The following is a 144179-nucleotide window of genomic DNA, read 5'->3' on the forward strand; positions in this document are numbered from 1 at the left end:
AATGTTCCTGTTCACCTTCATACAGTTTTTTTTTAATGAGATCTGCACATTCGACCACAGAGCAAATGGGTAACTACATTTCAGTCACTGAGTTCTGCCAGAGGAAACTGCCTTGTCCTCTGATACACCAGCCCTAAAAGTATTTGGACCAAACGATAGGCACAATGGGCCATCTCTTTAATTTACAGGTACTCAGTCTCATTTCCACGATGATCTCGTCCCACCACATCTATCATCACATCGTAAATCCTTTGTGTCTATCCATCTGTAACAAAGGGCTGCGGCCCTCTGCCTCCCATCCCCCAGCACTCCTGCTCAGCGGCACCTTCCTGTTAGGCCTGTTCTAAGTCATCTGCTTCGGGACCATCAATATCCCTGTCTTCTTGATTTACTGTTACAACATACCCCCACTTCTCTGTTTTGACCAAACATGACTAATCCTTGACAAATTCTTACATTTTTCCCTGGCTTGTTCTCCAACTCTTAATAAAGGAGTTTTATCAAACACATATGACTTCAATATACCCTAATCTAAAAGTTTTCATTAGTTTCCCTTATATGCACTTCTCTGCTTTGTCCATTTTGCAGTCAACAGTCATGACAGTGACTGTGATGATCACAGTCATGACTGTTGATTAGGTCTCTCTGTCAGAGTACTGTCTCCTGATGAAAGGTTATAAGATCCAAGACGGCTAGATCACACATGTTTACTTCATCACTTTATACATATAACCTGCACATGGAAAATACATTTCATGTGTTTTATAATTTACTTCGTGTTTGTTACTAACCTTAAAGGTATACTTGCAATGGACATATTTTAATAAATTCTATTATTAATTATTTTAATTTTGAATCTATATTGCTTTGTCATGTTGTTTTTAAAATATATTCTAAATATTGGTCCCTTTAGGCACAGACTAGTTGAAGTTGCCTTTTAGAGGTCACCATTACTCTGACATTTGACAGATATTTGCTTGTTATAGTTTCTCTCCTTATATTACTCAGTGCATGATGATATAGAATAATACTACACTTTTGTATTATAAATATAAAATAATATAAAATCTGTTTATATAAATATACATAAATATCATAAAACCTCTTAGTCTTAATATTCTAAAATAATAGTCCACAATTAAAAATATATTCATTTCTAAAATTATATATAGGGCTTTGTCCTAAAAGTAGTTTAAAAGTATTTTAAATGTGAAAAATTAACTTAAAAACATGAAAATTACAAAGTAGGTGTAAAGTAATAAAAGCCAGAGCAAAGTTTATGGAAATATAATACCAAATTGAAAGTAACCAGGGAGACAATTAGAGACAAAGTAAACTACGGGCAGACCACCATAACTGCTATTGTAGATGTCCAGAACAGTATGATTAATCTAGTTATTCTGATTAGTAAACTTTCTACAACAGTACTTTTGTACCAAAGGTGCTAAAGTACTGACTTTATACTTTTCATTTTTTTCTTTTCAAAAGTTTATGTCCTCAACCTCATTGCAAGTTATATTTTAAATAAGTACTTTTTAACATACCAACTTTTATCATTTTTGTTTCTCACCTGGACATCTAGAATATCCTCCTAACAGGATTCTCTGCTTTCCCATTAATCAAAGTGATCCTCTGGAAAAAAAAAAGTTCCAATGATCTTTTTTCCTTCCCTGCCGGTGAGACTCAGTTAGTTAGAACATCCTATTAACACAAAGGTTTGAGTTCAATTCCCTGTCTAGACACATGCCTGGGGTATAAGTTCAGTCCCCAGTCTGGGCAGGTATGGTAGGCAAAGCTGTTTCTTCCTCACATAATGTTTCTCTCCCTTTGTCTCTCCCTTCCCCCTTTACCCTCTTTCTAAATCAGTAAGTGTGTTCTCAGACAAGAATTTAAAAGAAGATCTTGTTCCTGCCCTGGCTGGTGTAGCTCAGTGGATTGAGCACGGGCCTGTGAACCACACGATCGCGGTTCGATTCCCAGTCAGGGCACATGCCTGGGTTGCAGGCCAGTTCCCAGCAGGGGACTCACAAGAGGCAACCATACATTGATGTTTCTCTCCTTCTCTCCTTCCCTTCCCCTCTAAAGATAAATAAATAAAATAAGATCTCGTTCCCTGATAAAAACTTGCCAGTGGTTGTACATACCACTTTAAATAATGTCTCAAGTGCTTATAATTATTTACAGGACTTTGCATATAGAATAATTTTCATGTTTCATTTTTTATCACTCTACCCTTTTCCTCTCCTATAAATCATATTTTATAAAGAGAGTACCCCATTCTCTGTATCATTAATGAATTTTACTTTTTTCTTAAAAACACTCATCATTGCCACGCATTACATTAAGTACATTTTCACAAAATTAAAGGCTTCACAAAGACTTGACTTAGTCTGTAAAATCAATTCTCTATTCTCACCTTTTGGATTGGCACCTGCAATATAAAGATGCCAATAATTATAGGGTGAAAAAATGAATAAGTGGATAAACTGTCACAGCTTATCTCAATAACAAAACATAATGTACACTGAACTTATTAGATTCTCTCTTAACTGTTAATAAAGCTGGTAAGTGTGAAACATATTAAAGAGTAATATGAAAGCAAAAAGTGGAGAAATAAGTAATGAATGATTCAGGAGTATGTGGAGAAAATGGGAAGAGGAGAAAAGTCAGTACAAAATGTGCCTTATTATAATGCATCATAATTTAAAGGTACAAGGAGACAGTATGGAGAACTACATGAGAAAAATGCTGAGGTTTTGCGGCTGTCACATTTGTGTCTCTATTTTTTTTAACAAGGCTAGGATGAATGGAACTTAAAGAATTCATTGTAGTATTATCCACTGACTATTAAATTTCATATATCTCCATTAGTATCATATAGATTAATTCATGATTCCTAGTTGTTGGATACCTTCATAAAGCTGCAAAAGTAAAAATTAAAATAGCAAAAAATTCACATCCGTAACTTATTAAAATGCCAAATTATTTATGAAGAAATCATGGAGAATTATCTAAAACAACAAAGAAAATAAAATGAACTTCATGCTTAGTAAATTAAGCTTGGATGATCCCATTTTCAGATTTCTTTCTTTACTTACTGACTCATTTATTTAGGTAGCCAAGCTAAATAAATGTTTTGTGCAAAGGATTCTGATTAAAATGCTTAAATCATTTCTGCTCCAACACACTTGATAACTAGTTTTGCAATTTAATGTCTGTCTTGGTTATGTTCCCAGCAGGTTATTAACAATTAATTAGCAATACTTCTCAAATGCTATCTGTGTTAGTCTACTAATTGCAGGGCAGGAAAATGGAATTTCCCTTTGTAAACAAATTATAATCATGGTCATTTATTTCAGATAAAGCGATACAAAGTGTCCTTATATTTTTGTTGTTGTTACTTAGATTTACAGCCAGCAGACACAAATTGTATTTATGAGTATTGAATGAAGCTGTTTATGAGTTATCCCGCATATATTAGAATCACTGAGTTTCAGACAGCACTACCTCATGTCAACTCCTCCTGGCATCTTTTTTTTTTACAAGGAGTGTGTGTGTGTGTGTGTGTGTGCATTTAAACCAATGACTCAGAAGAAAATCCTGGCTGAATTTGCCTAGCATAGCAATCACTCAAGAAAAGGCATAATTTTCACATTTTCTATCAAATGTCATAATGATTTCTTTAAAAATCAATTTGCTTGTGTTTTAAAAATTCTAAGTTAAGATCATAGTCAATAATTATATATATTTTAATATTTATAGTCTTTATTATTTTCTTTGGTACTTGCTGTGCTCGACTCATGTGATTCCTAGCTATAACCATGTCTTATTATGCTTTTGCATATGACTTATATTCATAGAATGCTTCAACTGGCATTAATCTTCGGTATTTTCTAGTCCAGCCACCTAATTTTATAGTTGAGTTAGCTTAGGATCAGGAGAAGATAATTTGAATTTGGAAAGGTCAGTGTAGCAAATACAATAGGTTGTCTCATTCACATATATTCCAATTTCTAGTGTCTAGTGAGCCTTCCAGGAGTGCAGAGCCTGCAACGCTGAAAACTAATCTCCTTCACTTAACAAATGTATATGCTCAGGTTCATCCAGGCGAGACTTCTATTTGGAGCTGAGCAAGTACAGGAGGAGGTTGTGCACAAACCACCTGCTTTAATAGCTTAGCTTGTGACAGGTACTATATCACTTTTGGCCAAAACCTTAGTGCTGACTAGTTGGTCCCTACATTGTAGCTCTGGGCACATTATTCTGGAGTGAGATGAGGCAGAGTAGCAGATCTTTTTCAGGATCAGCTTCTTGGTATTGGTCAGAGTTATTCCTGTACCCCATCCTTGTCTGCATGTAGGTCAGCTTATGCAGTATCTTCAGTAAATATGGAAGTGAAAAAAATGTACTGTACTAAAGTTTGTTGTGCTTAAACTGGGTAGAATGGTTTCTGTCATCTGGAACCAAATCTAATATAGTAATGTGGAGAGTAACACAGAGAGTTGCAGATAAAATAACGTGCTTTGAAATAAAACCAAGAGCTCCTAACTCATCTATGCTCAATAAAGGGTGGTAAGGAGAGGAGTAGAAATGCATAAGAAATAAAAAGAGGCCAGGTAGGCACCCGAGCAGAAGTAATTTGTGTGTATTCTTGTAGGGAAAGGTAAGTACTCTGCATTTCCATCTGATTAGGAAGATAAAACAGGTAAGTGGACAAAACAGGCAGAAGGAGCCACTGTGTCACATTGAGATGTGGTCTAAAGTTAAAATCAGCAGACTGAATGCCATAAATCATATATATTTAGAGCAAGGTTCAGTTTTAAACTTCATATGATAGCTATTCGTCTGCATACATCCATACACTATTGGACTATTGGGATTAAAATTCTATGATACAATTACTGTGCAGATTCAGTGATACAGACCTAAAGGTTCTTTAGATCTGAGCCAACATGTAGGACACATCAAGTAAATACAAATCACCACAGATTTAAATAAGATCCATGATGTGCACCTAAGATATATTTATATATAATTAGCTGAAGTCAAAAGTATTATTTTGACTAGATTTTGCCTTTATTTTTTAAGTTTTATTTTATTGATTATGCCATTACAGTTGTTCTATTCCCCCCTTCATTCCCCACCACCCTGCACACCCCCTCCTCCACCATTCCCCCCTTCAGTTTATGACCACGTGTCTCCAGTTCTTTAGATTCTATATTTCCCATACTATTCTTGCCCTCCCCCTATCTATTTTCTATCTACTGTCTATGCTACTTATTTTCTGTACCTTCTCCCCCCTTCTCCTCCCATTCTCCTGTTGCTAACCCTCCATGAGATCTTCATTTCTATGGTTCTGCTCCTGATCTAGCTTTCCCTTTAGTTTGCTTTTGTTTCAGATGTGGTTGTTAATAACTGTGAGTTTGCTGTCCTTTCACTGTTCATATTTTTTATCTTCTTTTTTCTTAGATACGTCCCTTTAACATTTCATATAATAAGGGCTTGGTGATGATGAACTCCTTGAATTTGATCTTATGTGAGAAGCACTTTATCTGTCCTTCCATTTTAAATGAAAGCTTTGCTGGATAGAGCAATCTTGGTTGTAGGTCTTTGGTTTTCATGACTTGGAATACCTCTTTCCAGCCCCTTCTTGCCTGTAAGGTCTCTTTTGAGAAATCTGCTGACAGTCTGATGGGAACTCCTTTGTAGGTGACTGTCCCCTTATCTCTTGCTGCTTCAAGGATCCTCTCCTTCATTTTAATCTTGGGTAATGTAATGATGATGTGCCTTGGTGTGTTCCTTCTTGGGTCCAACTTCTTTGGGAATCTCTGAGCTTCCTGGATTTCCTGGAAGTCTATTTCCTTTGCCAGATTGGGGAAATTCTCCTTTATTATTTGTTCAAATAAGTTTTCCACTGGTGGCTGTTCCTTTCCCCCTTCTGGTACCCCTATAATTTGGATGTTGGAGTGTTTTTTTATTTATCTTTTTCTTTTTTAATATATTTTATTGATTATGCCATTACAATTCTATTTCCCCCCTTCATTCCCCTCCACTCTGCACACCCCTTCCCCACCATTTCCCCCCTTTAGTCACCAGAAGGGGAAGAGGAACAGCCATGAGTGGAAAACTTATTTGAACAAATAATAAAAGAGAACTTCCCTGATCTGGCAAAGGAAATAGACTTCCAGGAAATCCAGGAAGCTCAGAGAGTCCCAAAGAAGTTGGACCCAAGAAGGAGCACACCAAGACACATCATCATTACATCACCCAAGATTAAAATGAAGGAGAGAATCCTTGAAGCAGCAAGAGATAAGGGGACAGTCACCTACAAAGGAGTTCCCATCAGACTGTCAGCAGATTTCTCAAAAGAGACCTTACAGGCAAGAAGGGGCTGGAAAGAAGTATTCCAAGTCATTAAATCCAAAGACCTACATCCAAGATTGCTCTACCTAGCAAAGCTTTCATTTAGAATGGAAGGGCAGATGTTGGAGCTTTTAAAGATGTCCTGGAGGTTCCTAAGTCCCTCCTCATTTTTTTGAATTCTTGTTTCTTCATATTTTCCTGTTTGGTCATTTTTTCCTTCCTTCTGGTCCACTCCCTTAATTTGAGTCCCAGTTTCCTTTTCATCACTATTGGTTTCCTGTGCAATTTCCTTCATTTCAATTAGTTTAGCCTTCATATGTTCCTCTAATTTGTGACTAAAATCATCCAGTTCTGTGAGCATCCTGATCACCAGTGTTTTGAACTGTGCATCTGAAAGTTTTGCTATTTCTTTATCGCTTAGAGTTATGGGCTCTGGGGCTTTGAGATCTTCTTGAGCCATTTTTGGTCTGCTCGCACCATTAAGTAGAGGAGCGGAGTCTTGGGGGCAAGGTGGGGCCTCCAGGGAGGGGTTGCCTGGTTGTGACAATGCATGTGGGGGTGGGGTCAGAGTGGGGAAATGGTGTCCCCCTCTCCAGTTTTCCTCCGCTGGGTGTAGATCAGAGCCTCAGGTGTTCACCAGGGCTGGGTCACTCAGGTCACTGGGTTGTGATGCTGTATGTGGGGGCGGGGTCAGAGCTGGAAATGATGGCCCTCTCTGCTGCCTCCTGTTGCTGGGACCCGCTCAGTCCAGTCTCACTGCCCACTCCCTCACCAGTCTATCTGCACAGGAATGCACCACCACAGTCAACCTGCCACCTTGTACCCTCGCCGGATCCATGTGTCGCTCACTGGTCGCTCACTGGGTCCGCCCATTGCAACCCCACGCCTGGGATCCGCATGCCTGAGTCCTTCTGACCGAGTTTTCCTGTGCAAAGGAAATAGACTTCCAGGAAATCCAGGAAGCTCAGACAGTGCTCTGCCTGCTGCTGGTTTCGCCCCTCTTACCGGTCAGGCTGAAGAATTTGTTGTTATCAGACTTCCGAAAAGTTCAATTTTCTGTGTTCTGGCTGTGTTTTCTATTACTAATATTTTATTGTCTCTAAACTTGGTTGTGGGAGAAAGCACTGCGTATCCACCTATGCCTCCATCTTGTCGGAAGTCTAGATTTTGCCTTTATTTCAATGAGATTATTGGACATTTTTAGTCTGTTTTTTTAATAACAATTGATGCTATTATTTTTATGGTTTAATATGAATTATTTAGAATAGAATTTTTAATATCAGTTTAAAATATTGTTTAACAATTAAACAGTGTCTTGGAACATTTAATCATCTTGTGAGGTATTTTGTATATTATGAGGAACCACTTTTTCCTGGTATCAAATGTAGAAATTGATGAAATAGTTTTTGGTGTCATTTAGAAAATATGAATATAGTTATTTGATATAAATATATACACAGATATATGTTATACATGTTCATGTTAATATTAAGAACATAATATATAACAAAAACGTTAAAAAGTGTATCTTGTAAATTATATTGTAAATGAGGTAAATTATTAATTTGAATTAAATTACATAATTTTGAAAAATTGCAGAAAGGCATTTAAAAGTTACCCTATCAACCCTGGCTGGTGTAGCTCAGTGGATTGAGTGCAGACCTGCGAACCAGAGGATCATGGTTCAATTCCCAGTCAGGGCACATGCCTGGGTTGCAAGCCAGTTCCCAGCAAGGGACCCACTAGAGGCAACCATACATTGATGTTTCTCTCCCTCTCTCCTTCTCCTCTAAAGATAAATAAATAAATAAATATTTTTTAAAAACCTATAAAAAATTACCCTATCAACAAATAATTACTTGTTTTTTTTAGTGGTGACCCAACTCCAGTAAATTTTTTATTTAAATATCATATCTTGTATATGAAAATGTTCAACTTAGCATAGATTTAATTCAGTGTAAAGCTAAAGATTAGTATGTGATAAATACTTATGCAAATTCAAATTATATCTATATCCCATTTTAAAGGCTTATTTTGCCTATTTTTAACTTTAGCATCAACATAAGATGTTTATGAAAGATGTTTATTTAAATGTTTATGAAATAAATATTAAAATTAAAACCTAGCATTTTAATTAAAATCTCTATGATCTATCATCAGTTTATTTTTATATTTTTTCATCAATTTATTTTTAATTATGGCACACTAAGGCCATATCATAAGTAGCCTTTAGAAGTTATTTTTAAGAATAATTTTTCCAAATTTGCATTACTTTGTTAATTATGTTAAAGTTCATTTCACTGAAGAACTTCAAGCTTCTTGCACAAAGTGAATACTTAGTATTTGCATCTTAGGGCACTAAAGAGTTTTATAGAAAAAAATTCAAACTAAAGTATTAAAATAATAGATTTTAAAAAGTGATAATTTACCACTATTTAAGTCTTCATGTATAAACCTTGTTTTAAATAAAACTAGGTACTACAGGGCTTTACCTGGTAAGAGAAGAACAAATTTGCAAAGTAAATAGAAAAACAAGAAAACCATCATGTCTGATAATATTAAAAAGAATTCTTGCATATATTCTCTGTGAATCTATACTTGTAAAATCTGCACTATAAATTTTCTACATCAAAAATTTAAATTTTAAATTGTGGCACACTAAAGCCATATCACCAGTACCCTTATAAAAAAAATCACAGAAAATTTTTTCTATGTGAAAATATTTACTCTGTGATTTTTTTAAAAATATCAAATTTAATAAGAGCATTAAAATTTTAACTTAATAAGGAACTTGAAATATATAAACCTCAATCTATGTTTGCTTTAGGTAGGTTGAAGACTAGGCTATTTCATCATTATACACATATGTATATGTAATATTATAGTATGTATATGATCATAATCACTTATATTATCAAATAATAATATGATCATATTATCATTTAAATATGCTACCCATATTTATATCCATGAGGTTTAGAATAAGATGACCCAGATAGTTAAAAGGTGTAATTTATATTGAATTTATATAAAATTCTCTAGAAGAGAAAGACTGGCTGAGTAGGTGGAATCTGAGCTCACTGGTTCTTGCACTGAGTACAGATTTTCAACCTGTTTTCCAACAAGTAACTTGAGCGATCAACAGAATCTTAGGTGATGTGAATGTTTCAAGCCCAGGAGTGCTGAGGAGGCTTTGCACTGTCTGATAAGAGATTTTACAAGTTGCAGGGGAAACGCCGAGCTTGAGGTGCCGGAAGCAAAGAAGAGAGCAGAGGAGAGAAAGTGCAGCTTGGTGGTCCCCACCCCTCCTGGGGCAGGGCTCTGGTCCCACACAGGGAACTGCCCAGTTCTAATGAGGAGAGACTTGGGAGATTATACCGAGTCTGGGAGACTCTGGATGCACACACAGCAAGCAGCAAGTTCATGGCTGCAGCATCAACTGGGAGAGTCCAGGAGAGAAATTCTGGCTCTTAGGAGCCATTGGAGGCAATGGGAGACTTGCCAGCATTGACAGAGAAAGACTTTTTGTTTTATTGGGAAGTGGACTGTACAAAGAGCCAGGCCATGGCTGAGAATTATAGTGTGGGTGCCACATAGGGACTTGTTTTAAAGAGAGGAGCTGAGGCATGACTGGGCAGGGAACCTGCATGCACACACACACAGCTCCCCTGTCAACCAAGAGGCCAGATTGAAGGTGCAGTTCATGCCCACTGGACCTAGCTGGCCAGGGAGAGCAGAAGGCTGCATGGCTAGGGGTAGTGGGGTCCCACTCAGACTGGCTGGTGAGCAGGGTTTGTGCACAGAATTCAGGGTTTGAGTCTGAGCTTCCTGCGAGAGCAGGGAGCCAGGAACTGGGCAGGCTAGAGCTGAGCACCTGGGATTCTTTGCATCCAGGCAGCACCACTCAAACCACAGAAGACAAATACCTCTGGGAAAAGCAAGGCATGCCCATTCTCCCTGCAGGTTTGCAATACCCACAGACCAGTAATGCAAGGCTTAAGAAACCCCTGCCGGGGACATTCCACAGGGGAAATAGAATCTCCAAAGGAGCCCTTTATGAATTTTTATCAGACTCTATGCTGGCTCTTCCTCAAGCCATATTCAACTGAACACAGCAGAGCAGAGAGATTAGAAACTGGCAGAGCAATGGGTATTCAGGGCCATGCACAGTGTTGGCTTTCACACAGAGCTGCCAGCAGTGCCAAGCAGGGGAGAGCTGACCCTTTTACACAGATTGGTGGCAAACATGAAACGGACAGCTGCTTCACCAGGAACTATACATTAGTTAGGAAACAATCTGGGACAGACCAAGAGGTGTGGAACAGGGATGGCGAACACAACCACCATATTCCCTGAAGGCTTAATAGCGCCTTCCATGGGTTGACCTAGGGATCCTGCCCTCCTGATCACATGAGAGGCCCCCAGGGGGAGGTGGCACATGTGGTGCTATAGGACGTTAGAGAAACCACCCCTGGGCTTTGTGTTAATAAAAAGCCAAGCACCAGCCAAGCCGGAGGGAGTCAGCCACAGACTGCAGATTGCTTGTACTCTCAAACCAGCTGCCTAAAGCTACACTAGAACCACAACTAACATCACGGACGGATCCTGAAGGAGAAAACCAGCAAACACTAGACCCGGCTGATATGAATCCCACCTCATTATTTTTCATTATTTGCACTATTTTTTTCCAAGGAGGTAAAAGAATAAATTCAACCAAGGAGGTAAAATACCTCTAGTTAGAAAATTATAGAAAACTAAAGGAATATAAAAATTAATGAAAGCATATACTGTGTCCATGGATTGGAAGAATTAACATCGTTAAAATGTCCATATTACCTAGAGCAATCTATAGATTCAATACAATCCCTACCAAACATCCACTGGCATATTTCACCTATTTGGAACACATACTCCAAAAATTTATATGGTACCAAAAAAGAGCCCAGAGAGCCTCAACAATCTTGAAAAAGAAGAACAAAGCTGGAAGGACCACAGTACCTGGTATAAAACTACTACAAGCCACTGTAATCAAAACAGCCTGGTATTAGCATAAGGACACATAGTTCAATGGAATAGAACAGGAGCCCAAAAATAAACCCATGTTTCTACCATCAATTAATATTTGACTAAAGGGGCAAGAGCATACAATGTAGTAAAAGTAGCCTCTTCAATAAATTGTGTTGGGAGATCTGGACAAATACATGCAACAAAATGAAATTTGACCACCAACTTACACCATATACCAAAATAAATTCAAAATGAATATAAGACTTAAATGTGTCATGATACCATAAATCCCAAGCCGAAAACATCAGCAGTAACATTTCAGATATCCCATGTACCAATATTTTTGCTAATATATCTCCTAGGGCAACAAAAATAAAGGCAAAAATAGACAAATGGGAGTACATCAAATTAAAAAGCTTCTGCAGAACTATAGAAACCATCATCAAAATGAGAAGGGAACCAACTATATCGGAGAACATATTTGCCAATGATACATTGGACAAGGGTTTAATCTCCAAAATGTATGAAGAACTCATATTATTCCACACCAGGAAGATAAACAATCCAATTAAAAAATGGGTAAAGGATCTGAACAAATACTTCTCCAAGGAAGATATAGACATATGGAAAGATGTTCAACATCACTAGCCATCACAGAAATGCAAATTAAAACCACAGCAAGCTATCACCTCAGTTCTGCCAGAATGGCTATCACTAATAAATCAACAGTAACAAGTGCTGGCAAGAATGTGTAGAAAAAGGAACCCTAGTGCACTGTTGTTGGGAATGCAGACTGATGCAGCCACTATAGAAAACAGGATGGAATTTCCTCAAAAATCTAGAGAGGGAATTGCCTTTTGACCCATTGATTCCATTGCTGGGAATATCCTAAGAACCCTGAAACACCAATCCAAAAGAACCTATGCACCCCAATATTCATAGCAGCACAATTCACAATAGCCAAGTGCTGGAAGCAACCTAAGTGCCCATCAGTAAATGAGTGGATTAAAACACTGTGGTCCATTTACACAATGGAATTCTATGCCACAAAACTAATGAAGGAAATTCTCTCCTTCTTTAAAACATGGTTGGAACTGGAGACTATTATGCTAAGTGAAATAAGTCAGTCAGTGAAAGACGAATACCAAGTGATTTCTCTTATAAGAGGAATCTATTGAAGAAAGTAAACTAATAAGGAAAGTAAAACCAAAGACATGAAAACATGGTACAGAATTACAGTAGCCAGGTGGGTGGGGGGGAGAGGAATGATAAAAAAAGAAGAAGAAAGTGGTAAAAGAAAAACCATATATGAATGACACATAGACATGAAAACTGTGTGGGGATTGACTGTGGAAATGGGGTGGGGGACTGGGTGGAGGATGACAAAGGGGGAAAAACTGGGACAACTGTAATAGAATAACAACAAAAAAATAGTAGAAAAAAACACCTTTAAAAATAAAGAGCCTAACTTTGTATATAATGATATGGCCTCCATCATGTGAATTTTTAAGACTACTAAAAAAAACTTCTTACCCCTGGCTGGTGTGGCTCAATCAGTGGATTGAGCGTGGGCCTGTGAACCAGAAGATCATGGTTTGATTCCCAGTCAGGGCACATGCCTGGGTTGCAGGCCAGTTCCCAGCGGGGGACCCACGAGAGGCAACCATACATTGATATTCTCTCCCTCTCTCCTTCCCTTCCCCTACAAAGATAAATAAATAAAATATTTTAAGAAAACTTTTTAAATTTTGTTACATTTTTAGAATTAATTCATTAAAAAATACTTGTCTGATCAAAATTAAAGTAAATAAACCTCAGAAAATTCAAAGTATTCAGGAAATCAAGAATTTTACACTTGAATGCAACATCATCAAAACTATTTTATTTTTCTAGAAAGTAAATAGAGAATCTCTTGAATATTATGATAAACTTACACAATGTTTAGAAACATGTGAGGTTAATAACTAAATGTCTGATTTTATTCCTTTAATTTTATATAGCAACTAAACTCAATTGACATTTATAGAACATTCCTTCCCTCAGAAACCTGGAATTGTATTATTTTCTAGTGCACGCAAGATATTTGTCATGCCAGACTATATTCTGGAATAAGTGTCAATGAATTTAAGAAAATTAAAATCACAGGAAATATTGTTTGTCACCAAATATGAAATCAAATGAGAAATCGATAACTGGAGAATATTTGAAAATCTAAAACATTTGGAAATAAATTATCCCTGGGTCAATGAGTAAGCCAAAATTAATATTAGAAAATATATTGAACTAAGTTAAGTAAATGTACAGTGAGTCAAGGTTTATGGGTCACAGTTGAAGGGAAATTTATAGTGTTAATACTTATATCAAAAAATGGAGTAAATTTTCAAATCAACAGTTAAGGAAATAAAAGAGAAATTCAAAAGTTGGGGGAGTGTGACATTTTATTTGTATAGGACGTGCTTATTGACATTTCAATTGATATCATATTAAAGAATAAAAATAATTAAAATAATTTGACATGAACATATACAGATGCCACAGGAAATTAAAAGGGATATTTGTTGTGATTGATAGCAAAGTATTTCAGCTCTACATAAATAATAGAGCTCAGACTTTTCTTCTAATAGATTATAGTCGTCATGCCAACACAGGAAGGTGAAATATGTTTGCTGCATGAATTAACTAATTTGAAATTTGTATGAACTTCATGTTCACAACACAGATGATTGCGTTTAAAGAATTGCAATAGTTACCTCTGAGCACTCAGCCCAGTTACGACCGACAACATAATAAACGGAGTTCTCAGTTTTTCTCTGATCAACTCAGTCATATCTCAGCCACTTTTTAATTTTTAACTTCATGTCTTTGTATGTCACTTCGTTCTCAGAGTCTGCTCTTTCCCTTCTCTTAAATCCTATTTGCAAACATTTGGTGGTGTTGTAATGACTGCTCAGTATGACCGTGAAGGGAGCAGTTGGTTTTTCTGTCTCATCTGCTTTATGGGCTGGGCACCCCGAGCCGGGCTCCCTGCTCTGAGGATCAGTGATTGAATTCAAGTGCAGCTGCCTGGGATGTAGGGTTTCTCACATACAGCCTTGTCCTCCTCTACCCCTCCCTCTCTGGGCTCCATCAGGGCACCATTTTTTTTTTCTGTTTTAATTTTGCTTTAGAAAAAACAAGAAAGTTTGGCAGGCAGGATGTGGAAGCATCATTAGAATTGCCACAAAATAAAATTACTGTTTCAGAGATTAGAAAAACTGGTTACAAGAGACTTAGTGAGTTGGTCAGTAAAGACAATGTTTGCAAGGTGGTTCTTCCCATCCGCCCAAAGTACATAAGATGCCGACATTTTAACCATCGCCTAAAGTCATAATTGTAATTTAATTTATTCTCTTGAATTCTAACATTTGGACTTTTATTTCGGACCCTTCTTTATTATCTTAGATAAATTACAGGCATTTAAATGCATTTATTAAAATTAAAATGCAGAAATGTATAGGTAAAATATCCCACCTTTGTATATGTTTTCTAGAAGGGAGCTCAACTAATAAATAGCATTGCGTACACTTTTGAATATTCTTCTTCATTTTATCTGATAAACTTTTGGAGACACCAGGTTGGACTCTCAGCTAGTACTTGTATATCCTTTACTACCTGATGTGACGTTTAGTAGTCTTCTCAATATCACTCAGGAATCAGAAAAAACACAGGTGTAACCTCTAGTTTTCTGACTAGTATATATTATTTCTGTTGCTCTGGCTATGACTTATGGCTCTGATTAAAATGGCAAGCATAAAATACTTGAAAGACAAAAAATAAACAAAATAAGCATTCCCATGTTGAGAAACTTTATGTTTAGCTATGTCTGAACATAAAGTATATTTTCTTGAAGTAATTTTCCTTTCAAAGAGGCTTATATTTCATGTATGAGTCAGAGGAAAAGAGAACGCCAACATTTGTCCTCCATCCTTGCTAGAAGTATCATTTAGAATCAGTGTGTTTAGAAACTAAAAATGAGACAGCAATGATATAGAGTAGCCACATGGTAACCCATCAAATAATAACTTAAAATATCCCACGCAGTAATATGGAGTCATTAATTCTGAAAACAGTTTGTAAGATCTAAAGACAAAAACAAAAATCAGGCATGAACTGGCTGAAACTCCAAAAAAAAGTTTCCCCTGACCAATCTATTATCAAATAAGTAGTCACTTTATTTTGTATTTTACAAAGTGTGGAAAACCAAAATCATAATTTTAAACTAATTTCAAATTACAACACAGTGTGCTCAGGTAAAATATATCCTAGGAAATAAATGAAATTTCACATCATGCAAACATTGCTGGAAAGATAGGTAAAATTTGCTATATCTGATAAAATACAGCTTATAGTACTTATTACACTAATTTAAAACAAATAAGCCATAGAGCTCTATTTCTTCTTGGCAGTATTTTGAAAACAATGTTATCATTTCTTTTGCAAATTTTGATTTTCCTTGAGTTCATTCTTTCTTAACTTTGAATACTCAAAGTAAATAGGGTTTCAGCCCCGGCTGATTTTGGTCAGTGGATTGAGCTCGGGCCTGTGAACCAGGGGATTGTGGTTTGAAACCCAGGGCACCTGCCTGGGTTTCAGGCCAGTTCCTGGCAGGGGACCCACGAGAGGCAACCATACATTGACATTTCTCTCCCCCTCTCCTTCCCTTCCACTCTAAAGATAAATAAATATAAATATTTTTTAAAGTATATATGGCCTCATTAAACATTACTTTTTTCCATTGTACTTTATACTTTAACATTTCTTTTTGCTGTACTGTATTTTCTAGTTACTCTTTCAAAGATGCAGTATAGCTGGCAAAATTTCTGAGTTCTGTATGTATAAAATGTCTGAACTTAAGTCTCTGTAGAAGTCTCAAATATTTGTTCTTAAACACATTTCTCAGTTTTTTTTTTCAAGAAAAAAATGAGTGCAGGGAACATCTGATATCAATCAGATCTACATTCTATGTGGGGAATTTGATACTTTTTTTGTTGGTCTTTAGATCCGCTTTTTTAAAAAATGTTGAAATATTGACTATTGTGTGTTTAGGTGGAATCTTTTAAAAATATATACTTGTATCCTGCATTGTCAATCTTTCACTCAGAGGAATGCTTTGCTAAAATTTTGTTATTAAAAAGATTGGCCCTGGCTGGTGTAGCTCACTGGATTGAGTGTGGGCTGCGAACTAAAGGGTGGCAGTTCGATTCCCAGTCAGGGCACATGCCTGGGTTGCGGGCCGGGTCCCCAGTGAGGGTCATATGAGAGGCTACCACACATTGATGTTTCTCTCCCTCTCTTTCTCCTTTCCTTCCCCTCACTCTAAAAATAATAAAAAAGAAATAAAATATTTTTAAAAGATTGGACTATTTTTCTCTAACTATTGCTTCTCTTTTATCACCTATTAGATCTTTCATTTTATTATTATATTTCTCTATTATGTCTTAAATGGCTTTTGGAACTCATGACATATTCTCAATGTCTTTTAACTTTCTTTCAGGCTGCATTCTAGATAATTTTCTAGTTTAAGTTCCATTAATTGATTCATTGTCCATTTGTTTTCATGTTACCATTCATTACCAATATTACTTATAAATAACTGTATTTTTTAAATCTGTCAGTTTTCAATGTGTGCTTTTTATATAATCACCCTATCCAGATCTTCCCGATTTCTAGTTAGTAATGGCAGCCAGACCATGTGTCTTCATGCCAAATTCTCAAATGCTCAATGACCACCTGGAGGTAGACCTGAGGTTGCTAGAGCTTATCTGAGGAGGACAAAATTTGAAGACCTGCCACTTCCATGGCCATGTCCACAATGATTATCCTGCTTTATGTTGATGCTCTTATAATTCGCAGCTCTCACCAACTGTAGGTCCAGGCTACTAATCTTCAGTTGGACTAAATCTCTGTGTGTGTCTGTCTTCCCAGATTCATAAAGAATTTTTACACTCCCTGGAACAAGAGTTGCTTCCTTATGTTTTAGACCTAATTACTCTTAGGTCTAAATTTCAATTTTTGATAAGACTGTTATATGATTTTCTATATATTTATTGTGGGGACAGAAAGAATGTGGGATGCAATTAGCCTATGCACTTGAAGATAAGCATTTTGTTAAAATTCTTTTGGTAATAAATTCCACCCAGTTTTTTTTCTAGTGATATGAACTTTTTTTTCATCAACATTATAGCTTGTATTAGAAAGTAAAGAAACTGACACAATTATAAAGGACATTCTCCTATATTTGTGGGGTGTTTTAAATCTAATATTTTGGTTTCTTTTCCCATTTAGCTGAAAAACCATGCTCCAGAGGATGAATCAACAACATTATGTATCAGGATGTAATGTTTAGCTGTAACTAGGGCAACTAAAGGGAAAAGTAAATACGTTAAAGGAAATGTCAGCCCTTATTTCAGTAAATGAATAGTAAAACCTAAAAATGATTTAACAAGATCATCAACATAAAATGCAGCTATTTGTTCTTTCAAAGTCTTGTTTAAATATAATATTAAAAACTGCAGAATGGAATCATGTTGCCTTACGAATCTGAAGTCTGCCAAAGAGTTTGCAATCTGTCTGTTATGAAACGTATGTTGGATTAAAAAAATTTATTTTGCATGAAATGTTGAAAAACTGTAAAATAACAATAATTTTTGAAAATATGTAAAGTCCATTTAAAAATAAGCATTTGTGCTAAAGTGACCATTTTAATGTATAAAACTTATCTTCAATTGTATGAAATTAATATTTGTAAGTGGATAATACTTAATAACAAATTCAATATATTTATTTCTAAGCTCCAAAATGCTGTGCTTAATTTTGGTCTGAATTAATATATTTTCTTATAAAGCCTTAGGGATGGATTATTGGGACATTTATGTTAACTCTCATAAATGATCTCAATAGTCTACACATTTTATTAAACCAGGTATATATTAACTGAGCTGTCAAAAACTTAAAAAAAAACAGTTTAGGCTATGTTGCCAAAAGAGCCAAACTGTATGTTCATTTTGAAACATATTCAGAAAGTGTAGAACATATATCTAAATCACAAGATTAGCATATAGGTATACTATCACACTTAATTTAATATATTGCTGAAAAACAGAATTTAAAATAGGGATATTGACACTGAAATAGAGAACAGGCTGACAGGGACCGGAGGGGAAAGGGGAGGGAATTGCAGGGAAATAGGGGGAAGAATTCACAGAACAAGTATAAAGGACACATGGACAACAACTAAGGGGGGTGGAAATGGGAGGGAGGTGAGGGGCCCTGGGGGGGCGGGGCTGGGATGGGAGTAGAAGACAGGAAACTGTACTTGAACAATAATTAAATAAAATAATAATAATAAATTAAAAAATAATAAAATAGGGATATTTGAACACTTAGTTTTATTATTGAATTGCTTTTTAAAGTTATACATCAAAATTGAGTAACATTTGGAATAGTAAGTAAAATATACTTAAAACAACAAAATAACATAACCCACAAGGGAGAATTGATATTTCTGCAATTTTTGATAAAGCAGATAACCTTGATCCTAAATGGCTGAGAGTGGAAGTTTAGAGCAATTTGTCCTGTGTCCAAGGGACTACACTTGGTCTCAGGTGCTCTTCTTTTATAGTATTACCTCCCTGGGGTTTCCATGAAAGCTCATGTTTTTTTAGAAAATTTTTCTAAGTGTGTCCAATTTTACTCTGTCTGCACAACAGCAAATAATTGATGAAATTTCAGTCTTTCAAGTTTCAGTCATCACTTTTTTTTTAAGATACTCTGGTCTTGCCCCAAGTGTGCACAACTTTTAAACCAGGGAAAGATTGGAGAGTTTTATTCTGATATAGGGGCTTGCCTCCTATGGTTCCTTCTTTTCTTTAATTTCAAGCTATTGTCAGCCCAGACTCTAACCTGTGATATTTCTAACCAGCAAGACTACTAACTTCTGCTTGGCAAACTGCTCCCTGTGTTAAGCAGACTAGAAAGTATCTTTATGGCAAAGCCCAGTTAAACTTCAGTATCACCCAGTGGGTTTCCCTTTTCTCCAGGGTCATTTATCCTCCGGTTTCATTCTGATTTGAATACTCTACAGTGTCTTTAAAAAGTTAATCATTAATGGCAAGATGATTTTTCTGGTAAAAGCGACTCAGCAATAATTAGATATAGAAAAGCTGTGTTAGGCACATGTATTTTTAATGGTACATATATTCCCTCTGATTACCAGAAAATTTCTAACACTGCATGTCCGTAAAAATACACTTAGGAGTATTCTTCCTCAATCCCTAAGAACAAAAGATGTTAAAGCGTATATTTAAAAAAATATAGCCATATATAAAACAAGGTGGTATTTGTTTGTATCTCAACTTTATTTTATTTTTGGCTAGTAATCTATCTGAGTATCTTTTCACAAGATTATTAGGTGTTTTGATTTTCTCTTCTATGTCTTTTCATTCATATTTATTTTCTATTTTTAATGAATAGCTTGTCTAACAAATAAACAGAATAATGGAAAAGTTGGAAAAATTAATCAGATGTTTCAGCAGCATTTTACTAGAAGATAAATAGAGAAGTTTAATCTCCACTAAGTGAGAGGGGCTTCATAAATATACAAGGATCGTTTTTTTTAATTTCATACTATCACAAAGCATTTAAAAAAGCCATGCCCACTGACAGTGTGCCAGAGTTCCCTTTCCTCCACGTCCCTGTCAACATTTGTTCTTTGGTGATTTATTGTTGATGGCCTTTCTGACAGGTATGAGGTATTATCTCACTGTGGCTTCAGTTTGCATTTCTCTGGTGATTAGTGAAGTTGAGCATCTTTTCATATGTCTATTGGCCCTCTGTGTGTCCTCTACAAATAAGTGTCCACTCAAGTCGTTTACCCATTTTTTAATTGGATTGTTTTTTGGTGTTGAGTTTAATGAGTTCTTTAACAATTTTGGGATATGGACCACTTAACAAATACATCATTGGAAAATATCTTCTTCCATTCAGTATGTTCTAAATAATTTTGCTGAAAGTTCCCCTTGCTGTGCAAAACCTTTTTACTTTGATGTAGTCCCGTTTATTTTTGTGTCCCTTGCCCGAACAGCCATATCAGAAATATATGTATAACTAAGATAAATGTCTGAGATTACACTGCCTAACTTTTCTTATAGAAATTTGATGGTTTCAAGGCTTACACTTAAGTTTTTAATCCATTTTGAGCATTAAATTAGAAGGTCTTTCTCTTTCTCTCTCTCTCTTTCTTTTTTCACATATCTGTTCAATTTTCTCAACATCATTTATTGAATGAATAGACTATTTTTACCCCTTCCTATATTCTTTTTTAATAGATTTTATTTATTTATTTATTTTTGAGAGAGGAAGGGAGGGAGAAAGAGAAGGAGAGAATCATCAATGTGCAGTTGCCTCTCATGCACCTTTTGTTGGGAACCTGGCCTGAAACCCAGGCGTGTGCCCGGCCTGGGAATCAATCTGGCAACCCTTTAATTTGGAGTCTGGTGCTCAGTCCACTAAGCCACACCAGGTAGGGCCCAATTCTATATTCTTGACATTTTGTCAAATATTAATTGACCGTATAGTGTGGGTTTCTTTCTGGGCTCTTTATTCAGTTGCATGAATCTATATGTTTGTTATAGTACCATGTTATATTTGTTAGTATAGCCTCGTAGGATAATTTTATATGAGATAACATGATGCCTCCAACTTTGTTCTTCTTTCTCAAGATTGTTGTGGTTATTTGGGCTCTTTTGGGGTCCCATATACATGTCTGGACTATTTTTTCTAGTTCTGTGAATAGTGCCATTCGCATTTTGATAGGAATTGCATTGACACTATAGATTACTTTGAGTACTACAGAAATTTTAATGGTGTTAATTTTTCCTATTAATGAGCACAGTATATGCCTCCACTTACTTGCATCTTCTTTACTTTCTTCCCTCAGTGTCTTATAATTTTCCAAGTACAAACTTTTACCTCCTTGGTTAAATTTATTTCTGTGTACTTTATTTTTTGAGGCAAATGTAAATGAGATCGTTTTCTTGGTTTCCCTTTCAGATAGTCTATTGTTGGTGTATAAAAATACATTTCTGAATATTTATTTTTTATCTTGCTACTTTACTGAATTTCTGTATCAGTTCTAGTAGTTTTTTCAGAGAATCTTTAGGATTCTCTAGAAACACAGCATATGTTTATGAGTATCATATCATTTGCAGATAATGGCAGTTTTTTACTTCTTTCTTTCTAACCTGGATGCCTTTTACTTCCTTTCTTTTTGGTGTGATGGGGACTTCTAGTGCTATGTTAAATGAGAGTGGTAAAAGCAGATGTCCCTGTGCTGTATTCTTTGTTTTTTAAATATTTTATTTATTTGTAGAGAGAGGGGAAGGGAGGGAGAAAGAGCAGAGAAACATCAATGTGTGGTTGCTTCTCATGCGCCCCCTACTGGGTACCTGGCCTGCAACCTAGGCATGTGCCCTGACTGGAAATCGAACTAGCAACCCTTTGTTTTGCAGTTCGGCACTCATTCCATGTTAAGGGAAACCCTTTTATGATTTTGCCCATTGAATATGATGTTGGTTGTAAGTTTGTCATATACACTCTTTATTATGTTGAAGTACGTTCCCTCTACTCCCTGTTCGGTGAGAGTTTTTATCATAAATGGGTGTTGGACTTTGTTAAATACTTTTTCTGCAACTATTATGGTTGTACACATTTTACCCTGCATTACATTTATGTAGTGTATCACATCGATTTTCAGATATTGTACCAAACACAACCCCAGGAAAAAAATCTCACGTAATCAAGAAGAGTTATTTTTTAAAATCATTGCTTCTAATATTGGCAATATTCCATAATTGGAGTTGTACTATTAACTATTTATTAATTGTTGAAGTACAAGTGATGATTTAACTCTTAAAGTATATTAAAATGTTTTAAGCAGTGATAACCAAGAATTTGCTATTGAAGTCCTTGTTAATGAAAAATAAATTATTTTCTTAGGTAACCTAAAAATGTATATACTTCACACCGGCTAAGATAACTTTTCAGTTATTTTGATCCTCTTTCTAATGACTTAATCTGTGAGTGGCACTGTACCAACTGCCATTGTCACAGAGAAAGTGAGTCCTGACTTTCTCACTAAGGTAGACCCAGGTCCACTCCAAGCACCCGGACCCAGAGCCGTAGCAGCCCATCTCTGGGGAATACCACTGTCACTAACACAGCCCCTTTCCAGAAATCCCATGATGACTATTGAAGTGAACAGAGCCTGTGACAGAACACGTTTGTGCATGGGTGGTCCACAAGTATCAGCCACCCTTTCTTCTTTCTCCCTGGTCATTCTTTCTCCCTGTCCCTGCCCCCCTACTTTCTCTGTAGGTCTAATTCCTAATGCATTTCATTATCATCTGAATGTTTATAGGTAAAATGCCCACGTTGCAAAATATTTGTGTGGCAAATAGATTGCCTGGATTTGAATTCTGTCTCTAGAATTTCATGGTGATGATCTAGAACTCACAATACCTTTTTTTACCACATAAGTAAAAGTATACTTTGTCATAAGGTATGTGATTTGATGAACTTATGTACAATGCATAGAACATCCAGGGGAGTTTTGATTCAGTAAATGTTAATGATAATAATCAGTATTTTGTACATGCTGATGTGTCTGTATCTACACACCTATCACAAACATACTACTATTATTTTAATTTTTACAGTGCATTTTCTGCTCCAGAAGCTGTTTGAAATCCCTAGTATGATATACTGAAGCATAAACCATAATAAATAAATCACAATAAGATGAGGCCTTTATATATGTGTTGTGGTTTTTCATTTTGTGTTTGTTTCTGGAAATAATTTCCAAAGCCAGAAACCCCATAAGGTGAATGAATGAAGAACAAGGCAGGATCCAGCATTTCTGTGTTCTTGTTGGAACCACAATAGTACAATAGCCATTTTCTTATTTCCAACTTCTTCCATTTTATGTATTACTTTTGACTGGTGTTTACTAATTTTGAAGTTCTAACCACTATTTTTATACTTCAAATTGTTATTCTAGTTAATTTATTTAAAGTAGCAAAATCTAAGTTATTCAAAACTCTCACAGGAGCTTAGAAGACTTGAACTTCTTTTAAACACTCCTTCCCTAATTGAATACTATTGCTCTTTAATTTTAGTACTAATACCAACTGATATGTCATTATATTTTATTTTCCATTATCTTTTAAAAAATATTTACATTGTTTTTTATCAACAGGCTTTCTTTTTTCAGAACTCTTTTTAGAGTGTATTCCCCTTCTTTGATATGATATGAGCTCCTTTAAAGAAAAATGGTATTGAAGACTGTATTTTTTTCAAAAAATTCATTAAAATCCCTGCTCACAAATTAAAAAAATAATCTCTTAATATGCAGTTTTGAGTTAATGTTGATTCTTACACAACATTTCTTCTCATGGCTGTTTTCTGTCTTTTGTTGTGGATGGTTGAAAGTGAATTGTCACTCTAATCTTTGTGCTTAAAAATGGTCTTTTCTTTCTGATTGATGTTTGTAGATGAATTGGGAGTTCACATTCCTTAGAACATTTTTCTGAGGAAATTAATTGAGTCCTGGGTTAAAGGTGTGTAACAACATAGAGAAGTTCCTTTTTTTTTTCCTTCAAGGTAACTGAAGGTTCAAAAACAATGGACGTAATTCAGGGGATAAATGTGGTAGAGACTTTGCCCTTTTATCAAGGATAAAGGTAGAATAACACATTTCCTAATTCTCTTTTTAAAAGTGGCCTCTTTCAAGTTTACGTACTTTGGGCATAGACAAGGTTTATGTAGGGTCTTTAACCTAATTCTTGACATTTGCTAAAATTAGTTTTCTTCTCTGTTCTATTTTTTTCTTTATTCTGTTTCTCATTGATTAAAACCAAAGCTCTGGAACACAATAAATCAGCATGATCCCCTGCTAACATCTAGGCCAGGGGTGTCAAATTCATTTTCACTGGGGGCCACATCAGCCTTCGTGATTTCCTTCAAAGGGCTGAATATAATTTCAACTCCTTATCAGTTAAGAAGTAGTTACACTTACACAATCCTAAAATTATTTTGGCCCTTTGAAGGCAACCATGAAGCTGATGTGGTCCCAGTGAAAATGAGTTTGACACCCCTTCTCTAGGCCAACTGTTAGCATCTAGATTTACTTTCTTTTCTGGACTTTGGTTTCATTAAAAAATTTTGTCTCTGACCATTTTTACTTAATTTCTAAACATATATGTATTATATATATGCATGTACATACACTATGTGCTTACACAAACTGCTTACACTATATTTGTGTTACACATATATAGTTTTCATTTAATTCATATTTTTTAGATTTGCAGCATGAGAGATATTCAAGGTATTTAGATGCCATATCACTCTGACATCTTATTTTTTACACTCTTTTCTCTATAATTCCTGTGTTGGAATGTGTTGCTTTCTATTTCAAGGGGCATTTGTTTGTTTGTGTATTTATTTCCAAAATAAATTATAATTTCTTTTCAAATAGGCAACATGACTTATTCATATTTTCTCTCTCAAAGTGGGAAATGGGAAATGTAAAATTGACTTAAAAATGATGATTCATTTATAAATCAATAGATAAAATTTGGTTTTCAGGGATAATGATTCACTGAGGTATTTCTTTATAACAAATAATATGTTTTATAATTTATACTTTTATTCTGCAGGTTTTTTACTATTCATTTGTTAAATTGAATCCTGACCAAAAGTGAGGAAAACAAATGGCTCTCTTGTAAAGAATTATGCTAATTTTGTAATGCAATCTACAGTGATACTTTATAAAAATAAGAAATATAAAAATGTCACTTATGCTAATTGCATATTGGTCTTTGCCTCATTAGACCACATGTGAGTAAACCTGAAATAAAATTCACTAATGAAGTTTGACCACAGGATTTTGTAAAGAATGGCCCTTCAAAGAATGTCTGAAGGAAACCTATTAGCCAAAAATAAAAATTTGAGTTATTAAATAAATATAACTAAGTTAATGGTTATAGGGAATAAAGGCTTGCCCCCAAACTATCGAACACCTGAGGTATCTAGTTGAAATAGAAATGATATCTACCCACCCAAAGAAATAGATGTGAAGCCTTTGTCTCAAACATCTTTCTATTCTGCAGATTGAGATTGTGTGTTATTATCCTCACATGTTTCATGCTTATCATTACTGTTACCAATAGAAAATTGTGGGAGGAAAGGTGGATGCTTTTAGCAGAAACATTTATGCTTTGTTGTACATATCAAAGAGGAAGAGGTAACAAGATAAAATGGAACTCAGAGTATACATGAGGCATCCCTCATAGTGCTGGATTTGAGAATAGTCTAAGAATGTGCTGCTTGCATTAGAGTAGTAGCTACTCATTTCCACACCGCCAGAAGAGAGTTTTCTTCTATGCTGAAAATCTGGAGGCAGCTCTGAGGATTTACTGGAGAGCCAAACTTTAATTGAAGCTGGACTTGATCACAATGAACGTTTGGGGGTGAAATGTGGGATAACATAAATCCATTCATTTACTTTGTCTATCCCTGTGAGAGAGTGAGAAACATCTTTTTAAAAGCAAGCTAAGCCACCACATTCAGATATAAATGAACTATGATTATATAAATGTACGTTCGGGAAAGACTTTAGCAAGTGTTCCTTTCTAGAGTACAAGATAAAACTTGGTTTCCTGAACCTCCACGTGCAGTCACAGACTGGCAGCTCTCTGAGCCCCACACTTGGGGGATTTTGTATGGAGGCTTTATTTATCACTAGGTCTTATTAGTCATTATCTCCATTTCTAGACCCTCTGCCTTCTCTGGAAAATGGGGCTGAAAATGTCAAACTTCTAATCATGGCTTGGCCTTTCTGATGACCATCTAAGAACCCGGCAGGAATCACCTCATTAGAACAAAAAACACTGCTATCACCTGGGAAATTTAAGAGATTTAGGGAACTCTGTGTTGGAAAGCTGGGTCAAAGACCAAATATTACGACAGAATCTGCTCCTGCTGCTGGATCACTGAGGAAAGTATACTGGTCTTAGGAGCTCTGTGCCAACAGTGAGGGAAGAGACCAAGAGAAGTACATAGATGACCGATAAATAGATGGTGGACAGATCCATAGATAGATGATAGAAAGGTCAATAGATTTTCTATCATTTCACATGATTATAGAAAAGTAAACATAAGGTAAACAGGCAAGTAAAATATGACAGTATGTAAAATATTTGGTATTTACTTTTCTGAACTACTTCATATAATTTGTTGTAATATTCTTTTTTAACCATTTTTTAACTTAATTATTGTTCAAGTACAGTTTTCTGTCTTATTCTTTAGATTCATATGCATATACATTATATGAGCTTAAACTAACTTCTGAACCCAATGCTTACATTTATTGGTAGGAAGATGTTTTTAGTTTCTCTTTTATAAATGTTGTTATTTTTATTATTATTATCAATGTTTTTGTATACCTAAATCATATATAAAGTGATGGTATGCATAGAATTACATAAAAAAGAGTTATTGCAGCTTTCATAATCTTCAGGAAGCTTGATATGACCAATTACTCACTATTTCACTGTCTACACTCATGTCACCAAGAGAACAGACTATTTACGTATTTTAAAATAGTACCAAACTAAGGATAAAGTAGTTTAAATAAAATAAGTGAATTAAATGTATGACACCTGAACATCATTATGTGGCTGAAATAATGGGTTTAAATAAGCTGATGATTGTATAGTAACCTTAATTTCTCCACAAAAAGCAAGGATAAAAGTATGTATTTGGTACAAAATGTTCTGTTAATTTGACTTTCATAGAAAAGATAATCTGCTTAAAACTGTTTTTACCTTTAATTTGAGATTGATTCAGGATAAGCTTACCCAGTTCTGGAATGTAAAGATATTTTTTGTTTGATGCATTATTATTAGTTTTCTTTCTCTGCTAATTAGCAGCTCAATGGTTCTGATACATAATTTTTTCCATTAAACAATGCAAATATCAACTTTTATCGCTTGAATATAGTTTGGTTTAGGTGTAGTCATTCAACACAGTTTTTAACTCACAGTTTAGGCCTTGAGTGAAACCCCTTAAAAACAAACCGCTTTCTCAACTTCTGAGGCCACACATATATTGAGTTTTAAATAACTATTATGAATATATAAATAAAAAGAAAATCAAATATATGATTTATGTAACCTTACTGTTATTAAGAATAATTACCCCAGCTTTAGAATTGAAACAAAACATTGACTGCAAATCATTTTAGTATAACTGGGGCATTACAAGCCCACGGAAGGATCATTTATTTTTCTAAGAAACACATAACTCTGACATGCTATTTACTATTAAATAAATTCCTTATATTTTTTACATTTCACAGCCCTAGCAAGTTACTTATAATGAGTGACAAAATGGAAAAATGAAAAAGATTTTTAGGTTTTTAATGACGTAGCTAACTTCAGTCTAGAAGTCAAGACAATTCAAAAAGTGATGGGTTTATTGTCCTATGGGACATTAGCCAATTATATGTAATTTAGCAGTTTTACTTCAAACTTTCATCTTTGGCAATCTTTTTTGAATGGCATTATCATTCTAGCAGCCCCTTCACTGATTTAAACAGAACTTTTGCATCTGCTTATATATATTTGAATAAGAATTATATATTTATCATATACAAAGTTTGTTCTGGCACAATAAAACAAAAGTACATTTAATTTTTCCTGAAATATATATATATATAAAACTTGAACCATTTGGTGTAGATTAAGCTCATTTTCCAAATATGGCTAATGATAAGATTCTCCTAGGGATGTTAACAGATATATTAATATTCTCTTACAGTCCTACATATTTCAGCATCTTTAAGAAGAGGCCTGCTGTTCTCTGGTTTTGAAGACAGTCCCAGGTGAATTTCTTATCAATTACCAGTTGGAACCACAGATCTAGGACCCTGATTCAGAAAATATTTGTGGTCCACCATTACTCCAGGGTGTCAGAACTTTGGGGGCCTTTTAGTTCTTCCTCTCACTTGATGGCTTTACTTGGAAGGATAATCATGTAAGCCTTAATAAAAACAGCTAGTTTTGCTGCAGTGTATGCATTACAGCTGTTTGTTGACAACAATGACTTCAGACAGAAATAATTCAAAGATTAAGCAGATGATTTCAAAGGCTAAGCACATGTAACAAAATAACTTTTGTGTTGTTTAGATATTCCCCATGTTGAAAAAAATCATTACATTCTATAATAAAAGTTTAATGCTATAACTGAATACTTCCAACTGCACTCACAAAAACCCTATGCTGTATTTTCTATACATATACTAACTCTTCTAATTATTAAAGATTTATATGTTATATATGAAAGAACTGTTATTAAGAGAGCTTAAATAAATACTTAATTTACATCACTAACAATTAATGAAATAGGGAATTGTAGGTTTGATTAATCTTCTATGCTCATGCTTTTATAATATTCAACTGTCTCAAATTCTATTTTTAAAAATAATAACATATATATATATTTTATTTAATTTTCACTGTATTTTCCATTTTAATTTGCTTCCCTTATACCTCTCTCCCCAACAATCACCACACTGGTTTCCATGTCCATGAGTCCATTCTCCTTTTCTTCAATCCCTCCACCCCCTAACCTCACTGCCGCCCTTAGCTGTCATCCTGTTCTCTATCCACAAATTTGTCTCTATTTTGCTTGTTGAAACAGTTTGCTCATTAGATTCCACATATTAGTGAAATCATATGGTATTTGTCTTTCTCTGACTGGCTTATTTCACTAAGCATAATATTCTCCGGGTCCATCCATGCTGTCACAAAGGGTAAAATTTTCTTCTTTATTAGGGCCGAGAAGTATTCCATTGCATAAAGGTTCCATAGTTGTTTTATCCACTCATCTATTGATGGACACTTGGGCTGCTTCCATATCTTGGTGATTGTAAATAATGCTGCGACTAACATAAAAGTGCTTATTGTCTTTCATATTATTGTTTTGGGTTCCTTCAGATATGTGCCCAGAAGTGAGATTGCTGGGTCAAAATGCAGATCCATATTTAATATTTTCAAGTATCTCCACAGTGCTTTCCAAAGAGGCTGCACCAGGCTGCATTCCTACCAACAGTGCAAGAGTTCCCCTTTCTCCACATTCTGCCAGTACTTGTTGTTTGTAGACGTATTAATATAGCATGCCGACAGGTGTGAGATAGAATCTCATTGTGGTTTTAATTTGCATTTCTCTGACGATTAGTGATATTGAGCATCTTTTTATATGTCTCTAGGCCCTCTATACGTCCTTGGAGAAATGTCTTTTCGGGTACTTTGCCCATGTTTTATTTGGATTGTTTGTCTTCCCAGAGTGGAGCTGTATGAGTTCTTTATATATTTTGGAGATGAAACCCTTGTCCAAGGTATCACTGGCAAATATATTTTCCCATATATTTGGTTCCCTTTTCATTTTGATGATGTTTTCTTTCGCTGCACCAAAGTTGTTTATTTTGATGAAGTCCCATTTGTTTGTTCTTTCCTTTATGTCCCTTGCTCTAGGGGACATATTGGTGAAAATATTACGCGTGGAATACTGAGATTTTCTTGCCTAAGTTCTCCTCTAGGACTTTTATGGTGTTGTAACTTCTATTTAAGTCTTTTAACAAACTTGAGTTTATTTTTATGTGTGGTATAAGTTGGTGGGTGAGTTTTATTTCTTTGCATGTAGCTGTCCTATTAAAATACCAAGGACATATTTCACAAGTATATAACAAACATTTCAAAAACTTATATGGGACCATAAATGAGCCCAAATAGCAAGAGCAATTTTGAGAAAGAGTAACAAAGTAGGTGGGATCACAATACCTCACATCAAACTATATTACAAGGCCACCATAATCAGAACAGTCTGGTACCAGCATAAGAAGACACATACATCAATGGAATGGAATAGACAGCCCAGAAATAAACCCAGGTCTCTATGGTCAATTAGTATTCAACAAAGTGGGCAGAAGCTTAAAATGGAGTAAAAAATCCTCTTCAACAAATGATATTGGGAGATATGAGCTTTCTTTAACAGTCTTTTTGAATATGTTGAATAATCTTATGTTTATTATAATATTCAAGTTTTGAAAAAACTCCTTTATTTCATACTATCTCATAAAATTTTTCTCTAACTTTTATTTTCTCAACTTCTTTCATTATTTTGTTGTCCTTAATAAACTTTCTCCACATTCTCTGTAGCACCATCTGTGAGTTTCCTGATGTTGCATTTACTCTCTTATAACAATAATTAAGGATTATTGTTATAAGAGAGTAGGATATTAAGACAGCTCTAATCCTTGTTTTTTCCCCAGTAGGCTATTCCAATTTTTCCCCTGTTTTATATCAACAAACCTTGTTCACAGATTTTTTGAAAATTTGCAGTATCTGAGCCAAAATCTACTAAATGTATTGACTTACTATTATAAAATTTATAGCATAAATTAATAAATCCTTAAATAATTGTACTTCTATTGATTTTATAAATTTTTCATCACTAATCCATACCCAATTTCAAGTAAAATGGGACATGCAAAATTAGTCTTAAAGATATTTTTATAAGCTCATATTATATGTCTCAAAAATGAATTGAATTTTTATATATTAAAACTTATACCATGAGTTCAAAATGGAATAAAATTACACATTACAGTGCTTCATGTTAAGCGGATAATTATTTATTATTGATTATCATGAAAGGGATAGCAAAATGACAGAAACCACAAGAACTCTGTATAAGGTGTGGTAAAGAGGATGTGGTAGAACATTTGGGCAATACTATAGGTGAGAAAAATTCTGGTATGTTAAGATAATTGATCATCTCCGGATTATTCCAGTTTTTCAGGTTTTCAAAAAATGCCTGCTATTACTCTTTTAATGTGGTATTTAGAGTCCAAAGAAACAATGCATAATTTGCGCTACACACCCAGTCTGCCTGCCATATGTTGATTTTCACACACTTCTACTGTGGCATCTTATATTTTACGTTCCTTAGGTGTCAGACTCTGTTTCCAGTGTTTTATTGTTGATTCACCTTTTGTTTGTTTTTTCAACTTTCTTAAATTTATTGTAGTAACATTAGTTAATAAATTATATAGGCCTCAAGTATACAAGTCTATAAAATGTCATCAGCATGTTACAGTGTGTGTTCACCAGTCGAAGTCAAGTCTCCTCCTGTTACCATGTGTATAATTAGGTGATGCACCATGACTGCTCAGAGTAATTTTATTTCAAAGCTTAGTGTCTCCATTGCCCACATCATTCTACTGAGAAATGGTATGTGTCGATCATGATAGACCTTTAATTGCAAAAATTGAAAAAGAATCTCTAAGTTTTGTCTTGTTGAGCAATACTTCCAATAAAATGAGCATGTGTGTAGTATAAACTTCAATTATATTAAATAATGTCTTTTATAAAGTTTTTGAAAAGTTCAATCTGTAATTTATTACCTAACATGGTAGTTAAATTAATTTAGTCCTTCTACATACTATAATTAATGTGGTTTTTTACATTTGTTTTAGAGAATGTAGTCTTATTAATATAAAAATAAACATTTCTAGCCTAAACACAATTGTTAAGAAAGCAAGTTTCTATGTGTTTTCTTATTTTAATAATATATAGATTTAAATGATAAAGATGAACACTTTAGGAAAAACATGATGTTTAATTTTAAATAAAATGGTGCAATCCCTTTTTGATGTTAAACAATTAACCTTTAAAATTCTATGAAGATATTAACTTCAGTTTGCGAGTTAGCTATGAAGCTTAATTTTATGTGTCAACCTGACTGGACCACAAGGTGCCCAGACAGCTGGTTAAACTTCATTCTTGGTGTCTCTATGAGGGCGTTTCTGTGGGAGATTAACATCTGAATCCTTAGACTGAGGAAAGCATACTGCACTCGCCAGTGTGAGTGGGCCTCTTCCAAGCAGTTGAAGGCCTGCACATAATCAGACTTAGTAAGAAAGAGTTCTCTTCCTTTGTGTGACCTCGTTTAAGCTGATACCTTAGTTATCTCCTGCCTTTCAACTTGGATTCAGCATGAAACATTCATTCTCCTTGGTCTTCAGCTTGCCAAATGCAGATCTTAGAATCTCTCAGCCTTAGTGTGTGTATATATATATATATATATATATATATATATATATATATATATATTTTTTTTACTAATATATATTTTTACTAATATATATATATATTACATAATTGGTTCTGTTTCTCTGTAGAACCCCAAAAATGCAAGCTGCAAGAGAGATGTATCACTGATACACTGTGTTGTATCAGTGATGCAACACAGAAAACACAGATATCACTGTGTTTTCTATAATTTTTATCTTAGACTCATGCTTGAAAAAATATCATTTTGGATATTTTCTCTGGTGCAGTTTGTCATGAACCAAGTAATACTTACAACTTAATATGCTTTTCCAATAGCTATTATTCGATGGGTATAATATCAAATGGGCAAAGATACAGCAAATATGCACACTAATCTACAAGTTTTTAAAAATTAGTGTTCCATCTTGGAAGAATCTGTGAGATAAATTTGAGGGATAGAATATGCACAGAACAAAGTTTGCTAATCAGCTACAAGGTCATTCCTCAAAATAAACTTAACATTGTATGCGTTTATTTACAAAGATTGATGTAATATTCTGTATGCAAAGCATCACTGATCATGAACTCACAAAATTTCTGGAGAACATTTTAAAAATAACTTTGGCAACAACACACTTTAAATTTATTTTTTTCATTTAATAATTTTGATCATGATGAATGGAGTCTATTTAAATATAATGATCCCACTTCCTCACAAAATAACCACTGTAGTCCCCCTTTATCTATGGTTTTATTTTTTGTGTTTCAGTTAACTGTAATAAACTGCTGTCTGAAAATATTAATTTCCCCTTTATTTGCATGAATGAAAAAAATCAAAATTAAAAATGTTCAAAACTAAACAATTTATGTTTTAAATGTTGCATCATTCTGAGTAGCATGATGAAATCTCATTGCATTCAACTCTGTCCCACTCTATTCTGTCCTGGAGGTGAATTATCCCTGGTGTTCCGTATCCACACTGTAACCACCAACCTCTAGTCACTCAGTGGTCTTGGGTGTCAGACTGACTGCTGTGGTGTCACAGCGCTTGTGTTTATGTAACCCTTATTTTACTTAATATTGAACCCAATGTACGAGAGTAGTTTAAACTTTATCATAAGTATACATTTATAAGAAAAAACATGGTATATTTAGAGATTGGTATTATCCATGTTTTCAGGCATCCACTGGGGGGCCTTTGAGGCATGTTCCCCACAGATAAGAATGTGGAAGACACTGTATTTCCTTTAACTTGACCTCGAGAGATAAAATATCCTTTTGCTGTGTTAGGTGAAGACTAAACACGCCATTCGTTCTTTGCACCGCTTCCATCACACAGGTGCAGTCATAATATTAATGAACATTATATATGTATATAGTCAATAGAGGAGAGTTAACATTGGCAGGAACTTTCAGAGACATACAGTTCATATTTGCATTTTCATCAAAATATGCAAAAGTGGTATGAAGTGACAGACTAAAACCCAATATTGGAAAATTAATGGAATTAGATGTCTTGACATTTAACCATGAACAAAAAATGACTATTCAATGTGCTTCTAAAATGTAAACATCTCAATTCAAAAAACAAACTTACAGTTATGACATTATCAGTACACACATACTCATTTATTTCTTTCACAAACTAAAATGTTACAGATCATTATGTCTTTATAAACCTGATATTTCCATTATAGTTTTACATTATAAGAAAACCATAATGCATAGTTTTATTTTTAAATCTCCATGATCGTATATTCTATTTACATATGATTTAAAAATATATTTAATGGTGAGATCCAGAATTAACTCCACTCATTACATGGAAATTATATTATTTTTTCTATTAAAATTCAGAAAAGCATGAGAAAAAATGATGAAATATATATTCTATTTTCAATCTTTTCACACTAATGGATGGGGGAAGGTGTATGTAGTATTAACAAAGAGAAAATCCTGACTGTCTTTAAACTTTGGAGCCTAATTTATCGTGTGTATAGTTCTCTGTAGCAGCTCACACTTCATGTCATTCCACAGCAAAGTCCTGTCCATCTAAGCTTTAACATCAGCAATACAGAAGACCAGATCAGAATCCTTCAAAATGTCAGGGGTGTAAAGAATAATTCAGAAACTGACATTTACAAAATGTATACTGCGATTATATTGATAAAAAACATACATTATTTATGAAGCTTAGTATCTCTTAACTTAGTAGGTAAGAAACACCCCTTAGTAGTATTTATGTTCATTAATTTACCACTAACTGGCTACAATACGTACTAGAGACCTGTATTGTCCTTGGCAATTTACTATGTACTGGGAATGCAGCCTTCAAGTAACCTCCTGCTCTCACATACATGCCTTCTAATGGTGGGGATCCAGCAGTGCACAAAAAGTAGGTACATACTAGTAGAGATAATGGCTAAAAATAATTTAGAGCAATAAGGGTGCTATATTATACAGGGTTATTATGGAAAATCTATTTTATATATAGTTTCAACAGTGACACGAATAGAATGGATAGTGATCCACGTCACTAGCTGGGGAAAGAATACTGAATGCAGAGCAGTACAGGAGCTGCGACTTTCGAAAGGCTGGTGCTTGCCATGTTCGAGTTCACACGCTATCTAAAGATGAGTGAGGAAAGCAGATCATGCAGGGCAATGTGGACATTGAGTTTTGTTGGGAATTACATGGGACAGAATCAGAGCATTTTGCATAGGAGTGATGTGGTCTGTCTTAACAGAATCCCTCATGTAAATTTTAAAACTTAAAAAGAAGAGGGTGGATGTGTGATAACCTATTAGAATGCTATGAAAACTAAAGTGGCGGTGTTGGTGAGAAATATTTGTATTATAGATTTAGAAATAGTTGGTATTGGTCTTATTTTTAGTACTATAAATTATTTTAGATTATTTTTAATCCACGGTGGCTATATGCTCTCAATTAACTCATTTTTAAAGTTGCATGAAAAATAGTTAGTCATCACTGGGCCAGTTTCCTAGAACCCCATTCAATTCTTTAACAGCCCATCTCAATTCTACTAAAGTTTCTGTTCCTGAGAATTCTAGCAACTCTATTAAACCCAATTTAAATCTGATTATGTCACTATTTCTTCTTTTTATGACCCCAGAACAGAAGCCATTTCATCATGAGAGTTGTCCTTGACCTCTGGGATCAGATCCCCTGCTATATATGTTTAATTGGTTGCATTTATCATACTGGTGAGTTTTTATTTTTTTCTGTGACTGTTTGATTTATAGCTGACCCTTCCCATCACAGTGAGTCATAACTGAATCCTGAGAGCTGGATTTCTCACAAATAAGAGTTCCAAAATATTTGTTGATAGAAAATTGGTAAGTGGAAATTTCCCCATTTTTCTTTGTGATTCTCAAGTAGTTGGAGTTCTTAAAAAACAAACAAACAAACAAACAAGAAAACAGAACCATCAGAATATATATATGTACATAAGAGGATATTTATTACAGAAATTGGCTCATGCAGTTATAAAGGCAGAGAAGTCCTATAATCTGCCTTCTGCAACCTGGAAAACCAGCAAAGTTCATGGTACAATTCAGTCCAATTCCAAAGGCCACCATTAAGTTAGCCAGTGGTGAAGTTCCCAGTCCAGTCTAAAGGACTGAGAAACGAGGCTACTAGTATAAATTTGAGAGTCTGAAAGTTCCAGAACCAGGAACCCCGATATCCCTAGGGCAGGAGAAGATGAATGTTCTGGCTTGGAAAAAAAAGCAAACATTCAAATTTCCTCTGCTTTTTGCTTTATTTGGGGGCTCAATAGATGGCATAATGTTGCCGTCTTTTGGTTGGTAAGAGCTGACTTTTATTCAGCCTGAAGATTTAATATTAAATCTCTTCTGGAAACACCCTCACAGTCACACTCAGAAATTGTGTTTTACTAGCTCTCTGGGCATCCTTTAGCCTAGTCAAGTTGACACTGAATATCAAGCATCACTGACTCCACACTGCATTCCCAATTCCTGTTTTGTTTTCTGCTTATCCAAATCATTATGGGTATTTTCATTTATTGATTTTCTCATTGAGATATTAAGGAATACATTCTGATGTTACTTCTGATGGTTCTTTTTTAAAATATTCTTTACCTGTTTTTCCTGTCTTAACTCTCTATCCTTATTTTATCCCCTAATCTCACTGAAGAACCACTGAGATTACTAGGGCCTTTGTTTCTGTACATAACCTACCCTGAAAAATATTGGAAACAACATATAGTTGTCACTACTTCATGTCACTTGTTACAGGCTCACCCTGAGTCAAGGAAGCAACTTGACCCCACTGGTCACATAACAAGTTGTCTGTCTGTGTAGATAGATCTAGTTCTGCCTATAGCAGTACACCAACACCAAATGCCCCAGCACTTTTAAAGCTGCCTCAGTGGTTGCCTATAAGATGCTTTATGCCACAGCTAGGATTTCTCTGGCAATAACTTTTGTTAGAATAATAGGTACGTTCTATTTTAAATTTCTGCCAATAAAATAATCTAGCAAACAAAAGCAGACGTTTTTGTTCATGTTGAGTAAGGGACTTTAAATGTGAACATGGTCCTTATTTTGTCCTTGTCTTAGAAGCAAGTCTCGAAACTGCCTAAAACTTGATGGATTGACTATTTCGGTGGCCTTTGTTTTGAAACAATACACTGAAATGGAGATTCATGGCTAATCTGCTCCCTGTCCTAAACTGTATCCCAGTGGAAGATGCTCTCAAATAGATCAGGCCGGAAGATACAGAGACATGGTGCTAACTTTCTAATGAAGAGATTGCAACAGAAAATATTTTCATGAAGTGATGAATTCAATGAATAGTTTCTTCTATTTTGATAAATCCTCTCAGGTGCCAATAATATATTTTCTTGTTATTTCTGACACCTTAAATTTAAGCACTAACTACAACTTGAAATTAACTTTTAAAACTTATCAAGGTGCAGGATCATCTGACACTCAGCAAGCATGGGTGTTGTCTCCAGACCAGAAAGACAAAATGCTGTGATACTTCTTTTCTCTTTCCTCTATACTAGACTAGAATTTACTAAAATCTGCAAAATGTAGCTAAATTCCTCCATGTGTCTAGTAAATTCCTTCAATTCAAGTCTGCCAGCATGTTCTAAGCTAACACTTATACAAATAAGTGTAACACTTACACAAATACTAAACATTGCATAAGAAAATTTCAGGAGGGTGGCATGTCCCTTTCCATGGAAGTGTCCCTGCACTTCAAGTCTCTGTTGTGGCACACTCTTGCAGGCTCAGTTTTCCAGGTTTTCAAGGAGAAGCCGGGAGTTTGGGTTTCTCAAAAATCTTAATATTTCTAGTTGATTTAAACTACTTTTAAAACAAAAGTAGCTTCCATGCCAAATTAAACATATCTGTGAGCCAAATATGAAAAATGGGCTACTAAGTTAAAATTTTGGAACCATCAGTAACTCCATTTAACTTTCATGAATAAACTAATGAACATAGGAAGGAACACATTAATGAATGAGCTTCTCAACCAATTTAGCATGAAGAATAAGGATGACAGGAAGATACTATGGTCAAAAGCATGGTTGGGTAATCAAACTGCTAGGGGTTACCTGAAGGGTAACATAATATGTCAACCCAAATTACGACTGTTCAAGTTTATGACGTGCCGCTGCGAAATAGGCCACTTTGATATATTGACTATTTTGAGTTTTTCAAATAAGCACTTGAAAAGCAGCAACTTTCTAGAGAGGCTTTTTTTAAACTTCCCTTATCTGCCTAAGCACAGACCCCCCCAAAAGAAACTCAGTTGTTATAAATCCTCTCCCTGGGAGTCTTCTCTCCCAGGTAAGATTGACTCTTAGTCCAGCAGTGGAAACTAATAAGTGACACCATAGCTGGACAGACTTTGTCACCATCTATCACACTCCTATCTACAATGCTAATATCTGATTTATTATTTTTAAAATAATTTACTTTTCCCTAAGATGCCTACATCTGCGCTCCCCTTTTCCTAATAAGATGGTATTTAAGTCTGAATTCAAAGCCACCCTGGGAAACTCCCTATTTTATCCTGGATACCTCCTATATATACATGAGGTATATACATAGTAAAAAGCTAGTTTGTTTTCTCTTGTTAATCTGTGTTTTATTACGGATCTCAGCTAAGGACTCAGCAGGGTAGAGGGACATTATTTTTTCTTCCGTTACACACCACTTATTAGATATCTGACCATGAATAAGTTATGTATAAATTTGGAGCCTGGTTTTCCTCATCTGTAAAATGAAAAAACGATTATACCTCAGAAAATTTTTAAAATCAAGTAATGACATCTGTGGAAATGTAAATAGACTAGCACTAGGCAAATAAGTGTTCATTAAATTTGAGTTATAGGCAGATGGTAAAAACTGAAAGTTTTCTGAAAGAAATTACTAAATTAGAAATTGATTTATAAAAAGTAAAAGATTACTCTTAAATGATACTTGGTGGTAAATTGTACCTAAACGGGCTACAGCTGTTTTGCTCAAATTTCACACAAATATTTGTTATCAACATTGCTTGTTTTTATGAATCTGAAAATAGAAGCTGATATTCAAGATATTTCTGCCTTGATATTTTATTGCCTACCAGACATTTACCCCATTGTCAGAGTTCACTCACTAAAAGACCTGTGAAATTTGCATTTCTGATCTAATTCTCATTTATTGAATATTTTATTTTTAAGGTAATTGAGATACTGATAATTACTAAATATTAGTAATATTATCAGCTACAACAAAAATAAGTGGAATATAAAAGAAGGAACTGCTGAAAAGAAAAACTATAGATTTATTACCCCTTTGTTTATATTCAGAGATATGCACATTCTTCTGGATACATTTTCCTTCAACAACATTAATGTCTTGTGCATTTTCACCAACAACCTTGTAGAATTCCAACACTATTAATGTTATGAGCAACCTCAACTTTAAAGAGACACTAATGAGCTCTGCATTGAATCTAAAATTCTGACTGTTCACACAAAATGAATTGCTTGCAAATTGTTTTTAAAAGGCAGCCTCTTTATTTGTTTTCAAATGACAGAAGAGTATTAATATGAAAGTTCAATACTAAAAGCTAGAACATAGGAGAAAAAACACATTAACTTACAGAAAAATTATAACCATTATTTTAATGGTATATTTTAATATTAGCATCATTAAATATCACTACTTATTTGCTGGAACATAATTTGCTATAATTTTTGTAAGCTAAAATATGCAACTAAGTTGAAATATGTATTTATAAAAATATAAAATTACATGTAAGTAAGTAATTTTTTTTCACATATTGATATGACTTGCATATATTCTTACTCGGTGGTGACTTAAGACCTTAGTAATGTTTATATTTTAGTTGTAAATTGCCATTTATTATTGTATTATCATAATTTATTTTAAGGTAAATGGTAAGCTATTTTCTATATTCATGCATTAGATAAACTGAATTCGAAGATTTTTCCTATATCTGATTAATTATGAGGCAGTGATTTAAGAAGAAGTGTTAATAAAGCTTTCCTATATTTTTGTATTTAGAGTATCTAACTGTGGGTTTCATTTAATTAACACGGTGCATCATTCCATGTGTTAGTTGACTGACTACTCACAGGGACAGTTAAGCAGTCAGGCTTCCAAAGTTATAATAACTGGTATGCAATGGTACACACAAGCACTTTACCACACAGAACTGTCTAAAACATATGCAAGAAGGAGGACACTGGTGTTTTGGTAAAGATGGGGGCACTGGTATTTAGGTATTGGCTCCCATATCCTCACTAATGGATAAATCCTGAAAAAAAATATAAAGAAATAGAAACAGACCAGCTTATTTTACAAATGACCGAACAAATATCTGAAAGTAATAATAGATTCCAAAACTCATTCCACTTATGTTCATTTATCTACATTTAAAATGCCTGACATTATTCAATAGTGCTGTATTGTGACAAATTTCTCCCTCACTAGACTTAATTTTGATTACTCTTATGTGTCTGCAAAACTCCTCAACTTGTTCACTGTTTATTGACTGTTGTGTATCAAAAATTGCAGAATATTCTCCTTCTCCAGGCCTCACTAATATCTATATATATACTTTTACATGGCATTCAAGCCTTCTAAACTTCAGAACACACTGAGAGTTGCCTCTTTATCATTCATCCCCAATACTGACTTATTCAATCATATTAGGAGAGACATGATGGAGGACTGAATAAACACCAAAAGAGTGAGTTGTAACAGGAATGGGGTGACAAAAATGATGATAGATTCAGTGCTGGATATAATAGGCAAGTTTCTGATGTCCAGAAAATGCTCAGATATCAGGAGAAATATCAAAGAATCAATATTGGAAAATGTCTTTTAAAAAATGTTGTATATGAGGATGATATTTAGGAAGGAAACTAAAATTCAAAAATGAAGAAAAACCATCAAAGTAACAGTACAAATGAAAAAAAATAAAATGTGTAAATCAACAGTCTTTCTTCTTGCCATTGAATTGTTTAAAAAGATGGGACAATGTCTGCTATTACTGCTTATGCTACCAGAGTTTTTCATTCAGTTGAACACTAGTTTAAGCGTTTTGTTCTGTTTCTTTTCTTCAGCCCCACTAATAAAACATTTTGTTGGTATAGATAGCAAGGTGCACATCATTTAATCCTTTGTGACACATTTTAGAGCAATATTATATTAAGTACTTAAGCACTAAAAATGTGTTGTTACTAGTCAGTAAAAAGTTTCATTTAGTATATTTAGTAGTTTGCAAGTAGAAGAAAAATAAAGTAATATCAAAGAGAGTTTTTTCTAACATTTTAATGTACCCTATCATCTGGTTCTATCCTGTCTCCAGCATTTGTTAATGTTCTAGTCAGACGTTCACTTTACCTCATGAAGGATATTCTCATTTTTATCTCCTGGCCTTTGCACAAGCAAATGAGAATTATTAACTTTTTTCTCTTTCTTTATATCTGCTTTCAGAATTGTTTGCCTTTTTATTATGAATATGTTTCAAGTAATATGTACTGTTCTTTCTGTGTGTATATATGTTTGTATATGGAGGGGAAGAGATATTACTATTTCCCTCCCTCTTTATATTTCTTCCTCCCATCTTTCCTTTCTTTTTTCTTGTCTTTTTTCTTCATGATTTCAGTACAGACCTATGGATATTTACTTTATTTTTAGCATTAAAATCTAACACTACTTCAGTCAGTTGCTCTAGTTGTCCAAGCTGTGGCCATTGAGAATTTGATTTAGTTGTCTCCTGTATATCATACAGGTTTTATACATTTATGTCCTGCATATATTTTTGTTAGAATTTTACCTGAGTGATTTACTATTCTCAGTGATATTATAAATAGTATGGCTTTATAAATATCAAATTCCAAGTGTTCACGGAATATAGGAAGGAAATTGACTTTGCATATTCACCTTGTATCCTAAAATCTCAATATATTAGCTATTGTTTATTTTCATGAAGACTTGAGATTTTAAAAAATAGATAATCATGCCATCTGACAACAAAAACATGTTTTTTTTCTTTTGCCTTGGCTGTATTGGTTTAGTGTATTGAGTGCCGGCCCATGAACCAAAGGGTTGCCAGTTCTATTCCCAATCAGGACATATGCCAGGGTTGAAGGTCAGGTCCCCTGTATGGGGCACATGGGATGCAACCACACATTGATGTTTCTCTCCCTCTCTTTCTCCCTCCCCTCTCTAAAAATGAATAAGTAAATAATCTTTAAAGAAACATGTTAGTCCTGGCTGGTATGGCTCAGTGGATTGAGCATGGGCCTCTGAAGCAAAGGGTCACTGGTTCGATTTCCAGTCAGGGCACATGCCAGGGTTGCAAGCCAATCCCCAGTAGGGGACACATGAGAGGCAGCCACACATTGATGTTTTTTACCGCTCTTTCTCCCTCCCTTCCCGTCTCTCTAAAAATAAATAAATAAAATATTTTTAAAAAGAAACATGTTTTTTCATATATATATATATATATATATATATATATATCCTTTTTCTTGTCTAATTGTACTATGTAGATCTTCAGTATGTTGCTTTGTAAAAGTTATGAGAGTGCATAATTTAGTTTTATTCTTAATCTTGTGAAAAGTTTAGTTTTTTACCATCAATTATGATGCTAACTTTAAGATTTTTGAAACTATCTTTACCACGTGAATGAAATTTGCCTTTATTCTTATTTTGCTGAGAGGTTTTGTAATGAAAAGTGGTTGATTTTCTCAAATTATTTTCTGCCTCTATTGCTACAATCATGTGATTTTTTTCCTGTTGACTAGTTGATATGGTGGATTCCACTGAACTTTTTTCCAGAGGCTGAACTAAACTTGCGTGGCTGGAATAAAACTGACTTGGTAATAAGACACGACTATTTTTTTACATCGTTGGAATGCATTTAATAACATTTTTGAGGATTTTTACACCCAGGTTTGAGAGATATATCTTTACTTTTCCCTCCTTGTGCTGTCTTTATTTCATTTACATAGTAGAAAAATGCTGGACTCACAGAATAAACTGGAAGGTATTCCTTCTTCTTTGTTTTTAGAAATAGATTGTGAGAAATGTAGTCATTACAGATCCTTGAATAAAATTGTATTTTTCAAGGCCATTTTATTATAACATTGATGAGAAAAAAATGATTCTTGGCTAGGGCCACTGACTACACAGTGGCCCCTTGTTGGCCACGGGTTTTCCTTGGGTTCTCCGGTTTCCTGCTGTCATCCTCAATGTGGGAATGTAAGGTGAATGGCATGTCTAAGTGGTCTCCACCTGAGTGAGCGTGGCTGTGTGTGCATGCACCCTGCAACAGAAGGGCATCTTGTCCATAAGCATTTTCAGGCTTTTCCTGGAAGCTGCTGGGAGAGGCTCTGCCACCCCAACTCAGAACTGGGATAAGTGAGTTGGAAAATAGCTATCTTACTGTTTTATTAATCTTTCTTAAACATATGTATAGTTTATATTTATTTCAGTGTTTAATATTTGAAGTATTTTGCATTCTTATTTACAAGTTTAACAATGTTTACTTTGACCAGAAGTTTGCTATAGGAACTTAAATCTTGTTTATACCAATTATGCTAAAGTAAAATTGGTTTTGGTATACCTTGTTTTGCTTACAGTTTCAGTTTTCAAGGACCTACCTACAACATTAGGTGAAAACTTTCTGTATTTTCTAAAATATTCAGTAGAAGTCAATAGTAAATACATTTGGGCTAAGAGTTGTGGGGGTTTTGAAAGCTATTAACTAATGATTTTATTCATTATATAAACATACACACACACGCACACACACACACATTCATGTCACTTAATGACAGCTAAGTAGTCTGACAAATGCATTGTTAGGTGATTGTGTTATTGTGCAAACATCATAGACGGCACTTACACAGTTCTAGGTGGTCCAGTTCACTATATACCAAGGATGCATGGCATAATTTATTGCCCCTAGGTTACAACTTTATATAGCATGTTACTAAACTGAATACTGTAGGCCCATATTTGTTTAACTAAATATGTCTATACATAGAAAAGATACAATAAAATTCAGTAAAATACAATATAAAACATATAAAATGTGCAGGATACTTATTGTGAATGGAGCTTGCAGGATTGGAAGTTTCTCTGGGTGAGTCAGTGAATGAGTGGTGAGTGAAAATGGAGGCCTAGGATGTCATTGTACATTATTGTAGGCTTTGTAAACACTGTCCAACAGCCGCCACCTTCTTCTTTTTTTTCCCTGACAAGGAGAGAAATATAACATTGGCTCTCTAGATGTTGCTCCCTAAAAAGACATCTGGACTTGATTTATTGAAAATATCCAGGATAAACGTCCTGGGCAAGATGTAGAGCACCAAATATGGACTATCAGGAGGGAGTGAAAGGTGGCCTGAAGAACTGTAGGACTAAGAAATCAAGACAGAGATGTAAAGAACACAGGGAATTATCATGGCCATATGGTTTTGGCTATGTGATGTTGGAACACTGGTCAGATGAAAGAACTTGTGGTACACATGAAAAATGAAAGTGTTTCAGACTGTTTGTCAAGATATTGGAGTAGATAAATAAGGCACTGGCATCCTCCCAGAACCACAACCAAATTGCAACTAAAGTACAGGGCAGCCATCATTCATTAACACCTGAGGTCTGGCTGAGCCAAGTCCTGCAGCTAAGGACATACACAGGAGGTCATGATGAGACTGGTGCAAGGAGAAGGATGTGAAGTAAGCTGATCCCAAACACACATGTAGTGGTTGGGGATGGCAAGAGATGCCTCACCTGTGGAGATTTACCCTGAGGAGCAAGCGTTCCCAGCTCCATGCAAGGCTCCCCAGCCTGGTATTTTAGTACTGGAGAGACAGGTCTCCATGTCTTTCAGTTGTGGAGACCAGTGGACATTATGGCTGGGTAGGACAGGGAGCTTCAGAGTCCCAGACATGCTTTTGGAGACCCTGACGACAAACTTGCCGGGACTCACTTGCTCTGGGCTCTAGCACTAGGATAGCAGCTCAGGAAAAGATGCTGGTTTTGGGTATTTGTAAATCTCGGAGAGAATTTAGAAAAGTCTTCAGCATGAACCAAGAAAGACATTTGTAAGGAAAAACAACATAAAGTAGTTTGTGCAGATTTGTATGTAAGCTGGGTGAGGCAGGGTCTCACAGAATCACCAGAACCTGGTGAACAGTGTTAGCCACCTTAATGGAGACTCAGACATGACACCCACCTGTGCCTGCAGGGGGAGGGTTCTGCAAAGGAGCACACCCTTTGCCAGCACATCTGTTGGTAAGAAAGCTTCCTTTCCAACCCTCCCTCCAATGACAAAAAAATCAGTTCCTCCTGGCCTTTGTGTGCCACATACCTTTTGCTAAGGGGCCCCAAGCCTCGTACTAGTGGCAGCCAGACTCGGTTTACAGCTTCATCTTTTCAAGCCCTGCACCAGTACCAATAATCTGCAGAATACACAGAAATTCATGCCAGGTGGTTCTAGGCAAGGCACAGGTGACAGCTTTGTCTTATACCTCCCAAGAGGCCCTGAATCAGTGGACATGGTAACCAGCTTCAGGCCATGCCAAAGCACCATCAAATCACATCCACAAGTGGCATAATCAAGGGGTGGACTCATAAGGTGTCAGAGGCCCACTAAGGTAAGTTCTGCTTCATAGGACCAGCCCCTGAATAGCACCTCCTCCACTGTAGTTGCAGTCAGTCCTCACAACTGATCAACCTGGAGGTAAATCCCTCTCAATGAGTTGTCAACAGCTATCAAGTCTCAACTACAACAGAAGAGAACACACAGCCCACATAAGGAAACACACCTGAAGCTCCCAGCTCACATGACTGAGGAGGCTACATCACTGGGCCCAACAACATAAGGCAACCCTTTCAAGACTGGGAGCAAGAAAAGTTCTACCTAACACCTAAAAACAAAGAGAGGAAGTCAAAATGGAGAGACAAAAAATATGTCCTAAATGAAAGAACAGACAAAATCTCCCAGAAAAGAACTGAATAAAACAGAAGGAAGTAAGCTGCAAGATATAGAGTTCAAAACAATAGTCAGAGGATGCTCAAGAAACTTAGTGATAACTTCAGCAGTACAAAAATGATACTATAACCATAAAAAAGAACCAGAAATGAAGATGCATTAACTGAAATGAATATACCAGAAAAAATCAACAAATGAGATGAAGTAAACAATTGAATCATTGTTTTGAAAGATATGATAGCAGAAAACAATCAAAGCAAAAAAATAAAAATAAAAATGAGAATACTTTAAAGGATTTGCAGGACAACATCAAGTATAACAACATTCACATCACAAGGATACCGGAAACTAAGAGAGCAAGGGATTGAGAACCTATTTGAAGAAATAATGACTGAAAACTTCCATGATATAGTGAAGGAAAAAGACACACAATCCAGGAAGCACAGGGGGTCTCAAGATGAACCCAAAGAGGCTTACAGCAAGAAACATCATAACTAAAATGACAAATGTTAAAAAGAAAGAGAAAATATTTCTTTTTTATGAGTCCCCATGTCATAAAAGCAGCAAGAGAAAAGTGTTAGTTACCTACAAGATGTGCCAGAAAATTGTCAACTGGTTTCTCAACCAAAAACTTGTAGGTCAGAAGGCACTGGCACAAAATATTTGAAGAGATGAAAAACAACGATCTATAACAAAGATTACTCCACCTAGCAAAGCTATCAACTAGAATTGAAGAACAGATTAAGAGCTTCCCAGGAGGAAAAAAAATGCTAAAGGAGTTCATCACCCATAGACCAGTATTAAAAAAAAATTCTAAAGGATCTTCTTTAAGAAAAAAATATATATATATAAATGATAAAATGTCAATAAACTCATATCTATCAATATTACTTAAAATATAATTGGATTAAATGTTCCAATCAAAAGACATATGGTGGCTGAATAGATAATAAAACAAGATCCTTACATATGCTGGCTACAAAACATTCCCATATGACTGGAAGATAAAGTTAGTCTGAAAGTAAAGGGATGGAAATAGATGTTTCATAAAAATGGAAATAAAGCAGAACAAACAAATGGACAAAAGAGGAGTAGCAATACTCTAATCATACGAAATAGATTTTAAAATAAATGCTATAACAGGAGACAAAGAAGGACCCAGCAATTGCACTTCTGAGGTTTTATCTGAAGAAACCCAAACCACTAAATCAAAAAGACTTATACACCCCTATGTTCATTGCAGCATTATTTACAATAGCCAAGATATGGAAGCAACTTAAATGTTCATTAATAGATGAATGGGCACATAAATTGTAATGGTATATATACAGTGAGATATGATTCCGTCATAAAAAAGAATGGAATCTTGCTATTCGCAAAAACATGAATGAAATTGTGCTAAGTGAAATAAGTCAGAAAGAGAAAGACAAATTCCATATGATTTTACTTATATATAGAATGTAGAAAACAAAATAAATGATCAAAAGAATAGAAACAGATTCATAAATACAGAGAATATATTGACAGTTGCCAGATGGAAATGTTATTGGGGGGCTAAAGTATCTCCCCCAGAAAAGGTGAACTGATTAGATATAAATTAGTAGTTACAGAACAGTCATGCAGGTGTGAAATACAGCACAGGTGTCAGTAATACTGCACCGCTATGCATGGTGTCAGATGTGCACTAGTTTTATCAAGGCAATCCCTTCATAGAGTATGTAATGTCTGATCCTTGGTTTTTACACCCCAAATTAATATAATATTGTAATTAAAACATAAAACTTATTTTTTAAATGAAAGTATTTAACATGAGGAGGGTATCGAACTGAAGACTCAGTTATTTTGACTTTGGAAACTTGTTTTTGTTTCCATTGATCTTACCTGGCAAAAAGGCTCTTCCTTGTCAAATTATCTATTTTTCTGATATAAGTGTTGAAATTTTATACCTTTCAGGACATCTGTCCATATTTTCTATGTTATCTAATCTGTAGGCATAGAGTTGTTCATATTATTTCTTTAGAATAGTGTTTTAGTGTTTAGTGACCCTGGGACCATACATTTTAACTCCTCATTCATTTATCCATCTTGATAATTTCGACTTTTATTTCTTCTTGATTAAACTCACTAGAGGATTATCAATTCTTCGGGTTTTGGTTTTATTGATTATCTAAATGTTTTCCTGTTTTCAGTTTCAGTGATTTTTGCTGTGATTTTTATTACATTTATTTTCTATTGCTCATTTTCAGTTTAAACTGGTCTTATTTATCTAGTTTCTGAGGATAAAAGCCTATATTATTTATTTTAAAACATACTTTGTTCTTAATGTATGCATTTAAATTAATAAAATTTCTGTATACATTGTTTTTTTTCTGAATACCACAAATTCTGTTATGATTATGTTCATTTGCATTAATTCAAAATATTTTAAAATTTTCCTGAGATATTTTTGATGCATGTTCAATTCAGATATATGTGGCTTCATGTTTGGGGATTTTCCCAACCTCTTTCTGTTACTGACTTCTAATTCAATCCCATTGTGGACAGAGAACATATTTTATATGTCTGTTCTTTTGTATTAGTTAAGGTGTGTTTTATGGCCCAGAATATGGTCTGCCCTGTTGAATGTTTCAGGTGACCTTGAAAATCATGTGTGCTCTGATGCTGTTGCATGGAGTATTCTCTAAATGTCAATTAGATCATGTTTGTCGGTAGTGCTCTTCTTCATGTTCCCCCTGTCTTTATAGAGTTTCTGTCTGCTAGATATACACGGAAGTCTAAAGCATGGTTTTTGCTTGTCCTTGCAGTTCTATCCAACTTTGCCTTACCTATTGTGGAACTCTTTTGTTACCTAAATCCATATATGTTAAGAATTTTTATTTCTTCTTTTATTATATGAAATAAAATCAATATAGGTTGAGGATTTTATGTCTTCTTTTACCATCATAAAATATCTCTTTTGATAATTTGCTCTGCTCTTTGAAATTAATACAGTAACTCCAGGTTACTTTTGATTAGTGTGAGCAAGATTATCTGTCTCTATCCCATTTACTTTTAACATATGTGAATCTTTATCATTAGATTCTTGTCAAGCATGTAATTGAGCTTTGTTTTCTTTTAAATTTACTCTGCCAACCTCTTTTATTTGGTGCATGTAAACCAATCACATTAAAAGTGATTACTGATGCACTTGTATTAACGTCTATAATATTTTTAATTTTTCTATGTTTATACTTCTACTGGAATATTACTTCTTCTCCCATTTTTCTGATATCTCTAATTATAGAGGAAACTTTTAAAAGTCCATTTTCTGTCCCCTTGTACTAGAATAGCGTACTGTTTCACATATAGTGTGGATAGCTTATAACAGAGCCCCCATCTCACAGCATTACAGTGATTTATTTCACTTGTTCATGTGGTATAATCACAGATTATATTGTTACTATTATTATTTTTAAATATTTTATTTAGTTATGCTTAGAGAGAGGGGAAGAGAAAGAGAGGGAGAGAAACATCCATGTGTGCTTGCCTCTCCCACACCCCCTACAGGGAATCTGGCCCACAACCCAGGGATGTGCCCTGACTGGAAATCAAACTGGTGACCCTTTCATTTGTAGAGCAGTGTAGGAGACCATTCTGCATGGTGTGGGCCCAGCTCCCACTTGGAGATGCACAGGACTCATGCCCACGGATAGATTCTCCCGTGGGGAATCAGGCCTGCACTGTGCCTGGACTGCTGTGAGACTTTCTTTTGCTAAAGCTCCCTCACCCTGAATTGAGACAACAAGTGCTTATTGTAACTTTCTAGAATCCAGGCTAAACTTTCCTAGGACCAGTGTAACTGGTCCAGCCACATTTCCCTTTTCATTTGCTAATATCATTCTCCTGTGATGTGATTAGCGGCATTGGCTCATTTGTTTTCTGTAAAAGGTAAACACCTAAAGCGAACCTGTGCATAGTAAATGAGGACCATCTTGTAACGTGCCAAGAAACCCAATAAAGGTCGGTCATGGCAAGGGCTGCGACTTTTGCTCCTTTTGAGACAAAAGCCATGCTGTTCCTTTTCCTCCACAAGACTTGGTAGTCCATGTGAATGTCTCATTTCATCCATAATGACACAGAGACTGTAGGCTGGTGTCCGCATAAGGCCAGCACTCAATCTACTGAGACCATCAGCCAGAGCTGTTACAGTCATTATTTCAAACAGATATTTACTGTTAATTTAGATCTATTAAGAATAAGAAAAATATATTTTTAATTTTGCTGCTTTTGTTCTTTCTCTGAAGTTCTTGCTTTATTTAAGCAGATGCAAACTCCTGACCTATATTATTTTCCTTCTCTGTGAAAATTCTATTTTATTATTTATTCTTGGCTAAACTCATGACAATGAATTCCTTCTGTTTTTGTTTGCCTCAGAATACCTTTATTTTTCTTTTACTTTTATGAGATAATTTATAGGTAGGTGGGTTTTGTTCTGCTTTTAATATTTTACCACCTTAAATATTTTACTCCACTCTCATTCTGCTTGCATAGCTTGTAACTGGAAGTCTACTGTGAATCTTATTGTTATTCCTCCACAGTTAAGGTGCCATCATTCCCACAGATTCTTTTGAAAATTTCACATTGTCTTTGGTTTTTCACAGTTTCAATATGAAATGCCTAGGTGTAAATTTTCAATTATTTATCTGTGCTCTTCAATTATTGTCTGTGATGAATTTTAGAAATCTATTGCCCATTATTACATCAAATATATCATTTACTGTTTTCTTTTTGCCCTTCTAATAGTCCAATTACTTGGGTTTACTTTTTTGTAATTCTTCAAGTTATTTATTAGTTAATTGAAATTAACATTTTGGCAATAGTTATTTTAAATTTCTGACCTGATATTTCCAAAATCTACTATATCAGAGTTTGGTTTGAGGCTCACTGTCTCTGCTGACTGTGTTTTTACTTGTCTAATACCATGACTTGTCTTTCATTGTTGTTCTTGAATGCTAGACATGCTTTGAATCATAGAAATAGAGTTAAAGGGTTGTTTTTCTCTGTGTGTGTATGAAGTTTTATATTCATTAGTATAGGATTTGGACTGTGTTTGATTTTTAATATAGCTGTGCATGCCAAAATATTGAAATACATTATTGTCCTAATTTTTTACTTTTCTGTTGTCTTGTGTGTCCATAACAAGAGTTCCTTAAATACATTCCGTGTCTTGCGGTTGTTTCAGCTGCAATCCATTGTCATTATACTAGAGATGTTTTGATATAGTGTTAATGTGTTAAGAAGGAGAAATGTTCTGTAATCTTAATAAATCTCAGTCTGTTGATGGATGTGAGCTATTGTCTTCTCAAGTGTTTCTTAGCTTATGTTCCTCTCAGGTTAGATAGGTGTGAAAGAGCTGGGAGAGGTTGATAAATGGCTTTTCATCTATGTAGGATAAGGCTCTGGTAAATTAATTTCCTGTAGAAAATAGCCTTTGTTATGGAGAATACTGTGATGTATTTCTAAATAGTTTATATTTCCCTCCCTTAGCAGAATCAATTATTATTATTATTATTTTTGGCCTTCAGTGTAAGAACATTGAGGGATTTCTGGAAATAAAACCCAAAAAGTAATGGGCCTCCCTAAATGTGTCCCCAGGGAATTTCTCACTCTCACAATAATGTAAATAAGCCTCCAAGAATTTGTCAAAATTACCAACTAGATGTGGGTACTCATTTACAGTGCCAATAGTTAGTGCTCCTCCTGGTAAGCAGATCTCAGCCTGGTTCTCTGTATGTGCCCGTCTTTCTAGATTTGTGGTTGGTGGTTTACCATGCAACTTCAATTCCCTGAAAAGTCTAGAAAAGTTATTGACTTTCAATTGTTTTATTTTTTCTTGCTTAAGTATAGTAGTGAGAAATTCCAAGAATGTTATACATTAGAGCTGAAACTTAAAGTTTATTTTTTTAATTATTATGCTATTACAGTTTTCCCATTTTTTCTCTCCTTTATTCCCCTCTGTCCTGCACCCCCTCCTTCCACCATTCTCCCCTAGTTCAGGTCCATGGGTCATATCCATAAGTTTTATGGCTTTTCCATTTCCTATAATATTCTTAACCTCCCCCTGTCTATTTTGTAGCTACCATTTATGCTTCTTATTCCCAATACCTTTCCCCCTATTCTCCTCTCCCCCACCCCACTGATAACCCTTCATGTGATCTACATTTCTGTGATTCTGTTCCTGTTCTAGTTGTTTGCTTTGTTTTTCTTTTATATTGATAATTTTGAGTCTATTGTTATTTTATTGTTCATAGTTTTGATCTTTTTCTTAAATAAGTCTCTTTAACATTTCATATAATAAGGGCTTGGTAATAATGAACTCCTTTAACTCTACCTTATCTGGGAAGCACTTTATCTGCCCTCTCATTCTAGATGATAGCTTTAGCTCAGAAAGTCCCAAAGAAGCTAGACCCAAGGAAGCACACACCAAGGCACATCATAATTCATTACTGAATATTAAAGATAAGGACAGAATCTTAACATCAGCAAGAGAAAAGGAGGCAGTTCCCATAAGACTGTCAACTGATTTCTCAAAAGGAAACTTGCAGGCAAAAGGGGCCTGGAAAGAAGTATTCAAAGTCATGAAAGGCAAGGACCTATATCCAAGATTGCTCTATCCAGCAAAGTTATCATTTAGAATGAAACTGGATGTTTAAAACAATTATGTTTTAAAGATACAATATGAAATTGAAAGCTACTTCTGATCTACATTGTTCTTCTAATGTGTATGTACATCATACATCACTCAGAATAATCTGTGTTATGCTCAGTTACACAATGTAAAATAATTATCTGAGATTTACAATGAAGGGATCAAAGCTTTTTCACCCTGATGCTACCTTTTGAGATATTGATTTTAAACTGGCCAGTAAGAAACAACAGAGTCAGAAAAAAAAACTTTGACAAGGCCTGTTCTAGGTAGTAAATCTAAGATGTTAACCTCAGCCTAACTTGAAGTGAGTGTGGTACATAGGAAGAAGCCAAGCAGGAGCCTGGGAGCTAGGTCACTCACGTGTCCCATTTAAGCAAGGATTTACTTGCCATGTATGTTCTGCTTTTCCTCAACTACCTGGAAAATGGTCTACTTCCTTTAAAATCTCTCCAGTGCCACCCTTTCTCCATTGTCTAAAATGACATGATACCCAATTTTATCTTTGTCATTGGAATTTTCATGCTTAATATGAATACCCATGTGCACATATTAAAATTAGATTCTCTCATGTAAATCTGTCTCAGCTAATTTGATTATTAACCCAGATAGAAGAAATTAGAAGGTGGGAAATAAAGTAGTATTAATTGTTAGCCTCCATAACAGCAAGAAAAGTTTACTTGTTGCTCATGTTATAAGTGAGTCAGTTGTGTCTCTAATGTTAAATTCCGTTATTCAGAAATCTAGGTTAAAGAATAGCTTCTCTCTGTGACATGGTTTGTCTTGACACAGGAAGGAAACAAGTGATGGTGGGGTTTAATTATTTTTTAAATATTCTGTTTGGAATTGGTCATGTCACTTTCATATTTCACCAATCTAAATAAATTATATGAGCAAAGTTGTTTTCAATAGTGAGGAAAATGTCTCCCACTACCACTGCTCTCACCTTTTCCAAAATATGAAGCAAGAACACAGGCAACAGTTTCATGGCAGCCTGTTGGCTATGACCAACTAAAACGGAACAAACCACATGGATGCATTAGAAGCACAGGGGCTTTTCTACAAATGCCTTTAAACTTTGTATACGAGTCATATTAAGAAGAGTGCCCTCAGTCTTAATCAGCACTGTAGGAAACATTTTATTGCCTTTTACATGCTTTCCTTACAAAGTAGCACTTGCTTAATTAACTCCACCCTTACATAACCAAAGATCAGTTTACAAAACAATATTAAAATAAATTCTAAAGGGAGCATTTGCTGAAATAAGTTGGTTAGCCATTACTGCAAGAAGAGCTTTGTGCCTACTAATGACTGGATTTATAACTGATGCCTACTACTTTTAATGTTACACTATATTTTCCTAAATGTTTCACAGCATAGTAGCTAGATGCAAATAAAAAAAGTTCTCCTACTTTCTGCTTTCTTTGTAATTTACAAATGCTATGAAAGACGAGTTTATTAATGCAAAGCAAAGATATGGGCAATACTTATAGCTTAATACACTCATACACAAACACAAACATGCAAATCATTATGGCAATAAATATAAAATACAGGAGATTGTATAAAGTACAAATTTTCCTTTTTAATAGAAAATCTGTGTACTGCATTTTAGTCTTATAACTTGTCAGGCTTTCCAACCAAATTCATCGAAGAAAACAGACTAATATGAGAATAACAAGTAACAATAATTCCAGTTGATGTGTACATCTCAATGCAAACTTGTTCAAGGCAATGTAGTAAATGAGACAGAGTTTCACTAGGATAGTGCCACTGTAATCTGAATTATCCTTGATCACACAGCAATGGATCAAATAAATTTAATGTAACATATATTTTGTCACGGAAACATTTTTTTACTCATCAGCAATGATAAATGTGAGCTGTTAAAGATTTATGATACATATGTAAGAAGAGGCAAATTTTGCAGACAAGAAAGGTTATAAGAGTTATTTTCATGGTCTCGTTTGGTAGAGAGTTAGAAAGAAATGCTTAACAAAATACAAGGTCAATGTAACAAGTGTGAGGACTGAGGCTTTCTAAGACTGGGAGCAAAGTATTAACTTATAATAAATATTTTATTTAAAATGTAGGCTAATTATAATATGTTATCAATATTATATGGATATATCAGCATGAATATACAAAAGCTTTTTTGAGTCTTTATTTTTTCCTGACATTTTATTTTCTTTGAAGATTTTAATAAATTAATAACTTAATGTCTCATCATGTATATATTTATTATAGTAGCAGATAATTTTATCCTGCTTAATGGATAATATGGATATTGAAATTTAAAATGCTGGCACTTGCTATTATCACATTTAAAAGCAGTTATATTTAAAGAATTATTGTTCTCAAGATTAGTATTAGAATTTTCTTACTAGTTGCTGAAAGGCATTCTCTTAAAAGAAAACTTAAAATATTTTATTTTTTAAAAATTAATGGCACATAAATCAAGTAAATGTTTAAAAATATAAATGTAATACACAATTTTCTGTTGGATATGTACTGAAATATAGTTTTACAATCTTGTAGCTGACCCTATCTTTGTAATAAATGCATTAATAAATTGTTTAAACCAATTCACTTTTAGATAGAAAAGCCTAGTAAAGGAGTAGGGGTTTGTCTTCAACAATATTAAAATGATTTTAATTTTAAAGGAAAAAGATAATATCTTTCACATTGTCTTATATCAATTATTGCTTTTACCATAGTTTTCATATTCATCTAAAATATAGTATAATAATAATCAAAATCACATATTTTATTAGAGTCATTATGTGAAATCAACTGACTTCTTGGTAAGAAATAATATAATACAAATAGGAAATAATAAGTAACAATTTAAGAAAATTAAATTAAGTTAAAGTGTGCGTATAAATTCCCACAGAGGACATTTCTGTGTAAACATGTGTTGGGTAAAAAATTTAGAAAGCACATTGTAAAGTTATATGTACATTATAACACAATTGAAAAGTTTAAATCATGGGAATAAAAAAAGGAACAGTTTGTAAAATTACTGAAAATAAAAATTAGTTTTGGTTTCCTTTTCTTTTAGATGATATTATATTGGATTTTGTGTTATAAATAATTGAGAAAATAGTATTGTTGATTAATGTTTTAAATATAAGGACTTGTATTTAGTGAATCATTTTTCTTATTAGAAATATTGACATGGGACATCAAAATTACAACTAAACTACAGAACAACCACCATTCAGAACCACCTGAAATCTAGCTGAACACAAGTCCTACAACTAAAGATTAAAGAGAAAAAACACATAGCTCTGTTTGGCAGGAGATGTGAAGATGTGGAAGGGCCTGGTGCCATGCTTATACCTGGTAAATAAAAATCAGGAGAGCTATTGCTCCTGAGCAGCAACAGGTCCTAGCCTATACCAGGGTCCCTAGCACAGAGTTCCAGGGCTGAGAAACGAAGTCTCCATCACTTCTGTCTGTAAAAACCAGCTGGGATTGTGGCTAAAAGAAAAGGAGGGCCACTGGAATCCCACACATTCCTAGGTTTACTCGGACTCACTCGCTCTGAGCTCCAGCGATGGGACATCAGCTTCAAAGGCAACAGGGACAAATGGAGAGGAACTGAATTGTCTGGTATCAGGACAAGAGCTGCAGGAACAGTTTTCTCTCAGACATAAGTCCATGCAGAAGCCATTCTTCTTTTGTTGGATGGCTTCTTTTGTTCTGCTGTCCCCCACCCACATAGCTGGCAAGTGGGTGCCATATCTGCATCTCCATCAACCTGGCTATCACTCTTTGCCCCACTGTGGTGAGTCTATGAGACCCTGCCCAAGGGACTTTTGGCCTCACCCAAACCATTTTTAAAGGCTTTTCCATACAGATAGCCTGTCTTGGTTCATTCTGAAGACTTCCCTAAATTCTCTCAAACAAGAAATATCTGTATTCTGTGTGTCCCATACCTCTTGGCAAGTGGTCCCAGAACTGGTACTATTGGCAGCCAGACTTGGTTAGCAGCTCGGCCTCTCCTGGAAACCCCCAAGCCCAGCACAAGTAGCACCATCACAGATTTCTTTGTAGCTCATTCTATTTGGCCCTGGGAAGGACACAGGTGGCAGCTGAGCTTGGCTTGAACCCCCTGGGAGGCCTCAGAGGCAGTGTACCTAGTGGACAGTTTCAAACCATGTCAGAGCATCACCTAACTACCTTCACAAGCAAACCTTCAAGGACACACAGCGAGCACAAGAATCCCACTGAAGTAACTCCTGCTTTGTGGGGTTGGCCCCTGCACAGTTGATACTCCATAGTAATTGTAGCCAGTTCTCACATCCTACTGGCCCTGGAGTAAATCTTTCCTATTGACATGGCAACAGCAATTAAGGCTCAACTACAACAGAAGGGAGCACACAGCCCACATAGAGAGCACAGCTCAAGTGCCCAGTTTGGGTGATTCTTGATACTGAGCCACTGGACCCTACAGGACACCTATGATATAGGGTCACACTGCCAAACTCAGGAGACTGCTATACCTAATCATAGAAACAAACACAGGGAGTCAGCTAAAATGGGGAGACAAAGAAACATGACCCAAATGAAAAAAACAAAACAATATTCCAGAAAAAGAACTAAACAAAATGGAAACAAGCAACCTACCAGATACAAAGTTCAAAACACTGGTTCTAAAGATGATCAACAAACATAGAGAAAGAATAGAAGAACTTAGTGAAAACTTCAACAAGGAGAAAGGAAGCATAAAAACAGGCATAAAAACATATAAAAGAGACTGTCAGAAATGAAGAATACTTAACTGAAATTAAAACTACATTACCAGGAATCAATGGTGGAATAAATGAAGCAGAGGATCAAATCAGAGAAAATACCCAATCAAAACTGCAACAATAAAAAAAGCATCCAAAAACATGAGAATAGTGTGAGGAACCTCTGGGACGATTTTAAGTATACTAATGTTTGCATCATGGGGGTACCAGAAGGATAAGAGAGAGCGTAAGGAATTGAAACCTTATGAAAAAATAATGATGGAAAACTTCCCTAACCTGGTAAAGGAAATAGACACACAAGCCCATGAAGGGCAGTGAGTCCCAAACAAAGTGAACCCAAAAAGGCCCACACCAAACACATGTTACTTAAAATGACAAAGTTTAGACATAAAGAGAGAACTTTAAAAGCAGAAAGAGAAGTGCAGTTAGTTATGTACAAGGGAGCTCCCATGAGGCTGTCAGATGACTTCCTAATAGAAATTTTGCAGGCCAGAAGGGATTGGTAAGAAATATTCAAAGTAATAAAAAGCAAGGACCTACAACCAGGATTGTTCTACTCAGCAAAGCTATCATTTAGAATCAAAGGATAGATCTTGCTAGACAAGAAAAAGCTAAAGGAATTCATCATCCCCAAGCCAGCATTTCAAGAAATATTAAAGAGTTTTCTTTAGAAAGAAGAAAAAAGAAGGCCAAAAGTATAAATAATAAAATGGCAATAAATACATATATATTAACAGTGAAATGAATTAAATGCTCCAATCAAAAGAAATATGGAGACTGGGCAGATAACAAAACATAATCCTTATGCATGCTGCCTATATGAGACTCACTTCATATTGAAATATACACACAGACTGAAATATACACACAGAGGATGGAAGAAGATGTTTCATGAAAATGGAAACAAACAAAAGCTGGAAACTGGGGTAGCAATACTTACACCAGACAAAACAGACTTTAAAACAAGAGACAAAGAAGGACACAGCAAGTCCACTTCTGGGTATTTATCCAAAACATTAAATTTTAAAAAAGATACATCCATATATTCATCACAACATTATTTACAATGGCTAAGATACAAAAGAAACCTAAGTGTCCATCAATAGGTAAATGGGTAAAGAAGAGCTGCATATTTACAGTGGCATATGACTCAGCCATAAAAAGGAGTGAAACCTTGTCAACTGCAACAAGGATGGACCTAGAAGGTGTTGTGCTGAGTGAAATAAGTTGGACAGAGAAAGTCAAATGCCATATGATTTCATGAATATGTGGAATTTATAAAACTAAAGAGACAAAACAGAAACATACTCCTAGACACAGAGCACATTTTGATGGCTCCCTAATAGGACAGGGATTAAAAAGGGAAAGGGATTAAGACCAACACACTGATAGTTATAGAATGCTCAGGGGGATATAAAGACTGCAGGGGGAATACAGGCAAAAATACTGTAATAACTAATTACAGTGTCAGATGAGTAATAGATTTATTAGAGTAATCAATATGTTTCTCCAGGTGATAACTTTGTAGGTTATATAAATATCTAATCACTATGCTGTACCCCTTAAACTAATATAATAGTGTATGTCAACTGTAATTTGGTAGTAAAAAATATTTACAATATTAGCAAGAGAAACTAGGTTTTGGCTATGTGGGAACCATGTGCTATCTTTAATTTTTCTGTAAATCTATGTATAGTGTCAGATGGTTACTAGATTTATTGGGGTGACCACTTTGTAAATTGTATAATATCTAATCACTGGCCTGTACATCTGAAACTAGTACAATTTTGTATGTCAGCTGTAATTGAAAGATAAAAAAAAAGGATGATAATGCACATAAAGCTATGTGATACCCTAAAAAATGTCAGTTCCATTAAAACTAGAAATACTATGTTAAAAATAAAACTGAATGAAAAAGAAGTATTAACATGTATTTTTTAAGCTGAAGTTTAGAACTTTTTAAACCTGAGCTGGAGTCCCATTTTAAGCAATAATGCTATGTAGGTTAGGTCATATTTGTGTTTAAAATGGTAGTAATAAGAGCAAAGAGATTTTGAAGTTGATGTGATTGTGACATGAGATAATGCATATGAGCACCTCAGAACAGAGCCCAATACACATTAAATAGCTTTGAAAACTGGAAAAACCAGTGGTCACAATTGTTTTGTGGTATTGAAAACCTTGAGTAAATGTGGGTACCTCATTTGGATTTCAGTCTAGTAAGGAGAGAAGCTAAAACATAGCCACTGGCAGTGACTGGAGAAAACGGTGGGAAATGCCACGGTTTTCTTCTTCATATTTACCACTGTCAGATGTTCGTCATCTACATGTTTTTCCCCTCAAACATTATCTGTAAATGAAAGACCTCAATAGAGGAAAAAGTGAAGGTCACTACGTACCAACAAACAAAAGTGCCACACTCTTTGTCTTCTGAGATTTTTCTTGTCTATAAATTAATGTCTTAGCCTCTGTTACCTTGTTCCCAACTCTGTCCAGTTGTCCCACACTGTGCATACTGTATTCTGAGTGTCTTGTGAGAACACAGAGTGTGTAGTTGATTTGTAACTGAATAATTTTAATTCTTCATTTTTGTATTACATTTTTTTCTTTAAAACAACTAGGAAAATTAACACACATCCTGTGTGAATAAATAATGCAATGAATTTAATATCTTCTCTAAAATATAGTACCCCTAAGAGTTCATAATATTTTATTATAAAATTATTAATCTGAAATTATATAGAAAGATTATTCATATTATATTGGCTTAATGTTGATGTTTTCTTTAAAAATTAAAAATTTTAACAGGTTGCTCCCCTGTCATTCCTCTACTTCACATTCAAATAATAAAAATGATTAAACATTAAAGTTAACAAGTTTTGGCCAAATAGCCTCTGGTTCTAATGATTGCTTTAAAATAATCCTTCAAATGCAACATATTGTTTGCCTGCCACCAAAATTTATATTTCGTGTATGATTTTTTGTTATTAATATTCCTTCTTCATCTTTTCCTTTATTTTCTTCCCATCTTCCATTTCATTCTTCCTTTCTATCTTCCTTCTAATATGAGATAATATAGAATAATGGAGGAGGTAATATCTAACACAATTTAGCACAATTTCCCAAAATAGTAAGCAACTTCATGATGGTCATATAGCTAAGAAAATTTGGAACAAAAAACAAATTTTTTGATCTGTTCTTTCTCATGAAAAGCAAGGCTGGAGTAATTTATCCTCTCACATATGGTGGCTGGACAGCTTTTCATTATGTGGAACGGTGGTGCAGGGCTCTAGAGAGAAAAAAAGAAGCAAGACAGAAGCAGAGAAAATAGATGTCCCCAACTATGGATGAGACAAAGAAATATTAAAAGAGCAATAAAAAAAACCCACTATGGTATTGCAGTAGCAGCAGCTGGAGAAGCATAAGTGGCACTAAATTATACATGCATTTGCTCAAAGAATAATTATGTTGTTCATCAATAGTAAGTAATTATCTGAAAAAATATCATGTCACATGCAAACACATTTGTAAAAATAATAAAAGCACACATGTTACTATCAAATGTTTAAATACCATTCGCCCTAATATTATTTTTATCAGATCAGATGCAGTTTTCAAACTATGCTATATGAAGAACAGGCAGTTTATTTTTTAACAATTTGTCACAGGTAAAATTAGTTTATTTTTTGTCATTTTGGGAAACTAAGAAAAGATACCTATTATATTTTTTCCTGAAACTATTCAAATGTCCAGGTGAAAAACAGACTCCAAATCACACAAAACAAAACATTCTGTTTTAAGCCAGAGATACATTCTCCAATTATTGAACTTGTCAGCCATGAGCTGACAGTTAAAATACCAGAATAGACGGAACCAATCACAGGCAACATCCCTTACTCTTCTATGTCTGTGATTGAACTTCACATACACGCCTATAGTATACAGTTTGCATTCAGTATGTAATTCTCTTAGGTCACATGACAAGCTTCCCATTATTATTTTTCATGTCTCCTGCCAGGTTATTTTCTCCTCCAATACTTTTCAAAAGATTTGGTGGGTGATAGAAATAAATATACTGCCACAGATATTGAGTCTTAAAACCAGGCAGCTCTTTGAGGATAACACCTAAATCAGATACTTTTCTCCAGGGAATGCCAGAAGATCATTGCTCATTCAGGTATTACATATAGAAAATATTAATAGGAAACACCGTTACCTATTTAAATCATTTATGTAAAAGAGTAAACAGTTCATCACATTGTCTTTGCCTACATTCATCAATATCAATAATTTCTGCTGAGCTAATTTATAAAATTCAACATCTATTCAAAAAGACATGAAATGATATAATTTTTAACTCCTCATTGTTAAATCCTATTTGTGGGAAGTCTAGTTTCAATCACCCCAATAAAAACACAGTTCCTGAGTAATTTCCAGCCTTGAGCTATTTAAAAGACCCAAAGCACCTTGCAATAAGGAAGAAACTGGGCCCTGGCTGGTGTAGCTCAGTGGATTGAGCATAGGCTGAGAACCAAAGGGTTGCAGGTTCAATTCCCAGTCGGGGCACATGCATGGGTTGCAGGCCAGGTCCCCAGTTGGGGGCACATGAGAGGCAACCACACATTGATGTTTCTCTCTCTCTCTTCCTCCTTTCCCTCCCCTCTCTAAAAATAAATAAAATCTTTGAAGAAGAAGAAGAAGCTGGATTTGTTGAGGAAGAATCCTACTACCTGCTGAGATTTTTAGTACAAAAGTTTCTCTCAGTCTTCTCCAAAGGGACAGGAAGTCATTTTCTTGTGTGACTATGTATTAAAAAAGGAGACATAACCAGACATTAACAATTATTACCTTTGAACTGAGACTTGTTTCTGTACCAGTGAATCCTATCTTGACTATTAAAATATTATCAGAAATATTTGTTTGCATACTTATTTACTTGTTTGTTTATTATTAACTCCCTCCAACTAAAACATAACTTTACAAGGGTAAGAGACACTTTCTTATTTGGTGTTATACTGGACTACTTAGAACATTGTATCGATGCATAGTAAGCAACATACTCATTGATTAACTGAATAAAGAATGAAGTTCTTTCCATATATCACAGAAGGGTTTGGTTGCTTATTATTATCAAGGCATAAATTAGTCTAATTCAACTGAGAAGAGAGGTATTTGACCTCTCTGCTCAATTATTTTATGTAGCAATTAATTTAGAATGCACATACACACTTAGAGCACATATGTGAAATATTAAAAATATTAGATAAATATTATTTTTTATTATTGAAGAAACACCAATTTAGCACTTGCCATATATCCAAACTTCTTTGGGCATTAAACAGTCAGCAATAGGTCCCTGTTTTCATAGAATTTACATTCGAGCTATTGAATCAAACTCACAAATAAACAAACAAGTAAATATGTGTCTAGCTGTAATCAATACCAGAAAAAACTCTTTATGAAACAGAGACATTAAGCAGAATCTTGAAGAAAGTGAGAGGCATAGCAATATGGTCATCACAAAGATGAGTATCACAGGCAAACCAAACAATTGTTCAAAGACCCCAAGTCAGGATCATGTTCATGGCTTGTCAAATTTGAGGATGGGCAAGAAGGCCGTTCCAGCTGAAGAGAATTAAGCATAAAAGCAGTTGTTGGTTGCAACCATATGTGTTGTGACCCAAAGGCAGCCAAGTTCCAGATATATCAGAGTGCTATAGAGATGTGTGAACTATGAATCCTATTGCAAGTGACATTCCAATAGCTTACTAGCTATTGGAACATTATTCTGCGGGGAAAATTGATGCAATTTGAAAAGGATGGTAATAGATACATGGCAGAGAGCAGCTTGGTGGAAATGGGTAAGATGAGTGGCCATGTTTATGGGGCTGGTGCAGTTACCCAGGTCAGAGAATCCCACAATTTGAAAATTAACTTAGTTGAGTAAGTGGTAAAATTTATAGGGTCATGGATATATTTAGGTAGAATGGAAGTAAGATTTAAAATAAATAGAATAAGAGAAGAGAGATTTCAAGGATGAGAACAAGTTTTTTAAGTTCTCAGAAAAAAAGAAAAAATAACTAAGAAAGTAAAAAAAAGTAGAATTGCCATTTATTTACTTGATAGAGACTGAGAGATGATTATATTTAATATATTCCTATGACAGTATAACATGCTAACATAATATATGTGAACATTAGATATTTCATTATTTAGATTTTAGTTTTTAATTGGGAAAGAAGGAAGGAAGAAAAAAATGGGAGAGGAAAATGTAAGAATAAAGGAGACATTAAATGACTGGTTAAAAAAGGATAAAAAAGAACTCTATAGGAAGGAAAAAGGTTCAATAAATATTAAGGCTAATGTTAATTGAAATAGCATTTTTATCACATATTATCATTGCCTTATAATGTTTTTTCTATTCTATTATTCTTTGATATTCCAAAAAGTATTTTAAAACCAGAGAATTATAGACCTGAAAAGAAACATATTTTACCTTAAAGTTTTCCTATGTGGGTGCTCAATTTGAAGGAAACTTTCCAAGATTATTCCTTAATTAGTGGCAGAGAATGCATGGTTTTTCTCAGAAGCCAAACAATATATATTAAGGACTTCATATGTGTATGGTAATGTGTGTGTTGCACAGCAGCATTTTTCTGTTAACCAGTGTGCTAAACTCAGTTTCTTTAGGCTTATATTCTCAATACAGTAACACAACCATGAGCTGCAATGGAGAAGTAATTAGTAAAATTTTCACTGGGGGGGCTTCCAATATTAATAACCAATGAGATTTTTTAAAAAAAATCATTGCAAGCAAAATAGAACCAGAGACATGGAAATAAAGAACAAACTGACAGTGACTAGAAGGGGAGGAGGAGGAGGATATGGGGGAAATAAGCAGAAAGGTCAAGTCAAGGAACATGTATAAAGGATCCATGGACAAAAACAATGGGGAGGAGGATTGAAGGTGGGAGGTGGGTGGTGGGTAGGGCAGGAGAGAGTAATGGGGGAGAAGGGGGACAAGTGTATTTGAACAACAATAAAATAAAATAAAATAAAATAAAATAAAATAAAATAAAATAAAATAAAATAAAATAAAATAAAATAAAATAAAATAAAATAAAATAAAATAAAATAAAATAAAATAAAATAAAATAAAGTAAAATAAAATAAAATAAATCACTGTGCATTATATAATTTGCCTTAAAGCCTGAATATAGCTAGTGGCCTAAACTGTCTTGTCAATTTATGTCTTCATCAGACTTGATTCTCTGGTTAAATATTCACTGTATTTGTCCTATTTATAAGATGTCTAAAACAGTTTTAAAAGTAAAAGTAAATTGAATACCAATGTGTAATGAAGAAAATTGATTGACATAAAAATACAAATTAGCAGATTAGCAGACCACTGGGATGAGGTTCATTCATATCAGTCATCTTAAAATCAACAGCTCTATCATTTTATATTTCTTCAAATATTTGGTACCCTGACAGATATTACAGTTTTAATGAGCAAAACAAGAGTCCTCTGTTAAATGTATAAAAATATAATTAGTTATACTAGTTAAAAAATAAAAATAAAGTGATCATTCAATCTTTATTCCATCAATCTCATTATTTAATTATTACATGCATTAATAAGCAAATATGTATTTGGCATGAATAATATAATATATAATATATTCTTTCACAAATACCACACACACACCCTTTATGCACATAGCCACTCCCAAAATACGTAGCCACTGTGTTGTTTAAATGTCTTAATCATCACAAACTAGTATCTATGGGATTTCCGTACTCCACAAAACTCCGTATTGCTAACTCCCACACAATCATTTAATAATTTTAGTTATTGAAAATAAGAATAATAGCCCTGGCTGGTATAGCTCAGTGGATTGAATGCAGGCCCGCGAACCAGAAGATCGCAGTCTGATTCCCAGTCAGGACACATACCTGGGTTGTGGGCTGGTTCCCAACAGGGGACGCACAAAAGGCAACCATACATTAATGTTTCTCTCCCTCTCCCCTTCCCCTCTGAAGATAAATAAATAAAATCTTTTAAAAAATAAGAATAATAAAAACAAATTAATAAGGAAAGTTTAATAGAAAGTATAAATACAAGGAGGAAAAGAGCATGAACACAAGGCCAACTGCAAAAGCAATTACTTAAAAACAAAATTTCAGAATAAAAACATTTTTATTACAGTTTCAGATAAATTGCATTTACAATTCTCTTGAGGAAAAAATTCAAAAAAGAAATGCAGAATTTTGAGAAAATTATACAACCAAGTACGAGGTACATTTTAAAAGGTGGTGAGACTTCTGGTCAAGATCATGGCATACGCAAATGTGGTACTCACCTTCTCTCACAACCACAGCAACACTATGACTAAACTACAAAACAACCATCCTTCAGAACCTCCTGAAATGAGGCTGAATGGAAGTCCCACCACAAGGAAATCAAAGAAGCAGCTGCATGGAGACTGGTAGGAGGGGCAATGATGCAAAAGAGACTAGCCCAGCACCCATGTATGGCAGATAAAAATTAGGATAGGTAACTTGACTGCACAGTTCCCCCTGAAAAACAAGTGGTCCCAGCCCCAAACCAAGCACCTCAGCCAGGGTTCCAGTGACAAGAAGTCCCCGAAGCTTCTTGCTGTAAAATCCAGCAGGGATTGAGGCTGAGGAAGATGGAAACATCTGGAGTCCCAGGCAGTTCCTCTTACAAAGGCCCATCCATGAACTTATTTGTACTAACTCCCTCTGAGCTCCAGCATAGGGGTAGCATCTTGAAAGGTAACAGGGACATACAAGAAGGAACTAAATTGTCCAGTATCAGGGCAAGAATTGGAGAGAAGCAGCTTTCTCCTAGAGAGAAGTTCTGGCAGGGGCCAGTGTTCCTTTGATGAGTTATCACCACACAGAGCCAGCAGGCAATGACCTTATCTGAGACTCCACCAGCCTGATTCACACTGTTTTCTTCTCCCTGGTGATTCCCAGAGGCCCTGCCCACCCAACTTTCAGGCCGAGCCAACTTTTTCCAGTGTCTTTTGCATATAACTTGCCTGTCTTGGCTCATGCTTCAGACTTCCATAAAATATTTTATTTTTTAAAAGATTTTATTTATTTATCTTTAGAGGGGAAAGGAAGGAGAGAGGGAGAGAAACATTAATGTATGGTTGCCTTTTGTGCGTCCCCTGAGGGGAACTGGCCTGCAGGGAACCAGCCTGCAATCCAGGCATGTGCCCTGACTGGGGATCGAACCGCTATCCTTTGATTCACAGGCCCAGGCTCAATCCACTGAGCTACACCAGCCAGGGCTCCTAAAATCTTTTAAACAAGCATCATCTGGCCTTAGCACACCCCATACCTCTCTCTCAGTGGGCCCAGGCTTGGCCCTAGTGGCAGCCAGCTTCGGTTCACGGCTTGGCCTCTCTTGGGCACCATCGAGCTTAGCACAAGTAGTAGCCATCGTACATCACTTTGTAGATCAATCTGGTCGGCCTTGCAAAGGAAACAGATGGAGACTGACCATGGCCTGCACTTCCTTTGAGTCCCAGAGCCAGTGCACCCAGTGGAAGGCTGCAGAGCACATTGAAGCCCATCTGCCCAACTACCTCCACCCAACTACCCCTTCAAGGGGGCGGGGTGCTCACCAAACACCAGATCCCCACTGAAGTAAGTCATACTCTGTGGGGTTGTCTCTTCACAGCTGAGTCTCCATGGTGGTCAGAGGTTGGGTGTCAGTGGTAACAGCCAGTCCTTGCAGCTGATCAGCTTGGTTGTTAATTTTTCCAACTGATATGCTAACATCAATCAAGGCTCACCTTCAACAGGCGGTTGTACACAACCCACAGAGGGCACACACCTCAAGTGCCCTGCTTGGCTGATTGGGGAAGCTCTGTCACTGGACCCTACAGGACACTATGGGAGACATAGAAGCTCTACTTAAAACATAGGAACAACATGGGGAAACAGCCAAAATGAGGTGGCAAAGAAACATATCCCAAATGAAAGAACAGAACAGAACTCCGGAAGACTAACTAAACAGAATGGAGACAAACAATCTACCAGATGCAGAGTTCAAAACACTGAGTATAAAGACATTCAATGAATTTAGGGTAACATTAGGTAAACTTAATGAGAACTTAAAGAAATAAGAAACATGAAAACAAAGATTAGAAAACAAACATATAAAAGAAATAATCAGAATTGAAGAATACATGAACTGAAATGAAGAATACATAATGGGGAATCAAAAATGTAGTAGATTAGGCTGAGGATCAATTCGGAGATTTTAAAGATAAGGGTGCAAAAAACACCCAATCAGAATGGCAAAAAGAAAAAAGAATACAAAAAAATGAAGATAGTGTGAAGCTTCTGGGACTACAAGTGTACCAATATTCTCATCATGGGGATGCTGGAAGGAGAAGAGAAAGAACAAAAAAATTGAAAACTTATTTGAAAAAAACAATGAGAGAAAACTTACTTGACTTGATGGAGGACATAGACATACAAGTCCAGGAAGCACAGAGTGTCAAAACAAGATGAGCCCAAAGAGGCCCACACCAATACACAACATACTCAAGAGAGAATCTTAAAAGCAGCAAGAGAAAAGTAATCAGTTACCTATGAGGGAGTCCCTTAGTATTGTTAGCTGATTTCTCAACAGAAACTTTTCTAATCCAGAAAAGAGTGTCAAGAAATATTTAAAGGAAGTAGCTCTGGCTGGTGTAGCTCAGTGGATTGAGCACAGGCCTCTGAACCAGAGGATGGAGGTTCGATTCCCAGTCAGGGCACATGCCTGGGTTGCAGGCCATTTCCCAGCAGGGGATGCATGAGAGACAACCACACATTGATATTTCTCTCCCTTTCTCCTTCCCTTCCCTTCTAAAGATAAATAAATAAAATCTCTAAAAAAAGAAATATTTAAAGGATGTAAAGCAAGGACCTACATCCAAGATTACTTTACCTAGAAAATCTATCATTATAGAAATAAAGGGCATATGAAGAGCTTTCCAGACAAGAGAAAGCTAAAGGAGTTCACCACCACCAAAACAGTATTACATGTAATGTTAAAGGGTCTTTTTTTAAGAAGAAAAAGAAGAAAGGCCAAAAATATGAATAATAAAATGCCAATAAATAAATATCTACCAATAATTGAATCTAAAAAAATACATGAACCAGCAGAACAAAAACATAATCATATAGAGAATGTTTTGATAGATGCCAAATGGCAGGTGTATGGAGAGGATAAATGAAAAAAGGTGAAGGGATTAAGAAGTACAAATTGGTTGTCACAGAACAGTCATGTGGGTGTAAAGTACAGCACAAAGAATATTGTCAATAATATTCTAATAATTATATGTCGTGTCAGTTTGGTGTGGGATCCATTGGGATGAATACTTAGTAAGGTATATGTAATGTTTAATTACTAGGGTGTATACCTGAAGCTAATATAATAATTTTTGTAAACTGTAACTGAAAAAAATAAAGATAAATAAATAAAAACAAATAGCAATCTTAGTAATTATGGAAAGCTAAAATAATTTTAAGTCACAGATAAACATGTGATGCTAAAAATTTAGAATGCATATGATTAAAAACAAAATCTTAACTAGAAAACAGATTTGGAAATACCAAAAGACATGGAATGAAAAAGATTAAAGTTATTATGCTCTATACCATGGACATGAAAATTAAAGGTTAAATATGCATTATTAATGTCTTTCAATTAAATATCACACATGGAGTACAGTCCATAGCAAAGAATATGACTGTACTACAGATCAGTGTATGGCATAAATTCATCTTCAGATATGAAAGTGTTACACTAAGTAACTTTGGAAAATGGTATTTTTGTCTAGAAACAGCAAAATTTCACATAAAAGGATATATCTGTATATATGCTGATTAAACAAACAACTAATAAGTGGCAGATGATGGGGACTAGTGTTCCCACTGCTGGAGAGGGAGGCTATAAGTAATTGTGGCACCAGACTGGATTCAGAGATATTATGACAAATTCATGTTTAGCTTCAAAGAGACATATGTGGATAAATGCAGAATAGATAGCTGCATACACATGAGTTAGTGCACAGACAATCTATTCTTAGGTCTGACCAGTGACATCTGTCCACCTCCTTGCTTCCAAAGAATAATGCATTAGTCAGGGTTCTCTAGAGAAAAGAATCAAGGAGTCTGGCAAGCTCCACAATCTACAGTCAGTATGCTAAAGACCCAGGAGAGCTTGTGGTGTAGTCCCAGACCAAGCCATGAGGCCTCAGAACTAGGACAGCCAATGGTGTTATTTCCAGTCTGAATAGGCTCAAAACCCGGGAAAAATTAATGTTTCCATTAGAGTACAAAGGCCAGAAAAGAGCAACGTAGCAGCTCAAGCAGTCACACAAGAAGAGTCCTCTCTAACTCAGCCTTCCATTGATTGGACGAGGCCCAGGCACACATTAGGGAGAGCAGTCTGACTTACGTAGTCTGCCAATTTAAATCTTACATTAGAGTTAAACTCTCATGAAAAAATACCCACACAGAAACTTCCAGAGTAGTGCTTGACCAAATATCTGGGCACTCTGTGGCCCAGTAAAGTTTATAAAATTAACTATAACAAGTAGAGCATGAAAAGAATAGAAAAAAAAAGTAATTTTGTAGTAGAGAAATGTGTACTAAGTTAGGTGACCAAAGCTAATGTTAACAATAATGAGTCATGGAGATACTATGTAGTTTTGATATGATGTATTGAAAATGATACTTCATCTCTAAGCAACCCTCCTCCAAATCCATACCATAAGTCTAACCATGAGGAAAAAAAACAAACCAAGCAAAATTGAGGGACATTATACATAACACCTGACTACTACTCTAAAACTCAAGGTCATCAATAACAACACCACAACTACCATAGTCTAATAAACTGTCACAGACTAAAAGGGACTAAGAAAAAATAAAAATTAAATGTAATATGATATCATGAATGGAATTATGGAACAGAAAACGAACATTAGAGAAAAGCTAATGAAAAATGAGGAAAGTAGGTAGTTTAATTAACAGCAAAATACGAGAATCAATTCCTTAGTTGTGACAAGTGTATAGTCATATAAAACATACTATCTTTGCTCCTTTTAAAAATAATCTAAATCTATTATAAAATTAAATGTTTATTAAAACATACAGAATAGTAATTATTAAGATATAGTCTAGAAAATAATTGCATTTTGAGGAGAGAAGTAATCTTATGGATATCCAGGCAGAAGTAGATTGTCACCAACCTCTCTCAAAAATATGGAGTGCTTAAGAACACAGGAAAATATGTTTAAAATTTTAGAGAAAGAAATTCTGAAATGGTAAATGTTATACCAAACAAGGTTATTCATCAAGTATAAATAACAATTATATAATATGCATACCAGGAGGGTACATATTAAACATAAAGAAGCCATTAAAAATTACCAAATCCATGAAAGTTCTTAGGAAAAAAATAAGGGTTTTCTTACAAGAACAATTAGACAAGTACTTGTTTGATTAATCTTTGAAAATTCAGGATAAAATGTATAGTTTGAATGCTGAATTATTTTCAAATACTTAACATATGTAATAAAAAACCTATAGAAATCAAAATATCAACAGAATTCAACACTAAAGTGTTTTGTATATTTAAATTACTAATATTAATAATAATAATTGGGAAATAAAGAAAATATGAGAGAACTAGAAAGATGCATAGTTTTCTCATCTTTGAAGCACTGTCAATATGTTTTAAATTGAAGCATACACTTTAGACTGGTGTGAACCCAAACTGCCCATTACACCTCAGTTCTAAAGCCCACTCAGGCCATGGTTTAATCATCACTAAATTAATATTAGGCAATGTAGTGCTGCTCCTGTTATTGTTGCTAGTTCAAGTATAAACTCACCCCTTTTATCTCAAAGATATCTGTACACATTAAATTACAAAGAGAGACAGTGGCGGCTGTTGCTCTCCCTTGGACAGACACCTTGAAGTGTGGACATCTGGCTAATCATTCTTGCAATCTGCCACTTCACTTCCCTCTTCATAAACTGATCTTTTGATCTATGTTATCCCTTCAGAGACATGTCCTTATGAGTCTATCCATCAAATGACAAACTCCTGGCCTTACTAATATTTTCTGACAGGCAGGCATTGCCTGACTCTGAGAGCCTATCTAGAATCCTGATTCTATAACTCCTCAATATTTTCTTTTTGTTCCTGAAAGATTTATTGTTTCAAACAATACATGTTTCAAATACATAGCCAAACCTCAAATACCTGCTTATCACCAGGCCAGAGAATAATGTGCACACATACACACACTCATTCTTGTAATAAAGGCAAAGACATTAAAATGTAGCTGTTGTGAGTAGATGCATATTTTCTTCTATAAGTTTTGTGGCAATAATTAAAGTTATATACTAACAAGGTCAAGGAAAAGTTGCCCCAGACAGAGTAAAACAGCCAAGGAAGACTTTGTTCAAGATGACTGTGACAAGGTCAACACTATTGTCATCAGAAAAGATACCAAACTCATGGAAACCACAGGAATACTAGAGGATTTTTAAACACTAGGGTGAGCTAATGGAAAATATATTAGGGGAGAATTTGTTCAAAGTGATTAGGCTATCTATGTTTGTTAAGTTTTGCTTATCCAAGTGAAATTTCTACTCTCCCCCAAAGAATAGGAAACAGGGGCATTATCATTCTTGATGATTACATTTCAAAGGAATCTTTTCCAGGTCCTTAAGTAGCAAGAGGCCAGGAGAAGATACACATCTCTAAGGGCCACAGAAAATCTGTGATTACAAGTTTTCCAATGGAAAGGATCCTCAAAGCAATGGGAAGTCAGGGGCCTACAGCCAGGCTCTTTAAGCTGAGTGAAATGTTGAGCCTGTCCTGGTCGGTGACAAAGCCTCAGAAGGACTGCAGTCCAGTTTCCACATCTCACCTCACTGCCACCATCTGAGCAGACACACTGCCTGTTGCTCCAGACGTGCTGAATTACTGTAGTTCCCAGTTACGTCCGAGCGTGTTTCATGCTTCTATTCCACCAATGACTTTCTTGTGTAAATAACTATTTATCAGGTGATAAATACACACTTAGGGCTTCTGGAAATGTTCTTTGTTCAATAATTTGATGTATTTATGCTTTATCTGTCCTCCTATTAAAACAGTATGTTGTAAAGTTCCAAGTGTGGGTTTCAGAATTATATTGGGTGGGGTTAATGCAAGTCCAACCACTAATTAGCTGTGGGATGGGGGTGTCCAACCCACAGCCCATGGGCTGCATGTGGCCTTGGATGGCTATGAATGTGGCCAAACACAAAATCATAAATTTACTTAAAACACTTCTTAGTTCTATTACTAAGTTTTATACTAAGTTTTATTACTTAGATATGTCCAATTTCTATATCGGTGATCACAGACGTGGCACCTACTCAATGACTTTAAAAGATTATTGAAAGGGCCACAGCACAATTAGGGTTATTATGTGAGGACTTTTTTGCTTATCTGTGGTGGCAGATATCACGAAAATTGTGCACGGACCTTTTTTTGCTCATCGGTTTTCTTTAGTGTTTGTGTATTTAATATGTGGCTCAAGACAACTCTTCTTCCTCCTGTGTGGGCCAGAGACACCAAAAGGGTGGACACCCCTGCTGTAGGACTTGTGAAGTCTGGGGATCTTGGCGTCTCATCTGTAAAAAGGAGATAATTATAGAACCCCTTTCGCACACTTTCCCCCTGCTCTTTATTTAATGTTTTGGTGAGGACAAAATAAAATTAATGTGTGCAAAGTGAAGATCAGAGTATTGTTGTTATCATGCCCCTCAAACCTTCTATTGCTATTAATTTCTTTGTTTCTTCATCTCAACTGTAGATCAATTTAGAACAATAGGATCTTTTATATGCTTTGGTGTATCCTCTGTCAAGAAGAGTATTATTTTTTATTTAGTATTCATTTTAAGTGTTTGTTGATAGCAGCTTCACTCACTGAATTCCCACATATAAAATGTATTTTTTAAATGATATTGAGACAAAATTTTTAACAAAATTTTTAACGAATGTTATCCTAAATACAGAAGGCCAAAGTGAGAGGAAACAAGCATTAATTTGAGCTTTAAAAAAATAGCATTTGGGAAGCACTGATTCAAGCTGAAATCCCAATGTGTTCTAATTAGAGGTGAAGGCAATGGCTTTAATGAGAAAGGGAAGGGAAAAAATTACATGAAAAATGGTAAGTACTTCTATTGGTGTTAATAAGGCAAAGTGGAATTTCTATAGGTGCAAACAAGCAAAGTTACTCTGTAACTATATGTCATGGTTCTAGTTCTAAAGGATGTCTTTAACTTCCAGTCCAGTAGTAAAGATGTCTGCTTTCCTGTCAGCTTTGCAAAGGGTTGTTCAGAGCGCATTGTTGCTTTAGCCTCAGTCCAAAGATTATTTTTCCCAGCTTAAATGTTCCAAACGTTTGCAAAATAAAACATGCAAGTCAGTTCATCCAGGATGGCAGCACTGACTCCATTTCCAAGTGGCTTCACCTGTGTCATTTTACACAGTATTTTAAATAAAATAGTTCATTAGAATAAATGCGAGTGAATAACATTTTCTCTGTTTATCTATGTGCCTATATTTGCTTAAACTTATTTTGCTTTAAGATCTCATTTTTTAAAGAAATATGTTTAATCCTCTGGGAGGAAAATACGACAGGATATATAGTATTAAAATAGATACATTAAAAACTGTGTAGACCATTAAAGGATTCAAAATTACCAAGGTGTAGTGTGAGGTCCTGCTGGACGTGGCCCTTCCAACCCCCGCGCTGGGGGGCTGGCTGGTGGGGTCGCCGGTCCCCGGAGTCCCCGGCCAGCAGGAATTCATGTTGCTTTGGAAATGGATTGCAATTCGTTCCTGATTTCCTTTTGGGAGGGGTTTCCTGTCCTGTGAGTGCTTCTGGACCTTTCCTCTCTGCACATACATGCTGAGAGGTAATGTAGTTTAGGGTCACGCACAGGACACATGCTCCATTTGTCTGGGGTTTTTAAAAACAAGTCTCGGACCCAGGGAGGCCCAGTCCTGCTCCACCGGTGTTGTCTGTGCTCCCTGCGAGGTGAGTAATAGAGACCATGTCTGCTCCGCCCAGTCCTGCTGGTGGTTTTTTCAACTTATCTAAATGAGCAGCTGAGAACCTTGGGCTTGACCCCCTGCATGACAATCGGTGTAGTCGTTGGCAGGATCCGGATACTCTGAAAACTCCCCAGGTTGAGCCCGTTGTGGGTGACGTTATGCCAAGTTGGAGACTGCCGAGAGGGATCCCGGGCTCACCAGGAAATGTTATGTGGTAGGAGGTGGCAAACCTTCTTGATACTTGGGGACAGCCACAGAATTGAGGGAATGCCACCGAAACTCCCACTGGTCTGCTAAAAGCCTGGCCGCATGTGAGAAATCAGTGGACCCTGGGAAAAATGAAGACCAGTCAGCCGGCAACGTGGCCAGCACTGCGGAGGGGAACCGAGAGACAGGCAGAGGCGCGCTGTGCATAGAAGAGGAACTGGAACTAGAAAGGGACGCGGGTCTCCTAACGCGGACAATCAGGGTACACCAGGGCGATCATCAGAACAGACCAGTGAATAATTAGGGGACCTAACGTGCCATTTTGCCAGTGTACAGGGATGGTGACTCACGTGCCACCGTCCGACTCACAAGTGGAGACCCAAGGCTGAAAGTGAAAGTGACTCAGATGAAGAATCATGATAGATGAGAGCAGGGCGGCCATAGAGGTAGAAGAAGGGAAACTTGTGGCTCTTCTGATTAGAAGATTAAGACCCGACAGCCACAGGCACTGCAGAGCGCCCCCTCGCTGCCCGCCAGCAGAGGTAAACACTGTGGTAGCCCCTACACCCCTGCAAAGCTAGTAGAGCTGGCTGCTGAGTTCAGACAGAAGGCATCCATCACGGTGCCTGCTGTGGCTGTGGGATCCGGGGCTGATGGCATTTTGCTTATGAGGGACAGATTAAAACATAGATCTTTTGTCATCACCCATCCCACTTTGAGACAAAGAAATTACCAGGCCAGAGCCCCAGCGGGTCACACAACTACCCTTCTTGTGTGGCTAATGGCTGCCTGCACGGCAGTGTGGCCTAATGAAAAAGATCTACCCTCCTCTAACCTCTCTGGACCAGTTTACTAGAACTCCAGGAATTTGTCCATGAGCTAGGCAGGTGACTCCCCATCTATAACACACAATTCAATGGGCCAGTTATGCAAAGATTTACCATGGGAATGAGGGGCTGAGAAATGCAAATAGCATTCCCGGTTTACTTTGGCACCTCAATATTTAGTTTTGTACAAGTGGCACAAAGAGTTGCCAATCTAGGGGAGGGAGAGCTACTGAGACAAAAGAAAGTAATAAGACAGGTAGAAAATAAGGACAAGGAAGGAAGAAACAGAGAGAATCTGATGTGAGACATAAGCAGAAAGGTCCAGTGAGAGTAAACCAAAAACGACTATGGAATGATCTGATAAAAGCTGGGGTAGATAAAGATAAGATAGATAGAAAGTGTAATCACGTTCTTGTAAGTTTGTGACAACAACTGAAGCCTGAGCAACACTTCTAGCCTATAATGACATCTACTGTCCAAACATTCGAATGGACACTGTCAACCAGAACAGTCCCATCGGTTTTCCCAGAGCCGGCGCTCACCCTGCTTGGCTGACTTCATGGCTGCCCCACCTGTGGAGTTGCCTCTGGCCCATCTGGAGGACGATCCATGGGGGTCTTTGCACAGGGGCGATGACTAAGTGTCCTGCCTACAGGGACCTAGAGGGGACTGGAGACCACATGTAGAACTTGCTATTTATTGGTCCCTAAAGAATTTAGAAAGAGTGCTGGCTTTAGTTGATACTTGTACGTGCAGAATCTTCTCTATTTTATGGTGACCCAGAGATATTTAGGGGTCCCATAAGTACCATTGATAGCTACAGAGGACAGCCCATTTGGGTGTGAACTATGACACTGACTCAGAATAGGGCGTTTACCACCAGACCCCTATGAGGTATATGTTCCCCCTATCCCTGAGTGTGTCCTAGGAATTGACAGTCTAGATGGAATGCACCTGCAGGCTAACATGGGGGAGTTTTGCCTCCAAATATGGGTTGTGATGGTCATTTTGAGAGGGCATGCCAGAAATCCCACTGTATCACTTCTTACTCCTCATAAAAAAAGTGGTCACCAAACAATACCATCTTCCACATGGCCATAAGGAGATTGGGGAGACCATAGGAGAATTGGCCAAGGTGAACATTGTCAGACTGGCCCATAGCCCCTACAATTCACCTGTGTGGCCTGCCCAAAAGTAGAATGGAATTTGGCACATGACTGTAGATCACAGAGATCTAAATAAGGTAACCCCCCCATCTCTTTGCAGCCATGCCTAGTATAGCTAGCATCCTACCCCAGCTCAGCCATGAGCTGGGCACATACTGTTATGTATGGGATTCAGCTAATGCCTTTTTCTTCATTGGTAATTGATCCCGAAAGCCAAGACCAGTTTGCTTTCACCTGGGAATGCTGCCAGTGGATATTAACTGTTTTGCCTCTAGGTTACCTGTACCGCCTTACTGTTTGCCACGGTCTGTGGCTGAGCCTTAGCTGCATGGACTGTACCATCCTTTGTGAAATTGTACCATTACATTGAAGATATCATGCCAACCTCTGATTCTCTTCCAGTTAGATCACACCACTTCTCAGCTGTTGGCTCATCTCCAGGGTCAAGGATGGGCAGTCAATTCCAACAAAATCCAGAGACCTGGATTTTCTGTGAAATTCTTGGGTGTTGATCAGTTGGATAAGACAAAGGTGATGCCTCTTGCCATGAAAGATAAGATTCAGGCTTCTGCCATACCTCAGAAGCCTAAGCAATTACAAGAATATTTAGGGTGGTTGAGATAATGGCAGGTTTTTAGACCACACTTATCTCAGCTTGTTTGCCCTCATTCTCACCTCACCCAAAAAGGAGCCCCCTGGGACTTGGGGGAAGAGCATGACCAGAGTTTTTAAGGCTTCTAAGTAAGCAATAAAGACTGTAGCAGCACTGGGAGTCACAGATCAATATCAGGGGTGTGATTTAGATGTCCACATCACCCCTGAAGGTTATGCTTGGGGCCTCTGGCAATGGGAAGGGCACACCAAGGTGCCAATTGGTTTCTAGTCCCAGCTCTGGAAGGGGAAAGGGGGACTCGATACAGACCAATAAAACAACTGAAGACTGTTTACCAAGTTCTGGCTACTGACACCGTTACTAGACCAACTAACGTTCAAGTACACACTACCTATCCTATCGCTGGGTGGGTACAGGACATTGTAAACTGACCCAAGTGCTCAGCAGCACAGACAGCCTCTCTGACTAAGTGGAGTGCATATCTCCAACAGAGAAGCAAACTAACCATGAGCACTCTGAGCCACAGATTGCAGCAGTTCCTGGGCCCCATTACTTACCAAGACACGGTCATGGAAGTCTCTGCTCTCTTCCCATGCCAGGGCCTACTATTAAAGAGGGACGAGCTCCTGTGAGTGAGGATGATGGGGACACTAATGGCTTTTGCAGGGCTATCCACCACCTGGAGGGCAGTAGCCTAGTACCAGACCAGCATGGGCAGAATGTGGATGGAAGATGGCTCAGGACAAAGTAGTCCATGGATTGAGTTGAGAGCTGTCTGGATAGTCACAAACCAAGAGCCTTGGCCAGTGACCATCTGCACAGACATTTGGGCAATACACAGAGGACTGACCCTGTGGCTGCCCCATTGACAGCAGGATGATTGGCAAGTGGCTCAAAAACCCCTGTGTGGATAGGACTTATGGAAGGACACTAATGAACATTGGAAAAGACAATAATTCTTTATCATGCCAATGGACATCAACCTGTCTGCAGCCTAGGCAATACTGAGGCTGACAACCTGGCACACATCTACTGGTTGGAAGAGGCTCTGGCAGAAGACATGGCTGAGTGGCTGCACAGAAAGATGCACCACAAAGGACAGAAGACTTTATGGGAAGTGGTAGAAACTTGGGCCTGGTGCTCTATTACTCCAGTGTAGTCACGGCCTATCAGCAATGTGCCACCTGTGCACAAAAGCACCCTCACAGGCTGCCCAAAGGTACAGGTGGCCTGTGATGAGGGACACTTTGCTGACCTGCTGACAGGTCAATTACATTGGCCCCCTACCACTATCTGAAAGCTAGTTGTGACACACTATGCCTTGACATGCGGGGACACAACTACTGGCTTGCTGCAAGCATTCCCATGCAAGTGGGCCACACACTGAGCAACCATCCAAAGTCTAAAGCAGCTCTGTGTTGCCTATGGGACCCCAGACACCATCAAAAGCAACCAAAGCACCCATTTCATGGCACATCAAGTACAAGAATGAGCAGATGCCCTCAGAATAAATTAGAGATTCCATCTACCATACAAACCCACTAGAACCAACCTCATTGAAAGATATAATGGCCTCTTGAAAGATACCCCGAAGACTCCCTCTAGCTCATTCCAAGAGTGGATGACCAACCTGTCCAACTGCCTTTGAACCTTGAACAAATGGCCCAGGGCAGGACAAGCATCTTCTGTCAAACACCTCATTAAATCTTGGGTAGCGCCTATCTGCCTGCAATTAAGCACACAGGAGCCTCTGCTAGGCCCTGGGCTGGGACAACAAAAATAACATGCTCTTGCCAGCCCCCCAAGACATGGTTCCGGGAAAAAGTACCCTCACCTGGCCCTAGCAGAGTCCCACTGGTATTCCTTGGTGACTCCTTGTGGGGAGGGACCTGTCATGGGCTGCAGCTGGCACCCACGGTAATGGCCTCTCTATCTCTCACCCTTGTTTGTTACAACCCACAGCAAACTTTAATTCCTAAGGGAACTTGCATAGCCTCAGTCTGGCATGTACACCTTCCCTGGCCCTACAAGCACGGGAAGCCCTTAGCCTAGGGACAGATAAGGCACGGTACCAAAAGCCAGGACCATCACCAGTCAGTGTAACCATATTAACCAAAGATTGGATTATGATGTATGTATTGCCAAATCACCAAGATCTACCTTTATTAGTTCCTATTAAACATCTTTTTTATCGCCCTCAGACTCTGCTCCGGAAGCTCCTTTCTATAGTGGGCCAGTATGCTAGCAACCGTCAGCAACCATTCTGAGTTCTGATTGCTAGGTCTGTACTGAATTTCCTACTGCTGCCTCTGCCAACCTGCCATGCTGGATCCATCCTGTGAGCCAGACATGCTGGGAGGGACTGGCTGCAAGTCTGGAAACCTCCTGACCCCTTCCTCAAGCAGATGCATGAAAGGTATTTTTCCTTTTGACAGAGCAGGCCTTCTGCACTAAGCCATGGCTTTTGTATACAGTTTGGGATGGTGTTTGGTGGCTGTCAGCATTCAGGTAGAAGTGTGACGCCCATGCCCATATGTATTGAAAGCAGAAATATGACTGTAAATAAGACTGTGCAGCTCTTGAGGCGGATGCCGGCAGCCCTATGCAAGGAGACGGCCCACTGGGAGCAGTCTACTACTGGGACCAGGCCCGTTCCATCCCACGGGGAGCCCTGTGGGCCTGTGGCCAATATGGTGGGCCTTGCCTCCCATATAATTGGACTGAGAGCTGCATCTGGGGATAACTATGCCTCTCAGAGTGAGTGTTAAATACTCTTTCAAGTATCTTTTAGAATTGGGAATCATTTCAGGCATTCTATCAATTCAAGTGCTCTGACTGATAGCTCTACCCATTAGCCATTTTTGTGCCCCCTGAATTTACTCTTCTGGCCCATGAAGACATTAAGGCCCTTGCAAAGCACACTGCAATAGCCCTTAACCATACCAGATATACTACAGCTCTGGTTTCTGATGAGGTAACTCAATGAGGACAGTTGTGCTGCAGAATAGAATAGCATTAGAATTACTCATCACTGCCCCGGGGAGTACCTATGCCATTCTGCACATGGAGTGTTGCATATATATCCCTGATAATCCTTACAATGTACTCCAAGCATTAGCTGCCCTAGAAGCTGAGATTAATTATGTATCAGCCATACACTCTGACCCCTTTACAACTAAGTGGAGTTCTCTAGGTTTTTGATAGTGTTACCTTCTCCTATGTCTCTTTGGGTTTTATCTAGCAGTGTTGGTCTTAGGGTATAGTGTTTACTGCATTCGTGGTGTATGGATGCAATGTGCCAATGCGCTCTCCACACAGGTCCCGCATCGGAAGATTATAATGCAAAGAATGCGAGGTGGAAGAACAATATTGGGGTGGAGTATGGGTCCATGCTGGACGTGGCCCTTCCAACCCCCATACTAGAAGGCTGGCTGGAGGGTCCCTGGCCAGAAGGAGTGTATATTGTCTTGGAAATGGATTGCAATTCCTTTTGTATTTCCTTTTGGGAGGGGCTTCCTGTACTGCAACTGCTTCCTGGCTTTTCCTCTTTGCACCTACACACTGAGGTAATGTAGTTTAGAGTCACATGCAAGACACATGCCTCATTTGTCTGGGACCCTTTAAAACCAGTCTGGGACTCGGGGAGTTGCGGTCCTGCGTTGCGATCTGCCACCATCAGTGCTCCCTGTAATGTAAGTAACAGAGGCCTTGTCTGCTCCATCCAGGCCTCCTGGTGGTGTTTTGGGGTCACCAGAATGAGCGGGCGAGAACCCTGGGCTCGACCTCCTGAGTTACATGCGTGAGCTGTTTGGTTTTAATCATTAATCTGAAGTTTGAGTAGAAAAAGGGAAATGGCAATGTTTTTCTTCTGTATCTGTGTAGGGAAACAAGTCAGTCAATTCGATTGCTGCTGACAGGGACTTTTCACAGACAATGCTTTGCCAGGAGGACATGAGTTGTTCTCACAATACAATGGGCAGTATGACCAGAGTGTTGGGCTGGCAGGCCATGTGGGGAATCTGGGGTGGAAACTGGGCCAAGCAGTATTTTGACTCTTTGTGAACCATTTCAAAAAGTCAGTAAGTGTAGAGAATTGACATTCTTGGGCTGCCAATAGCTTCAGTGCCAGCCCAAGCCTCTCAGGTTGCTGGATTAATTCTCTGGCAGTATAAATACAAAGTAAACAAATTGCTAAGTTAACCTATGAGAAGAATCTTTGGATGCAGGTAAATTCTGAGTGGATATGAGCAGAACCGTAACATTTCAGAGCAAAAAACAGAGTAGACTTTTGCTAATTGAAGTCAGAAAAAAAAAAAAACAACTGTTTCCATACAGTACTCTATAAAAGGCAGGAATGAAATTCTCTCATTATACTAGATGTCTACTTGACATTCACATGAAAATGTCGTTGGGGGAATGTATGGATACAAATTAAATTTGTATAGCAGCAGACATATGTTTAAGGAAAAATATTTAAAATTATAAGTGAAATTTTATTTCTTGGCAAGCAGCTCTCGTCCCACCTCACACTATTACACTGAATTGTCTTCAAAACGATAGAAACCATAAACTACTCTTTGTGGCACTAAATAAATAGAGATGTGTACAACCTTACAGAATTTTCCTATAATACAGGGTACTGGATGGTCAGATTTCAGTCATTCATATCATCTAAACACACTATAAATGTTCTTTCAGTTTTCACTAGATATGTGTTGCTTTTCAGTTTGTGACGGAGATTTTGGGACATTTGTACATAAACAATAACTAGCTTTCAAAACTTTATAGCACAGATACTAAATATCTTGAACCACATGTTCAGGAAAAATTGGAAGTTAAAAGACCTTCTCTCAATAAGTACAACACAGCTAATTTTGCTCCTATCATTGCTAAATTGCACTTTCATAGGATGAACAATAAATGAAACAGATGAATTAAATTTGGTGTCCATTTTGTATTGCTAGTCTTTCTTAACTACTCTTATCCCCAGGTAATTCATATAGGTATCCTTCACCACATTTTGGGGGCATAGTCACACTGAGTAGACTGACGATGCACTTGGCAGTGTGATGTCCGACCTTCTCATTTTCATTCCAATTCATTCTGTCTCTCTCCCATCTTGGAAACATGCATTTTTTGAATACTAATAAACTATGTATGATGTAACTCCACAGTAAATAAAAAGAAATATGAATTCAACAGCAGCTCTGATAAAATATGCTTTCATAGGCAATGATGCTGATGGTAAAAAGAAAAAAAAATAGAAAATAAGAATCCCCTTCAGCACACCAGAGTTTGAAGTCCTAAAGTAGAAAGAACAAAGTTTGGTAAATTACATATTCAATAAGTTAGATTCTTTGATTAAAAATTAAACTCCTTTTCATATAACCCATGGAATGCAATTTAGTGTATTATTCATCAATAATTTTCTTAAATAATAAAGTTTACATTGCAATGAAATACACCACAAGACTGCTTCTGTAATGTGTTTTAGGGAAGGAAGGGTACGATAAATGCTAAAGTAGGTGAAATATTAATAAAATATCTATTAATTATAAAAATAAAATGTAAATGTTTGCATATATTTCAGAAGCAATAAACATTTATAATTTACTTGAGAATAGATCTAATAACAGATGCATATATATACATTTGTTAAAAATTACATTGTATTAAAAAATATTTGTTTTAAAGATACTACTGAAAGAAACATGTTTAATATAAATGAAAGGATCTATGTTCTTGGATGGGAAGATAATATTGAAGATAGTAATTATCTCTAATTACTTGATTAATTAAACACAATTTCATTTATATTCTGATCATAGGCTTTCATAACTCTTAAATGTATCCTAAAATCATTTGGAAGCAATGAAGAGCTTAATATCAACAGGATATTTGTGAAAGAGAAAATTAATAAGGGGGATGCTCTTACAGATAGTCTGTGTGACCTTAAATTTATAGTAAATTGAAAATATGTTGTTGAAGAGATCAATAAATAAATTGGACAGAATAGGTAGCTCAAATAAATATCACCTTATAACTTGTTATTTGGTATACGACAGAAGCAGCATTGAAAATGAGTGGAGAATAGATTGAGCAATCAATATACTGTATTAGGATATCATGGAAGAAAAAAGCAAAATAAGTATACAACAAATAAACATAAACTGCAGATGGGAAATATCTTAAAATGGAAACAAAGTACAAAATCTCAGGTCAAATTAAAGGAGAGGATCACGCTATCTACATAAAAAGTATTATTGTAGATATAAAATTTGCATATCCCCAAAGTTATTAAATGACTACTTACATTTGTTTACAATGTCTATCCTAGTACAAAAACTATTATTTTGAAATGAGTAAATGGTTTTATGTATGTCTGATAAAGGAACTATAATTCTGGAGACAAAGGGAGAAATTTCTGTCTTTTCATTTTCTTCGTTATTGATTGGCTTCATTTTTGAACTAAAGGGCCTGAAACTTCTTTGTTGACCAAGGCCTGGTACAGAGGTTAAAATCGAGATGATTTACTAAAAATATGAGAAAACAAAAAAGATAAATTGATGAAAATCTATAAATATTCATAATGTACATTGATTCATGAGATACTGCTTAAGCAGATACAAGTATTTTCATATAAGAATGTTAAACTATTTATTTGAACCTTATATTTTTAAAATTATGATCATGCTATCCTACTCAATGCTGAGAACTATTCGTTCTAATACAAATGCATCATATGAATTCCTCTTTTGAGAGTTAATTTTTTGGGGAAATATTTACACTTAGACATAGAACACTAAATGCATCTATTATTAATCTGATGTATCTATTGCTCATTATTTGGAGAACAAAAATATAAGGTATTTTGTTTATTAATAAATCCTATACTCCTTGCAGACTACATTATGATTTCCATGTGTTTTGTAAATGTGGTTGTGGAAAATAATTTCACTGAAGTTGTTTTCACATTTAATTTTAATACGGATTGCATTATTTGTGGGAAATAAGATGGATGGAAGATAATTCTACCTAAATATTACATTATAATTGTTAATGAGACACAAAAAAAAGAGAAACTAAGTCAAAAATTTCCTGAAAATGCTCTATTAATAAATGCAAACCAGAGAATTAAGAGGAGGGAAAATAGGAAAGGCAGAGAACATGGAGGGCCATGGCCAGCAGAAGGCTCGTGGCGCCTGGTTTGTGAAATAGCACAGCTGTGACCGTGGCATACAGCACTTCTCCACAGAAGCTGCGCTGAATCAGAAAACCTTCAAATGATCCCATAGCGAAGAAGAAAAGGGAGAATATTTGTCATCTTTGGTGTTCCATTGGTTAAAACTGCACCCATAGGGGAACTGTCTTTCATGGAAGGATGAGAGTTTCTCCATTTCTGTAGGGTCAGTATATGGGTACCTAAAATGTGTGACAGTACTGATAACAAGAATTTGAAAATTTTGGAAAGAGAATGGCATTCAGATCAAGAAATAAGCTCAGTGCCTGATTTGGGGGTAAACAGAATGAAAGACAGGCAAGGCCAAACAAAGCTGGGATAGATCATACAATGAATCTATTTGGATTTCACATGGGAACAAGATGCACTGATCTCCTTCTGTAGAAGCGGAGAACAAGTCTCATCCTGTAAATTCATTTCCAGTTGCATTCTCTTCAAGTGAATTAAAGGTACTTGATAAACCACCCTACATACTCCAATGTTGCAGCTGATCCTGGAAACATAACTGGTGTTTATCAGCTCCCTCTGTTACCAACCACTCTAGATTTGGCCTGTAGTTCAGTTCTTATATATAACTTGCCTGTAGACCTTTCACCTTAAGTGGTATGAGCTAATATAATACTATGTGTACTTTTAATTTGAAATCACTCAAACTATTTCAGAGAGATTATGGCAATAGAATTCTAAAATGATGAATCTCCAAAGCTTTGCTTTACCTCTTTTAATATGGCCCTTTTTACATTTAATTTTGCTTTGTGACTATTTTAAACATGTTTTTCTATCTTCTCTGTACACGTGTACTTTCAGATTAGGTGGGACAGCTCACATTGTTAAAAATCCTTGCTCAATTTTTAAAAAAATTCTACCTTTATATGTGCCAGATGAATTTCAGTAATGTCTACAACTTTGACTGATTCTTATTTTTAAGAGCATGATCTAAAAATATATATAGAGAGAGAGGGAAGGGAGGGTACAAGAGAGGGGGACCGGCATTAACATCAATGTGAAAGAGAATCATTGACTTGTTGCCTTCGGCAAACACCCTGGCTGGAGACCAAGCACTGAGCCAGCAATCCATGCATGTGCCCTGACTGGGAATTGAACCAGCAACCTCTCAGATTGCTGTATGACCTGACCAACTGAACCACATTGACCGAGGCTTGAAGAATTCTTTAAGCAGAAGTGTAATGAACATTCACTAAACAATTCAGAGCCAGGAAATCTCACAGCAAACAATTCAGGTTCATAAATTATATAAATATAAAAGTTGATACATACATGATAATATATTATTAGCCTTTGGAATTCAGAATGATTAAAATAAGCTAAAATAGTGCATTTATATTGCGATTTGTTGTTAATATACCTAGTGTTAAACAATATTAAAGACATGCAGGGTGGGGCAAAAGTAGGTTTACAGTTGTGAGTATGTGAAACACAGTTTATTTCTGTGTTGCTATTTATTAATTATTGTATAATTGGTAATATGAGCAACTGTCAACCTACTATTGATTCACCCTGTATTATTTTTAAAAGTATATGCACATGGGCTATTTAACTAGGGAGGATACCGATTTTTATTCTAATAATAATTATTAGTAACAAATGACTCTACTCACATCTAAAAGGATTTGAAATATTTATATAGATAATGAATAAAATAATATAATTATCTGCTATTATGCTTTCCATATAATTACTCTTAGTAAGTGTTGAAAATTGATCATGTATGTCGAATATTTATTGAGTGCTTAATACTAGATTTGATATTCATATATATATTAAATCCATTCCACAGATAAGAAATCAGTGACTCAGAAATATTAGTGCATGCTCACCCTCAAACTATTAGTAAATCAGTATTTTGAAAAGAGCTTTGGGTACAAATTTAGAATGAATGCCCTTACATTACTTTGTTTAGTATAATTTATGTTTTTTTCTAATATAACTTTAATACTCAATTTTACCATATTTGTACTCTACCAGTTATCTTTAGATGTGGTCAGGAATATGCACTTAACTGGTTATTTCAAAATAAAACAATCAATTTTAAATTTCAGGCTTTAACTTGCTTGTCATAGCTTTCAGTCATGACATTCAAGAGAGAGAATTTCAGGCATACCTGGATTCCAATTCCAGCATGATCACTTATTGGGCAGCCTATTACACAGTGGATGCCTTAATTCACTTCCTTGGGACATCATAATCAGTGCTGTTATGAGCATTTAGTAAGATGATGCAGAGTTAAAATTAGAATGAAGCTGAACAAACTATCCTTTTCTAAAACACAATGAAATAAGAAAAATGTCTAAAAAACAAATTTATATTCAGTGGTAGCACAATAGAAAAGACATACCTAGTGTCATAATATTTTTGAAGAGTATCAGTTTTAACTGAAATAACACAACTGTGGAGCTAATGCAGATAAAGTTAAAGGGCATTTCACTTTCATGAATATTCTTTAAAGCTCTCTATCCAATTAATCATGTATCTTATGGAAGCTGCCCATGGTGCATAAATTTCAGAACTGGCAACAACTGGATATCCCTTTTTGCCTAAATTAGAAATAAGACATTCTAGAATTGTAGTGGGGACTCCTAACCTCATTGCTACCCACCTCAATCTTTAGTTGTAAAACTGCTAAGAATTCCTATGTAACTCTGTATAGGTATGTAATAGAGTGGGAAAACTCTATTTTCTGCCTTTTGATAGGTTGTTACCTGAAAGATAGGTATAATAAAGAAAATAAACAACAAAGACTGATTACTTTTTCTAACACAACTGAAATTTGTCCCAAGTAGACTAAAATAAAATAGAGGTTACAACTTAAAAATACATGTTAAGGATTAAATTAATTTCCTTATAATTATGGTATATTCATTATAAATGTCAAATAATTGAAATGGAGAAGACAGCATACTCAGTGAACTACAAAAAATCCAAAATGAGAATAATTAGATTATGGCAGGAAACAAACATGCAAACGAAGTAAGAAAAGTAGTCAGAGGTACAATAGAAGAAAAAAACTATTTGAAATAAAAACTGAATTTTTATTTTTTATTTTATGTGAATTTTTTTATTTTTTATTTTTTATTTTTTAGAGGAAGCAGAGGGAGAGAGAAAGAGTTCCTCTCTCACACCCCCAGAACCTCCCAGACAACCCAGGCAGGAGGCCTGATGTGAATGGCAGCAGCGACCTTTCGGTCTGCGGGACCGTGTCCAACTCACTGAGCTACACCAGTCATGGCGAAAACTGAGTTTTTAGCACAAAAAACACAGGTTGCTGGTATTCGTATAATTATAGAATGAAAAATGTCCATATCTATATTTACAAAATAAGTGCATTAAGAAACATTATTCAAGTTAGAAATAAGAAAAAAGAAGCAACTCACAAGATGTTCCAGAGGTTACTGATGTTGACTTCAAGTTCACTCACAATATAATTCAAGTCTAAGGGGAGAGTACACACATGCCATTTGCACACAAAATGTTGAGAATTGCTGTGATCCAGAATATTCTACCCAGTCATAATGCCATTTGATTAGAAACACAACATTAATTTTAAAATATGAAGTAACTTAGTGTATAGAGCTCTGGTAAACAGTACAGGAAAAAGAAAAGCAATTACAAAATTCAATTATTTAAGAAGTAAATAAAAATTAACAAACCACAAAGTGATAATATACTGTCCATTGACATTGCCTGGATTGAAATTTGGAACTAACATTAAACAGTTAATAGTACTTTAAAAAAATACAGACTATATTTTTCATAACTTGCAATAATTTAAAACTATAATTCTTAGCATTTTTAAATTGAGAAATGTTAGCAAGAATTACAGTGTTAATTTTATCTTCTTTATTAATTAATATACACTCTTATCATATATATTTACACTAAATATACATGCATACCTGTATAATAACTGACAATGCTGGCCTCTTAATATTTTATATAATCTATTTTTTAGCCACAAACCCTCTCTTGGGAAATAATATCTCCCTAGGTAATAATTTTATACACTTTCACATCACTTAAATTTTATGTAATAAGCATGTAATCATTTTCTTTTTTTTAAGCATGTGATCATTTTCAAAGCCAAAATAAATATACAATAATGAATTGCCATATGAAAAGAAATAGTTATGACAAAAAACTTTGCAGCTCAATTTTGAAAATATATATAATGTAGAAGAAACTCTGTTTTATTTGCTAAATCAGATAATCATATAGTGACAACTAATATTATAAAAAGCAATCATATAAATGAATATTTACGAGGTATTCCATTTAAAGCCAAGGTTTCTATTTTAATGAGGCCATTGATGTGAACCTGCAAAAAATTATTGTATAAAATATACCTCTAACATATACTCAAGATTTTCAGTTTTAGTATATTCTACTTGGAATAAGAAATTAAAATACATCCATGAAGCATTCTGAGAAAAAAAGTATTAATGGTATTCATTCTGATATTTTACCTTTAACTTGCACACATTACTTAATGGTAGTGTTTAAATAACATTGTTTATAATTCATTTGAAAATTAAATTCTTTTCACAAAAAGAGCACCTGTGTGACATCAATATATTTACCAGTTTTTGTGATATTTGGTTAAATAATTACAACTGTCACAAAGAAGAAATGCAGTGTGTCATCAGGAAACATTCAATTAAATTTACATAATTAGAAGTGCAAAAGTGATATCTTAAAGTTCTCAGTATGCCAAAAGATTAATAGAATTTCTATATTCCACAGAGGGAGAAAAGCAAACGGCATAGATGAGAGACTGAGAATGATACAGTGTGGTATGATTTGGCACAAAAGACCCAAAACAGAAATTAAGAAATTTATGTTTGCTTAAAGCATAAAATTGATTTGAATTTACTTTGTTATGGAAATAAAAAGTATGCTTATCTAGAAATATAGGCCTGAATATATTTTTATAATCTCTTTAAGAGATTCAAGATTAAGCAAAAACTATACAATCGATCATGTGTTTAAGATGCTGGATGCAGATTTTAATCTGATTTTAAGTTATTTGAAGGAAGAGACTCCCACTTAAACAATTAAGGTCTACAGTAGGTGCTGAGCTTTCCATCTGGGTTGCTGAATCAGGATTATGCTTTCTTGCTGATTAAGGGATTGTGTATCTCAACAGCTGATTAGAATAATTATGATGCTATTATATATGGGCCAGACTGAAACACACCCTACACCTTATTTGATATTTTGTCCAAACTACTCTGGTTCACTATGAAGTTAAAACTAGCCACACTATTCTCCAACACATGTGCGTGTTAAAGAATTTTCTTTTGTAAAGTAATTTTTGTGGCTATTTTCTTTAAAATGATTCACATTCTATTAGGTAAACAATAATAATGACAATAATATTGATAGTAATAGTACAAAATAATTAGGACTTCTGTTTCATACATGATATCTTGAAATGTGAAAAACATTTGCATAAATTCAAATGCTTTATGCCATGGGTACCAAACAGTCAGAAAATGTGACCCTGCAGTTATCAGGAGTGCTGGTCTTCAACAACCTGCATGGCTTTTCAGGAACACACCCTTGCTTGTATTAAAAGCTCTTTTATTAAATAAGAAATAAGTAATGTATCAATTCTAATAAGCACAATCCATAGTGAAATGTAAGATCAGATCTAAAATGTATTTAACAAGGCCAACCTAATTCAATCACAGTGCTGAGCATTTTAAATATCTCTATGTGCATCACTATCCATCAAACCATTTATAATTTACCTTTCAAACTTGAGTGTATCTTCTACACATTTTGAAACTGTACACTACTTTTTATACTCACATTAACACCTTATCTTCATTCCATATTAAGAGTATATCTCTCTGGGCTTTATTGAGTAATTTATTCCATATTCATTGTTTAAAATCATGAAACAGAATTTATCTCTCCTGTTTTAAAAATGCTTTAGAGACTTTTCATTGTCTTTCTCATGCGTCATATTCTCAATATGGTGCATGTCCTTACTACGGCTTTCTTTCTGAACCTTTTCTGCTTTATTCTAGTCACATCCTCAAAACAGCACCTTTTATTTTTTGAATGTGCTGGATTTTCCCTAAAATATGAATCTTCAAGTAATTTCCTTTAAAAGAAAGTTTTTTCACTCATGTTCTTATACCACATTCACCAAGTGCCTACTACTTATGCTTTTGACCTCAGTTTAAATATTCTCAGATTAAATTTCAGTTGTTTAACACTAGATACCTCCTGAATATTGAATTTTTCCACCATACAGTAAGATCAACAAGGGCATAACCTACATGTTTTTTTCTCTGATACCTTTGTAACATCTACACAACTGGTAGGAAAAAACAGACACAAATTAGATACTGAACAGATCAATAACTCACAATTCATTTATTAGTTGGGTTCTGCAGAGACAGAAAACTGATTAACCCTGCACAAACACAAGTAGCACAAGGGAGCTTAAATGACCATCAGATTTTAGGTTAAGAATCTAATTTAACAATTTGCTCATTTAAAATTAGTAGTATATAATTGCTTAGTTTTAGAGCTCTGATCACAAAGAATAAAAAATATATTCAATAGATGTTGAAAGATTTGTCATTAGTTAAGAAATGCATAAGACAAAATTGCATTTTATTGACTTTTAAATCTCTTTCATTTTCACATTTTCCCAAATATTGTGAATATAACTTATATGGGTTATAATTTCCTAAATATACCCCACAATGTGCATTATAAAAACAATGCAGTTTTCAGAAATATTTTTTTCTTTAGAGATTTCTGTCAAGAGTCATGCTAATTAATCATTGACAGGATGAAACTAAGTCTCACTAAATAAAAAGAATCATCACTGAAATGTTCAATTAGAAAGTTAGCAGTGTGTATTATATCACTAAGCTAGAGATTTTTCATTCTCCTTTAAAGTTGAATATTGTTCTGTGCAATAACTATAAAGAATACATGTCATAATGAATACAGACAATTTCGAGTAACATATGCTGAATATAAAAACACGATAAAAATTAATACCAGTAATTGCAGAAGTGAGTAATTTAATCACATATTTTAAATTTCTAATGCTAAAAAACATCTTCTAGCCCTGGTTGGTGTAGCTCAATTGATTGAGTGTGGGCCGATGAACCAAAGGGTCTTGGTTTGATCCCCAGTCAGGGCACATGCCTGGATTGCCAGCCAGTTCCCAGCAGGGGACACCATACATTGGTGTTTCTCTCCCTGTCTTTCTCCCTCCCTTTCCCACTCTTTAAATAAATAAATAAAATCTTAAAAAACTATCTTTTAGCATTCTCAATACCAGGAATTAAGTATTTTCTCAACAGCAGCATCCAAAGGAGGCCTAAGAAATAATTTTATTAAATAAAATAATTTTCTGAAGAATTAAAAAAGTTAAAATTATTTTGGAGATATACATATATACATGCACACACATATGTATGTGTGTGTGTGTGTGTATATATATATATATATATATATATTTATTTATTTATTTATTTATATATTTATCTCCCCCCACCGTGAACTTAGTAACTTGGAGTACAACATAAAGCATTTGACTTAGAGTAGATAGAACACAAAGAATCCTCTGGGTGAGAGATTCCTTGGCTTGAAGATTAACACCTACCCCTTCTGTCACAAGAACCAATGCTTATTTCATGTGGAAGAGAGTCAGCCCATATGCCGTTATATTCCCCAAATTTCTTTCATGATACCTTCTTCATGACTCCTCTATTGCTGGAAATTCATTGCTGTCACCAGGAGAAATTCTTTAAAGTAAGTCATTTCTCCCAGAAGGTATTTAGTGATACATGCATTCAATGGATGGTTACAATCATTTAACTTGAACTAAGAATACCTTGGAATAGAGAAATAATAGTTATATTTTTCAGGGGGAGGCAGGAAGGGGGAAGGTGCCAATGTTTACAGCATAAGACAAAGCTAAAAAGGCCATATATTTCTAGGTTGATGGAGGGTTATCATGAATCACTTAGGAGGTGTGAAGTGAAAACATTTTCCAACAACAAAAAATAACATTTCCTAAGTCTTCTTTAAGAACTTTCATTTTGTTCTTTTTCTTTATGGCTCAGTATATTGGTTTATAAAATTTTGAAAGAAAGAATATTTTTCAATGTCTTCCAGCCAAGATACTAGGAACAAACTTGTAGATGAGTAAGTGGGTGGGGAACACCCACAATGAGGAACAGTATAGAGGTTCAGAAAGAAAGCATTGGAGGTTTAATCTCCAAAATATACAAAGAACTTACACGACTCCACTCTAAGAAGACAACCAACCCAATTAAAAAATGGGAAAAGGGCTTGAACAGACACTTCCCCAAGGAGGATATACAGAGGATCCACAGACACATGAAACGATGCTCAATATCGCTAGCCATCAGAGAATGCAAATTAAAACCACAATGAGATACTACTTTACACTGGTCAGGATGGCTATCATAAACAAAGCAATCAACAACAAGTGTTGGAGAGGTTGTGGGGAAAAGGAGACCCTAGTTCACTGTTGATGGGATTGCAGGCTGGTACAACTATTATGGAAAACAGTATGGAATTTTCTCAGAAAGATAAAAATCAACCTGCCTTTTGATCCAGCAATTCCACTGCTAGGATTATATCCTAAGAATCCTAAAACATCAATTTCAAAGAACCTATGCACCACAATGTTCATAGCAGCACAATTTACAATAGCCAAGATTTGGAAGCAACCTAGGTGCCCATCAGTAAATGAATGGATCAAAAAATTGTGGTACATATACACAATGGAATTCTATGCAGCAGAGAGAAAGAAGGAGCTACTACCCTTTGCAACAACATGGATGGAATTGGACAGCATTATGCTGAGTGAAATAAGCCAGGTGTTGAAAGACAAATACCATATGATCTCACCTTTAACAGGAAGCTAAACAACAAAACAAACAAGCAAGCAGAATAAAAACAAAAGACACCGAAATAGAGAACAAGTGGACAGTGACCAGAGGGGAGAGGGGAGGGAATTTAAGGGGAAAAATGGGAGGGATTTGGAGGAATAAGTATGAAGGACACAAGGACAAGAACTAAAGGGGGTGGAAATGGGAGGGAGGTGGGGAGCACAGGGTGGGTTGGGCTGGGATGGGAGAAATAGACAGAAAACTGTACTTGAAAAATAAATAAATAATTTTTTTAAAAAAAAGAAAGCATTGGAAATAAGCTGTAATTGGCATTGGTCTTCTATTTGGGTAATTTGGGGAAGAGGGTCAGAAGTGGTGGTCCACATTGTGTTGGGTAGACAGAAAGCAGCAGCATTTTTATGACTGATGGTTCAATAAATTTTATATATAAAAAGGCCAGATTTGAGCAAGAATAACACTCTGGTTGTAAGGAAAAGAAATACCAGTCACTCATAAGAGCCGAGGAATAGGAACATTTGCTACCTTGTGAGTTGTACAATGACCTCCTCTTTTCCCCACTTTACTGTAGTCTCAGCATGGTCTTTTCTGATCTTGGGGTCTATGAGATTAGGCATGTCTAACGGGAGAACAGTAGGGCATAGCTAAGAGTGTTGGGCCATGTTCTAACAACTCCGAGGCTTCGCTATCATTATCATATCATGGATGTGAAAGGTTGATTAATTCTTCCAAATATACGAACAAAGAAATAGAAAACAATACAAAGAAAGACATTACAAAGAAAGAGCAATGATATTCTCTATTACAACATTTTGTTCATTTCTACAAGAGTACTTAACACAAAGTCATTATAGTAAGCATTTTTATTATCTACCTCCCTTTTATATATAATTAAGATGAGTATATATCTGTATTATTTATAAATATTATCCACAGTTCCTGCCAAATATTTGATAGTTATTAGACACAAAATTAAAACTTCATGAAGAAGAATTGTATGGCTGGCACCATGCTGAGGAACTATATGAGGATTATCAAAGTTATGACTAAGGGTTAATAAAGAAGGGTCTCGGTGCAATCATGTGCAGTAGAAGAGAAATGGCCTTAAAGCCATAATCTAAGTTGTCATTTCAAGTAGCTTCAAATATTGCATCACCTCAATATCATTTGTAGTTAATAATGAATTTTGAATCTTCAACTTACATTTATTTTTCTCTCTGTTAATGCTGGGACCTGAGCAGTCAAAAACCTGTGACTGTCATTAGCTTGCCTAAATGATTCCCTACGAAAGAATTCCTATTTGTTAGAAAGGTCATCAGCTTAGAGCATAGTCCATATTTTTTTACTCAAGTCAAGGGTGGAGCACACAAGAATATGAGGTAAGCAATATGCATATTATTTATTGTATTTCTATTGACTATAATCCTAATTTGTAGGCGTAAGTAACTAAGGAGTTATACAAATGTTAATAGTAGGAGGGTCTCCTGTTAAGAGTCAATAATACAAACCAACACCAATATAAAATGTATCTTTTTAGTTGCACACACCAATTATGTCCCAAAAATAATACTAGAGAAATATTTCAAAGATAAGAAAAATGTTATTTTATGCACATTAATGGATCCAATCAACTGTGTTTAATGTCTAGACACCAGAATAATAGATATGGTAAAGTATTTGCACACATTAGAAATTAAACTAAATTTTCATTTGTGGTTTTGCAACTTCTTTCCAAATATTTTTCTCCCATGTGTTTGCTTAGTAAGCTGAAAATTTTCTAAATTGTCCTAAAGATTCTTACCTTAGCCTTGAGATCATTGACTTTGTAAAACTATTGGTGTGAATATTCAAAAAAATTGCCTGTGCATTAAGTTTAAATTAGCTGTCATTATTATTCACAAAATAATGCCACTGTGAGCAAATCATGTCATTAGGAACAGCTTTTGCATTAGTATCATATTTTCTCCTCCGTTTCCTGCTAAATGTGCGATTTACCAAAAGAGGAAGCAAAAACTGAACGAGACAATAATTGAGTCAACATTTATGGTGCCAATACTCTAATCCAAGAATGCTAAAATGAGAAATAAAATAAAAAATACCTGTTGTGAAAGTACCCTGTGTAATATATGTGTGTGTATTCAAATATGCAGACATTTTTCCACAGACAGATGAACAGCAAGAGTCATAATTTTTAATCAACTGCTAATATTAACAATAACATGAATACATTTTGAGTAACATATAGGTTATTTTCAAGAATTTGTAGTGAAATTAAATTGAATTAAATATTCAAATTGTTCTTTACTTTTTTAAAAGATTTTATTTATTTATTTTTAGAGAGGGGAGACAGGAGAGAGGAAGAAAGGGAGAGAGACATCAATGTGTGGCTTCTTGTGTGTCCCCTACTGGGGACCTGGCCCACAACCCAGGCATGTTCCCTGACTGGGAATCAAACTGGCAACCCTTTCATTCGAAGGTGAGTGCTCAATCCACTGAGCCACACCAGCCAGGGCTAAAATTGTTTTGTTTTCTAGTTTTGTACCTATTCTTTACACTCCCTGATGAATACTTCCCAGTATCTTGACTTTTTACTCATTGCTAACCATGTTTCTGAACATCATATTATGCTCCTGTGCAGATGTCAATTTAACATTCTTAAAATTATGTTCTTATATCATATGCACCTTCTATGAATTATTGAAAAAGCTATAAAATTTAAAATTAGAGACATTTATGTTCAGTTATAACTTCACCACCTAAAAGCTGTGTGAATTAAGGCAAATTAATCACTACATGTTTCAGAAGTCTCTCTTTTAAATGGCATAGTCCTTCACAGATAATTCACGGCATTTAATGAGAGAGGGAGAATATGTTAATTACCTTAAATAGTAACCTAACACAAAATAGGTATTAATTTTAGATCATTTTACTTTCCGTCTCTCTTCCTTAGGATTTCAAGCATCATGGGACTCTTTTCTTCACCATCAGTTGTTTACATACTTCAAACCAGCTTGCTCCCTTCTTGTTTGCCTTTTTTGTTGTTGTTGTTTTTAAATTTAATCCATTATGTATTTATTTTTCTCATCTCTTTTTCAGTTTCCATGCCTCTGGTTTTTCTTCTTTCCTTACCCTTTTACCAGTCGAATAGTTGGGCTACCAGACATGGATATACTAGGTAAATATTTTGGGGGTGTTCAATGAAATGGAAATTACTGAGATGTAGCCTGAGGTGAAAATGATAAATCAGTAAGGAAACAGTTATTATCCTGCATTGTATAGACATTCACCAAAATATGGATATTCCTACTTATTAGAACCTTTTTATAAAATATTTTATTTATTTTTAGAGAAAGGGGAAAGGAGGGAGAAAGAGGGAGAGAAACATCAGTGTGTGATTGCCTCTCCCACACCCCCTACTGGGGACCTGGCCCTCAACCCAGCCATGTGCCCTCATTAAGAATCAATCCCACCACCCTTTGGTTCGAAGGCTGGCACTCAGTCCACTGGGTCACACTAGCCACGGTGTGTGTGAGTTCTTACTGGTATTAATAGCTACTCAGACGACAGAAAACTGAACTCCGAAGAAGAAATTCCACTGACACACAAGGAACAAGGACATTAACGTTCTGTGCATTTTGTGTTATGACTCAAGTACAGTGAGTTGAACAGATAGCAGGATATCAGAACAAGTGTGAAGCTAAGGATATGACAGCGGCCCAGGCTTATTCCTTTACTGACAACACTTGGTGTGATTTTCTTTCTTTCTAGTCCATGAGATCTTATGAAATTTATTTTTATTGTGTTTATTTAGTCATGTTTCTGTTGCTTATAATAAACTTCCTCTAAAGAAGACTTACTTATGGAGGAAAAATTGATTCAAAGGCTGGTTAGTAGGACTTAAAGGTCATATTAATGTGTCTCTTAGATGTACCTCATACATCTCTCATACGGCTGTGTTCCACCTTGCCGGATGGAATAGAACTTTGGCCTGAACAAAGCATATGGAAACCAATGAATACTTTAATCTGGGAGTTCCTGTATTCTGCACTTGATTTTGCTATACCCTATTAAACTCCATATAATAAATATTCAATGTGCTAGATATCTATACGCTTTGTTATCTCAACTTAATTGGAGCACATAAGTAATTTATAAAATTATACTGTTTCTTTGATCTTTTCAGCCTCCCAGTATGATTTTTTTCTCCTACATGACAATGTGATAAGAGTGATTATTCTGCACCATGCCTACTTTCAGTAGCTGGCAAATTAGTAGTAAGTTGATAAAGTAGATCAATACAAAGACACTGAAATGGATGACATTTTGGTGTAAATAATTAATCCATATCTTGTATTAGGTATATGCATGAATTTGACATTTGTTAATGTGCTTCAAACTAAAAAGATGAGTGTTATAAATATTGTTATTAAGAAAAAATTAAATATATGCTTCATAAAAGGTGATAATTATTTATTACAGGCATACATGTAGTATAGTAGTAACTTTTATTTTTTATCATACATATTATATATTTGATTACAGTGTAGAAATATTAAACTTATTTAGATTAGTTGGCTCATTTTACTTCCATGATTTCAACTAATGGTGCAATTATTTTTATTGTTTCAAAGGAAATAAATAATAATGAAAATCCATTATAATTAAAGACTAATAGAAAATTTATTATGTTTCCAAGGTGACTATGATTTTAAATTCAATCATTTAATTTGTCTACAAAAAATGAAGAATAATTTTTTCAATTAAGATGTAATAAAGTTCCCCTGGCTGGTGTAGCTCAGTGGATTGACCATGGGCCGTGAGCCAAAGGGTGGCCGGTTTGATTCTTACTCAGGGCACATGGCTGGGTTGCAGGCCAGGTCCCCAGTAGGGGGCGTGTGAGAGACAACCACACATTGATATTTCTCTCCCTTTCTTTCCCTTTCTCCTCCTCTCTCTTTAAATATGAATAAATAAAATCCCTTTTAAAAGATGTAATACAGTCCTTCCAGTGAAAAAATTTTAAAAGAAAGTAATTAAAAAAAACAAATTTAAACAATCTATATACTAGTTAATAGAAACAGATATCATGTACACATATTTTTTAATGATGCTAAGTATACTATAATTAATATTTTTTAGATTATGTCAGCTATATTACTTTTGGGGAAGAAAAGAGCCAGTTTGTTTCTTTGAGGTTGTTGGGGGCAGAATAGTGCTAATGTTTTTGTTTTGTTTTGTTTTTATTTTTAATCTTCATGTGAGGATTTGCTTATTGATTTTAGAGAGAGAGAAAATTGATATGAGTGAGAAACATTGAGTGGTTGCTTCTGGCACATGCCCTAGATTGGGATCGAGCACACAACCTAGGTATGTGCCTTAATAGAAATTAAACCTGCAAACCTGTAGTGCACAGGACGACACTCAACCAACTGAGACCCCTGGCCAGGACTGAATCATGCTGATATTTTAATGGGACTTTGACACTTTATGGTATCATTCACATGACTTTTATTATTACCTAATAGCATAAAGTGGAGAGTATAGTAATAGAGGTCATAGGTAGAAGAATGAGAGTCAGAAATCATGACACAGTTGAACTATTTGTTATTTTTCTAGGCTTTATTAATATACCCTTGTGTCTGAGGTCTTTGCAAAAGAACTAACCTATTGTCTTTAATCATGAGGTAGTTCAATTTAATTAAACATGCATAGATTTGTTGAATTCATGTTTCTATTATGTATCTGCATATATACACACATACAAAATTATACATATATCTTGGTTCAATTTTAGAGATTATAGAAACAAAGATGACCTTTGGTTTCAAGAATATTATTGACTACTTTGGTAGATTAGATAATCTTCTGTGAGTAAGCTACAAAAAAAGTTGGTCCATCTGATAACGAGTATGAAAATACTGTATTATGCAGCAAATTCATTAGGACTGAGAAAATCAAAGATGAAAAATAATTTATTACCTTTTCAATGTATAGGATAAAGTAAACATTGGTGTAGAAAATAAATAAAAGATAAAGATCAATATCTAACAGTGTTGATGCCTTCTCTGTTGTCCTTTAAATTAGTGAGCTAATAAAATGAGGCATTTGACATTGGGGCAGTCCAAAGAAGGATTTGGGTGGTCAAAGACAATTGTAAAGCATAACATGTGCCACTCAATTCCTCCATCATGAATAAGGGAATTCTTCTCCCATCTGCATCCAGTGCCATGGGTAGGTAGTCCTTTGCTATCAACTCTCATAGAATTGCCTGAGATTAAATCATATTCCCAGGGCAGCTTTCTCTACACATCTCCCTTCGATTGAGCAAATTCTGAAGGGCCATACGTGCTTCAGAGCACCCCGAGGAGTATACTCTAGCCTGAACTGAAACTATATCACATCACAACTTTTTTCTCTGTATGATTCATTTTTTCCCCTTTCTTCCACAAGCTGATCCCAAGGGAAGCCTCTAATAAATTCTCCACACTCTAATCTGTCTGAGAGTTTGCTTCCTGGGGAACTCAACCTGTTAAAAACTGACATCCTAATTGAAGTGTTTGGATTTAATTTTAAGATGTCAGGAATTATGTATGCGAGGTAACATAAATAAAGTTACTTTTTAGGAAGTCCATTTATTAATGTGAGCATATAGCTCATATGGAAGCACCTAGAAATTACTTTTTAAATTTTAAGTTTAACCAGAAGCCAACTAAAGTACAATAATTTGGATTGGTAGTATGATGGTTAATTTTATGTGTCAACTTGAGTGGTTTAAGAGATGCCTTGATAGATGGTAAAACATTACTTCTGGGTGCATCTCTGGGGGTGCTTTCTGGAGAGAATTGGCAACTAATTTCTGAAGAGAATTTAGCATATGAAATGGTAGACTGAATTAAGATCATGTTCCCAAATTAAGTGGGCATTATCCAATCTATTAAGGACCTAAGTAGCATAAAAGGACTGAAGGAGGATGAATTTATTGTATTTGCTTGATACCTATAACTCTTGTCAACTAAAAGTATTTTTAGTAAATATCATGTGACTTTAGTTATAATGAAACTATAGTTGATAAAAATATCACGTTATATTTATGTTCTACATCCATCTTCTGCCATCAGATATCAGTAGTCCTGGTTCTTAGGCCTTTAAAATTGAAGTAAATTATACCACTAGCTTTTCGATTCTTCAGGTTGCAAACAGCACATTTTGAGACTTCTCAGCCTCCAAAATTGTGAGTCAAAATAAAGCCATCTAAAATAATAATAACTTATTTTATTTTGTAGTACAAAATCAAGTAAATGATTATCAGAATGGTGAAGCAAAAGCTATAAACCACTTGATTAGTTTAGTTGTGAAAAAATATAAATGTGGCTTATATTACTCTTATCATCTATAGTTTCCTTGTCATTAAAGAATCATGCAATATACAATACAAATACTTGAGAGTCATTAGTTGAGAAAATTATACAAGAAAATAAAGACCTAAAAAGATGAGTCTTTCTGAGAAAAAAATTAAAGTATAATATTTACATGAAAACAAGATTACAAAACTTTAGGTAAATGCATTTATACCCACTAACCAATTTTACAAATAATTCACAGCAAGCACAGTTTTTAAACTGTCTGATATAATGCTTACCATTTACATTGAGTTTTGAATATTAATAATTATAAATATCATATAAAATTCTGAGGTAGATCCTCAAGTTTTTAGCAATCTTTTTGTATTTTTAAATGGCATTTTATTGATTATGCTATTACAGTTGTTCTAATTTTATCCCCCTTTCTTCCTCTGCCCAGCACTTTCACACTCTCAGGAAATCTCTACCCCATTGTTCCTATCCATGGGTCATACATATAACTTATTTGGGAACTCCATTTACTATACTGTAGTTTAAATCCTATGGCTATTCTGTAGGTATCAATTTGTAGCTCTCAATCCCCTCACTTCTTTGCTCATTCCCCAAAACCCCCACCCATCTGGCAACCACCAAAACACTCAATATCCATGATATTGTCTTTGTTCTTCTTGTTTGATTTGTTTTTTAAATTCAGTTGTTGACAAGTATATTTTTTTTGCCATTTTGTTCATTATTTTGATCTGGTTTTCTTAAATAAGTCCCTTTAACATTTTATATAATAATGGTTTGGTGATGATGAACTGCTTTAGATTTTTCTTGTCTGGGGAGCTTTTTATCTGCCCTTCGATTCTAAATGATAGCTTTGCTGGGTGGAGCAACCTTGGCTGTAGGCCCCTGGTTTTCATGACTTTGAATATTTCTTGCCAATTCCTTCTAGCCTGCAAATTTTCCTTTGGGAAATCTGCTGATAGTCTTATGGGAACTGCCCTGTAGGTAACCAAATACTTTGTTCTTGCAGCTTTTAAAATTCTTTCTATATTTTTAACCTTTTGAATTTTAATTATGATGTGTCTTCGAATGGGCCTCTTTGCATCCATCTTGTTTGGGGTTCTGTGCTTCCTGGACTTGCATGTCTATTTCCCTCACCAAAGTAGGGAAGTTCTCTTTTATTAATTTTTCAAATCAATTTCCAATTTCTTGCTCTTTCTCTTCTCTTTCTGACATCCCCATAATGTTACTGTTGGAATTCAAGAAGTTATCACAGAAGCTGCTTATACCATCCTTGTTTTTGGATTGTTTTTTTTCTTGATGTGATTGTTTTTTTTTTTTTTTGCTTCCTTATGTTCCAAATCATTGATTTGATTATCAACTTTATCCATTCTACTATTGTTTTCCTATAAATTGTTCTTTATTTCATTTAGTATATCTTTTGTTCCTGGCTGGGCCTTTTTTATGCTGTTGAGGTCCTCATTAAGTTCCTTGATTATATAATCAGTGTTTTAAACTCTGTATCTGATGGATTGCTTGTCTTCATTTTCTTTAGTTCTTTTTCTGGAATTTTGGTCTGTTCTTTCATTTGGTCTATGTTTCTCTGTCTCTTCATTCTGGCAGCCTCCTTGTGTTTGTTTCTATGTATTAGGTAGAGCTGTTATTTATCTCTGGATTGATATAGTGGCCTAATGTAGTAGGTGTCTTGTAGTGTCCAGTGGCACAGCCTCCCCTATCACTCAAGCTGGGTACTCAAGGTATGCCCTCAATGTGGGCTGAGTACGCCCTCCTCTTGTATTTGAGACTTCTTTGCTGTTGGCAGGTCAATAGGAGGGATTTACCCATGCCAGTCAGTTGCAAGGTTTGGCTGTGACCACTAACTACTGCCCTCTGTCCTCCATGGAGGATCAGTTTTGCAGGGGCAGGGTGGCAGTGCTCTAATGTGGTCTGTAGCCTACCACTACATGCACAAGCCATGTAATTTCTTGGATGATGCAGGACAAGTTCAGCTCTAACCTGTGTTTTGCCCAGGGCCACTTGCCTGAGCTATAGATCAATCTGAGATGGCTGCTACCTGTACTGGACTTAGAGATTCTCAGGCAAAGCCAAGTTGTGGATCTAGACTGGCTACTGTTAGTGCCATCCCTGAGACCACTTAGCAAGAGGTACAGGGTCTAGGGACTCACTGAAGCAGCTGTTACTTGTTTGAAAGGATTTAGAAAGTTGTGAAGCATAAGCCAAGACCAGCCATTCATATGGAAAAGCTACTGATAAGAGCTGTAAATTGAGTGGGATGGAGCCTCATAAAGTCTGCAGGGTGGAGAAAACAGTGTTAGCCAGGTTGATGGAGTGTCAGATATGGCACCAACCTGCTCGCTCTATGGCTCTGCCTGCCTTTCTGTCTGGGACAAAGCTGTCCCCCAGCTCTCACCTTGATTCCAGCTGCTTCAGTCCCTCTCTATATGCCACAGATGTCTTTTAAGCTGCTACCCTAGTTTGGGGACTCAGGGAGTGAGGCTGAGTAAGTTTGTGTGTGGGTTCTTTCACAGAAACTGCTTGGGACTCCATAAGTTTTTTCCACTGACTCAATCCCTGCTGGTTTCTGCAGCCAAGAGTTGTGGGGACTTATCTTCCTGACAGTGTTAGCCTGGGCTGGGTGCCTGGTGTGGGTCTGGGACTCCTTTCTCCTGAGTTATCCCTCCGGAATTTTTAGCCACCACACATGGTGTGGGACCAGCCTGGTCCACATCTCTGCCCCTCCTACAAGTCTGGATGCTTGTGGTTTCTTTAATTCCATAGTTATCAGACTTCCATTCAACCTAATTCCTGCTGGTTCTGAGTGATCATTTTTCTATAGTTTAGTTGTAATTTTGATGTGGATGTGCAAGGAGGTGAGTCATGGTTGCCTATTAACATTCTTTTTTATATTCTCTTGTTATTTCTCATGTTTAAAATCCTTTCCTATATTTATGAATTGTGTTATAGCTAACTAATAGCTTTTCCCAATGATATTCTAGAAATTTTTAATTGATTAAGTCTACTGCTTTTTAAAATATGTATTCATGTTCACTTGTGGTGTAAGTGTCTTTATTTTATTAATTTAAGATGGTAAGTTCATTGAGTCTCAAATATTCTCAGTTGAAGCCCTGTCTAGCCTGCATTAAGAATATGTTATTTTTCCTTTTTGGAAATTTTACATTTGCCTCTTCCAAGACCAATAGGATCATCTGTACCTTTGACCCAAGTTTTACATAAAATTTTCAATTCATAGCTTCTTATTCTGTGCAGACTTTTCAATTTGAACTTGAAAACTGTGTGAGGATAAACTCCTGATTAGACTCAGTCTGTTCTGTGTTTAACAGATCACTTGTAAACAACCATTAGTTTTTGTTTTATTTATGTTTTCTGGTAGGTAATACTCTTCTCTTATCTCCCCTTTTTCAAAGCATGCAGTCCTTTGAATGCCATCACTTTAAGTACAAATCCTCTCTTTGACTTATAAAAGACCAAAAATTGTCTTTTGTCCTCTTAAGGCTGGTAGGCCTCCCCTCGGTTATTTCTCTCTTGTTTTGCCCTCGGTAATATTTCTTATTTTCTTATTATCTCAGTCATGGATTTGTAAGCCCCTTGGTTAACATATGATTCACCATTTCTAGGCATTTGTTGTTATATCAGTAGAAATAGATGATCCTGACTGGATATTTTGAACATTGATTTTAAAAGAGGTGATTCCAAAGACTTACTAACAGATGTTGTGGAATTTGTCACCTGGTCTTTGAGTGTGGTCTTGACCACTGTTCATCTGTGTTCTCAAATCATTCAAAAGCAATGACACATGTGTTTGCTTCTTTATAGTCAGTAACTAATTTTTAAGAGACATGTGTAGACAAGAAACACATCCTATATTTATTTAATTGACTGAGTCTTACTTTTTCCATCACAAGCTTAATACATTTATACTCTCTTAAATTCATTTATTTATTTTTGCTCTTAGCTAGGTATTTTCCCAACAGTTTTATTTGTAAATTTTTTTATTCTGGTTTTGAATGAGGAGAAGTTCTTTCATATGTCATCTGCTTCTGACAGACATTTAGCAATGCTCTGAGCTCAAGATACCTATAAATTATTATGTAATTTTAAAAATCATTTGACTACATATGGGCACTGCAAACACATAAGCAGTCTGAAATGAGGTCCCAAAGTCCTGGCAAAGATTTCCTCTCAAACCAAAGTTACAGCCAAATGTGATTTAACTTCCTGGCAATTTTCAGGGTGGAGAGATTAGTCCTTTTTCTACCTAATAGTGGGAGTGTATAATTTGGAAGTCCTGACTTTTTTTAGGGAAATGTGTTTCTGGACTTCTCACCTTGAGTGGGCCTTTTGCTCTGTTTTCTGTTCCTGATTCCATGTGGTTCTCAGGCTTCTCCCACATACTAGGACATTCAAGACGGACTTGAGTCTTTGCTGCACAATGCTGCTTAATTTTCTGGGTTCTGACATGTACTCACAGACTCAAAAAACTTTCATTCTTCCCAGCTTATGAGTGTTTGCACAAGTAATTTTAAATATTTCATTAAGAATGAATTTTGTTGTTTACAGTAGAGGTTTCAATACAACTACATAGCCCTCATGCTATAGGAAATTCTTGTTTTTTCATAAATGCACCCCACACAAGTTTTATGACCACCAGTCAACAAAAGCAGATGAAATTGTCAGTGGCTTTCATATTAAACAATCCATGATCAATTTTAAGTTCTCACTTTTAAAAACTATCGTTAGCATTTGAAAAAGCTAATTTGTCTTTCTTCTTTGGAATGCTTTCCTCAACTGTTCCTCAGGAAAACCCTTTCTCCTGGTTTCTTCGCTGCCTCCGGAAGCTCCTTTTCCGTCTCAGTGCTGAGCTCCTCCTTATCATCTCCACTCGTAGTCCTGGAAACGTTTTTCTCTGTGTACACCTACTCTTTTGGTAATTTGTTTGACTCCAGGGGCTGATAGTAACCAAACCAGCCTGAATCTCACCCCTGCTTGACATCTCCAAGTACACGGTCAATTAGTGTCTCAAACATGTCGAAATCTCTGCAACCCAACAGAAGGTAACAATGTCCTTCCAGTTTGCTCACGATGAAAACTCATCTCTCCATAGCTCACATTCAATTCAACTGGAAGTGCGGGAGGTGAAAAAAAACCACCTTAAAAGAAAAAAAAAAACAAAAGCAGAAAAAAACAAAAAAAAAAAAAAAAAAAAAGGCAAAAGGAGGAAAAGGATGAAGAAGAACCAAGGGGGAAAAAAAAAAAAAAAAGAAAATCTTTTCATCTTCTTTAAAAAAATATAATCAGTTTCTGATCATTTCTTACCACCTCACAACCACCACTTTCATCCAGGCCACCAGAGGCTCTCCTGGACCACGTCCATTGTCTCCTAACCACTTCTCTCCTTCTGCCCATGTTGTGCACAGTCAGTGCATGTCCCCACGTTATCCTTTGAAACAGACCATATTACTTGTATGCCCCACGCTCCCCACTGTTTTCCAATACTTACAGGATACTTCACCTTCACTGACTTTCTCTGAGTCATATTGCTTTAAGTCTCTCTGGCTTAATCTACTCTAGCTGTGCTGGGCTGAAATGGGTTTCTCAGTTTAACAAGTCATACTCCTACCTCAGGGACTATGTTCTTTCTCTTGCCTCTACCTATTCTCCTTTCATAAGTTCTCCTTCACCTCCTTAAGGTTTTTATTCAAAATCACATTTTCACACCCTCATATACATATATAAAATTGAGACCCTCTGCCAGGATATTTACTAATTCTTCTTTACTACTTTATTTTTTTCTATGTATTATAGTGCATTTAATATATAAAATTTACATGCTTCAATTATTGTGTGCTAAATATTCTGACTTTTTCAACTAGACTTAAAGCTTCACAAATGTAGCATTTTTTTGCGTTGAGTTTATTTCTGTGTTTTATACATGAATACTTAATATAGGTAAGTACTAAGTACATATTGGTTGACAGAATTAAGATGGTAAACTTTTGAAAATAAAAATTATTGATGCCTGAAAACATATTGACTGTTAAAAAGAAAATAGATACACATCACCAGGGAGGGAAAATTTTAACAGATTGATGGGAAAGTTAACAGAAAAAGAAAAGCCAGTACAAGGCTAACTGAAAGTACTTATATCACTTCTTAAAGAAATATAGGGCAGGGAACAAGAAGATTAATGAATAGAAGAACACTAGACTTTTGTAAGTCTTAAGTTATAACTATCAACTACTCTCACTCTCAATCATCCTTTGTTATAACAGGTTTGTTGTAGTTAAATAGAAAATTTTATCTTGATAAGTTATTGAAAGAACTTATAATCCAGTACCAATCACACTTCATTTCTCAGGATGAATGAAAAATATCGCTTCTGTAACATAATAAGTAGAATCGAATAAAATCAGAAATTATTTCACATTTAAACTCTGATTAACTAGAACAACTTTTATAACATTCAAAGTGTTGAGTGGCCATTCATCTACTGAGAATTTTCTTATTATTCAGAACATATTCAAATACTGCCTTCTGGATTAAAATAATGAAATAAAATAGGCCCTTTATATTTTTGTACTTACTTTGAATTTAAAATATATAATTTGAAAAATATCCCATATTCCTGTAACTTATTCATTCTTTCAACTGCTGATAGATCACAGACGTTAACTGTACATTATTTTTCATTGGTAACATCATTCAACTGACCACCAACTTACCACTTTTCTATTTCTTCCAAGTATCTATCAAAATGCTTGCTACCTGAGCAAATCTTGGAAACCTCATCAAGGCCACGGTAATAATATCCAGTAATTGGTTATAATTTGGCACATTTCCTCATGTATTAATTCTCAGAGACAAAGTACAAGGGGAAAGAGAGAGAATGTCATCCCTTCTTATTGCAATCCAAGAAGTCAAAGGATAGGCTTACTCATTTTTGTGTGTTTGTGTAAATAAACTGTTTTTCTATCTTCCACTTCTTTGCTTTCTATTGATCTCCAGCTTCCTGTGATTACAGTCATTATTTTAAATGTATTTTTCTTATTAACCTCTAAATAGCATATGCATTAATTGAGGAAAGTTTAAAATAAAAAAAACTGATATTTACCAACTTGTCACAGAGGAAACTTCTTAATGTTACACAATTGTTTTAAATACTTTGAACTAAAGAACCAAATAACAGTGTTGTGATAACTTAAACCACTTCAATTAACGTGGGTCTCTTAGGACAGCAATTTATAATTCAAGGCTTAGGTAATAAATGACAAACAAATGTTATTATTGCTTACTCTCCTTCCCTTTAGTTCCTTGGTTGGAACAATGAGGAATGCCTTGGTACTTTATAGTTTCAATGAATTTTCAAAGGAAAAATTTTATCATTCACTAACAATTTTTAAAACTTCTATGTCATTCCTGAATAAGACTTATGAGGTCTTCATAATATGTGTGTGCATGTATGTGTATATTATTATTTCCCTAAATAATAACTATTTCCCTAAAGGAATCCTTAGAGTGAAAAAATTTATAATGAAAGTCTCTTTATCTGCACATAAGAAGCAAGTGCGTATTTTTTCTAATGAGGAGGAAATAGTGAAGCAGGTTCACTTTTCAAATACACAATATAAGCTTCAGGGAAATAATGTCCCTTGGAGAAGAAGAAGGTATGATTGCTTTGAACAGAACAGTAGTAAAGCCCAATTTCTAACGAAAACTATTTGAATGGGTTTAAATTGTTTAATCTCTCATTCTGAAATGTTTAAAATGTATAAATTTTTTCGAAAGGATGTGAGAGTTTATCTCTGTATTCAGAAATATTTTTTCAAGTTATATTTGTTGCTATATTTTACAAAACAGCTATTTGATTATTGTGTAGTCAAATATATGTCCATGGTATATTTTAAACACTCAAAGTTTTCATTTGTTTTTGTACAAAGATCAAATTTCCCACACAAAGTATATATAATCTAGATACACTTCTCTGACTCTTCTCCATCCCTTAGCCAGATTAAACAACCCACATCTCCAAATATAGGATACAGTTTCAGGTGACCTTTACTGGATTTATGCTCTTCTGTGTTTGGTGTACCTCATAACCAGGAAAATCCCCTCTACTTTTCAAACTTTGCTCTTATCTATTATTATATATATGCACCTTGCCTAATACATGCCAACAATTTTGTGCTTGGCATGTATTAGACAAGTAAACATTATTTTATAAAAAATTTTTAAAAACCTAATAATAATAATAAAAATACAATGGCAGGAAAGTAGACTATTGGACCCTTAATGACAATAAGCATTTTGTTTTCTTAAAACTCTCTTTAGAATTAGGTTAGACAGGTGGTTTTTAGAGTTAAATTTATTACAAAGGCATGCAGTATGTATTTAATAAATACAGAATAGTTACCACATACCTTTCTAGGTGATTTTATGAACATTTTATTATTTAATTTTCACAAAATTATTTTGTGGCATTTTAATATTTATTGTACATATGAAGAAACTTAGGCTCAGAATATTTAAGTAACTTGTCCAATGCCACATAAGTAACAAGGCAACATTTACACACATTTCTGACTTCAAAACTAATAATCTTCTGGCATTATTTGATAGTGCCCATTAGGTGCCCAAGAACAACATTTAGCAGAGGAAATAAAGAGCCCAAAACAGAGCTGGTTCTTTAATTAATTTATAGCAAATTATTTTAAATAAATTTTATTAACTCAAACCAAACGTTAATAAACATATTTTAAATTAAATAGTTAAGATTGTTTATTGCAATCTTTTATTTGCTCTAGTTTAACAAAAAGTGAATATTTTGAGAAAAAGATTCCAGTTAAACTATTCGGATAACCCTCAGTGTTGAAAACTGTGTACTTGCATACAGTGCACTCTAGCTGGATTTTTATATTACAGTTTAGAGCTTTGCAAGTTAAATATATCCATTTTGACCTCTGCTTAAGCCTCCTTTTAAGCCAACATTTTTTATTGGTTTTAAGTATATTGATTTTTCAATTGAGGACAACATTCCATTCACATGAAAGTTCATCTGCTACAGCTTTCCATTTATAAGCCCCTGTGTCTTGATTTAATGTTATTTTCTTGCAGAAACTAAAGTTTGTAGGTCAATCTTGAAGAATGAGTATAACCACAAATACAGCAGATGCCTCATAAAATTATCTTCTACTGCTTCCCTGTGACCTCTGTCAAGGAAATAACACTCAAATCTGCGTCAGCATGAACAGCTGTGGATGCTGCTGTTCGAGAGCCGTGACCTCTCCTCCCAAGGGTAGTGGCTAACCGGGAGGGAATGGTGATTTTCGCAGTCAATGTTATTAACGCCAACATAAATCAGAAAATACTGCTTCAAATCTAAAAATTAGATGCCACAGTTCATAAAAAGAAGCAAACTTCCCTTATAATATATCAAAGCGAGTTCTACGTTGACATTTATGGAAATAATAATGACAATTATATAAAGATTTTTATATCCCTCAAAACTTCATTTACAATAATGTGTGAATGAACATATAAGTTGCACATTTATTTTTCAGATAAATACTTAGAAATCATACTCATTTTTTTCATCTGCAAGAACTTTCAAGCAGAACTATATAATACGAAGGATGGTAGGAGTAAACATTTCAGCTATTTTTATTAACTTTCACTACTACCTGAAATTACCTTGGTAGGCCAATTCATAAGTAGTGAGGAAATTAAAACAATAGGATTTTGATTATCCTTGACAAATATACTCACTGAAATATAATTTTCCATGTGCTTAATTACCCTTTCTATAAATAAGTATATTTAGGTGTGTATGTTTTACTTATATATAAGCATATATATTATATGTTTTATAATATATAATGAAGCATATGAGGGCTGTCCAGAAAAAGACCAGCCATTGTTAATATAACGTGAACTGTTTGTGCAACATCTTCCCCTTGGGTTGGTGAGGATGGTAGACTCCACTGAGTGAGCATGTGCACTGTGTGACTGTCACGTTCAAAAAGACTGAGTGAGTAGGACAACAAATTTTTGTCAAATTTTGCATTAAGCTTGAATATTCCTCTGAAGAAACTATTCAGATGAATCAAGAGGCTTTTAGGGATGATGCAATGAACACAATGCATGCAAATAAAAGTGTGCCAGAAACACTTTAAAGATGAAAAGAATCTGTTGAAAGTGGTCAATGTTCTGGAAGGCCTACAACAAGCAGAATGCCTGAGAATGCTGAACATGCACACACTGCAATCAACAAAGATCAGTGACTGACAGTGAAAGAACTAGAAGCTGCGCTGGGGATTCTATAAACTACTATGCCCTAGATTTTGATGCAGAATATTGGCATGAAATGTGTCATAGCAAAATTCATTCCACAGCCTCTGCTCCCAGGCCACAAGGAACATTGTGCTGCAGTTGCTAATGACTTGATGCAAACCACTATCAATGAACCAGACTTCATCAAGAAGGTCAGGGACCTTCTTACTTAAGAAGGTATGAATCATGGGTCTACGACTGTGACCCAGAAACAAAGGCCCAGTTGTCCCAGTGGAAGTCACCTGGTTCTCCACATCTGAAGATGGTGCGACAAGGTCACAGCAAGATCAAGACCATGTTAACCGTATTTTTTGATTGGGAAGGTGTGGTCCATCATGAGTACACCCCTTCAGGCCAAACAATTAGTAGTAAAGAGTACTACCTCAATATTCCACATTGGTGGAGAGATGCAATGAACGAAAATCACCACAACTATGGGTAACTTCTGATTGGCAGCTTCGTGACTACAATGTGTCCATTCATGCATCACATCTCATGTAGAGTTTTTTTGGCAAAACTTCAAATTACCCAGGTGACTCAGCCCCTTTACAGCCAAGACTTGGCACCCTGTAACTTCTGGCTTTTTCCAAAACTAAAATCACCTTTGAAAGGGAAGTGAGTTCAGACCATCAGTGAGATTCAGGAAAATAGGATGGGGCAGCTGATGGTGATTCCAACAAAGGATTTTGCAGTGTTTTGAATAGTGGAAGAGATGTTCACTGCTCCCCTAGTTGCAAGTTTCAAAGGGTCCCTTGGAGTTTAGGAGAAAATCAGCAGATCTAGAAGGTGTGGTGTGCTCTAGTGGAAGTTCATTGTGGCTTGAGTACATTTGTTAAAGCTGGGGCAGTCAGTGCCTGTGGGGGAAGAAATGGAGGAAGGGAAAGGCGGGGGTATCCTCTTGGGAGGGAGGTGTGCAGTAGCTTCTTTGTCTTGAGCTTTTTATCTTTCTTTGTCCATTGGTGGAATCCTAGGGGAGGTCTCAGGGGAGGGTCTTATCAAAATATTTATTAACTATTCAGGTGTGGCCTTCAATATGTTGATTCATTAAAATGTATGTATAAAGGGATGAGGGTTCTTTTCCAGTTAGTTTCATTTTTACAGAGCATTGTTGAAGAGGAACATGGACACAGTGGGCCTGCCCAGGACAGTCTGGAGTGCATAAACCATTTGCTCCTGTGTCCTTGATTAGGGAAGATAAACTCTTGTGAGTCATTAGCTTGCTGCAAACTGCTCAAACTGTTTGGCCTTAATTACCATGTCTCAATTCCCCTTATTCCATGTGTCAGTGAATTCTCCCAGCTTCTCACTATCCTGCCTCAATGATGCCTGCATAGCTTTTCTGATAGATGAATACCTATTTCTGAATTCTGAGAAGGGCACAGTTTGTCTCTGACATTACTCCATCCCTCTTTTCAAAGGTCATTGCCTTTGAATCCTTCTCAATCCTAAAAAAAAACAGAACCTTCTTTTTCTGTACCTGGCTGCCTAGCCTCTTTATAAAGGCCACTCTGTTTAATCTCCTCACTGATCTAGGCAGGTATAATGTATTTGTTAAACAGGGAGTATGTTTCTGGCACTTTCCTGTTCATTTGACAATTAACCCACATGAAAGCCATAAATGTTGGGTTTTTTAATCCACATTTTATAGATAAGAAAATTAAACAAAAGAGTGGCTGATTAATTTGTTCAATTTCACAGACCTAGTGACAATAGAGCAGGATCCGCACCTGGCATCCTGGATCCAGAGTTTACTCGTTTTCCTCCAGGCAGTGGCACCTCCAACATAACCCACCACTCCTTCCCCAGCCTGTGAAATTTACTGTCTGAAAATTCCCCCCAAGTCCTGGCTTTCTATGGAAACAGAAGCCTGGTGATGCTTTTTATTAGGTAAATTACATGGAGCTAGTCTAATCTTCAATTACAAAGCAGATTAAAAAAAAAACACAAATGTAAAAATGAAAGAAAAATTTCTGTGCAGCACCAATGAACCTCCATCTACTTGAAATGGATAAACTGCCAAAACACCATTCTACTTAACAGTTCCACAGGCTACTGAGTAACACTTTTTTAGGATTAGATGTCTTAATGCTTTCACATATTTTCAATGAAAAAAAAAGCTCCTTTCTGAAAGAGACAGATTTTATGACAAACTACCAACGATTTCACTGAGGCACCTAAGAAAAGGAAGTGTGCTGACCTCCTCAGAACTGTCAGGAGAAGTCCCTGAATATTTTCTCTCAGTTCATCTCTTTCCTCCGCTTGCACCCTGGACCTGATTGTTTCTGCCACACCGCATTCTCCGGATCGTTTTCTCTCAGAAGATTGTACTTCTCTTCTTTGACATGGGCATATAACCATTAATAGCCACATGTAAATTATTGAGTTTATGTGGTCTCAGTTTAAATATTCAGCAAAAATGATCCATGCCCTATAAATCCCACTTTTCGCTCTTGGAGAAAAATTCTGTTATCTCAAGCTGGAGTCAGCAGCCGAACTGCAGCATTAGGTTGTATCAGCATCACTATCGGACTCTGGTGCTGGGGGATATTTCTCAAATAAGGCTGTCAGATACATACTTTTTAAAAAGTCTAAAATGTGAAAAAAACACCTTTAGTTCACACTCAATCTCATAAAAATAACCTATACTTACAGAAGTAGGCTATTTCTTAGATGCTTTATAAGATTTGATTTTTCTGTTAAGCCTATCTTCTTTGCATTTGTTTATTAAAATATTTGATTTACGACTAAAACTGTTTAGAGAATGATCCATCATCCCTACAATTTCAGCTAAGTAATTTTCATGGGAACAATTAAATGTATTATTAATATTAAACAGGGAAACAAAAAAATTACACTGATAAGAACTAAGGTAATTTTTAAATAATGGTCACTTAAACTCACACCAAAGTACTTATTCTTCACCTAAGTTCATTTTTTAAAGCTTTTATTTACTTTATTTTTAGAAAAAGGGGGAAGGGAAGAAGAGAGAGAGAGATTAACGTGTGGTTGCCTCTTTCATGCCTGCACTGGACACCTGGCTGGCAACCCAGGTGTGTGCCTGGATTGGGAATAAAGACTGTAACCCTTTTTTGCTTCATAGGCCGGCACTCAATCCACTGAGCTGTACCAGACAGGGCTGACTTTATTTTTAAAAGCAGAGCACAGACCTCGCACAGTAAAATGGTATTTCTATAAGCACCATCCTGTTAAGTGGCCAGATAATTTTTGTATATTCTCACCACGTGGCAGAGTAGAAGTCTGGCTGTTTCCACTGGGGTCATGTGACACACACAAGGGGATCCTGGCCTCTAAATCCTCCTGTTTCCCTGGTCTGGGTTCCAGACATTCTTTTGGTTGGGATCTGTCGCTATAGTAAAATGTAAAATTCCTGAATAATACTTAAAATTGAAAACATGATAAACAAACGAATAAGTAAATCAATTCAGTTAACATGAATCATCGTTTCAGGAGTAAGTCCAGGAATAAGTTTAAATGACCAAATGTTTTATTAACATAATAACTAGAAGTGCAATACAACTTTTAACCAGTTCAGTAAGCCTACACTGTGACTCTAGCCAGAGAGCGCTGCATCTCTAAATGCAGTGGCATCTGTTATTACACACGTTAGGGGACTGAGATATATGAATATGCATATATTTGCTATATGCCTATGTTTACTTTCCATATTCAAGAAATATGTATTTAAAAATATCTACTGTTATATTTAGTCAGAGAAGTGGCTAAAGGAGGTGAACACTGAGCTAACTCTTGTCTCTGTGTTTTTGCTCTGCATTCTCACTTAATGTTCTTTTATCCCTCAAAATGCCATATTTTCTTCTTTCTGATGCAAATGTAAGCCAGGTAAAAAATCATACTGTTCTGTAATGCCTTCTCTTGATGATCTCAAATTACATTAGAATATCTATTTCCCCCCATAGCATGAAGCATGATGTTATATGCATAACACCTCCAAGGTTTCTTTTCAGCTACAAAGGACTTGTTAACATTTGTGAATGGATCAACTGTAGCTAATAATAAACATTGTTTTTTCTCTATCCTTGCATTTGTATCCCATGATCTCTACCTTAGTTCAAGATTCCCCTATTAACCAATTAAATTCAGGATTATGGGAAAAAGTTACTCAAAATCTCCTTTGTCTCTGGTTGTTTCTGTCTCTGCCACCTGTGGCTGTCAGATGCTGCAAAGCAGAGGTAGCATTTATTTGATGTGGGAACAAAACTGTGCGCATAGGACCTTATCTCCATAGAAAATGTATTACTTTTAAGCACAGCCATAGGTATGCTGTAGTATTTTTATCTTAATATGGTAATATAATTGTTTGCTAGTTTATGAATTAATTTTATTGCTTAGGGTGATTTCAAAATAAAAATAAGGTATTTTTAATGTTGAAAAGGGTTACCAGACATAATTTCAATGTGTGTGAAGGCTTCCCAACACCAGCAAATAATTCTTAGATGCCAGTGGGCCATCCGAAAATTCATCTCAATATCGAGCAGCAGTTAGACTCAGATTCCACAGGTAAAGGGTTCAGCCCCACAAAACCAGCCTCCCCTTCACGTGCTAGTTACAATCCCAGATGTCACCTGTGCTTCTGACCAAATGGCTACAAACTGGAAGTTCCAACAACCTCTTCCAATGGCAAGTCCAGGCTGTTAACTGCACTTCTATCAGACTGGCCGGAAGTCAGAGGTTTCAACCATGGGTTCCATTAAAGTTTGCTTGAACAGTTCACAGAACTAAAAAAAAAATTACTTAATAGATTACTAATTTTTAATAAAGGATATTAGTGGATAGAAATCAAAGGCCAAATAAAGATATAACATGTGGCAAACAATGGAGTTTCCATCCTGTTGGAGCGTGGGGCCTGACAAAGTGGCTTTTGGAAACAGTCTGGCTCCCAAATGGGGAGGTTCTCAGTCAAAAGTGTTGACCAGCTGACTTTCTAGGTTTTTATGGAGGTTTCCAAATCTCCATATGGCTATCATCATATAGCCATAATTGACTAATTCATTGGCTATTGGAGATTGATTCAACCTCAGGCCCTCTCTCCCCTCCCAGAAACTCAAGGGGTGGAACTAGAAGTTCCAATCCTCTAATCCAGTGATAAGCCACTACCCGGAGGTGGGGTCTAAAAGTCATCTCATTAGCATAGCACTGTTGCTCTCATCACTGAGGAAATTCCAAGGTGTTTGGGAGATGCACACCAGAAAAGGGAGGGAGATAAAGATATATTTCTTATAAATTACAATAGCACAGATTTAAAATTCTATCCCATCTTTTTTCTTTTTGTAGGTCTTATGACCCTGCTGAAGTTTTCCATCCCTTTACATTCAAAATCCCTTTGCATTAGAACACTTCCAGAGATTCAATACATTAAGTAGTAGATTAAATGAACATAAATTCTTTCTAGGTAATATACTGCTGAATTTTCCTGCTTGTATTTGTGTTTGTATGTAAATGTGAGTTAGGTGCGAATGTGCATCTCAAACTAATTTGAGAAAAACTTTAAAAATTAATGTAGATTTATCTAACTATAATATTTTAATGGTTTCATACATTTTACCTTGTTGCTATTTCCTGTACATTTATTTTCCCTCTTTTTTCCAATTTTCATTTTTGTTATAATTTTTCAATTAGTTTTGTGCTTGTGTATCACACACTTACATTTCTGTATTAGGCATTAAGTCTGCATTAGGAATGTACATTTCTGTAAATGAGGTCTTAAGTCTCATAGGTATATTTATTCAATTTGTTAAGTTTATCAATGATCTTATTATCTCTATAAATGAAACAAGTGGCTTTCTCTCTTACCCATGGATCTTTTCAGCTCTATCCACAGTTTACCATGCTGGTATTGTTGAGAATTTTATTCTGGGTTTTTATAAATATATTATTTTGCCTTATTTATAAATAGACACATTTTTTATATTTTTATTTCCCATGCTGAATTTGAAAACCTCATAAAATTTCTGGTTTTTGCTTATCTTTTGGCAAGATATTTCTATCAAGAAAAAATACTTTCAAGCAATGCTGTGCTGCTATACTTAAAAAGTCTAGTTTCCCTTGCTACTTTTTTCTTCATTATATTAAAATAATAGATTAAATGAACATAAATTACAAAATGTTTTCTTCAAAAACTAGAAGTTGTTGTTCTATTTGTTTTTATTCAGTGACACTGTTGAAAAATCTGGTGTTAATTTTTTCCTTGAATATTTCTAAGGAAACTATTTTTATAGGATAGCCCAATTATTTTTCATTTCATGTTAAATTCCACTTTATTAATTACAAGTCTAAGTTTATATCTAATTTGCCTTGTACTTGACAAGAATCTGAAATCTAAAGACTCACATTTTCCCAAATTCTATTAAATTCTGCCATTGTAACTTTATTTCCCCAGACTAATTTTCCTCTTTATGACTCTACTTAGATGAATACTGATGTTATTACCTCTACCTTCATATCCAGGATAACTTTTACACTTCCTATCTCTTTGTGTCTAACTTATAGCTGAGCTCTCCAACCTGCTAGTTAAGGTTTTAAATGTCATTTATTGCATTCATCATAGTTGAATAAGATGAATAAGTTGAATAAGTTGCATTCATCATAGTTGAAATAAGAATTTCAACTTATTTCTTTCTTCTAAATCTGTTTTCCTGATCTATATATGCATATCTGCTCTTCTCTCCTTGATAGTATGTAATGCCTTGATTCTAAATTTTATTATATGATTTGACTTGGTTCATTGATACTAGTTCAGTTGCCACAGATTGTTTCATGTTTTAACATTTTTATGTATCACTTAAATTTCTTGCATGTTCAGGTATGTTTTGTGTGTGTGTGTGTGTAAATTTATGTTTCCTGATATACAACTATCTGCCTGGCAATGTGAAAGGGGAGGTTAATGCTGAATTTTTGAATTTTGGAGCCATTGATGTCTATAGAAAGGGGGGCAGAATACTTAAAGTAATGGTATAGGTTGATCACTTTCTGGAACTAAAAGCTCTGCTTCACAGATAACCTCTAATTTCCTCCCAAATGCTGCTGTTTTCTAAGAACTATCTCCCCTGGTTATAATCACCTCGCCCTCCGAGGCCACCTACACTGCGTGGTGAAGGCCTGCCAGAGACAGGAGACAAACCCATCTTAGTGGTGCCCCCCATCGGTCAACTTCATGCACAGGCTTTGTGTCACTCCAGACTCCAGGCTGGCGGTGGGCTGTCAATATGCTTTTGGTGTCTTGCACTGATGATAGGAAAGATGCACCAAGGGCAATGTTAGAAACAGGTGCAACTGAAGTCTGCTCTGTCTTATGCTTGGATGCGGCAATCATGCTATTGCTAATCAAGAGATTACTAATTAATTCTCCGGTTTTAACTTTTAGTAAACCCGATGTGTTTCTTACAGTTATTATGCTAGAATTATTTTCAACAATCTTTTTCAACGTAGAATCAGGGGTGAGGATAAAGTCCAAAATACACACACATAGTGTGTACATACACATTATACTATAACAATGAAAATGAAATGTGAATTTCAAAAGTTTCATATATTTCATATAGTTAAATATTAACAATATAAAATATATGTTAACAGTTTGATATATCCACCTCAAATATCTCACACAGAGTCTTTTCATTTCTAGGTTTGGAATTTTCTTTTTATTATACTTTCTCAGAAAAATGAATTTAAATTACAATGTTAGATCTATACAGTTTAAAAGATGGTTTTAAGATGGAAACATATGAGAATCAGGTAGACCTACAATTAAAGAATATGAAATCGATGAAATGTTTGAATAACCGACCCCAAGATCAAGAGACTTTTGTAGATCAAGAGACTTGATGTTCTTGTACAGGAAATACATTGAATAATACTTTCCCAATTACCATTAGGGTTCTTTTTGGAATCAGTAAACCTCAAGATTTTAAATAACAATTCAGAATATGGCTCATTTAGCAGAGATTCCAGGGCAGGAGATAGATATCTTTGGAAGATATATCCTCGTTCTGCAGGAGATATACCTCCACTGTCTGAGTGAATTTCTTCCTTGAACAAAGCTATATTCCAGACATTTACCCACAACCGACCCTCGTGGATAGGGTGCTTTTGTGTTGTTCCACTGCTGACCGTGTGTTGTTCTGAGCCTGCTCTCTTTACCTATGCTTTCGTTCAGGAAGGTTTTCCACCTCTTGCTATTATGCGTTGGGTTGGTTGAGTTCAAAGGTGTGAGGGAGAATTTTTCTTTCACACATTTGGCAGTTCCAGGAAGGACTTCTTGTGTTTTGAATTTCATACATGAATTGAACTGGTGAATCTCACCAACTGCATATTTAGAGAAAATCTTTCAGCTCCTCTACCATTCAACTTCTTTTAAAAATTCATCAACATTTAATATAATTTTAAGATCTAAAACTTGGTTAGGCTTTGCTATCATACCAAATGTGAAATATCGGGTGGCAAACTTATCTGTAATGTGTGTGTGTGTGTGTGTGTGTAATAAATAGAACAAAAATTTATCTTCTGCCAGGTATAAGAGATACTCCATGACAAAACTATACAACACAGTAGCAGATCATATATTAAAATAGTATATACCAAATTCAAAATATAGAAACAGTAACTAAGTAATATATACAAACTATCTCAAGGTATAAATGCAAACAAAATATATGCTCATTGGTACATCACCCATGATACTTGTGCATCTTGTATAACATGTAGAATAATTTTATTCAAAAGTTTATCAGAAATGGTCTTAGTAGACCTCATTTGATTACATTACTAAACTTTCAAATCAGGAGATTTTCTGTTTTTAAGCTGCTGCAACATTTAAGAGGAGCATGAATCTTTTCACTCTAAGGAAATAGTTATTATAGTTTAGAGATAAGTAATCTTATTCCTATTAAATTAATCCTCTGTGATTATTTGCTAGGGGAAAAAAAGGTTTATCAACACCTGCCACAGCAATTAAGCTACAACAAAGTAGTCTGTGCAATCCTGACTGATTTTAGATAATTTTCTCAATTTAGAAAACCTAGGGGATAGAAAATAGCTTTTTGAAAGAAAGCCTACTGGTTTTGTATATATAATGTAGATATGTATATCAATCTACAAAATTTTATGATATTTAAATTTTTTCAAACATATGTTTATATTCCCATGTTTACTCATACTGCACACTCCTTAGTTAATTTTTTGTAAAGTAGCTTTACACCCTCAAAACACACCACACCAAAATACTTTAGTTTCTTGCTGCACAAACCAGGCTCCCAGAGCGGCAGCACCAGCAGCAGCAGCACCTAAGAAGGTCTGAAATGCTGAACGTTGGGCCCCACTCCAGGTCTGCCCAATCAGATTCTGCATTTTAACGAGATCCCCAGGTAATTAAACATATATTAAAGTTGGAGATACACAGTTTCCATTTGTGACTCTTGTGTAGCAGCTGTGAAATCACTGCATGAAGGAAATACAAAGTTGGATTGGTAGTCTGTGTGTTACCTACTTCTTACATAATTAACAAACACTTCTTACAGCAGTTACGCTTTCGAGGCAGACGATGTTTACTTGACTGGCAGCCTTACTTATTTCTTTTTAATTCATGTCTGGTTGATTTTAGTAAGACACATGAATTCAGTCGCCAAATGCTGTATCTGATTGTGCTTTAATAATTTATTGCATTAATTCACTTTTTCATCAGAGACACTTACTGGTAGCCAGTTCATAGAATTCGTAATTGTATCTAATTTCAGAACACATTCAGTGCTCTAAGTTCAACTTAAATATGCTTCATGTGTGGCAATATATTGAAATCTCTCTGCTTTGGGATGGATGAGCCAATGGCCAGTGAGCCCAGTGACATCTTTCTCCCAGTCTGTCATCTATATATAGCACCATAGCAATTATATGTATAACTTGAGGAAGATACAGCACTTTTTTTATGCCATTTGTGAACTATATGGTTTTGTATATCAAATTAACATAGTTAATTGAAGGTCATTTTTATATGGTGAAAGGAGACTAAAGAATAAAAATAATGCCAATGCAACTCATCTGTTTCGCTTTTGTTGGGCCAAACATGGTGGGAAACAAAATGAGATACACTTAAACTCATTTTTCTTGGTATAACCTCATAATTTCAGAGCAACAATAGTCCAGGAGTCACTCTTCTTGGCTTGTGTGAAATACTTGGCTTATGTGAAATACTTGACTTTTATTATCTTGGCCTCAAATCACCAAGGGATCTACCTTATTATTATTACCGAAACAATATTAACTCCTTTTAATTAAAGAAAAATAACAGCATCGAGAACATAGGAAAAGATCTTCATAGAAAACTGGTAGTTTGCAAAGAAACATTTTGAGATGCAATGACTACATAATTTGCAAAATAATTGGGCCACTCTCTCACTGACTCACACTCCTGCCTGAGCAATCGCCCCTGCCTTAGTCTTAGATCAGATCTAATGTCAAAGTCATTATGCTATGCAAGTAAAGAAGGAAAGGAAAACTCAGACACTGTACTATCAATAATTATGTGCAATTAAAAATATATATATACATATATTTCATGATAAATGAGAGTTGAGTAAAATCACTTGACAAGTATATATGATTATAGCATGGGCTTTTATTCAAAATCTCCCCCAAGTAGATCTGAATAAATTCATTGTCCCATTCATAATTATGTTAGACATTAAGTGCTCTAGGCAGAACCCAAGCCCTGTAAACTGTCCTGGAACCTCTGGTAGTGTTTGAGACATAAGCACAGTTTGATGAATCCACACACAATCATGTTCACAAGATACAATGCTATTTTTGCAAAATATTTAAGTGCATCACAACTTACATGTTTAGAGATAAGTTGTATTAATTATTGATGTGTATATTTATTTTTTATGTTATATATAAGAAGGCCTTCTATGAAATAGTGGGGGGATATCTGACAATGTCTTACTGCGGCCCTAGCTCCATTTTCAGTTATGAGGACTGTCTCAGTGAGGTTTTGAGTTTCTTCGTCACTTCTACTTCATTTCAGGTGAAGCATCTGTATTTCATATTTGGCATCCTGCTTTCCCACATCTCAGGGCTCACCTGCCAGCCTAGTTCTGATCCACACTCAGGTGTCCCTAAACTGATATGATACTTTCCCAGTAGACAAGTTATATTAGGAAATGCTAACAAAAAGAAAAATAAATAAATAAAAGAAAAGAAAAGAAAGAAAGAAAAGCTTTTCTAATTGTATGATTGAAGCCATTCGTGAGACTAGTGAGGGAACGAGTGCCCCGTGAAGCTTCAATGAAGTCTAATCCTAAATGTTACCACCTCCACTAATTATGTGCTTGTCATACTACACTTGACATACCACATATCCTGGAAATATTGTACTGTGCCCTCCAGGTAATTATTTTAGGCATACATTCTTGATTTTGTTATTAATCTTTTCTACCACATATGGCCAACTTGGCTGCTTTTTAGCTCTCACCCAGTTTCCCCTGAATAATTTAGTAGTTCAGGGACGAAATAAAGGTTAAGACTATGAAGAGCTGAATGACAATCGCGTTAAGACAATCCCTAGCAAAACTCCTTAGTGAAATCTTAGATAATTAAAGGTTCTCTTCTCCCTGATTTTTCACCTTTGCCTGCTCTTCTTTCCCGATGTCCTCCAACTCTCACTCCTAGAAAAACAGTGAGGAACTCTGGAATTCAATGTAGCTTAAAGTTGCAACAAATGAAATCTCTGCTCAAGTGTTTCTCGCTCCTACATTCATTATCCATCCTATGCCACTGTAAAGTTCTAATTCCCTGGATATTTTTAGAAAAAAAAGTGATTAAACACATAGACATGTTGATAACACTTCCATTAACACTCTCACAAATGAGTAATTATTTACTGGATATCTCTCTATAATATGTTAATATTTAGGTAAATATTTCAGATTGATAAATGCCTTCATAACCTCAGTAGGTATTCAATAATACTTGTTGCATTTTTCACTTAGTATGTATGGAAAGGATGGAAAAGCTAAGTAAACAGCCTATAAAAAACCTTAAGTTTTCCAAAAATGATGAAACTTTCTGTAGACAAATCATATCTAAGTATCCCTGGAAAGCCAATATTCAGAGAGAACTGATCAAAATTCTACATGTTATCAGTCAGGAATTTAAACTCATGCTACATTAGTGCCACACCTAGGGAGTGAATACCACTCCCATTTTTAGATGAATTAGATAGTATGACTCTTCCCAATTCATGGACCATAAGGGACGCAGCTGGAAATAGCCAGAGCAGATGGGGTAGGTACTGAGTGCCAAGCAGATGTCTTTTCCTCATCAGGGAAAGGTTTCGTTTTGAAGCATGTGAATGTCAGCCAAGAGTTTTGTGGAAAACTTTGGCATACACCGAATTAAGTAGAGCTTACAAAGAGTAATATGATCAATGATATATATCGATACTTTCCCAAATTCTATTTTAACTACTCTGTCTATTCAAGGTTGCCAAGATAATTGGTAATAAAGGGGATTTTCTCTCCAATTCTTATTTTTATGTCTTTTTGGAGAGAACAGCTAACAGAATTATGTTTCTTGTATGTTTCAGCTCACCCCTGTCTTTACAATATGTAATGTCAGTGAATAATTTAAGGGAGGCTATAAGATATTCTGTTACACGGACAAGGGGAGCCCAGTCTAAATTAGAAGGAAAGGACTTCGGGGGAAGTAGAGCTTATTTTTGTGTTAGAGAGTTCCAGCACCTTAGGGTCTTGAAACAGATACCCAGGGTTCTTATAGTGATGAATAGACACTCTTCCTTGAATTATCAGATAAAGATTGATGCCACTTGGTGAAATGGGCAATACTAAGAGGATAATTTATATTTTTGGAGTTAAAAACATTTTGTTTTAGAAATTTTAATTTCAGATACTTAGTAATGAGAGATTAGAAGCCAAAGGGAGATATGCATTTTGATTTTATCAGTATATTATTGGTAAATAAAATTAAAGCTCAACAAAATGTCTCAATAATAATAACTAACATGCATCAGGCTCCTACCAGGTGCTAAATAATTTCATTAACTTATTTCAAAAACCAGCCTAAAAAGTAGAGATTATTACTGTTTTGGTTCCAGGGGGAAGAAATATGAATCCAGAGGAATTAAGTATCTTGCCCAGGGCTACATGTTAATACACCATCAGGCCTGAATCCCAACCAGGGCAGTTGGTCCCAGGTTACACTCACTGAATCACTGTGTACCACCCTTCACGTGGTAATAGTTATAATAAACTGTAGAAAAGAAGACTACAGAACATATCTTTTAAGCATCTTGAACATTTAAGAGATACAAGAAATAGCCAACAAAGGATTCTTAGAATAAATGACCTATAAAAAAACAATGAGGCAAATAAGATATTCTGGAGGCCAAGCCAAGGACATGTTTTAAGAATGAAGTGCTCAGTTGTGTTAAATACTGCAGAGAAACTGATTAAGATAATATCTTGGTGAGGATATATGGATTTTACGAAACAGATTTATTGGCCTACAGGACAAGATTAATTCCATTGGAGTCCACAACTGAAAGGGTTTCTGGAGTGGAGTGAGGGGTCATGGAAAGCGAGAAGTGAAGCCTGCATGTAAGCAACTCTGTGCGGAAGATCTCTGTAAAGACAAATCAGATGGCTTTGGTATTTCGGGAGACAGATATAAAGTCAAAGGAGGTTTCATTTATGATGGGAAATAAAACATATGCGAGGGGTATGCCAAGATGTCGAGTTTAATCAATTTTGGGTTTGCAAGACTAAAAGAGAGATTTAAGAAAGGAGACATATTTTCTATTTATTGTGCAACAATTTAGCACAAATTTACTGTCTTAAAATAACCTCCATTTGTTGTCTCACTCACTGTTCTGTAGGACAAAAATTCACCAGTTTTTGAAGAGTGCTGTGTTTAGGGCCCCCTAAGGCCAGCCTGGGCTCTTCTGTGGAAGTTTTTGGAGGTGCACTCAGGTTGCACACATACTCCAGTACTTGGCAGCTGCAGGTCTAAGGTCTCCTTTTTTTTGCTGTCAGTCATTCTCAATTTCTAAAGGAATCTGCATTTTGTGGTTTGTGGTACCTTCTTTCTCAAAAGCCAGCAGTGGTGACTCAAATCTCTTCTGCTTCAAATCTCTTTTTTATCTTCTTCTGCAAACTCTCTTTGACTTCCTCTTTTCTACCAGCTCTGATCTTCCCTGCACCTGTGATTACTTTGGGCCCACCTGGATAATTCAGAATGATCTCTTTACGTAGGGAGTTCCAGGGAATTTGGGTGGATCAATGACGTAGAAGGACAGAAAGAAGCAGGAACACACATAGAGCTTTACTGGTGGTGCATGGACAGGGCTGCCCAGGAGGTGATGTCCTGCCGAGCAGGAGACCTTCCAGTAACGTAGGGCATCCAAGTCACAACTCAGATGGAAAAAAGAGCAAGGGAATACCTGAGGGGGAGAGGGATCAGAGAGGAGGCTATGTGTCTGTAACATCTCTCAGCAGCATGGTGAGAGACGAGGAGAGAGAACGTTCAGGACAGCAGTGATTTGGGATGTAGTATAAGGCGCTATCATATTCATATGTAACAGTCATTGGGCGAGGTTTCTGGGAATACGCAAAGCAGGTAGAATGTTCATGGATAAAAATGTACTTGTTTTAGCCATTTTTGAAATAATTGGATGCATAAAATTTTGAATTTTGGACTAGCAGGTTTTTGGAAGATCCCAGCCTGCAGTGAAAAAATAACCTAGAGGTCAATATACAAAGGCTATTTCTTTAAATTATTATTATTATTATTATTATTATTATTATTATTATTGTTCAAGAATGATTATCTCTATTTTAACACCACTCCTTTCCCCTGCCCCACCTCCCACTCTCAAACCTACCCCCTTTTGACTTTGTCCATGGTCCTTCATACATGTTCCTTAATGACCTTTCCCCTTCTTTCACCGATTACCCTCTTCCCCCTCCCCGCCAGTTACTGTCAGTTTGTTCTTTATTTCAATGTCTCTGGTTATATTTTGCTCACTTGTTTTGCTGATCAGGTTTCACTTATAGGTGACGTCATATGGTATTTCACTGCCTGTCTTACTTCACTTAGGATAATGCTCTCCACATCCATCTATGCTGTCACAGAAGGTAGCACAAAGTCTATTTTTGGCTCATTTTATTATGACAATCCATCCCCTGGCCTCGGGTTCTATTATAATCTAAATTGTGTGTTAATTTGTCATGGTTAGGTTTGGAGCTAGTGATAAAGCATCTTTGAGATTTCTAGAATCTTTTCAAGGCACAAACTAAGATTTTAAAGACTTGTACAGCCAGTACGCTCATTTAATGGGAGAAAGCTAGGAGAATGGATCAGAAAAGATTTTGACTTGTTTCATCTGTTAGTCAGCAGAGTGAGATTAAGGCCCCATTAGTAACTATGTGTAAAATGTGGTGATATCTAGCAACATGGAACAAGATGTGTTCCAAGTTCACAGACCCACTCCTTTAGTGGCCAGCAAATAATGTAGGGTTGGGACAGCACACCAACAGACATGTGGTTGAGGCTGGTGAGGACAGGAATGTCTCAACCTAGGAAGAGGCATGACAAAGACTAGGAGTTAAAGTTAGAGGAGGTCATCTGTGGCAGGCCACAGGGGACCTGATTGTCTCCTGGGTGTCACCTTAGCCGTGTTATTCTGTCCATGGGCAATTGGTGATACATCCCAAGCATTGGGAGCAGGTCCAGGTTTGTTCCACAATGTCTTTAGTAAAACATAGTATATGGGCAGTCAATGAAGATGCTTCTCTTTCTTATTAAGTTTTATTGAATAGAACATATTAGTGAAATACATAACTTTACTTTTATTGTATTTTTCCATTACCATTTAGTCCCTTTGTATCCCCATCCCCCCTGCATTCACCACACTGTTGTCCATGCCCATGAGTCCTTTTTCCTTTTTGCTCCATCTCTCCACCCCCTAAATCCCCCCTCCCCTTAGCTTACCATCCTGACCTCTTAGGCTTTAAGTCATTTACTTATGTTACTTTAAATATCTTATGTTAATGTGCTGAGATCTGATAGCAGTGCTCTAATAAAGGGAATATACTTGTTTAACTCCCTATAGTCTGTAGTTAGCAACCACTCATGAGAGTGGCTCTGAGCAGAGGTCGTACTGGGGAATTGAAAATTGGGATGATGAAAATCATTGTTTTTTTTTTCAAACCAAGACAGCTATAATGGACCATAGTCCTTCAGTGCCTTGTCTTAACCAGCACTGTGGTGTCTTTATCACCTGCATCTCTAGAGGAAGGTTCTCTGATTCCCATCAGACAGTGCTCACGCTAATAGTGTATGAGGTTGCCTGTCACTGAGGAGGCCCATCCCACCACTCCAGTAATAGTCTAGGGACAGTGTCAGGGTTTCAAAAGCAGGGTAAAAGCATCATTTTAGCAAAAGTGATCTAATTTTAATAGTTAAGAATATAGTTAACCTTTTAATAAATCTTTCTTTCAAGACAGTCAGTTCCTGGGCCAGAAAACACAGTGGGAGATACAAGATGGGGTGTCAGAAGAGGACAGGGCAAGGAAATACGTTCCCATTTGTATAATAGATTGTTTTAAGGTGAGAAGATAAAATTAAGGTTACAATTAGCCATGTTAATTACATTGGAAAAGTGCCTTTTGCCGTATTACATAACATAGTCCCGGGAGTAACACAGAGTGACTTTTCTGGGGGTCAACATGCTGCCTACTACAGGAAATAATTCTTACTGTGGGCACGAAAGCTAATATTAGTAATAAAGGGGTAAGAACACAATTTATGTGTTATATATGCAGCAAATGGTAGCCTTTAAGTTGAAATATTATAATGTCTTCATTTATAATGTTGTTCATATGAGAAATATACCTGGAGCTTTATGAAAAGTTAGTCAAATTAATAAATAAAACAAGATTAAATTAAGAATTTCAGCCCTGGCTGGTGTAGCTCGGTGGATTGAGCAAGGGCCTGTGAAGCAAAGGGTCACTGGTTTGATTCCCAGTCAGGGCACATGCCTGGGTTGCAGGCCAGGTCCCAAAAAGGGGACACATGAGAGGCAACCACACATTGATGTTTCTCTCCCACTCTTTGTCCTTCCCTTCCCCTCTATCTAAAAATAAATAAATAAAATATTTAAAAATTTTTTCAACTAAGAAACACTGTAGATGTGGTCAATTGTCTCATCTTTCATAGCAGGCAGATGCTTAGAGGTACAATTCTTGCAACTCACCAATCTATTCATCTATCCCACACATTTTTCTTGTATTTGTTTCTTGAAACTTCAAAAGAAAAACCTAAATGTTATATTTACTAAAGATGTCAAACTCTGTCTTCAGCCTTATGATGGTTCACTTGGAGTCAAGTTGACTGAGCTAAGAGATGCCCAGAGAGGCCGTAAATATTATGTCTGTGAGCATCTGTGAGGGGTTTCTGGAAGACAGTGATATTTGAATTGGCAGGCTGAATATAGAAGGTCATCTAATCCATAAGTATCATCCAATTCACTGAGGTGAGGTCCCCCCAAAAAACAGAAAGGCAAAAAAAGGGACACTTTCTTTCTCTGCTTAGCTGAGACATCCGTCTTTTCTGCTCTCAGACATTGGCACTCCTGGTTCTCGGATTTTTGGACTCAAAATGGGACTTACACTATTGTCTCCTCTGGTTCTCAGATTTTTGGGTTTGGACTGAAATTATACCAGTGCCTTTCCTTGGCCTCCATCTTGCAGAGAGCAGATTGTGGGATTTTTCAGCTTTCATAATTACATGAACAATTCCTCATAATAATTTTATATCTACCTACCTATCACCTATTTATCTTATCTATCTATATATCTACCGATCTATCTATCTCATCTATCTTTTATCTACCACCTATTTTCTATCGGTTTAATTACTTTGGAAAACCCTGACCAACACCACCTCTTCTATGTCCTTGTCATTGAATAGAAGAATGAGATAGGGTGGCATAATATTTTGCCACTCGAGAACTGCAAGATGTTTATCAGTCATTGATTTCTCTTCATTGTTACAAACAATCAAAGCTCCCTTTAATGTTTCCTGACTTCTAAATGAGGAAATATCACAAGATAGAAAAATAAACAGTAGTTTGCTTTTTGAATTCAATTACAAAGGAATTAGCAACATCGCATACTTTGATTGACCTAACAGATCAACCACAGAATTCAGTATCTCAATTTTATTTGGAAAATTTATTACAAGGTTCTTGTCTTTTTTATGTTAATCGGGAAAATCCTTGTGTATTACAGGACTGTTTTAGCATCTGCATACTTTGGCTATTTAGTTTTGCCTCATCAATCTTGCCCTGCTGTTTGCAGAAATATCTGATCCATGATAATTCAGGCATGAGAGCATCTGATGCTCAGAGAACCTCATATTCCTGATGTGACTTGCACTGGCTGAACATGGGATTTGCAACCCAGGTGCGCCCTATCAGCACTATCCTGGCACAAAATAAACCATGTCATTGTTTTATTCTTTAAATTAAGAAATATATTCTACCTTTTTAATTTCAAGTGTTATAGTTAATTTAAGAGTAGTAGCTAAGGTGTTTAGGAAGCTTAATGCATCTGTGTGCTTTTAAATATGACCAAATTAAATTATTAAAAACATATGCAGGTATAAAACTTAATACCATTATTTTATTTTTATGCTACAAAAAGATGTCCATTCCATATGATTTTAGAACAAAATGATATAATGTAAGAAAATATTTTTGTCTGTTTGTTTGTTTTTTGTTGTTCAAGTGCAGTTGTCTCCATTTTTTCCCCATCACTCTGCCCCCACCCCACCCATCCTTACCTCTCATCCTCAGTCCTACCCCTTTAGCTTTGTCCATGGTCCTTTATACATGTTTCTTGATGACCCTTTCCCTTCTTTTCCCTGCTATCCCTCTCCCACCTCCTTTATGGTTTCTGTCAGTTTGACCTTTATTTCAATGACTCTGGTTACATTTTTGCTTGCTTGTTTGTTTTGTTGATTAGGTTCCACTTATAGGTGAGGTCATATGGTATTTGTCTTTCACTGCATGGCTTATTTCACTTAGCATAATGTTCTTCAGTCCCATCTACAGCAGAAAATGGGGTTTTAATACAACCACCAATATTTTTTAGTTATATGTATATGACTGGAAAGACAATCTGGAGGACACACGCATGTGCACACATGCACACAGTCAGATCAGTGTGCAAAACCTACACAACTATCTATTCTAATAGAATATTCATGCCTGTTACTTATTTTCCAGTGTCAGAGGAAACAACTCTCTAACTTCTACCATTTGCATTTATGCGCTGGAGGGGATAAGGCTCACAGAGATATTGAGCAATAATCATAAAGTGTTGAATTGTTTAACACCAATAAGAAAATCTGGAGCATATTAGAGGATCAATAAATGTACTCATAGACTTATTTCATGGTGCTGTACTTTAGGTAGAAACCCAGCCAGGGAACTATTGGTACACATATTTTGGAGATCCTCCCTTCAAATGTTGTGCTTCAGTTGTTGAAGGATGCAGAAAGTTTACAGTTTTCAGCCATGCCCAGTTAGTTCTGATTTATATCAAAGTACAAAAGTCATTGTTCTACATTGTTTGCCAATTTAAATATTTGTATTAAAATTTTAGTAATTGTATGTACAAATTTTAATTTGAATTACTTAGTTTGAAATCATAAAATAATTAAAGGAGCTACATAGTCCGCTTATGTAATATCCCTGTCTATTGCTTCAAGTATTGGACACTATTATACATTGAATTTATTGTTATCCAATGTATGACTTCAATACCTAATCAGATTGTACTGTGGACAAATTGAGAAATATATCCTTGAGCATTGTATGACCATGACACATGTATTCATAATTCATTTTAATGCATGTTTATATATTATTTCCTTCAAAGCCAAAAGAAGTGTCACAAGAAAAAGTGTCACAAAAGATATTCTATTTAAAAAAAGATAAAATTAGAAGAAATTGTTGTATTCCAAATGAATTCCAAATTATATTCTCAGATGAAAAGGTTTACACACTAGGCTTCTCTCCAAAAAATTTAAGGTGAGTAGTCCAAAATGCAGAGAACAATAAAATTGATAAGTAAATATTAAGAAGTAAAGTTCATTAAATATTATCTCATTTAATATTATGATTCTATCATTATTCTACAAAACTGAAAGTATCTAAAAATTATATTAGATTTTCTAAGATGTAGTATTTGGGACAAATAGAAGGTTTCTAGTATGAGAATATATATGGAGGATGACAAAATATGTACATATTAAAAATTAAAAGCACAGCAAGCAATATCCTTAGGCACAAATAAAGAGTTTACAGTAGCCAAGAATTTCCTTGGTTTAATTTCTGCTCCTCTAGTTTGTGTCCACATCTGGCACCAATAATTTTGAAAAGCACTGCCAAGCAAGCTAATGAAATGCTTCTCTGAATAGGTATTATTTGGTTTTCATAGATAAACAAATGGTTATATATCTCATATTGCAATTAAGCTCCACCAAATTACGCACATACTCTCTGAATATGCAGTGACTTATTATTAATATTGAGGCACATCTGTGTTCTCCAATGATATCATCTGCAATTGAAGAGATGCTAGAACACATAAAACAGAAGTATTTGTCACCAATTCAGAAATTAACCATCATTCAAAATTGTGCCAATAAGCATATTGAGTTTTGCTTTAAAGAATTATTTTAGATGCTTCCTTAATAAAGAAATTTTTTTAGCAGAAATGCTTAGAAGAAATGTTCAAGTAAATGAAACTTCACCAAATATATTTATATTATTCTTCAAGGAAATAAACCTATTTTGTTGAATAAATGCACTGAAGTTTTTAACCAAAGACAAATACACATGGAAATCTTTATACTTTAACAAGAGAGCATCTGAAATTTAGAGGAAATTTTATATTTCTGTGAAAATTACTTCAATTTGTAAATACTTCAATTGGATTGCAATTGGAAAATCTCTTGCTTATGATTTTATGGTCATAGTATCATTACTTTTCAAACCTAAACATTGGGAAAGCCCTCTGACTTTGGCAGTTAAGCAATAGATATGTTGAAATTTTGAAGAAAGATTAAATAAGAATTTAATTTTGACCTAACATTAACTTCTATACTATGTTTCAATTTTCATAGTAGTAAAAAATAATTCTGACCTAGTGTATAAGCCAAATTCTGCATGTATATCCCTGTGTTTTATGACTATGTATATGCCTATACCTGTCTTTATTTCTGTATTGAAGCCAAAACCAAATACACTCTTATACCACTAAAACTATATCTCACTTTAAGTTGCTACCTAAGCAATGCAGATTTCATCCAGTGAAAAATCTGTGAAACTTAAAAATATTTATGCTTATAGTAAACTTATTAATCTTCAGAGAAATTAATCTTCTTGTATCATTTCTTTTTTGTATTAGTGTGTTGATTTGGCTATGTTTGATGGTATATAATGTTAGTTTGCTTACTGTATACCAGAAACTACATTAAGTTTATTGCTTTACAGGTATACTTAACTATTAGAATATTGAGAGAGAGAAACTAATCACTGTAAAAATAAGGTGGTATGGTTGAGGGTAATGGTATAGATTCTTTAGGAAAGGAGAAGGGAGTTACAAAATTTTGTGAGTTGAATAGGAAATTTCCCAGAAAATATAGTTTAAATTGAATATTGGAACTTGGAATTATCTAGATGATATGGCCTTCAAGAAAGAAAGAATTTTAGTCAACAGAAGAATGAATGAAGACAAGATACCGTTGCTGGTGGTGAGGGCAAAACTCTCACCACAGAGGGCCATTAACAGCAGAAAGGAATGAGGTGTTCCTGGTGGTTTGGAAGCAGAAAAACAGCATAGCAAATTCTGAGACTTAGATTGCTAACTTTGTGGGGGAGCTTTGCCCGCAGAGCCCCCCGTCCTCCACAGATGAGAATAAGTCTACCAAGATATGATCTGCTTGGGGAGGAAAGGAGGCTGATCTCTCAAAGGGGAAGGGCCAGGGACCTGTTCCTCAATGGGCTTTTATTGGGTTCAATTTGCATAGGAATTCAGGGTGTAGACTTAAAGCTCCTTAGTCACTGTCAGGCAGAAATGATTAAACAATAGATAACATTCAAAGAACTCTGAGAGCTTATGCTGAGTCAGGGTCAGATAGTTAAAGGGCCATAAAACTATGGGGAACAAACTTACTTCCTGCTTGGACTCTTAACATTTAAATTGAGGGTATTTGCAAAGTAGTTTTCATGGGATTTTATGCTTTCTTTCTTAGGCCTGATTGCCCCAGGGAACCTGCCCTTTCCAGCACAGGGCTGCACCCACCTCCAGCATTGATTCAGGCTTAAGTCAGGAAGCAGAAGTAAGGCAGCCAAGAGATTAGAAGACTTCTAATAGACAGAATGAGGACTCAGGCTATGTCAAAGCCAAGAGTCAAGGTCCATCACCCCCTTTTTCTATAGTCCCCCAAGTCCTTTCATATGGGCCCTTTGTGACCATGCCTATCTTAGGTCATCCACCTTTTGAGAAATCTTAACCATCATTGGCTAACCAGTCATCTGCCTGGAGCCAAGCAGGGTGAGGTGAAAAGGGGCAAAGGCAGTGCTCCTACCAGGAAGATAAGCTTTGTCTCCTTAATGGCTTATGGTCCCAAGGTCCTTTACTCAGCCTTAGCCATGGTGGATTATAGCTTCTGAAACCAGGCAGGGCAGTTCCCTTCATGACTTGTTCAGAAAAAGCTAAGGTTTGAGATGTTCAAGACTGTGAAAAGGAAAGTCAGCATGGAGGCTGTGTAATACTCTGAACGACACATTATCTTAAAATAAATGCAGGCAAGGAAGACAGTGCTAATGAGCTAAAGAGGAAGGCAGGAGATGAAAGCAGATGGTGTATTGATCTGCTGTAGAAAGCAAACAGTAAGGTAAAAGGAAGGACTTTCATGTTTCTAGGTTGGTGGATTAGGTAGAAGGTGATGTAATTAGAGGAGGTAAGGACTGATTGTCAGGAAAATAACTAGATTTGGGAAATAAGAGGGGAGAATGTCATATTCTATTTCATTAATTGAGCTTTATTTTTTGCAATATCAAGTTGAATTACTCAGCAGGTTGTTTTTAGGGGTAAATGGGAAACTTTGAAACAGTACGGTACAGCACTGATGAATTAACATAACGTCTTATTTTCTGGGGGAGCTCAGTATCTTATAGTCAAGGAACATTTACTAAAAACATATTTGCCTGTTTTAGGTGAGAGGTCTTGGGAATGTCTGTATGACCTTGGACATGTCTTATTGCAGAGATAAAAGTAAATTAATACCTTCTACAATCTAAAACCAACTGTGCCTCCATGTTCACATTTAAACATTGAGAAAATGTTAATAGGATCAATTAAAATAATGTATAAAAGTAACACATAGCATATAATGTGTAAAACAATATATAAATTATAAAGCAAATATAGCTATTATAATCAAAATGATAAGAAGGTGTCATTCTTCATTAAAAAGCTACTTAAAAGGCAGCCATTTTATTTTCCTCTTTAAGAGACAGTTTCCTCTTTTTCCAGAGTGTGAAAAAAATGTTTATCAATTGCCATACTGAATTCTTTCCCGGACCTTAACAAAGTCTAATTGGCGGGCTTCCTCAGGAAGTCATGCTCTGCTTACACACAGTCACTAAGCTAAAGCAAAGTCTATTCACACTTAATGTGAGAAGTGACAGTCCAGTTCATGGAAGGGAAAAAACAACACAATCTAAGAATCTGCCTTGCTGCCTAAAAACAGTGCATGAGGTCTGTCCAGAATGTATCCAGCCATATACTATGAAAAATAGGGACATTTACTGAAGAGGATACAAGGTATAAGAAACAACATACAAAGCACAATGATGCCTCAGTCCCCTTTAAAGTAAGCACCTTGGGACCTCATGCAGTTCTTGCAGTCTCTTCCACTGTGCAGGACACTGTACAATGCTTGCTTGGAATCACCATCAGGGACTCATCTTATTTTCCTGAATCTCATCAACGGTCTGAAATCTCTTTCCTTTTCAAGGTGATTTTAGTTTTGGGAAAAGCCACAAGTTGCAGGGTGCCAAATATGTGCTGTAGGAGGGCTGAGTCACCTGAGTGATTTGATGCTTCGACAAAAAACTCTGCTCCAAACATGATGCATGAGCAGGTGCATTGGTGTGATGAAGCAGCCAATCAGCAGTTTGCCCATATCTGTGGCCAATTGCATTGTATTGCGTCTCTCAACTGATGAAGAACACTGAGGGAGCACTCCTTGTTGTTAGGTCTTGAGGGCCATACTTGAGATGAACAACACCTTCCCAATAAAAAATACAATTAACGCGGTCTTGATCTTGCTGTGACTTTGCCACATCTTCTTCAGGCACGGAGAACCAGGCTATTTCCATTGGGAAGACAGGGCCTTCATTTCCAGATCATAGCCATAGACCAGAGGTGGCAAACACAAAGCCTGTGGGCTGAATTTGGCCCTCCACCTTGTTTCTACCTGGTGGCAGCACCAAGCTTCTTGCCCCTGATTAAGAAGTAGTTACATTTATACAGTCCTAAAGTTACATTTGGTCCTTTGAAGGCAACCTAGAGGCTGATGTGGCTCCCAGTGAAAACGAGTTTGACACCCCTGCTATAGATCCCCAATTCGTCTCCCTTTATGCCTTTTTTTTGGAGGAAATCTGGTTCGTTGGTAGCATTTTTAATCAAGTCATTAGCAACTGCAGCAAGATCCCTCTGCTCTGGTAGCGGAAGCCACAGAACACATTTTGCCAGGACACGTTTCATACGAAGATCCTCTGTCAAAATCCCAGACACAGTAGTTTTTTGGAATCCCCAGATCAGCCTCCAGTTCTTGCACTGCCAGTCACTGATCTTTGTTGATCGCAGCCCATACATGTTCAACATTCTCAGGTGATATCTTGTTGCAGGCCTTCCAGAATGTGGATCACTTTCAAGGGATTCTCCACCATCTTTGAAGTGCTTGTGCCACGCTTTTTATCTGTGCTGCACTCATTGCATTGTCCCCGAAAGCCTTCTGAATCATCTAAATAATTTGTGTGGAGGAATGTTCAAGCTTAACACAAAAATTGATGCAGATTTTTTGCTCTACTCACTGAGTCATTTTGAATGTGATGCCCACACAGTACACATGCTCAGTGGCATCTGCCTCCCTCATTGACTAGTACAATGAAGTCATCATTGTTTACACATGCACATTTCAGTCCACTCTCCTTGGCTGCCAGGTCACATCAATGTCGCACAAACTGTTCTCATTACATTAACAACGGATGAATTTTTCCACACAGGCCTTGTGTATCTCTTCCTTTGCCTGTTTATTAATACCAATTCATATATGAGTGAGTACTAAAAACAAAATTGACAATACCTTTGCAATTGTAACATATTTATCTGGGCTCCATTTGACCTTAAACAGCAAGGTGAGGGAAAAATACTTGCTTTCTTAGGGTTACTAATTTTCCAAGATTGGCATAAAATGCACTTAAAATTTGTTTCCTAATATTTTCGGTTCTGGCAATAATTACTGACTGATTGCTGGATATTCTAATACTTTTTAGTACTTTTTAGGTATTTGAATTATGCTGCTTGGTAAAGATTTATAAAAGGTCTCAATTTAAGTATTTCTGTAGAGGAAATACAATATCAGCATAAGACATTAATATTTAATAGTCAATACTTTTTTAATTGATGATTTATAAATAATGACTCAGTTGCTTTAAAAAGAATGTTCAGTTCCTGTAATTTTCACAATTTAGAAATAAAAATTTTTATGTTCTTATGATTTGCACATAAACATTATGTATTACCCCAGTATAACATTTTCTTCCCTTCACAGTGAAGAATACATTTAACAACACACACACACACACACACACACACACACACACACATTTACCCAACAAAATGTCCTTACTTAATTTTCTATTCTAACAATCTTACAAAGCTTTCATAAGTGATAAAAAAGAGTTAAAATTAAAAAAAACATATTTAGAGGCAAAAGGGGAATGTCAGATGTTTAAGATCTGTCTAAATATGCTTAACAATGCTAATTTGTAAGAGAATTTATCCAAATGCTGGCTAATAGGCCTCAAAAGTTCACAGAAAATATGAAAATGTATAACTGGTCTCTTTGGATCATAGTTTTATGATTCTTTCATTGCTTTTAGAGAGAGAGGAAGGTGAGACACAGAGGGATACAGAGAAGGAGAGAGAGAGGGTGGCGGAGAGAGAGAGAACTTAATTGGTTGCCTCCTGCAGGTGTCTCTAGCAGGGATCGAATCAGCAACCTGGGCATTTGCTCTGACTGGGAATTGAACCCTCAGACTTTTGCTGTACAGAACAATGTTACAACCAACCTAGCCACACTGGCCAGGGCTGCTAGTCTTTAATATTGAAATATTTCTTCAAAGTACAAGCTGAAACCAAATGAAAATATTATGATTTTCACAAAATGGCTGTAAATCATTTTGTGAACATTATTAGATACATACTGTTAATAAAGTAGCCAATGAGTTCAATTAGTCTACTTAAGTAATACTTGATTCTGATAAAATAAGGCTAGGACAGTACAGATTCAGTTTTTAAGAAAAGAAGAACAAAACCATATTTTACACGTGAAGGTCAATGGATAGAGTTTCCATCAGATTAAGATAAATGAGTTCGGAGAACCTCATGAAAACTTTTACTTCAATTACTACGCAGTTTATTTTCCTGTCAACTGATGATATCAGTTACAAAAGGGCAAGGGGAGAATATCAGTTTGTAGGTAATCTGTTCACAAAGAACATAAGGGGTCTGCTAAAAATAAGCACTGGCTTTGTACTAAGGTCTGATAGGAAGCAGGGAGCGTGCCGGGAACTGCTGTGGGACACAATCACCAGGACTGTGGTGATAACACAAATCAGGGGTGGGCAGTAACCCAGGGCGGGAAGGGTCCATGAAGCTAACAGCCACAGTCAGTACAACTCACAGTCAGTACCAGGGATAGTTGAAATCAAAAAGCAAAGGTCGGGTCTAGGTTAGAAGCTGATCTGTGAGATGGAGAGCTCTTGTTCAAGCCACAGGAGAAAAATACTTTAGAAGCAGGTTGGCCCTGAACTGATGACTCCCCAATAAAAGATCTGTGGAAAGATGGAACATAGCTTTTGACATACACTGGTGATTCTGTTTTCTGGTTGACAAAGAATTCCTGTATTTAATTTTTTTTGTTATTGCTACTTGTAGTTGGGAGAGGGGTGGTCACATCAATGCATACGAAGTTAAAAAGCCACTGTTGCTCTTCTGACAGTTCAGGTCCTGGGGATTCCACTCTGAACTGCTGATCAGAGCTCTGTCTGTCTCTTTGTTTAGGGTAGTGGCATTTCCAGGAGAAATCTCTAGCAAATAAATCTCAGGCTGCTTGGTATTGCCTTTGGTTGGATTAATTGATTATTCTGAAATATGACATTTATTGAGGGGAGTAATAATGTAAGTATTCAGGTTGTTTAAATATGGCTTATCTGGGTAAGAGAGACCATGTATATTTTTCTAAAAATTTGATACTATAGTGCAGGGGTGTCAAACTCATTTTCACTGGGGGCCACATCAGCCTCAGGGTTGCCTTCAAAGGGCTGAATGTAATTTTAGGCCTAACAGTTAAGCCAGAACACGGCGCTGCCACCAGGCAGAAACAAGGTGCTGGCCGGCTAACATGAAGCAGAGGGCTGGGTTCCGCCCCGGGCCTTGTGTTTGCCACCTCTGCTCTAGCGTTTCTGAAAACTGATTTCCAAGATGATTTGGAGAGTCAGTTTTCTTCCTAAGATTTTCATTTTATTTATTTTTAGAGATGAGGGAAGGGAGAAAAAGGGAAACATCAGTGTGCAGTTGTTTCTCACACACCCACTACTGGGAACCTGGCCTGCAACCCAGGCATGTGCCTTAACTGGGAATTGAACCAGAGACCCCTTGGTTCACAGACCAGAGCTCAATCCATTGAGCCACACCAGCCAGGGCTGGAGAGTCAGTTTTAAAATACAAACTTTGAACTGCAATTTGAAGTAAAATAAAAACGGTCCATAGTAGAGCTAAAGAAGAATTTGGTCAGTATACAGAAATAAAATTAGTACTAAATTGAATTCTAACTCATAATAACTATATAAAATGTGTAAAATCTGTGTGTAAAAATATACCATAAGGTTGGTGAATACACATAAACTTCTTGGAAACAAACACTTCTAAGGTGCAAGAAGGAAAAAAACAAAACAAAACAAAACAAAACACCACCATCTGGAATTTCAAACTGAGGCGGGAACAGAAGCCACACAGTTCGGACCTTGATTTCTGCAGTGGAAACCATGTGTGTTGACGTCCATAATATCGCTGCCGGTGGTGTAGGGGGGCACACGGCATAAGCACAGCAGTAATCATCAGAAACACGTTTCTGCCTTCAGCATTATTGTATTTTATTGATATATAATGTTTCATTGACCTAATAGCTATGCAACACCCACGTCAGTACACACTTCCACAAATTCAGAAAGTCAGTAGTTTCATCAAACATTTCCTTGTTCAAATTTTTTTGGCTCTGCATCTGCTGAGATAAGTTATACTCCAGCAGAGGCAGGGATTTACCACTGTATTTATTATCTTGTGTCCTAATTATTGTTACATCCTCATTTGCTAATCCTGCCTAGCACTAAATAGATACTTAAAAATATTTTTGAATTTACATTGAATAATTATTTAACTGATAATATTGTTGAGAACATAAATATTTCTATATCTAGAGATAGAGTCATGAGCAGTCTCTTTGTCCTCATGAAATTAATAATTAATTTTATTAATTACGTAATAAGCAAACATAGTTATATAAATAGAATGTGACAGCATATGTAAGTTTACATAGAGTTTATATTAATTAAGAAAAACTAACATGGTGTAGAGAAGTGTATACCCTGCTTGGAAATAAAATTAAAAAAATAATGATCGCTGTATTTAAAGGTATTTCTTCTTCCCTATGACCATGAAGGACCAAATAATTGGCCTTCTGTGTATAGTCCACACTGTGCATTCTGTTTCCAAGTTCAGACAAGCTCTTACTAAACCTATGAGAATGACCCATGCTTACTAAACCATGCTTAGAATACTTCTGAGTAGTCTTTTTTCTATCACTCTATTACCAGTATATATTTATCTTTTATGTTCACAATACAACCTGGATTGTTTCCCACACCTATCTGTGAATTCTTGGTATCCACAGCAGTGCCTTTGACACGTTAGGCTTCAAGAAATACTGGTGAAATAAATATATGATGATAAAGGACATGAAATTTCCTTATAAGAATATAGAGATCAGTAACTACAATTTGATGGAATAAGGCCTTCCCCCCCTTATATTTAAAATGTCTGTAGAATCAGATCAAAGTGAGCAGGCCCCACATAAAAACACGTATTTCGTAAATGTGAAAATAAGGGGAGACTGAGCCATGAACTTCAACATCCCACAGTACAGCACATCTCATCTCCGAATTTTAGAATTAGTGAAAGCATGTTACTACCAATAAGTGGGAGGTGCATGTATTCATTTATTATAATAATTTAATTGAGAAAATCTTATTGCTTAAGAAAACCTTTTTTTTCTGTTTTTTCAAAGACTATGATATCTTTACTCTCTCCTTTACATTTTAATGGTATTGCTCTGAATCTCTACATGATAGATGGATGACATGGTAACTTTTCAATAAGATGAGCCTGGAGGAGATTTTTCTAAAACTTTACCAATTGACTTACATATAACAATGTCTTCAAACATGTGAGAGGAATTAAGAGTACATTATAATGTTTTAAGTCTTATTTGATAATGTTCTATGGCAAATTATTGCTTAGATTTTTATCGTTGTACTTGAAAAGAGGTTATAACAGACAGGAAAACAGTAGAACATTCTGATATTTCAAAAATGTAGATTATTATCTTGTTATAGTCAGAGAAAAGAGGACGGGAGGCTTGGTGAGAAGGTGAAGGGATTAAGGTAAAAGAAGAAGGAAGGAAGGAGAGAAAGAAAGAAAGAAAGAAAGAAAGAAAGAAAGAAAGAAAGAAAGAAAGAAAGAAAGAAAGAAAGAAAGAAAGAAAGAAAGAAAGAAAGAAAGAAAGAAAGGAAGGAAGGAAGGAAGGAAGGAAGGAAGGAAGGAAGGAAGGAAGGAAGGAAGGAAGGAAGGAAGGAAGGAAGGAAGAAAGAAAGAAAGAAAGAAAGAAAGAAAGAAAGAAAGAAAGAAAGAAAGAAAGAAAGAAAGAAAGAAAGAAAGAAAGAAAGAAAGAAAAAGAAAAGAAAGAAACTCAGACATAGGCAACAGTATAATAATTATCAGAGTGAAAGGAGGGTAAGCTGAGGTAAAAAGGGAGGAAAAAAGGATGATGGAAGTGTTATAGAATGAAACCATGGGGAAACACAGGTACTGTTGCCAAAACAAGTCCCCTATCTTTGAGGTCTTTCTGGAAAGGTTTGTTTTTGCCCACTGCCAGGTATTAGGAATTATGACTCTCAATGCCAGAGTTTAGTGAAAAGGAATGCAACTATTTATTCTAAAATTATAGGTTTAGAGCAATGGCAGAATGTCACCATTAAAAATCACCAAGTCCCTTCAAACATCCACAAACATACACAGTCCTTCTTTCCCTCCTTTACCCACTCAGACCAGACAGGGTACTGTATCTCAGGAAAAAGAAATAGAAGTCCATAGCTTCCATTTGCTAGAAGTTATGGGGTCTTCCACAGCTAGACCCCTGGGGTTTCTCCCAGTAATTTGTGCTGGGCTGGGCAGGTTTTCTGCAGCCTCCAGCATCATCAGCTGTGTCACTGCCATGACCTCCAGTTCTTAATCCCAAACCATGTTTCACTTTCTCATTGCCCACCAGCGAGAGTCCTTTCACCCCTTTTCTCCCTACATGGTCTTGCATTGTCCTCTCTCATTGTCATGCATTGTCTCCTGTGCATTCTTTCAAAGAGCTAAGAGAAAGCTCTGCATGGATGCTACATCTTGCTTTCCTGCTTCCTAAATCTCATGGTCAAGGGAACCGCTCTCTGCTTCCAAAACCGTGTGGTTACGATCCAGCATGGATGCTGCACCTTGGTCTAAATCCCAGTGCGGATCTCCCTCTGCAACCCCATTTCCGACTCCTCCCATCGTCAGCTACACCTACCAGCACTCCCATATTTTCAGCGTTTCTTGGCTACTATAGGTAGGGCAGGTGGCCCCCGTGGTATGGAGCCAACCAACCCCAAGCTCTCATGCAGGTGCTGTAACCGGAGGGAGCTGCCTTCCAGTTTATCACTGGTCAAAGTCACTCCCATCTCCTTAGCTAGACTTGTTGATATGCAAAATAACCATTTTTGTATATTAGCTATAAAGCTATCCTGCTGTTGTTGATATGCAAAATTACTCTCAATGGCCCTGCTCCACATGTTCCATCCCCCTGCCAGACTTGTGGGGGTGGGGATATCCTATATTCTGGGACAGCCCACAGTTTGGACCCCCCTTTTGGGTCCCCTGTCTGCACCCCATTATAGAAGGAGATTTGACTTTGGGTGGTGAACACACAATACAATATGCAGATTATATCTTATAGAATTGTACACCTGCAACCTTTATAATTTTAGCCCAATAAATTCAATACAAATTGAATTTGTTCAATTTAAATATTTAATATTTAAATTGAATAAATATTACCCCATTGAATAAAAATATTAGTAATTTAATATTACCCCAATAAATTCAATACAAATTTAAAAATGAAATCAATTCAAAATAAATTTAAAAATTATTTTAATTATATAGGTTTACAAATTATAAAGGTTTTTATGTAAATTATATAAAGACTGTGTACCTGACTAAAGAAATTTCAGATTGTAGTTTGTATATATATATATATCTTTTTCAAATCAAGTTTGGTTTGAAAGTTTGATTTTTATATTGAATAAATTAAGTCAACATAAAATATTAAAGACATATGTGTTTATGAGTGTATAATATATATCATATCACATTTATATGCATTAAGTATATATGTATACTATATACACACACACAATTAGGATGAGAACCAAAATATTTTATGTTCTTAAAAAAAATAGTGTGTAAGAGTTCACATATCAGTGGGTTGAATTTTTGTTCAGCTATTAGCCTACTAAAATTAGTTAAAAAACAATTTAACCACTTCGATAGTCCATAGTCATAATAGTCATCATAGTCATAATATTTAATCACCTATTTAATATGTTTATCACATTCCTATTACATTTATAGTAGTTTATATTCAAACACAAGAAATATGTACCAGCAAAGGTAAACTAAAAGTTGAAAATAATTCCACTGAGGATATAATCTGAGATAATGTTTTGTCAAAGAAATATTGACTCCACCTCTTCATATGACCAAGCTTAGTCTTGATTACACCTTGCACCACCCATGCAAACAGCAATCCTTAAACCCACTGGCAGACTACAAAGTCTGCGTTTTTCAGGGGTGCTGTCTTGGAGCAGTATCTGTGGTGTGGTTCTCAAGTCAGTATTACCAATGTATGCATCAAATGCAAAATCAGTGATCCACAGTTAAACATTTTCATTAGATGATAAATAGAAGAGGTGTGTATGTATATAGACACGATATTACAGTAACATTTTAAAACT

The sequence above is a fragment of the Artibeus jamaicensis genome, unplaced genomic scaffold (assembly GCF_021234435.1).
Source record: "Artibeus jamaicensis isolate MK-2021 breed Jamaican fruit bat unplaced genomic scaffold, CSHL_Jam_final contig_415, whole genome shotgun sequence".
NCBI classification, from domain to species: Eukaryota; Metazoa; Chordata; class Mammalia; order Chiroptera; family Phyllostomidae; genus Artibeus; species Artibeus jamaicensis.